At 38.1% G+C, this 144,179-nt stretch overlaps 1 long non-coding RNA gene and 1 pseudogene across 1 annotated transcript; both read left to right on the top strand.

Moving 5' to 3' along the window:
• The first annotated feature begins 24,271 nt into the window (after positions 1–24,271).
• Positions 24,272–24,992, top strand: LOC118019350 (annotated as a pseudogene).
• A 14,226-nt stretch (positions 24,993–39,218) lies between these two features.
• LOC118019351 lies at positions 39,219–100,999 on the top strand. Its single transcript, XR_004681664.1, has 5 exons — positions 39,219–39,248; positions 51,662–51,846; positions 77,753–77,857; positions 96,224–96,391; positions 100,929–100,999. It is a non-coding gene; the product is annotated as an uncharacterized LOC118019351 (long non-coding RNA).
• Positions 101,000–144,179: the final 43,180 nt, after the last annotated feature.

Raw genomic sequence — 144,179 nt, 5'->3', positions numbered from 1 at the left:
ATTAGCCCCACTGGCTGTTATCTGCCTAGCATCAATTGCCACCTGAAGCATGAATATTATGGACTTTTTGTCTGATGTCATCAGGGATGAGAAGTAGTTGACTCCTTTCACTTGTAGCTAATATATTTTTTCTCTTCATATCGTTGATGTTTTTATTGGCCAGGGAGTCCTTCTCTATTCCCATGGAGTTCTCTAAGAACTTCCCTAACTGCGTATTCTTCCAAGAATCAATGCTTCCAACATATTTTCAGCTGGTTGGTGTTGACAAAGTCATATATTAAAAATGTCGAATCTTGAAACAGATTAAATTTGGGCAAGAATACTTCTGCTAGAATGGAGAATTGGTGAGCTCCATTGTACTGCAAGTTGTTATCCCCATTCCCATTTGGCCTGAACATTAGTAACATATGGGGATACTGTGGAACAAGTAGGAAGTTTCTCAAATATCCTATAGAATGACATTTCTACATTTCAAGGGAAAGAAACAATGCCCTTCTTAGTACGTTTTTATTATTTTGAGCCCACACAAGTTACATATTCATTTCCAATTCTGTCTCATGACCTAAAGAATCATCCGTGGATCCATGCTCTGGACTGCAGGCCATGATGAGAAACAAAGTTCAGGCTAATTTTTCTATGGCTACTAATAGGGAAATTTGGCCCATGGTAGGTATATAATGAATCCCATCTGAGTGACTTGTCAAATAAGCCTACAAAAATATAATCTGAGGTTTGTGTTTTTATGCATTTAGAATGAAAACAAATATGCTCTGTAAATCTATGAACATTGACATAATCAACCATTGTGGATCCTTTGACAGTGCCTAAGTTACCTTAGATGACCACAGAAATTCAGCTATGCCCATCTTCAACATTCTGAAGTCTCATTTTTTAGCTACATACTTATACAATTTTCAATATATATATTCACTGCACTGAGGAAGATCTACGAGACAAATTGGAGAGGACTACTCAGATATTGTTTAATAAATGTAATTTGTACTGATGTAGAATCAAGACTTAAAATAGGGTGAACCAAGAGCAATGAGAAATGACAGATGGAAAAGTGTATCAGATCTTTTTGGGTTGATTGACTTATTGTATCATTCAAAAAATATTAATCAAATGCTTACCAAGTTTGATGTACTATATCATACTTTGGTGACTAAAACATATGGTCTATGCTCTTACGGAATATACAGTCCAGTGGCCTTTAGATTGAGATTAGGCGATATTTGTAGCAACAGTATGAAAGTACATATCCATGAGGGAGCAATATGCTTTTTTGACCGTGCTTTTAGGTAAGAATAAAATAATCTTGGTATGGGCCCAAAAGTCTCTCAAGAATGGGTACTCCTTACATTGTTCCCTCGCCTCTGCTTTACCTCAAGTGCTTGGTTTGTTTTAAAGGTAAAAAGGTACACACCAACTATTTAAATATTTTAATTTTTGTATGTTAATTTTCAAGTCAATTCTGTTTCACTGTAGTAGAAGAAGATATTTTTAAGGTAGAATTATAAAATACATTGGTTTTTTTTCTTGATTTTTTTTAAGAATCATGTCAGAAGAAAATTCCCACCAATTTTCTATGGATTTCTGGTTCTATTGTTTTTTTTTTTTCTTCTTTACTCTTCTCCATAATATTAATTACCTACAGTAACTTATTTGAGAGTCAATTTGACATGTCTGTCTATTTTATTTCATGAACTTGTATTGTTTCATATGGCTTCCAAACATTTGGTTGCTTTCAAGTTTAGATATTTTTGCAAACAGGATGCAATGGTTTGTATTTGCTATAAAGTTGGTCTAGTGCAATGGGGCAAACCAAGAGCAATGACAAATGAGAGATAGAAGGGAGCTAGTCAGATAATTCCACCTCATTTATCTTTTTGGGGATTTCTCTGAGGTGAAAAATTTCTTTGTAAACCTTCCAAAGAAATCCTGCAGGTCAAGCAAACATATCTGACAACAAACTGCTATAAGTCTTCCTGACTTACTGAGAAAAAGTAACCAATGTGATAAAATACATTGCATTGCTTCTCATATTTCCTTGCCTCATTTATTTTTTCTCACCTTTGTATCTTTAGGCTTACTTCTTCTAAATAAAGTGTTATCACTTCAGTCCTTGCCTCAGGCTCTGCTTTATAGGGACTTGGATAAAACCAGAAGTGATTCTAGAAAACAAGATTTAAAAATTATATTTCCCACTTGTCTAGATACAGTAAGACCCATTGCTGGTAGTAGGATGCTATACATTGTAATCACTTAAGTTTTACCTGTGGATATTGGTGTAGCGCAGTTGAAGGGCAAGGCATTGGGAGACCAAGAGGTTGTAGCTCTTACTTGGTATGGTAGCAAGGTTTTTTTAAATAAAGTTTATACATTTAGGTGGCTACTTAGATAGCATTAGAGACATAGTTGAAAAAATAAAAGACAAAGGAGAGTCAATTTCAACTTAAGGAAGAATATGAAGACCAGAAGATTTCTATCAGAGCTTTATAGGTCAGTCCTCTCTGGCAGTCTCAGGGCACAGCTATGATGAAAATTAGGTCCAGGAACTTACTATAAGGGTGACTGGGCTACAGAGGAGATACATACATAGTCTAAGTAGGTCTCTTTGCCCAAGTCAGGGCCTTTATAGGAAAAGAGTAGAACTACAAGACCAAGGAAAGTAACATTTGAGTAAATAAATCTGAGAATCTAGAACCCCCCCCGCCCCATTCTCTTGGATCTTTCTGGCCAATAAAAGCAACATCTTGATCTTTTCTAGAAGACAAGAGTCTCCCCTTCCCTGGAGACCATGTAATTATCTTGCCTGGTGCAGGTGTCTCAAAAAGTGAATCTCTTTATCTCAAAACTCACCTCTACCACCCCGGATTGCCTCTTGGTTGACAATCAGGGTTAGGTCTCAATATAGGCATGATAGAAAAGTACAAGCTTAGGTCTGAAAAGAAAAATTCCCAAGTCAAAGCAATACAAGGATTTGTCTAATGTGTATCAGGAAGAACAGGAGGGAATGGTGGTTGGAAAGTGCAGATCTCTGTGTCTCACATTTAATGTTACCAGGAAGCATCTAATGCAGGAGGGCAGAATGACCTATGCTTAGGATGTCAGCCATATATCTTTCCTTAGTATCCCTGTGCTTGTGCAACTAATAGATACCCCTTGGAGGCAGATAGGTAGGTTATGTACAAGCTCAATGACGTAAGCTCCTCCTCCCCTAGGCTGATATAACCACTGTCACTGTTGAATGCAAACCTGCCAGCAGCAAAAACCAAGGAGCAATTCCTCAGGAAGACCAAGCAACCACCTAGTAGCAGACCACATCATAATCCTACCTTGGAGGAGGAAGTCATTTATCTTTACTAGAATTGATACATACTCCAGATATCAGTTGAATGTCCCTTCCTATAGAACCTTTCCTATCAGCACCCTCTCAAAGCTTACAAAAAGTCTTATCCATTGGTACGGATCCAAAACAACATTGCCTCTGATAAAGAGACCCATTTTATAACAAAGGGAGTATGGCAATGAGCTCATGGTTATGGGTTAATGACCTCACTATGTGCCTTATTACCTAGAAACAGCCAGTCAGATAAGAGTGGAAAGGCCAGTGAAGACTCATCTGAGGGCCTTAGGACGGGGCAGTGGGACAATGCTTACAGGATAGGATACTGTCCTTCAAGATGTGGCATATATTTTGAACTGGTAGTATTTTGTCCTGTTTAATTCAAATACATTGCTCCAGAGAATAAGTGAAAGTGAAAATGGCCACCAACCTCATGCTCAGTGATCCGCTTATGGAATCTGTTTTTCCATTCCCTTAATCTTAGAATCTCCCATGTTACAGAACCTAGTTTTGTGGTGAGGGAACATTCTTTTCCAGGGGATAAAGTGGATTTTTACTAAACTGGGTATTGTAACTACTACCAAATCACTCTGGACTCCTCATATGTCAGTAGACCAATAGGCTAAGAAGAACATGACTATACTGGCCATAGTAATTTATCCTATCACTATAAGGAGAAAGGGTGACTACTACACTAAGGGGGCAGGTCTGTAATCCAGAGGAATCTCTGAGATGTCCCTTCATACTTCCATGTCTGGTAATGACTATGGTCAACTCTAGCAAGCATATCTTAACAAAGGCAGAATAATGAACAACTAAGAACTCAGATCTCTTAGGGATTAGAGTTTGGGTCATACCACTAGGCAAACAACGAAGACCAGTTAACATACTAGACAAGGGTGAAGGGAATCTAGGATGCATAGTTAATGAAGGAGTTGATAAAGGATTTGATGAATACCAATTTTTCCCTCTAGACAAACTAATCAGTAAGACTGTAGCTTGTTTTACAAACTCTTGTTTTAATCTTCCAGGATATCACAACTGGTCACCATATTAAATATGAATTGTTAGATTTGTACCTGTCTTCTCAGGGAAGGTATTCTCCTTCCTTTAAAAAAAAAAAAAAAAAAAAAAAGACATCTATAATAGATAATAGTCTTGGAGCTTCCTATGACAGAAGAGAGCAAATGGATCTGGGTGGTATGAGAGGTTGTCTGTATGCAAACTAAACCTTCCTTTGCAGCTCAGTGTTTCTCTGGAGGGATTTACCAATCCCTGTTTGAACTTTGTCAGTCAATTTCTGTGGTTTTGTTGCTTTCACTAGATCCTTGTGAATCCATCCTAGATGCTCCCAGTAAGCTCACACTGTGACTAGTTGCAAGCAGAAACAGAACCTGTCTCTCTGGTTAGCTCACACTAAAAATCAGTACCCTAATTCAACCCACTAACTTATAAATATATAACCTCGGACTTAAGACTTAGAAGCAAAACAGCACAACAGGAAAAATAACACAGAACACTGATTAGACTGGTCATGCATCACTAGACATTTTATTAATCAATTATTATGTGCCAGACATTGAATTATATAGAAATATATAAGGCATAATTTCCACCCTCAAGAGGGTAATAGTCTCAAGAAGTGATGAGAAAAATAATGGCAATACAAGCTGAAAAATGCACAGTCTCTTACAGAGTTGAGAAAAAAAGGAACTCTGCAATTTCTCAGGGTCTCAGGAAAGGCCACAGAGGAGAGCTATTTAGAAAACTAGCAGCTATAAATTTTCATTTAATTGTTAGAGGTTTGAAAGATGACATAGAAATCTGAGGGTAGACAGAAAGTTCTTACTTGTTACAGTGTTCCATTAGGACATGTTGTTATACTTTAGAGTGTTACAGTATCCTTCTGTTCTTTCAAGTAAGAACGCCTACTTTCTGCATTCTCCCCCAGAGGCATTTTTTGAAATCTGAGGCAGATGTGTCATCTCATCAAGTTGTGTGCTGTGGTGGGTAGGGGAAAGCGGAGCCCAGTGACTCTCTAGATAGCAGTGCCCTTTGTCTGAGTTGAAGAGAACTTAACATCCTCAGCTTTGAATCCTAATTAGCACCAATTGCTGGTAGCCATTTCAGACCATTTCAGGTTTCATTGTGTGGGGAACAAGCATGGAACTTGCATTCTTGCAACTTGGAGCTGATGTGAAATTAGATAAGACAAAAATTATTGGGGAAGTAGGTACCAAGTATATTTTTTATAAAGATAAGAAAAATAATTTTGGCTACTGTTTCTTGATATAGTCCTCTAGTTTCTAGTTAGACTTATGAATACATTTAAATATTTACTTTTATTGGTTCACCACATCCTTTGTCATCATATCCATTAGACAATTAATTGTTCTGGTTCAGTTCCTGCTTAGGCCATCCAGCTCTTGGAGAGAATGAAGGAATATCATAGAATTGGAGGAGATTGAAATAAGAAAAGGTGGAATCTGCTTCTGGCACTTCTAGAAAGCCTATGGGTTGCAGGAAAGCTACCAGGATATTGTTGCCTGCTTTGAGGCCATGTGGCAGCCAGTGAAGCACTAGGCTGAGTTTTGGGTTTGCAACGTCAGTGGTAGGCACGATTCTAAGAATGACCCCAGTGATCTTCATCCTTGTATAATACCCTCCCCTTTGAATATAGGTAGAACCTATAGATATTCAGATATCCTTTCGTGATTGTTGTTTTATGGCAAAAGGAGATTATCTAAATGGATATAATATAATCACATGGAACCTTTAAAAGCAGAGTGTTTTCTCTGACTGGTATCAGAAGAAGTCTGAGAGATTACAAGCATGAGAAAGATCTGATATGCTGTCTGACTTGAGGGGTCATGTAATGAGAAATGCAGGTGGTTTTTAGAAGCTGAACATAACCACAGCTGATAGCCAGCAAGGAAATGGGGACTTCAGTTCTAAAAACGCAAGGAATTGAATTCCACTTGTAGCAGGAATGAACTTGAAAGAAGCCTCTGAGCTCCAGATGAGAACACAGCCTGCTGGTACCTTAATTTTAGCCTACACAGAGAGCCCATCCATACACTAACACATTTCTGCCCTATAGAGCTGTGAGATAATGAATGGGTGTTGTGTTAAGCTGCTAAATATGATCTGTTTTATGTTTGTTCATTTGTAATAGAAAACTATGCAATATCCAAGGGTGGAAATAGTTTGAAAATGGGCTCATCCTGAACATCATTTGTTACACCCTGGGTGATTTGGGGCTTAATTACAGATGTTTATTTCCTCATCTGTAAAAGGGATAGAATATTACTCACTTGATTCCTAGGACTATTGCCACAATTAAATGAGATATAGCTTATAAAATGCCTAGCACACAATAAACATTATTTCCCATCCTCCAGTAAGACTGACCATTCTATTCAGAAGAGATAGAAATAGCCCATGACAGATACTGTGACTTGCAAGAATTAGAACCACAGTTATCTCTGGAAGGGGACTAGGATGGAGCTCAGGAGAGAAATATTTGGGTAAAAGTTAGGGAAGCACATTGTATTTCTGATAGTCTGGAATCAGAGTAGGACCCGAGAGTTCCAGGATCACTGCTAAGACCAATCAATATCTCTTTTAAAGCCAAGAATCATAGAGGCCCACACATCCTGGTCTAGATGTGCCTGAGAAATCTATAGACTGACAGGGCTGCCAACCTGCACCCCTAGGAAAAATCCCATGAATTTATTTATTCATCCATTCTCCAAATATTAATTGAGCACTTGTGTGCATAGTAATTGTTCAAGATACTGGATTACAGCAGTGAACAAAACAGGGTGAAAATTTCTGTCCTCCTGGGGTTATGTTTTCATGGGAAGAGGCAACCAATAGACAAGATAGTTTGTCAGATAGTGATAAGTGCTAAGGAGAAAAATAAGCTCAAAAAGAGGGATAAGAAATGTAAGAAAATAGCCCCTCCTCCAGCCACAGTTTTTTTTTTAATTTAATTTTATTATTTTATGTTAGTCACCATACAATACATCATTAGTTTTTGATGTAGTGATCCATGATTCATTGTTTTCGTATAACACGCAGTGCTCCATGCAGTACGTGCCCTCTATAATACCCATCACCAGGCTAACCCATCTCCCTACCCCCTTCCCCTCTAAAACCCTCAGTTTGTTTCTCAGAGTCCATAGTCTCTCATGGTTCATCTCTCCCTCCAATTTCCCCCCCTTTATTTTTCCCTTCCTTCTCCTAATGTCCTCCATTCTATTCCTTATGTTCCACAAATAAGTGAAACCATATGATAATTGACTTTCTCTGCCTGACTTTTTTCACTTAGCATAATCTCCTGCAGTCCCATCCATATTGATGTAAACGTTGGGTGTTCATCCTTTCTGATGGCTGAGTAATATTCCATTGTATATATGGACCACATCTTCTTTATCCATTCATCTGTTGAAGGGCATCTCGGCTCTTTCCACAGTTTGGCTTTTGTGGACATTGCTGCTATGAACATTGGGGTGCATATGGCCCTTCTTTTCACTACATTTGTGTCTTTGGGGTAAATACCCAGTAGTGCAATTGCTAGGTCATAGGGTAGCTCTATTTTAAATTTTTTTGAGGCACCTCCACCCTGTTTTCCAAAGTGGCTGTACCAATTGCATTCCCACCAACAGTGTAAGAGGGTTCTGCTTTCTCCACAGCCTCTCCAACATTTGTTGTTTCTTGCCCTGTCAATGTTTGCCATTCTAACTGGTGTAAGGTGGTTTCTCAATGTGGTTTTGATTTGAATTTCCCTGATGGCTAATGATGATGAATATTTTTTCATGTGTATGTTAGCCGTTTGTATGTCTTCTTCAGAGAAGTGTCTGTTCATGTTTTCTGCCCACTTTTTGACTTGATTATTTGTTTTTTGGGTGTTGAGTTTGAGAAGTTCTTTATAGATCTTGGTACCAGCCTTTTTTTTTTTAAGATTTTATTGAGAGAGAGAACAAGCATATGGGAGAGGCAGAGCGAGATGGAGAAGCAGGATCCCCACTGAGCAGGGAGCCCGATGCGGGGCTCGATCCCAGCACCCTGGGATCATGACCTGAGCCGAAGGCAGACGCTTAATGACTGAGCCACCCAGGTGCCCCTTGGTACCAGCCATTTATCTGTAGTGTCATTTGCAAATATCTTCTCCCATTCTGTGGGTTGCCTCTTTGTTTTGTTGACTGTTTCCTTTGCTGTGCAGAAGCTTCTTATCTTGATGAAGTTCCAAAAGTTCATTTTTGCTTTTGTTTCACTAGCCTTTGGAGCTGTATCTTGAAAGAAGTTGCTGTGACCGATGTCAAAGAGGTTACTGCCTATGTTCTCCTCTAGGATTTTGATGGATTCCTGTGTCACATTGAGGTCTTTCATCCATTTTGAGTTTATCTTTGTGTATGGTGTTAAGAGAATGGTCAAGTTTTATTCTTTTGTATATAGCTGTCCAATTTTCCCAACACCATTTATTGAAGAGACTGTCTTTTTTCCATTGCATATTTTTTTCCTGCTTTGTTGAAGATTATTTGACCATAGAGTTGAGGGTTCATATCTGGGCTCTCTTTCTGTTCCATTGGTCCACATGTTTGTTTTTGTGCCAGTACCATGCTGTCTTGGTGATCACTGCTTTGTAATATAGCTTGAAATCAGGCAACGTGATGCCCCCAGCTTTGTTTTTCTTTTTCAACATTTCCTTGGTGATTTGGTGTCCTTTCTGATTCCATTCTGATTTAGGAGTGTTTGTTCTAGCACTTTGAAAAATGTCATTGGTGTTTTGATTGGGATGGCGTTGAAGGTATAGATTGCTCTGGGTAGCATAGACATTTTAACAGTGTGTATTCTTCTGATCTATGAGCATGGAATGTTTTTCTGTCTCTTTGTGTCTTCTTCAATTTCTTTCATGAGTGTTCTGTAGTTCCTAGAGTATAGATCTTTTACCTCTTGGTTAGACTTATTCCGAAGTATCTTATGCTGAAAAATGTTTGGGTCAACCAGGAAATCAAAGAAGAACTTAAACAATTCATGAAAACCAATGAGAATGAAAACACATCAGTCCAAAACCTATGGGATACTGCAAAGGCAGTCCTAAGGGGGAAATACATAGCCATCCAAACCTCACTCAAAAAAATAGAAAAATCCCAAATTCACCAACTAACTTTACACCTTAAAGAACTAGAGAAAATCAACAAACAATGCCTAAGCCACATGTTAGAAGAGAAATAATTAAGATTAGAGCAGAAATCAATGAATTAGAAACCAGAAACACAGTAGATCAGATCAACGAAACTAGAAGCTGGTTCTTTGAAAGAATTAATAAGATCGATAAACCACTGGCCAGACTTATCCAAAAGAAAAGAAAAAGGACCCAAATTAATAAGATTATGAATGAAAGGGGAGAGATCATGACTAACACCAAGGAAATAGAAACAATTATTAGAAATTATTATCAACAACTATATGCCAATAAATTGAGCAACATGGAAGAAATGGATGCCTTCCTGGAAACCTATAAACTCCCAAGACTGAAACAGGAAGAAATTGACAACCTGAATAGGCCAATAACCAGTAATGAGATTGAAGCTGTGATCAAAAACCTCCCAAAAAACAAGAGTCCAGGGCCTGATGGATTCCCTGGGGAATTCAACAAACATTCAGAGAAGAAATAATACCTATTCTCCTGAAGGTGTTTCAAAAAATAGAAACAGAAGGAAAGCTTCCAGACTCATTCTATGAGGCTAGCGTTACCTTAATCCCCAAACCAGGCAAAGACCCCATCAAAAAGGAGAATTTCAGACCAATATCCCTGATGAATATGGATTCCAAAATTCTCAACAAAATCCTAGCTAATAGTATCCAACAATACATTAAAAGGATCATCCACCATGACCAAATGGGATTTATTCCCATGATGCAAGGGTGGTTCAACATTTGAAAATCAATCAACGTGATAGAACACATTAATAAGAGGAGAGAGAAGAACCATATGGTCCTCTCAACTGATGCAGAAAAAGCATTTGACAAAATACAGCATCCTTTCCTGATTTAAAACTCTTCAGAGTATTGGGATAGAGGGAACATTCCTCAAGTTCATAAAATCCATCTATGAAAAACCCACAGTGAATATCATCCTCAATGGGGAAAAGCTGAGAGCCTTTCCCTTGAGATCAGGAACACGTCAAGGATGCCCACTCTCACCACTATTGTTCAACATAGTACTAGAAGTCCTAGCAACAGCAATCAGACAACAAAAAGAAATAAAAGGTATTCAAATTGGCAAAGAAGAAGTCAAACTCTCTCTTTTTGCAGATGACATGATACTTTATGTGGAAAACCCAAAAGACTCCACCCCCAAATTACTAGAACTCATCCAGCAATTCAATAATGTGGCAGGATACAAAATCAATGCACAGAAATCAGTTGTTTTCTTATACACTAACAATGCAACTGTAGAAAGAGAAATTAGAGAAACAATTCCATTTACATTAGCACCAAAAATCCTAAGATACCTTGGAATAAACCTAACCATCACAGTTTTAAATAGGGTGGTTAATATATGTCTCAGGGAAGGGCCTTGGAGAAAAGACCCAGGGAGTGACCCAGATGACTACCTGGGGTGTGATCACTCTAAGAAGAGGGCATCTGGCTTAAAAGGCTCTGCATGATCTGGTTCCCATTAAGGAAAACAGGGCATCAGAACTGCTTGCTCTCCTCCTGGATGACTTTAGCAATCCAATGACGTAGGGATTTAAGCTACACTTTATTTGGCCCTCAAAGTTTAAATAGAGCCCAGTGAGGGGTCAAGTCTGATAATGTCTTAAAGCCCATGTAGCTCCATATCTCCATTACCAGGTATTTAAACACCTGTATGTGGCAGGCAGTGACTTTAGTGCTGGGAACACCTCCTCAGTAAACCAACAGATGGGCTCTCTGATTCTTAAGGAGTTGACGTCCCTTAGGGATGAGAGGAGATAGATATTTTAAGAAAATTAACAACCTCATTACAAATTGCGATGATGGAAGAAAACACAGAAGAGCCCTAGGTAGAGAGTGGCAGGGCAGGAACTGCTTTATGCTGGTGAAAGAGGAAGGCTCTGAGAAGAGGACATGGAAGCTGGTGCAGCTGTGTGTGGGTGGCACTGGCCCTCTGTGCACACGTGTGGCTCCTTGGGGCACTTGGGAAAAGTGTAGGGTTCTTACAGCTTTCCTCAAGACCTAACAAATCCATTTGCACAGATCCAAAACCATCTCTGAGCAGCACTGCTCCAGACAGCCAAAAGGTGGAAACAACCCAAATATCCATCATTGTTTTGTTGGAAATTGAATGTGGAATAAACAAGGAATGGAATATTATCTGGAATCTTGTCATGCTGCAATGTGGATGAACATTGAAAACGTGATGCTCAGTAAAGACGATGCCACCATGAAAGACCACATGTGGCATGATTCCATTTATGTGAGATGTTCAGAATAGGCAAATTTATACATAGAGACAAAAAGGAGGTTAATGGCTGCGAAAGGCTAGAGGCGACAGGAAGTGAGTACTAATAGATACAGGGTTTCCATTTAGGATAAGAAAAAGTTCTGAAAGTAGATGGTGGTGATGCGTGCGCAACATTGTGAATGTACTTAAGGTCACCGGACTGTATACTTCTGAATGGTTAAAAATGTACATTTTATGTTATGTATACTTTGCCACAATAAAAGTATATGAAAGAAAGGGTCTCAAAAGCAGATGTGTCTGCAACAACTGTTTAACTCCCCAGTTTACCTGACTTCTTATACTTCAAGTCACACACGTGGAAGGCAGAGGATAGCAGCAGAAGTGGGCAGGCCACTTTTTCTGTCCCTCCCAAACCACTTCCTCTGTCTTGTGTATTTGAAATTACAAAAAATAGCATGGTCCACCCCCCACCCAACTCTCATGAAAAACATGTGTACAGGGTAAAACTGTACCACGCTGGAGTTGCACCATAAATAGTGAAAGCCAGAGGAGAGAGAACATTCACAGCTGCTTATGCTTCATGTCTTTCGTGGGCACTCAGAAGTCTCCCCTGGGTCTCACTGGTTTTGTTCTTATTGGACTGATTTATTTTTTCAGAATGTGTGCTTCTAATTGTTAATTTTAAGGTCAACATCTTTTCTGACTGGTACCAGAAATGTTTAACAAGGATGACTAAACCGTTCCTTGTTTCCGACTTTCATTTTCCAGCGTGTGTCAGAAAATACGCCGGCAGGAGATCAAACACCCAGGTTGAGCGCTTTGAAGTTGATGTCATGATAGATGTTGTAGAGGCAAAGACCCAACACGTTCTTCCAAGAAGCTAGAACAGGAGCAGGCAAGAATATTAACCCTTTAGAGACTGGACAGTGATGTCTCATTGATACGCAATGTTCCCAGGCACCAGTTCTATCTTTTTTATGCGCCAGTGTGGAACTGTGGGGAAAGCGGAGGCTTTGGAGTCGGGTAAGGGTTTCAAATCCCAGTTTATCAACTCGGCTAGCTGTTGGACAATGGGCAACAACTAAATTTCATTGAACTACAAATCCCTTATCTGTAAAATGGGGAGGGTTGTTAAAAGAAGTGAAAAGTATATATCAAAAGCAACCAGCACCGCATAATAACTCATAGAAAATACTCAATAAAAAGAAATTAAGTGACCATAGTAATAATCAGAAGCTGCTCTTCAGTGAAGAAAGTGAACAGATGTTTGAGGTGGCAATTCACCAGTATAGACCAGCTCTAGCCAAATCAATTTTCTTAATAGATATAGGCCTATTCAGATTATGTATGTCTTCTTGTGTGAGTTTTGGCAAATTGTGTCATTCAAGTTACTGGTCCATTTCATGTAGGTTATCAAATTTGTGGGCATAGAATTGTTCTTAATATCACTTCAATATCTTTTCAGTGTACATGAGATTGTAGTAATTAATGTCCTTCTCCTAAGATGGACTGTTCATTTATAGATTGGGGAAGATAGAGAAGGAATATTTTGGGGGGATATCAAACCCCAAGTTTTGGACTGGTTAAATCTGAGATACCAATAAAACAGTTAAATGGAGAAGTTGAGAAGGAGTTGGATAAACAAGATGTACTTTAGTGTGTCCTATAAGCTAATTGTATGAAGGAAGAGGGAGGGAGGAACTATATTAAATGCTGCTAGTAGAGCAAATTAATGTGGATAAGATTTCATTTTTCAATTTATCATTTAATCTTTCAAAATAGTGATCTGGAATTGTTGATATTTTGACAAAAACAGTTTTAATGGAGCTATGGCTCAAAAATTTGATTAGGAAGGATTCAAGACAAAGTGAGAAGAGAGAAATTGGAGAATTAAGAAAAGTGAACTCTTTAGAGGAGTGAATTAGACTGAGTCTTCTGAGAAGCAAACTCCAAGACGGGATTAAATGTACAAATATTCTATTAGGGAACATACCTATGTTAGAGAAAATGGTGGGGAGTTAAAACAAAACAAAACAAAACAAAACAAAAACCAGGCATAGTCCTGTGACACAAGTCTGACCCTGCATGAAGGAAAAAGGGGTGGAAGGTTGGGGGGACACATCAGACTGCCATGCAGCTTAAAGACATTTCCATGGGTTATCAGAGGCCTTGAGCCAAAGTCCGCCATCTGAGATGTCCCATTTATTGGACTAAATGTACCTCCTTTGGTGTCACACTGCACTCAGTCACTGACTAAGAGTAACTGTGGGAACATGATCTTCATGCAAATGTAGAGGTAGATTTCAAAGCATAGCAATTGAGCTCTTAGTTACACTCCCTGTAGTTGGAGGCCACCAGATGCATTTTAATGGCTGCCAGAAGTATTATTTTCTGAAAAAGGGTAGATGAAATATTGTGGTGCATGGAGAAAAACCTTCTCTTTATAAAATGGGAAAATTTGCATGTCTATATGATCATGAAAATTGAGGATATAGGAAATAAAGTGGAGAATTGCTGGAGCTACATTCTTGAGGAGGTGTCAGGGATCTTGTAAGAGTGGAAGGGTTGAGGTGTCCATGGGGGTGTAAAGAGTTCGGGCATTAAAACAGAAGGTAAAGAAGAAACAGGTGAATATATTTTGGGTTGTGAGCTTGTAAGTCATCTTCTGATTACTTCTTTCTTTTGATGGAAATAGTAAGCAAGGTCTTGAGAAAGGATGGGAGTAGGTGTAGTGGTTTGAGGAGAAAAATAAAAATAGATGGAATAGTCATGTAACAGAGTAGGAGAGTGGGTGAAATTAGCATAATTACCAAGCAACCTTAAAGTTCTGCTTGAGTTTAATAATTATGAATTTAAAATGAGAGCAATCATTAGGGTTTTGCTTTTTTCTTTAACCAATTCTGCTGTGAGGACTTCAGAGAGTAAGTAGAGCATTGTATTTAACTGAGATTGGTATTAATTGGTAACAGATGATGACTACACTTATCATGGTGTGTATTGGGTACTCTATAGAATTGTTGAACCAAAATGTTGTACACCTGAAACTAATAAAACATTATATGTTAATTATACTTCAATAGTTAAAAAAAGTAAATTTAAAAATTTCCAATTGTATAGTGTTTTAAATTATCTTTCTGTGAGTAACTTTCCACTGTATTAGTTATATTGTGGTCAGAGAATATGGTCTATATGGTGACAAATAACTTGAAATTGGTTGAGACTTGTTTCATGACATAGGACATGATTTTTCAAAAAGGGTCTAAGTATGCTTAAACAGGTTGTGTGTTCTCCAACATTGATGCAACACTGTTCACTTATGTGTTCATTAGACCAAACTTGTTAGTTGTGTTGTTCAAAGTTTCTATATCTTTACTGATTTTTGTGCTTAATTTTATTTTTTTAAGGATTTATTTATTTATTTGAGAGAGAGAGAGCATGAGCAGGAGGGGCAGAGGGAGAGGGAGAGAGAATCCCAAGCAGACTTTGTGCTGAGTGAGGATCCTCACAACCCTGAGATCAGGACCTGAGCTGAAACCAAGAGTTGGATACTAAACTGGCTGCACTACCCAGGTGCCCCTTAGTGCTTATTTTAGACAGATAATTATTTTAGGTATTCTAATTGGTCTTTGGTTTATCCATTTTTACCTGAGGTTTCACTTCTTTTTGCCTTATATATTTTTGAGGTCCTCTTTTGAAGTGTATACAGATTTAAAATCATTAAAATTACAAGAGATTTGTGATATTTTACTATTATATGATAATCTTTTGTAGTTTAAAAAAGTGCTTTTGGGGCACCTGGGTGGCAGAGTTGGTTAAGTGTCCAACTCTTGATCTCATCTCAGGTCTTGATCTCAGGGTTGTGAGTTCAAGCCCCATGTTGCACTCTACACTAGGTGTAGAGCCTACTTAAAAAAAAAAAAAAAAAAGCTTTTGGCTTTCACATCAATTTTATCTAATTTTGGCATAACTGTTGTAAATTTCTTTTGGATAGCATTTGCCTGAGAAATCTCATTCCTTCCATTGCATTTTAATATTTTGTTGTTCTGGGGGTGCCTGGGTGGCTCAGTTGGTTAAGCGACTGCCTTCGGCTCAGGTCATGATCCTGGAGTCCCGGGATCGAGTCCCACGTTGGGCTCCCTGCTCAGCAGGGAGTCTGCCTCTCTCTCTGACCCTCCCCCCTCTCATGCTCTCTGTCTCTCATTCTCTCTGTCTCAAATAAATAAATAAAATCTTTAAAAAAAATATTTTGTTGTTCTGATGGCTTTACTTACATTACTTACAAGTGACAAATATTAGTATTTTTAAAAAATTGAAACTAAAGAATTTTACTTAGGGGTTTTAATCTAGCCATATTTGTAATTACTGATATATTTGGATTTATTTTTAACATCTTTCTGGTGCTTTTTGTTAATTTTATTTTTTCTATGTCTTCACCTTTCTTTCTTCTTTTGGATGAAATTTTTAGAACTCTCATATCATTTTCCTCCTTTTAGTGATTTTAAAGTGATATACTCTTTATTTTTTTCTGGTCAACCCTGAAACTTAAGTATTTATGCTTAAAGTCTAAATTATCTTTCCTCTCCCCTAGAATAATATAAACATCTTTAAATAGTCTAATTCTAATGGCTTACCAGCTAGCTTACATGGTGTCTTTTATAATATTTTAGCTTCAACTAGTTTTATTTTATTTATTTTTTTTAAGATTTTGTTTTTTTGTTTGAGAGAGAGAGAGAAAGCATGCACAAGTAGGGGGAGTGGCAGAGAGGGAGGGAGAAGCAGACTTCCCACCAAGCAGGGGGCCCAATGAGGGGCTTGATCCCAGGACCCTGGGACCATGACCCAAGTTGAAGGCAGACGCTTAACCGACTGAACCAGCCAGATGCCCCCAACTAGTTTTATTTTAAACGTATGAGTTGAAAATTATTTTTTATGTTTTTGTAGAGTAAATGTTTCTATTTCCACATGTTAACCGTATTATTTGTTCAATATTCCTTCTGTGTCTCCAACGTTTCTTGTTGGGCTGTTATTTTTTGCCTGGAACACATCTTTTATAGTTCTCTTTACTGAGGGTCTGTTGATGGTAAACTTACTCAGTTTTGTTTACCTAAGAATCTATTTTCCCCTGTAATCTTGAAAAAGAGTTTCACTCTATATACACTAACATTCTAGCTATTTTCTAAAAGCACTCTATGTATATTTTCTCTCTCTTTTTAAGTTTCTGTTATGGTCATTAAGAAGTTAAGTGTCAGTCTAATTATTGTTCCCTTGTAGATGAGTTTTCTTTCCTCTTTATTTGCTCTTAAGATTGGTCTTTGATATTCTTTTGTATTACTATGATATATCCAGGTGTAGATTTGTTTTATTTATCCAGCTTGGGATTCACTGGACTGCTGTCATCAAGGTTGAAAAATTCTTAGTGATTGTCTCTTCAAATATGCTCTCTTCTCCATTTTTTAAGTCATCTTTTGACAGAACTATAATTAGAAACATATTAGACCTCCCCATTTTATTCTTTAGGGCTCAAAAACTCTTTTATATTGTCCCCATCTTAGTGTGCATTTCATTGTGGGTAGTTTCATTAGATGCTTCTCCAATTCATTCAGTCTTCAGCTATCTTATCTGATACCTAATGCCCGGGAGAGGGGCAGAGGAAGAGAGAATCTCCAGCAGTCTCCCCACTGAGTGCAGAGCCTGATGCCAGGCTTGATCTCATGACCCTAAGATCATAACCTGAGCTGAAATCAAGAATCAGATGGCTAACTGACTGAGCCATCCAAGTGCCCCTCCTCTTTCATTTCATCAAACTTTGAATATACTTTATGTATATAGTCTTTGGGAGTCTATTTATGTTGTGGATGTTTTCTCATAACTCACCCATGGAGGTTTTGCTTTGTTATTTGTATGCTTTGTGCTATGTGTAGTTCATGCATTTTTACTGTGAAATTATATTTGAAATTACTTTACTATGAAATTTGTTACTGGGGCTTCTGTAGGACGTAGATTAAGGGTGTATTTTTCAAGAGTGAATTGTGTTTGTGTATTTTAAGTGCTGGTAAGTGCTCTTGACCCAGAAAATCTTTATTTTTTAAAAAAATTTTTAAAAAGATTTATTTATTTGAGAGAGAAGGGGAGGGAGAGAGGGAGGAAGGGTGAGGGGCAAAGGGAGAGGGAGAGAAATCCTCAAGCAGACTCCCCTCTGAGCTTGGAGCCTGATGTGGGGCTTGATCCCGGGACCCTAAGATCATGACCTGAGCTGAAACCAAGAGTTGGACGCTTAACTGATTGAGCCACCCAGGTGCCTCCAGAAGACATTTAAATTAAATTTTTAGGTTGTTGTTTTAGGAATGATGACACTGTTTTTTACAGGCAAAAATTCACAGGGGAGATACTCTTTCTCCTTTCATTCCTATCCAATGCTGAAAGAGTTAACTTTCCATGTGGGGCATTTTTCCTTCCCGCCCCTTTTTTAGTTCACATTTTTGTTAATGATATAGTGATTTGGGAATCTCAACTCTTTGAGGGGTCTCTATTTCTACTTTCTACTTGTATTGGCCCTATGTTTCATAATCTCATTCTGGACAACTAGAAGGTTATAATAAATATTTGAATCTGTACATATACAAAGGGCAGTTACCTTTTAAAGTGTTTGCTTACCTGTCTGAATTCATGCTCTTATATCTCATAATTAAGAATTTTACCTATGTTCTTGTAAACTTAGTTCTGCATTTACAAATACCCTTTTCTTATTTGATCATTATTTCTAGGTATTTTACAGAAAGAAGGTAGGCAGCATTTTCAATGAACCTTATTTACAGAAAAAAATCAGAAATTTTGTTTCTTGAATCTAATTGTAAAGCCATGTATTGCCCTAGAAAATAGTCACTTTCATCCAGAACTTAAAAACTTATTACACAAATAATCATTTGCAGTAATTTCCCCTGTACTTTTAAGACATTTGTCTCCATTTCATTCCTAATTTTTTATGTTTTGTTTTCTCCCATTTATTTTTCTTAGATATACTAATGGCCAATTTATTTCATCAAAGGAACTCTCTGCTTGGATTTATTCAGCAATTAGACTGCTTAATCTATTTTGTAAGTCTTAGTTAAGTATATAATTAATATATTTTAATTTACTTAGAATTTGTGAATTTTTCTCTTAGTCCGTTTTGGCAAAGTTATATACATTTCGGTATCAGTGTTTTCATTTTGTAATTTTCCAGATATTTCTAGGTATTTTCTAGATATCCTCCTTTGTGACATGCAAATTAAAGAGACCATGTATGCATTTCTCAATGAATTTTTTTTGTGTCTGCTTTATTTGCTTTTAGTATTGTTGCACTTTTGCCAGAAAATATAGTATGTGATAGTCTTATTTTCTGAGTTTTATGGAGGTTTTTAAATTTTTCTAATATATGATCATTGTTGAAACTATTCCATGGATCCTTAAAAAGAACGTGTATTTTATTTACAGATGATAAAGTTTGATTTAGCTCTATTTTTATTTATTTATATATCTATTTCTCTAGCTTTGCTTACATCTACCTATTATTCCAAATTACTTTTGTATTATTTGAGTGCTCCGTGCCCACAAATTTTTAGCTATTTCACCTGCATTTTCATGGGTTTTGCTCCATATACTTTAGTTCTGTTTATTTCAGTTCTTTAAAAGTCACTAGTTATAGTCTTATATGACATATTTTTAGTAAACCTCCTTGTTTAGGACATTTAATCAATTTTACCTTGATTCCGAGTCTGTCTAATAATAATTATAATGTATTCTTTCTTTTTTTGATTAGTCAAGCTTTTCCCCTGCCCTTCCTTCTTGTGTTAGGCATATCAGTTTTTATTTGATTTAATATCAACATTTAAAATATAATTTGCTTATTTATTCTATTGTAATTACTAATTATTGTTTTAACAAAATTATTGTGGTTTTACATCTGTCTGTTGCATTTTCTCTTCTTTTTTAGGATATGTCCTTTTGCCTTCCCTTAAAAGCATCTTTAGTACAGTTTGAGAATTTTTTAAAAAAAGATTTATTATTTTAGAGGAGGCAGGGGTGGAGTAGAGGGAGAGGGAGAGAAAGTCCCACGGAGACTGTGCTGAGCACAGGGCCTGACGTGGGGTTTGATCACACAACCCTGAGATCAACACCTGAGCTGAAACCAAGAGTTGGTTGTTTAACTGCCTGGGCCACCTAGGTGCTCCTTCAGTCTGAGAATTTTGTCATTGTTTTACCCATCTAGAAATTTGAAAGGTGTACAGTTTGTTTTTAGCTCCATTCATAGTTATGTTTGTAATTTTAAGTAACTTACTCACATTTATATTCCATAACATATGCTATATTGTGAAAATCTATTCCAACAGAATTCTATCAACTCTCTTGTGAAAGATGAAGACAAATTACATAGTTTCACCTTTATCAATTTCTTCTCTTTTACTCTATTTTTTGTTTTTGTTTGTATTACTATATATTTTATACCATTCTATTATAGTTAACCTATTGTTATTTTCATATTTATATATTTTTAATTTGCAAGTCATGGTTTTGTAACTATAACTATCATTATTTAGACTTACTTCTGGGCTGCATGTGTCTTTTCATACTCAACTTCCCCACTTTTGACCACTGAATTTTGATATCTTTCTCCTTTGCATGCAGTATATCTTTAAATAGGCTTTTAAGAAAAGGCATATGAATAATATATCTCCAAAAACCTTACCAAGGAGAATATTAAATTTCTGATGAGTGTGATAGAAACACCACAAAATAATAGTGGCTTGAATAAGGTAGAAGTTTCTTTCTTTTTTCTGTAAATCATAACAGGCCTATAAAACGGCATGTTACGATAAAGTAAGAATTGCCTGCCGCTGTGCTTTGCACATATTATTTCATTTAATCTTCACAAAAACCCCTGAGGTGGCATTGAGGCTTCTCTATTCTAAAGACTGAAAATTACAGTTCAGAGGGCAAAAATCTGTGGCCCATTACTAGTAGGTGACAGACCTGGAGGGTGCGGTTGGCACCACCTACTCCTCCTCCTGTCTTCACGTCAGCATACTGCCTCTGAGCAATTATGTGGCATAATGGAGGTAAGGATAAAGAGTATAGGGACAGAGCTGAAATATCAATGAATTCTTCCTGGGAACAGTCTTCTAGGGAAGCAGCAGACAACAGTGGTGTTTGAGAACATCTTTGAATAATTAATGCACGTTTTCAGGTGAGCAGGAAATGAGAAAACCTTCTAGGCTAAGAAGACAACAGGAGCAAAAGCTATGGTAGCTTTTGTTCCTTAAAGAAATGACTTAAACCTTTCTGTTCATTTCTATTACTTTTTAAAGATTTATTTATTTATTTGAGAGAGAGAGAGAGAGTGCACACATGTACATGAGTGGGGGGAGGGGTAGAGGGAGATAATCTCAAGCAAAGCCCAGGCTGAGTGGGGAGCCCTATGTGGGGCTTGCCTTGAGGCTCACCATGGGGCTCACCGTGGGGCTCAATTCCATGACTCATGAGATCATGACCTGAGTTGAAACCAAAAGTTGGAAGCTCAACCAACTGAGCCAGCCAGGCACCGCTAAACTTTCTGTTCATTTCTAAACACAAACTAGGTGCTTAATAAACTCTTATTGGCTTAATTTATATAGTCATTCTCTTTGTCTTATGCAGCAGACATGCTCTTGGCCTCTCTAATATGGTCTTCCCCTTTCTCCTTAATAAGAAAACCTGAGTTTTATTAGAGGCAGCATGCCCCCAGCCAGAAGACTGTGGTTCCTAGCCTCCCTTGCAGCTTGAGGACATAAACACAAATTGTAGGGAGGACTTCTGGAAAGTTCCAAAAGAGATGGATAGACAGCTTTTCCCTTTTTGCCCTTTATTCATATGTTCTGATTCCTTCTTAGAATCATGTAGTCACAGTCATGGGTCTGGTGGCTGAGACCATAGGTCAGCCTTGAGGATGGAAACCACATGATAGAGATGATAAAACTGGAGAGCAGAAAGATCCTGAGTCCCTGACTACAGTGTGAGGTTACCATGCCAATTCTGAATGTCTATTTAGAGATATTTTATGCAAAAAATAAAATTCCATCTTGTTTTGGCTATTGTTATTTCTATCCTCTGCTATTGCAGCCAAATACAATTCCTGAGTGATGTATCCCAAATTCAGTATCAATTCCAGGAGGGTAGATGACTGGGGCACTTATGAATACTTATGGTTAGAAATTACTACTTGGAAAATGTACAGAAATATTGAGAAAATTTCCCAGCTGGACCCCATTCCCAAGGTGGATCTCAAAGACAGTTTTATATCAACTATATAACCTGGAAGAATTCCAGAAGCCTTTCAGGAAGAGAAAGTGGGGATGCTGTTGCCGCTGAGATTGCTATAGTTGAGTGGAAACTGAAAGGCCGGAATGATGACCTTTCAAGAAGAACAAATGTTATTAAATAATGGATTTTGTCCCACCTCCTACAACAGTCAAGAGCAAAAGGATGAAAAGGGAATCCTATTCTTCTATTAATAACTCTGAGAGTCAGCCTCATGCTGACAAAGCAGAAAGCAACTGTAAAATTAGCAATTTTGCTTGCAAATTAGCCCCTTGCAAAGCCATAAAAAGAGAAAAGGAATTAAGAAAAAAATTCTATTAATGGAGTCAAGGATGGAAAAACCAAGAGCGACAGGGCATAAATACCCAGAAAACTGATACTTATTTTAAGGAAGATATTACCCAGGTTTTAAATAGCTGCTTATAGCGGTGTATGAAGAAAGTGTTAATTTATAGCCCTTGGATCAGTGGCCTTTCTTAATGGCTCCTTGGAGCAAATCTATCAGAACATGAAGAGCAAAGCTTAGGTTGATGTTAATGAAAACTACCCTAGCCACCCCTATCTGAGATATTACTATTCCACTTTAGAATGAAAGGTAATGCAGGAGGTGGAAAGATGTTAAATTCCAGAGGCAGACAAAGTTAGGTTTGAACCTTGAGAAAGTCTTTTCACCGTCCTGGGTTGCTGTTTTGTCTTCTATCAAAGCAGAGTGTGACTATGCACTATTGTGTTAGTAGAATTAAATTAAGTAACATGCAAAGAATTTGGTCCCTAGGAGGTTGTTAGCAAATGTTAATCCCTTTCTACCTTCTCTTCCTCATCAGAGGGTCAGAAACATCAAACCTGGCAAACCCATGCCAAGCACTTAAATTGAGCTCTGTGAAGTTCTCCCCATAAGAAGATCAGTCCTTACAGGGAAGCTGAACACATTTTCATAATTTATGACTGGTCTCAGGCAACAGGCACCCATTTGCAATTTTATGAAAATGAAAAATCAATATTCAATAGTAGGAAATAATTGGAAGAAAGGAACAGAGACTTCTTTAACAATAAAAAGGCAGGGGGCTCCATTTCCAACAAGAAACATACCCAGGAGGAGAAATTTGAAATTGGTGCAATTTGCTTCATTATAGCATTGGCAGTTTTCACAGCAATAGTCTAATCATAGTCTAATCATCTAATGTCATCCAAGAGGAGGTGAGAGGAGTTTAGGGCTCTGCTGGAGGGCGTGGGTGAGTCTCCTCCTGCTTTTTTGGTTCAAGAGGGTATTTTATATCTGAAACACACATTTTCCCTCTTAGGGCTAAAAAATGGCAAAATGTAGACAAAGCAATTAAATCCATAAATGCACATGGAAGGCAAACACTGTTTGAAGGTGGATAAATTATTGAAAAAACATTTAAAAAACATCTTCTCCTAGTTAAAGGCTGTAGCTTATAAGACAGGACAAATGTGTAAAACTCCATCAGAACTAGTACCATGAGTCAGAGTCACCTCCAAATATTGTAATGTAAGCCCAGAATCCTTCACCTCCAAGTTCTTCATATCTTACTGAAGGTCACAGGATCTGGTTTAGGTGGGAGTCTTAGAAATAATTGAAATTGCTCAACAACATTACCACTGAGTGGTCTTTCTCCTTCTGTTTGAGCACCTCCAGCAGTAGAGAAGTACATTCTTCCAGAGACGGGTTTAGTCTAGTTTAACACAAATGAGTTGAGATGCTCTAATTGCTAGGCAATTGTTTATGTACAGGATCTCCATTAATTTCCTTTGGCTGCCATAACAGAGTACCACAAATTAGGTGGCTTAAAACAATAAAACATTCATTGTGTTATTGTTTTGAAGGCACAAAGTTTGAAATGAAAGTGTTTGTAGGGCCATGTTCCTTCTGAAACCTGTAAGGGAGAATGCTTCCTTGTTCCTAGCTTCTTTCTTTTGCATTGCTATAACCCTCTGCAAGAATTTTTTGTATATGTAATATCCTGCACATATGTTTGTGTTGACTTAATCCCTTGCATAATTTTTAACTCTAAGTGCAACAAGTCTCCTTAAAAAAGAAAAAAAAAAGAAAAAAAAAAAAAGAGGACTGGATTGCAGCTGAGGACCCTCATGGCAAGGTCAAGATTGGGACCATGAGCTGTATTCCTTTCAAGATTGGGCAGCCCAAGAAACAGATTGTCCCCACAACAGTGGAGAGAAACTTTGAAAGGGTATATGGAAAACTCCAGCATCTGGAAGAGCTGAGCAAGAGGCTGCAGAAGGGCATGAAGTGTGAGATATCCTTGGATTTATTCTCCATTCCCCTCTGCGAGCAAGACCAGGATTTCCTGAATTTGGTGACAGCCCTGGACTTGGCCATGAAGTAGATGGATGCCCTTCACCAAGGAAAGGAGAACCAGATCCAAAAGACTGTGATTAAACCCTTACAAAAGTTTGGCAGTGTCTTCCCTAGCCTTACATGGTGGTGAAACGGCAGAACAGTCCTTGTAGGACTGTAGGAGATTGCAGGCCAAGGTGGAAAAATACAAGAAAAAGAAGAGGTCAGGGCCAGTGCTGGCCAAACTCCCCCACGCCCAAGCAGAGCCTTGGACTGCATGGGATGACTCTGAAGCCAAGAACAAGCAGCTCCTGCATAAGATACTGTGGTTCTACAATAGTCAGTACATTAATTCCAGCTCAGCTCTAAGTCCCTGATTTAAGTACAGGTGGTATGATAGTCTGAAATGCATAAGCTCTTTGGAGACTTGACCCAACAGCTTGGCCAGCCTGGACACCTGGACAAGCAGCATGAGTGGGAGAATGAGGCCAAACTGAGTGAGCTCAGAGCCCCCCTCTATTGTGGCTGATGACTGAATCCCTGTCCCCCTTGGGAGACTCCTGGGACACAAGTCAGTCTCTCAAGTCTTTTCAAGCTTAGGCTCAGGTGTCAGCTCAGCAAAAAACCCCCCGCCATAGGAGAAGTATGGCAGCCCATAGACTAGGGATAGAGGCAGCTCCCACTCTACCTCAGCAGCCCTTTGCAATGAGCCTGGCACCAGAAGCCCCAAGCAGGTAGCTCTCTCCCCACCGAAGAGCAAGGGCCTATAGACCCAGGTAAGCAGTATAGTAAACCCCCAGGGGCTTTCTTATTTCCAAAGGACTGCCCAAAGTGCATCCTGGCCTAGGGCCAATAGCAAGCTTCCAGCCTTCAGAGGGCATGGGCTTTGTCAGCTCATTTGAAGTCTAGCCTTGCTTGCATAGTTAAGATTACATCTACCTCCAAAAGACCCATCCTGGGGAGCCCACTGACCCTCATTTCCTTTCCACTTCAAAGACTTTTTTTTTCCTGGAAGAAGCCCTGCTCTCCCAGAATGTGTGAATCTGGGACGTTGGCCTGCCTTGGGGAGTGTTAGAACGATGGTCCTCCAGCCTGGACAGGTCCCTCACTTCAGCCTCCCAGCATGACAAAGGCTGGTTCAGCCGACTTCTATCCATTAGGTCAAGGGCATGGAAGAACCCCACAGTTATACTTTCCCCAGGTAACTAGAACTCAACTCAGGTCAATGTCCTACCACACAAAACGTTACAGATCCCTTCATAGGGCTCAAAGCCAGAACAGTGGGTTTTGCGCTAGCAGTTGGGCTGGGGCAGAAAGAGAACAGTAGCCCGAGGCTGCTTTTCATGGGGAAGGCTCCAGGAGCAGGTAGAGATGGTCTCCTGGGACAAATTCCAGACACCTTGCAGCTGCCGGGAGAAAGAACTGTCCCGAGGGTGTGCAATGCAGTGGTACGTTTGGGTTGCTGAATGGTAGCTAGCACCCTTTAACCATGGTCTCTTGAAATCCGAGTGGTGTAGGATGCAGTCCGTGGTCACATATGGGGACTTGGTACAAGATGTTGACTCCCTGAAGTCTGCGTTCTAAGAAACCGGACACCTACGCGTTAGCTGCGAGTGATTCCTCCAGCTTTGCACTCTTCCCCCATTGACTGTCAGAGTCTTCCCCAGGCCCTGTATCACTACCCAAGGACTCATAAACACTAGTGCTAAGTAACAAGCTCTCTGTACGGTTTGTCTTTTCAGAGAAATCCTAGAAGATCAGCAGCTTGGAAAACCATGATAGCCACGGAGTTGATGTCTGTTTCTATGTTCGTTTCCTTTGTTTTATTGTCCATGCAGATCATATATTCTCTTGGAAACTAGCAGGAACCCTAAAAGCCTTTCAGAATAATATATTTCCTCCTATTCTTTTGGGCTAACCTACTTCAAAACCCTTGTGTGTTTTATCCTGGATTTGCTGAGGTTTAATATGTTACACTTGATTTGTTTATCCACATATGGTTGTGAATTGAAGTATATTCAATATTGAAAAGGATGACTTCTTACTGGCAGTAGCTGTCAATGAGGATGTGTTTTCAGAATCTAAGCAGCAGAAACCTTCTAGAGCAAGTTCTCAACCAGTGGCAATCTTGCCACTCCCAATCCAGGGGAAAGTGGCAATGTCTGGAGGTATTTGGGGGGTTCAGACTGCTTTGTGTATAGGGTGCTATTGGCTTTTATTGGGTAGAGGCAGAATGTGCTGCTAAACACAATCATAGGACACTCTCACACAAAGAATTACCTGGCCCAAATATCAACAGTATGAAGATTGAGAAACCCTGATGTAGAGGAATATTTTTCTCCTACAACCTTTAGACATCACTTCGGAAACTGTATGACCCATATTCCAGGCTCAGATCAACCTCTTATTAATTATTTTAACATGGTCAAGCAGCCTAATGATTTTGGACTTCAGCTTGCTTGTATATAAAATGAGGAAAGTGGCTTTTGGGAAAGAAATTGGAACATGTAGAGTTGCGAATTGTATTTTATGGTCAAAGGGAAAAAAAGTGTTTAATATTCAAAGATGCTTATTGAAGAATTATTTATAATACTGAATATTATAAAACAGTTTTGTTTAAATAGATGGCAGTTCATCTATTTCATAGAACATTATGAGGATCTTACAAAAACAGTTTTTATAACGAGGAAAATGCCTTTATTATAATGTTAAGAAAAAAGAGTAATGGAACTCATATTTGTATGTAAAATAGACCAGATGGAAATTTTTCACTTTGTTTCCTGAGTTGCCCTTCCATATTTCTTACTGTTGCACTTATCACAGTGACTAAGACTCACTCATTTATGTGTTTGTCTTCATGACCAGACTGTGTACTCCCTGGGGATGGTAGGGAGGGATCTTAGTCACCTCTCTATCCCCAATGTCCTGCGTATAACTAACTGTATGTATGGTCTCTCATGAGACAGTTAAGTGCTCCAGGCTTTGGTTTCCTCGTCTGAAAAATGCAGGCAAAACTGTGCATGCCTCAGAGGTGCTGAGAGCAATAAATAGGCAATGTTTGTAAAGATCATAGCACACTGTATCTGACACATAATAACCATTCAGTAAAACTAGTTATTCCTTGCATCCCTGCTCCACTAGTAACAAGACATGTAACCTTGGGAAAGTAAATTCAGGTCTGGTCAGGTCTTCTCTTTTTTTCTTCTCTGTTTTTCCCTCTGTAAATGCAAATGTGTACTAGACGATCTCAATTCTCCTTCCCATGTTCCAGATTCTTATATCTTTTGATTCTAAGGATTAAAGGCTTTAGGATTCAGGAGGCTTGTTGGAAGCCTAATCCTGTGCAGACTCCGTAGAGCTAAAATAGTGCCACCGACAATCATCAGGAGGGAGAGTGGTGGTGGGTGGGCTGGAGACCATGTGGTGTAGGGGAAAGAGCCCTGGTTGAGGTGTCAGGGAACTGGGACCTAACTCGGACACTGTGAGGCTCGGGCACATAGCATTTCTCCATGGCTTCTGACTTCCTCACCAGTAGCAGCAGAAAGAGATAGCTAGAAAATTCAGGGACTCTTCCAAATCTCACCTTGTGAGATGGTGTCCTATTCATGTGCTGCCAGGCATGCTCTTCTGAATTTGTTCTATGTGGTGGTTGCTGCCCAACCACGATGTGGCTGCCTTCCTCCCTCAATCTTTCTATGAGCCTAGGTTTTGATGTGTTCCCTTTTAGATGCTAGCTTATTAACCACTCTTTTTTTAGCTGGCCAGAAGTCCCAAAATAATGCAAGATATTTGTCTGAATATCTTAGGGTCTTTTCTATATCAGAACGACCATAATGAGACTCATGGGACTAACGGTACATTAAGAAAAAACTATCTGGTACTGAGAAACCAAAGGCAGTGGGGAAATCCTTCACAGGAACCCAGAGAATTTGGAGAAATAACAGATGGGAAGCAATCTGAAAACAGATTAATAATGACAAATAAATCATTAAATCTTCCACTTATGCAGTGTTGCTCCAGAAAGAACAACAGATAAATAATGAAGACAAATTTAGACTCAGCATTTGAATCAAATTTATAACCAACAATAAAACTACCTTTCAAGGTAGGGAGCCTCCAGCTGGAGAGTGGAAAGGTTTAATGCTGGAGAAGTTTCTTGCCTCTGATGAGAGAAGAGATGTAATGATCTCTAAATTCTTCTCAGCCCTGAAAAGGTGGCTCTGTCTGTGAATGAAGCTGTGGCTCGGAGAGGACCACTACCATGGAACAGCTTTCATAGCAGGTGCCAGGCACTGTGGGAGAAGCCTTGATGTTTTCACAGGGACCCTAAGGAGAGAACCTTAACAATTCCATTTTGCAGGTGAGAAAATTGTGACTCTGAGAGGGAGATTGTTTTTCCCAAGCTTGTAAGAGGCTTCAACTTTATATCTGAAGCGTCCTGAAGAAGCCAGAAATCAGCCGGTTCTCACTGTTTTGACTGCACTGGTTTGGGCTCCTCAACTCTTCCATAGAAGACCCAATTAAAGGGCAGGTTGCTAAATGCTCTGCACATAGAAGGGGAGAGGAGGAGGAAGGAGGTTGTCTGTGAGGAGAGCTTGTCTGGGAGCTCCCACCACCTGGAACCAGTCAACGCATCCTCTTGGAAGCTGGACTGCAGGCCCCGTGCCAACTTGTCAGTGGAGAAACTGGCCAGAAGAGAACTCACTCAGAGGCTGTCAGACACAAGGGCTGCCCACAGGTTACACTATGAAAGGGGCATCTTAGGAGCAGGGGCAATGACCAATCTCAGTGACTGGCAGGAAGGGAAGGAAGAGGGAGGGGACTGAAATGCACCATGTGTCTACTTGGTGCTCAACACTGTGTTGTGCTCAGCACTTTTTAAATATTTCCTCTTTTAATTCCTCTCTACAATCCTATTAAGTAGGTATTATTTCCTTCATTTTTACCAAATGAAGACACTGAGACCAAAAGAGTTTAAGCAAATTGCTTTACATTATTCAGCAGGTCTTGGATATTAAGCCAATCTTGTCTGACTCCAAATTCCACATTTTCTACCAAACAATGGTTTTCCAAATTCTGTTTGCTGGTGTTCCCTTTCATGTTTCACCATATCTGCATGCACTTGTACTTCTTCTCAACATTTTTCTGCAAACCACTCCTCTCCTTCCTAAATTTTACTTAATATGAATGCATTTTAAAAGGAAGATGCACGAGGCCATCGTATATGGAAAGCAATTTCACTTGCCATAAGTAGATGGTAATAACAAAAATAAATAAATGAAAACAAAATAGTGTTATTAAATTCTTGCTGTAGAGTCTTATGTCTGGAAGGCTCTGTGCCCAAGGCATACTTTCTTTCTGAAAAGTGAGGATTAGCTAACTGTTAGAGAGGTGCTGAAGTTATAGAGAACCAAAATAATGTTTTTCTCTTTGGTGTAATCAAACAGATTGAAAGATAATTGAGACTCTTGTGATGTGGTTCAAAGCTGTTTATGCCCTTTCTCTAGCCCACCCCACACCATCTCCAGGACCACAGCATTCCATGCTCACACTTTGGGAAGCTCAATCAGGATGGTGGTGATATTATTAGCTTCTGTTCTGAAGTCAAGCAAGTGCTCACGTTGAATACCGTCTCAAGTGAAACAACACAGATTACTAGACAGAAAGCAGAGAGAAGGATTCTGAAGATAAATAGATCCCCTTAAATGGTTTTCCCACTCCACGTCTTCAATCCAATGTATCATAATTAAAGGTTGTGACAATCTTCTACTAAGAAACATGAAATGGTTTCTTGTGGCAGATATAAACAATTCTCAGATCCTTAGCCTGGCCTTTAAGGCCTTGCAAACTTCTGTTATGCCTCATCACCAGCATTATACTTAGGCCAAAGAGAGCCAAAATGAACCACTCATCATTTCTTTTATATGTCCTCAAAATGTCTTGCCCCCATAGTATTGCTAATCTGTTGCTATGTTTAGGGAAACTCTCCCTCTTCCCACTGCACATTGGCATGTATAGTATCCATGGGCAGAGAAAACCTGGAAAGATGAGAGAAAGAGCAGGTAGTATGTGAAGGTCTGCAAGATGTCTTGCATTTGGCAGTATGAAAGGTCTGAGAAGCTTCTGCCAGAATTGTTTCAGTTGTGTGTTAGGGAGGCTGGTGGATTGAAGATCAAATGGGAGTTGAATAATGGGAGGTAGCAAGAACACGTTGAGCTACAAGATGAAAAATGAAGTGTTGGATAGGAAGACACACAGGAGAGCTCCGAGCATGTTTTTAGGTGAGGTTTGGCTCCTTTTTGGCAGGAAGCAAAAAGTTAGGAAGAAGCTTAAGATGTAAATCTAGAGAATATGGGTGGGAACAGAATCAAGAAGAAACATGAAGGGCTTGGCCTTGCATGCAAGGATGGACACTTGGAGAAGCTCACAGTGAAGTGGTGACCTTTCTATAAATGGAATGGAATGAGCAGAGTGAATCCATAACACACGCTACCACTAAGTAGCTAGAGAGTCAGGATCTCTCTGGATTTCTGCCATTCAGTATATAATAGGAGAGTCAGCCTGCTAATAATTATGTGAAGTCACAGAACATTTAAGGTCGAAGTCCAGTCTTCTACCTTATGCTTGGATCCCCATCAGACAGAGATGAGGTCTACTCTCTTAACTTTAGTGGCAGGAGATTGATGCCTATTCAGAAGAGAAAATTTCTCTTCAGAAAGCCTTAGGTATCAGGAAGTCCTCTTCTAGACAGAAGGAGTCTCTACCTCCCTGCCAGATGGTGCCAGTTTTGCCCTTAAAAATCCCTCAGGACTTAACTCCCTCTTCAAATATGTATGTAATGATGGATTTTTTTTCCCTTTGAAATATTAGGTTGTTCAACCCTTTTTAAAAATCTGTGTTTGTCTTTTTTTTTTTTTTTGTATGTACCAACATATATTTAAGTTGTGATATCCACAAATAAAAATAACTTTCCAGAATCCCAGATGTGGTTTGATCAGGGAAAGGTAGTAAAGAGTTCATTCTAGGCACTAGGTTTCATTAAGCCCGGCCAAGTTGCTGATTGAGATTTATAGAGTACTTATAATATGCAGGCAATTTCTTAAGAGTTTTAAAGAATCATCTTTTTCAATCTTTTCAACATGAGGTAGAAACTTTTAATATTCCATTTTACAAATTGGCAGTTGGAAGCCAAATAAGTTTCCCAGAGTAAGTAAGCTAGCAAGTAGCTGAGTTGGGATTTGAACTCAGGTTCACTTGACTTCACTACGTTATGATCTCTTCACATGTTGATGTGTTATTAGTCATCTTCCTTCCATCCTGAGCTTCTTTCCATCCTGTACAGATAGGTTTCTTAAGGTGTTGAGCAAAGAATATGGCACACAGAGGTTCTTGTTAAACATGGTTGGGATCCTTATGGTATAGATATTACTAGCTCTCACTCTGCAGATAAAAAAAATGAGGCTCAGATAAACAAGTATTCACTAAGTGCCTACTAAGTACCAGACTCAGTGCTGTTGCCAATGGTGTGACAAAAGTAAGCAAGCAAGTAAGTACAAGTATCTGAAAGTAAAGAGTCATATCTCTGGGCTCAAAGGTCAGCATTATTTCCATAATACCATAGCTTATTCATCCAGCAAAATTGCTCAGAGTCAATATAGAAAATGGAGTTTGCCCTCTCCAGCAAAAAGGAAAAGTGAAGGCATCCTTAGAAAGAGGGGCTACAGTGAGGAAAAACAACATTGTACACGTCAAGGGGTAGAGATTCTCTTTACCTTTCCCCCGCCACAGATCTAAATTTTATTAATGCCCACCCCACCCTCCAGCAAATGTGGCATTCTTTTAAATATGCCCTAAAAGTGTAAATCAGAGCAAAGACCATATTTCACGCCAAGAGGCTTGTATATCCATTAGGTATTTATGGTGCTGCTGTTAGCCAACTCTTCCATCTGGGATGCCTTTAGTCATCTTTCATCTGGTACACCTATTAGAGGAACTCCAGAGCCATCCATAACAAAGGGGCTCATCTTTTAGAACTCCTTTGGCAGGGGTGAGAAATCCAAAGGTTTCCCATAAAGCCTGTGTTTCGAATTGCGTTTAAAGCAGTTGTTTGATATGATAATGTCTTTGCGGGGAAAACTTGGCCCTGCCTCTCAAGGATAATAGAGGACAATTATTTTATTCGGTTGTGCTGTCTAACGAGGAACCATTTATTAAAAGCACAAGAGTTTCTGTAATCTACAAATTATGGAGGGAAAAGATTACAGATCCTCTCTGTGCCCCCCTCCCCCCACAAAATAACCCTAAAAGCTTCAGTGAAAAAAAAAGAGCGCCTTTTATCTTTCTAAATAGTGAATACCTGCTATAACCCAAAACCAGTTTTAAAAAAGCACCCAGAGAGGAAAGATTTAATGGACTCTCCCATTAAATATAATCAAATATTCCTGGAACCAAGTTGTTTCCTATATACTTTCCAGTTTGACTCTGTTCAAGTAAAGGTAAAATCTAAACATGAGCTTTCTTTTTTTAATAATCATTTTGAAAGAGATGAATGCGTCTCTGGGGGAAAAACAACAACAACAACAAAACAATAGCTTTAATTGTCACTTTGAACACCGCGATACTATCTATTAATTCCTCAGCAGAATGCCTCATTATTAAAATAATATTGGGGAGTTTGTAGTCCAAAAAAACCAGGAGACAAATTCACTGCTAAAATGTTCCAGAATGTCTCAGAAAGGAATAAAACGACCAGAACTTTCATCCTATTCCAATCATAGACACATGTCCATGAAGAACTGTAATTCATTTTGACAGTGCTCCTCAGAGGGTTCCAAACACACAGACCCATGCTGGAGACCACTCGGACTGCTCCCATCCTTGGCCTGGATGCGGAGACACTGGGCTGCAAGTGTCTCCCATCAGTCATTCAGAACAGAGAAGGGCCGGCTCAATGCATGGGAGTGAGGAAGCTGCAGAGTCTTATGCCTTATTAATTGGACCTTGCTATTTAAACTCTTGAAAACTCCAAATGGCTTTGGCATGAAGTCAGAACCATAAAATAAATGGACTCAAGAAGTGAATAGGAATACTCTGAGCTAGGCCATTTTCTGTTTCTCCCTAGAATCCTCAACTGTCTCTGGTACCAGAATTTCAAGTTCAGATCTTAGCTGAATGCTCAGCCACCCATTTACAGGCTAATGCGACTGTAATCCAGACTTTTCTTTTTCCCCTTTTAGTTCTGGCTTCTTCAAGAGGTGTTGGCATAAATAAATAACCACCTTTAGTTTTCATTGGACAGCAGGTATGCGTCTGTCAAATTTGCCCAGCAAAATAAAAGTTCACTTGAGTTTGTGGTTTGTTTTTTTTGTGGCTAGAATTTTGTCAAGCCAGGGTGCCTCCTCTGCTTTTCCTATAGACTTTCTGAGTAAATCATCCTGAAGAATAGTGACCCCTGGCACCGAGCCTGGGAGAGGTTCTGCTTCTGGGAGAGAAGGTAGCAGGAGAGATCAGCCTGGGTTTCTTTTTGGCTTTGCTTCCTTGACAATCAAGACAGTCTTCTGGGGCGCCTGGGTGGCTCAGTCGGTTAAGTGCCTTCAGCTCAGGTCATGATCCCAGGGTCCTGGGATCGAGTCCCACATCAGGTTCCCTGATACTTGGGGAGACTGCTTCTCTCTCTCTCTCTCTCACGAATATATAAAAATAAAACTTTAAAAAAAGCCTCCTTTGTCTCAGGAAAATGAGCAGTGTCAGGCAACAAAGCAGACACCTTTGTCCTCAGCACCCCCACCCCTCCTGACTCTAGTGAGGATTATTGGCAGATTACCCTTTGGTACCTGGTCTGTGAGTGGGAGGCCAAGGGAGATTGCATCGAGGGTAAAAGTGGCAAAGCTGGATTGCAGGTTGATGGCATGCTAATTAGCATGCAAAGAGATAAATTGACTAGAACTATCAGAGACAGCTAGGGATAAGAACAGGATGCGGCTAAGTCCAGCTCAGAGGTTCCCGAGTAGAGGCTCTGCTAAGGGAGATTGAGGGGAGAAAGGGGCACCCTTTCATTAGCCACCAGCTGGTCTCTTTAGTGCTTCACAGACATTATCATATTTAAACCTCACAACAGCACTTCCAGGGAGCTATGACTCCCATTTTATAGGTGAGGAAACAGACTTAGAGATTTTAAGGTGCATGTTCTAGGGGTGTGGTGTGGACATTAAGGTTGAAAACTATGGCTGTAAATCCCCCAAATCATGGTAGGTACTGCCTAAAACTCCTTTGTGTCACCTCATGGGGACAACTGTGCACGTCCATCCCTGTGCCCCTCCCTTCCTCAGTGCTCCCCTCCAGCTGTTCCCATGCCAACGCTTCCCAGTGGGGTCTGCTTGGTGTCTCAGTACTTCACCTGGGCCTCTGCTCATTGTCTTGGCCTTGGTAACCAGTATTCTTTTTCCTCCAAATAAAATCTAATCTTGGTTCCACTTCCCTATACTTATGTTGACACAACACGAGGAAGCATGAAAAGTGCAGCAAGAGGCAGAAAAGTGTGCTGTAGAGTTTCTGACCTCCCCCTTTATCCTTTTACTAATTTAAGGTATAATTTACTGTTAAGAGCATGGGCTCTAGGGGCGCCTGGGTGGCTTGCCGGTGAAGCATGTGACTTATTTTGGCTCAGGTCATGATCTGAGGGTCATGGGATGGAGCCCTGTGTCAGGCTCCTCCCTTAGTGGGAGTCTGCTGGAGATTCTCTCTTTCCCTCTCCCTCTGCCCCTACCTCCCTCAAATAAATAAATCTTTTTTTTTTTTTTTTTAAGAGCATGCGTTTACTCAGAACCCAGGGTTCAAACCCTGAGATCACGTCTCATTAGGTGGGTCACCTTGAGCAAGTTTCTATGTCCATTAGCCTCGGTATTCTCATCTACAAAAATGGGGATAGGAATGGGTTCCTCACAGATATATTGTTAGGATTACATGACATGATGTATAAGAGCACTAAGTATAGCATGGAGTGCTTAGTGAGTACTTCATAAATGGAAACTTATTTAGGGTAGATGTTTAAAATTAAATGGTCTCCATATTTATTTTAGAGTTGATAAACAAAACTAACATCTATGGAAGGGATAAGACGGTACTATCAGAGAATACTGACCCATCTTCCCCTAGGATGCTGAGGTCCCTTCCTACCCCTCCAGGAAATATCCCTTACACTGCAATTTTTCATGTCTTATAAGGTCCAATCAATACAATTGATTTAATGATTAATTTATTGTGTTCCTCAGTAAAAGCCCTGCATCGACGTCTTAAAATGGAATCTTATTGCATTTGAGACAAACACAACTAATTGGCAACAATCACTTAAAGGGGAAGCACAAAGTGTTCTAAACACACATATACAATCAAAACCAATAATGAAAACAAAAACAAAAACAAAATCCTTGCACTATTTTAAGAATGCAAAAGTGGAAGGATGAGTTGAGTGTTAGCATTTTCTGAGTTGCTGAGCCACAGAGAAAGATCATCTGGGCCAGTTATGCTATCTGTATCCTGATATTATTCATGACCTAAAGATCTGTGAGGACTTTAGGAGGGTTTTTCTTCCCCAACTGTTAGTATGAGGAACAGTTGTGTTCCTTTTTGTCTTGTGGTTTGTTTTCATCTCATAGTCTGTAAGCAATGAGGCCTCCATCCTTCCACTGGCCTATAGAAGACCCAGAGACAAATCTGTGTCCCATCCATACCCTTGGGTGCGTTTTTTAGTTATGCATATTGTATATATTTTGTTTCTGGATCTGTGTTTTTGTTTCTACCATTGTTTACCTTTGCTTCATCTTGCCCACCAAATTATAAAATGAATTACCTGAGTGTCAATGTATCTTTTTAAGTTGCCTATAAGTATATTTGGAACAAAGTAAGGGATACATAAAGTGATAAATGAACAAATACAGAAATTAGAAAAAAAGAAGTCTAATTGCCTGTTCTCCCATGCCACAAACTAGGTTTGTATCTGGTTACTTGCCACAAGATTTGTCTTCTGATGAAAACAAAAGGAACTCCACCAGCAGCTATCCCAACCCAGTGGTTGGTTCTTTTCAAGGATTCTGTCCTCCTTAGCGCCCCCTCCTGAGAGTCTGAGTGTGAGAGGGGATCCAGGGAGGGGCTGGGGAGACCTGACTTGGCCACAAGGTGTCACTGTTGCTGCACTGGAGGGAGGTCTCTGGACCTTGTCTTTGGCAGCCGGAAATGCTTCCTCTTTCCTCAACTAACTCTTAGGTGAACCAGGATGAAATAACATTCATTAGATTTTTTTTTTTTTTTTTCTGCTCTAGGGAGAAAGGATAAGAACTCTTTTTGATATATACTTTTCCAGGGGCCGTGAGTGTTAAGTTTAAGGCAATGGAGGGATCAGTGATTTTTAAAATTAATTTTCTTCATCAGGAAACTGTCTTGATGGGATTGTCTACCTAGCACCACACGGAGAGCGCCTGCTGAGACAGCCAAGGGCCTTGGCCAAATCCTGGGCTTTGGAGCCCGACAGACCTGGGTTTGCATCTGGGTGCTCTTTCCTCTACTCCTCCACCCTTACTAGCTGTGTGACCGTAAACAATTTTGAAACTTTCTGTGCCTCCGTTTTCCTCATCTTCAAAATGTCATTTATAATACCTATTTCAGAGGACTGTCATGAGAATTAAACTGGGTTGGACATGAGGAGCAGAAGCTCATAATAGGTGTTCAGTAAAAGAGAGCTATTATCCCTAAAATGTGAGCTGGAGATAGCTGTCCGGTAACTCAAAATAAATCTTGTGTATTTTTTCCAATGTCTGCAGAAACTAGGCGGAAGGGTGTGTGTGTGTGTGAGAAAGACAAAGAGAGGCAGAGAGGAGTTGAGGAGGGAGGGAGGGAGACGGTAGCATGAGCTACAGTGTCTATGCAAAGGGAGGAGAGAGCTCCTGATACGTCACGCGAGACAGTTGCCGAACCTGTACCCTAACATCTCTTTCCCTGCCTGACAGTTCTACAACTTTCTTCTAGTGATAACCAACACTTCCGAGATGCTCACTTGTGACAGAAAGCACAACACAGAACAAGGAGCAGCCTATCCCCAGGACAGGGGCTCACCAGCCTTGTGCTCTGCCATCATTTGCGCCTGCTCAGACAGACAGCCTCGTCAAGGGAACGTGGGCTTTGGAGTCAAGTGTAGGTAGAGATTCCAGCTCCCAGACTTACTAATTGTGTCACCTTGATGAATTTTTTACTCCTTCAAAGTTTCACTTTTCACCCTTTGTAAAAATAGGGATAATGATGTGATTATTTGTGTTTTTTTGTGAGGGATTAAATAAGAGAGTACAAGTGCAAGTGCAGAAGACAAGGGACACAAGTTCCCGGTGGTTCTATCCTGTTCAGGGAGGAAAATGCTATCAGGACTCCGGTCTGGTGCAGGAAGATCCCTCCCTCGACCTGCAGGTCTCTCAGAACTGCCTTGTTTCAGAGATGTGTAGAGGAGAAAAAACACAAGTTCTATTTTAAACACATTAAGTTGGAGGTGTCTTGTTGGATAGGTTGGTGGAGATGTTTACCAGCAAGTTGGATGTGTAAGTCTGCAGGAACTTTGGAGGAAGTCTAGTTGGAGATATGGAAGTCTCCTGAATTGGTCAAATTATACTTAAGAAAATAACTTTCTTTCTGGTCTTTTCTGACCCACTGCCCTCCTTTAATTCAGTTGAACACATGCTAACTGTTAGATCTCACTTTCTTTCAGGGAGCCTTAGGCTAGATGGAGGTACTATTCTTTCCATTTGGCTCATGCATTCTTCCTGGGAACCCTTACATTCCTGCCCAATTATCACTAAATATGAAATCTTCATGGAACTACGAAATTCTCTTCCATAAACTGTGGCTTCCTGCCTCACCCAATTCAGAGGTTTGAGACTGCGTATTCTCCAGGTTGACCTAGAATATGATATTGTTGTGGACTCTTAGAAGAGTGCTGACAGATGATGCATATCAATATCCTATTTTTCAGAATTGCCAACTGAGGCCTGGAGAATCAAGTGATTGTTCTCATCACTCTGGAGCTCAGAGCCACTGCATGAGCTACTTCCTTACTTCTAAGGCAATAGATTATAATCCAGATGGTGGTTCAAATACTTCCGAGGCCAGGGATTAAAGCCCAGCCCTTCTTATAAGGCAGCTATCCTAGGGTTGAAGGGAAATTCTTTAATGACTTTATATACATAGAATCCTCAATTACTGTGGGTCCTTGTGACACAGAATTTTATTTGTCACGGGATAAAAAAAATCTTGGCTTTCCTATATAGCAATGAGTTAATGAAGCACAGTTTCCCTAACAGTAAGAACCAGAGGGCTTGAATCTGTGCTGGGCATCCATTATGATATTCTGTCAGTCTTGGCCAATATTTCCCAGTGTGATTATGGAACATGAGTCCTAATTTAGGATGCCTAGTTAGAAAAAAAAAGGTTTGGAAAAGCTGCATTTACACTCTCTCATACCCTTAAATACCCACAATGAATATTAGCACATGAAGAACTGTAGTTCTAAAGAAATATGCTCAAAGTCTGTACCTAGTTCAAACCCATATTCCAAAACATGACTGACCGTGGAGCTCAAAACATCTGCTAACATCCCATAGAATACATGTTTTATGAATTATCATACTTTGAGTTTCTGATATAAACACTGTTCTGGGTTCTTTATTGGTTTTCATCTTTCATCTTTCCAACCAGCTCGTGACATAGACATTGTGTATGAGCATTTGATACTGAGGATGCTGGGGCTCAGAAAGGTAAAGGAATTTGCTCAGGCTCACAGTCTGGGTGCCATGCTTTTCACTTTATCTTATTTATAATTTTTCATTCATCCTCCATATGCCCTTCCTCTGTGTCTTCACTGGCAATATTCTCAAGGCCTGGAATTGGATCTCACCATTCCTGGCTATAAGAGCTTCCTTATCTCTGAAGATCTAGGTCAGGAATCACCTCTGTGGTGCTATTTCTCCTCTGTGCTCTCATGGCTCTCTCCTTACCTCTACCTTAATATTGTCCACTTTATTGTGGAAGTGTCTATTTGTGTGCAAGATCCTTAAGAGCAAGCGTTATATATTCATTCTTGTTTGTATACCTACTAACAGATATAGTAGTACTTGCTTGACAATAAGTAGGCGTTTATTAACATGCTTGGCATAGAGGCTCAATGTCTCTCTGTTGCACCGAATTGAACTGAACTGAACCGAAGCCAGTTCTTACTATCTTCAAAGCCCCAGACATTTCCCATTATACCTCACTGCCTCCCATTCCAGCTGTAAAAGTTCTATTATGTTTTGGCCCAAATAAGCAATGGACATGTTTTTGTTCCCATGGTAGTTGGTAATGCTGTGGAGAATTATAGGGAGAAAATTTGGGAGAAGAATAGGCACCTAAACTCAAAGTTATATTACATCAAGGATTGCATTAGCAATTTATATATAAATCCCCTTAGTACAGGGCGCCTGGGTGGCTCAGTTGGTTAAGCGACTGCCTTCGGCTCAGGTCATGATCCTGGAGTCCCGGGATCGAGTCCCACATCGGGCTCCCTGCTCGGCAGGGAGTCTGCTTCTCCCTCTGACCCTCATCCCTCTCATGCTCTCTGTCTCTCATTCTCTCTCTCAAAATAAATAAATAAATAAATAAAATCTTAAAAAAAAAAATCCCCTTAGTACAGGGCTGAGAACAAAGAAAGCTTTAGTAAACGTCAGCTCTTAAACCATTATAATTTCAGAGAATGGGTTCAGTCATTGTCAAAAATGTTTTTGTTTCAGGCCTGGAGTTACAGGTTAGATTCCGGCATTTTTGTCGATGAATACTTCGGCTGGGTAGATCCAACCTGAAAGTTAAGATTCTCGTGTTTAGAACAGAAATAGTTAATTCAGAAGCTGCTTGATGGGGGGCATTCTGGCATAGACAGGATATTCTCTCAGAGGGGGTTACCCACCCACACTGGATGCCATAGTCTGCAATGGGGGTCATTAAGACCCAGAGAGAAGAGTTCTGCCTGGAAATCTAGTTAAATCCCTCTTCCTACCTTTCCACCCATGTCTAGCACCATCTACCTATCAGGAAGGCAGGAGTCTGAAGCTTAAGCTTGACCACAATTTTGGCGAGTTTGCTATCATAATTCTTTAAGAACAGATTTATAAGGTTTTACTGTTAGTGTTTCTATGTGTTTCTCTTCCTTCTACTGAAGGCTTCAAGGCTTCTCTCCCTCTGTCCCCATCTCTGACATTAAACTCTGAAGGTTATCATGCATAAATAACCCCAGGTTTAGTCTCTGGCTTATTCACAACCTCACGTTCTTTGAAAAATTGGAATAGGCTCTTGACTTGTCTTCCTGTCCCTGATGATGTTAAAATAAATCATGCCAGTTCCATGCTTTAAGATCTTCCATGAAAAATTAGAGCTATTCACCTTGACAAGCAAAATTCTTCATAATCTGTCCCAATCACCAACTTCTCCAGCTATGTCCTTTATCACTTGCCTACTTGTACCTGTCCAAGTACCCAGGTGTGCATTGGATTTCTTACCATTTCCCATTCTGTGCCTCTGTACATTCTTGCTGTCAGGGATTTTCTTCTTCCTCATGTGTTTGGCATTTCTTACTCATTCCCCAAACATCCCTTCTTCTGTGAAGCCTCTCTTTCTCCTCAAAGGCAGTGTGCAAAGCTGTTTCTTTGGGCTTCACTGTATGTCACCAGCCCTCTGTTTCATTGACATAGAGTCCTGTCTCTTCTCTTTCACAAGAAAGAGAGTTCTGGTGATGTATGAAGGACCTTTTGTTGGAGGAACAAAGGGGTCATAATGACTACCTGCCACATAACACTCTCTTTCTTCTCCTGTGGCTGGAATGTAAAATTCAGGCTGGGTAGACCTTTGCTAGGGAGTTCCTGAGACTGAGATGGCCCCATGGGACCAGGTAGATACCAGGAGAGAATGCAAAAGGGGGGGGAAACCTACTTATTTGGGATTGATCAGAGCTCTGTCTTAGAGTTCTCCCCTGAAATTTACTTTTGATTCACTTACCCCATATGGGATCTATTCCAGCTCTCTAGAGTAGGCAGGGATTCAGACAAAAACCATGGCAAGGAAGAACCAGGGCACATATGGTTGGCATCCTTTATGTTATCTTTTCTCAGGAGCTTTAAGTGACTGAGCAGGGATTTGGGATCCTGGCTCTATCACAAGCACACGTTATAACACCCAGCACATTGAATTGTATTTGTTTCTGTGTCTTTCTTCCCTGTTAGACTGTGAGCTTTTTGTGTCCAGGGTCTGGAGCACATTTCCCCTTGTTACTGTGCCAGGTCTTGTAGCTATCTCAACAAAACAGCAGAGGTAGCCTGGTGGCAAATACCGTGGACTTTGAAGGTAGTCAGCTTAGGTTCAAATCCCACTTCTACCACTTTAGGGGCAAGTGACCTCAGGCAGGTGAAATAAGCTTTCTGTGCTTCAGTTTCTTCATGCATTTAGTGAGGATAATAATAGTGTCTTTTCTATGTTGTAGTTAAGATGATCCAGTGAGCTAATGTGTACAGACTATTTGTACCTGTACTTAGCAGACATTGAATAGTTGCTAGTTATACATAATTTTATTTCTCTAGGGCATAACATTTTATCAGCATATAGTAGGCACTTCCTAAATGTAAACAAATAAAAAAGCATTGAAGAGAAAATTTTTCAAGGCACTGTGCAAAGTGACTTGGGGCAGGGTGTTGTTCTCTAAAGAGGATGGGTTGTGGAGTAAGAATGAGGAGTTTGAATTATAGATCTGCCGCCTCCTACTTTCATTAACATGGGCAAGCCATTCAATCTGTCTCAGCCTCAATATTATTTAATCCCAGAGGTGGGTGTTATTTTCACCTTCTGTTTTATTTGTGTCCCTGCACAGTGTCTGGCGCCCCATTCTCCAGACAGAGAGCTGCTTCCTTATGAACCAAAGCTTTGTGACAGACAATGCTAACTAAAGCAGGGAGCAGAGGGGAGGGCCGGGAGAATCTCCAATGACCAGGAGCATGAGGAATTGTAAATTCTACGGTCTAAGTGGACATGCTTTGTGTGATCAGGACCCATGTTTTTTATTTGAGTATTGGTTTTATTGAAATAGTAAACAGATATGTTTTATGAATATGCCTTGTCTCTACTATTTCAGGTACTTTGGATACCATTTAGGGAAATTGTTAATTTCAATATATTTTAGAAAAAGGCCTTTTGGTTTAGTGAATACATCTGAATTCTGAGAATTAATTAATTAATTAATTTGCATTTCAACCATACCCAGAAGTTCTAACAATCTTAGGTTATTCTGGGTTCTATTTTGATGAAGAGATGAATCAGTTAAGACTCATTGGGGTTTGGGGGTGGGGTGGGCAGTGGTTGGGTGTTAAAGTTTATCGAGTGCTATTTTATGCTAAGCTTTCTCATTGTCATGTCATGTCAACCACGCTGTTTGCCATGATTAAGCCCATTTTCTAGATTAGTAAGTAGGCCCCAAATAATAGACATGAAGAGTAACAGTTTCAGAATTTGAAACCCAATTTGTGCTCTTTGGACTATGCCACACTGTGTTAGGAAGCAGCAAGTAATGACTCTCAGACAAGGGCTAGCACATAGGAGGGGCTAAATAAGTATTTCTTCCATCATGGATGGATGGACTGCTGGATGGAGGCACACACGCATAGATGGTTGCATACTCCCCAAATTCCCAGCAAGGTAAAATGTGTTCAGAGTCACAAGAACTGTGCAGAGATTTAGGAGTTTAAGGAGGCAGAAAGCATTTCAGTGTCTAGGTGAAGTGCCAAGTGACTAGGATGGTACCAAGTTAACAGGTACCAGCCGAACCCACAGACATCTGTAAGAAAAGGAATAAGCCTTTCAGACGCCTCCCCTGCAGCCCCATTTGCTGAGTTGACAAGTTAATTACTCAGCTATCAGGAGGTAACTTGGTAGCAGTAACACGTGTAACTGTGTAATTATCAGGGGTTCCAGTAGTCGCTGTGTAATTATCAAGTAGTTTTCATGAAACAACATGTGTTTGCTTGTAAATATACAATTAAGCGGTGTCGCCACCGTTAACTATAAAACAAAACCAGCATCTGGCACTTAAGGTACCAGCTGTGGTCCCTACAATTAAACTTTTCTTTAAATAGGACTTTCCAAAGGGCGCCAAGTCACAAAAACTCACAGGAGCACATCTGATATCACCAATCATTCTGTTCTTTTTGACTGAAATGACATTTTCCTATCATACCTGTAAAAATCCAATCCATTCTTTGTCAAGCTCAAATGCCTTTTTTTTTTTTTTTTGTATTTTGCAGATTCCTTTAAACAAGATGTAAATTCTGCTTCTCTAAATTCCCTAAACCGATTTGCACCTCTTATAACTTTTAATATATTCTGACTACCTGGGAATTTGGGGCATATCCATCTGTCAATCATGGCACAAATATTTATTGGGCCTTTATTATGTGGCAGGCCTTGGACTAGGCAATTAGAGTATAGTGATCATCAGAGGAGATACGGCCTCTGTTACCACAAACCTTAATAGTCTAGAATAGGAGGAAAGACATATATACAAATAATTGCCAGTGTCATAAATCTTGTAAAAGAAGAAGTCAAGGCTAGTGCTATGGTATTAATTCTCTTAGTCTAAGTGACTTGCGGGTGGTGGTCCCAGGTCCTGTTTCCTCATTTATGCAATAATTATTTATTTAGCACATACTTTGTGCTGTTTGCTGTGTTGTGTACTATGAATTTTACAATAAGCAAGATGGACATTGTCCCTGCTTATACTCTAAAGTCCCAAGTGTACTCAGTGTATATTTTTTCTTGCCAGTGACGTTAGCTAACAGTCATAATATAAAATTATAGTATCCTTATCTTTATGTTGTCCAAAAGAATATAGTGGTATATATTGTATTATCATAGAGTATAAATATTTTAACTGGTCATAGAAGATATTGACCCAGAAGTGAAAACTTAGATTTATAATTTGCTGTTATATTTTCTTAAAATTCCCCTATTTATTATAAAAAGCTTTAAAGAAAACTTGGAAAATATACAAAATAATCACACAAAATTCTCCTACTCAGACAGACCTGTTAAGATTAATTCCCCCCTTATATTTTTCACCAATATTTTTTAAGGTAAAAATTTTGTGTCCTGCTTTTTCTTCTACTTAGCATTAGAGCATGAACATTTTTCTATATTATTAGAAAGTCATCTCAATTTAATTTTCAAAAAATTTTTAAAGATTTTATTTAATTTTTTTAGAGAGAGAGCACAGGAGAAAGGGGAAGGTCGGGGGAGAGAGAATCTCAGGCAGACTCCGCATTGAGTGTGGAGCCCAATGTGGGGCTCAGTCTCATGACCCTGAGATCATGACCTGAACCGAAATCAAGAGTTGAACCTTTAACTGACTGAACCACCAAGGCGCCCCAAGTCATCTCAATTTTAATAACTTTTATATCCCATAGATGTGACTAGAGTTCTTAAGCATTTCCTTAATGCCTGACTATATCATTCATTCATTCAATTGGTATTTATTTAGTGCCTATTTCTTTTTATCAGCACTATTCTAGGCACTGGAAATATGGTAAAAATTAAAACTGAGAAGGACTCCAAGAGTTTACAATCTGGAAGAGATATAATAAATAAATAAGTAACTATATAACTATGGCCAATGATATGAGATAAAAGAAGGTTAAGAGGATAGAGGGTCCTGGGGAGGTACTCTTGTCATAGAGAAGTCAGGGATAGTATCACTGAATAAGACCTGGAGGGGATGGGGTTCACATGCAAGAGTTTGGGGCAAGAGGAAGAAAAGCAAGTGGAAGAATCCCGAGGTGGAAGTGTGTTTGGCTTGTTCACATTATAGCAAAGATGTAAGTGTAGCTGAAAGAGAGTCAGCAAAGGGGAAGAGTAGTGAGATCAAAGCAGTAAATGAGGATGGTGGTGTATGGATCATGTAGGGTCTTGTAGGCCACTGAAGGTCTTTAAGTCAAACAAGGAGCTAAAATGCTTACATTTGAACAGATCACCCTGGTTGTCATTTTGAGAATAGATCATAGGAAAGGAGAAAGGGACAGGAGGTCCTGATAGAAGACTATAGCAGTGATGCAGAACTATTTTTTTGGTCTTTTAATTAGAAATAAGTTTTTAAAATATTTATTATAAAATTTTTAGTGAAATTTTGTAGAGAAATTTAAAAAATAGCATAATGAACTCCCATACTCAACTTTAACATGAACAACACACCTGGCTAATTTTGGTTCATTAATATACCTACTCATTACTGACCCCCACACCCTGATGTATTTTTTTAAACAAAATTTAGACATACACTTTGATCTCTAAATAAGGAAAAGCTTCCTAAACTAAAAATGCAGTGAAGAAATCCCCAAAGAAAATCTTACAGAATTTCCATAGACTAGAATTAAAGGTTCTGGACATAAAAATTATATTTGGGAAAGTATTTACATTAAATATACACAAAGTTTGTCAACAATAAAGAATTAATAGAAATTGATGAGAAAAATTACTAATACCCCAGGATATATTTGGGAAAAGTCAATAAGGACCCTTTTAAAAATGGATAAAAAAATGATACTAAAAACTGTAATTACACAAGAAATGAGATAAAAACAAGCTAAAACAATAAGATAAATAAAACCATCCCTCCCTCACCACCCCATAACAAACATTATTAAGAATGCCAAAAAATTGGAATCAACTTTGATGCTCAATCACAAGCTAGAATATTGATTATCTCACTCAATTAAAAACTTTTTTTAAGTTACTTTAGACTTGTAGTTAAATCACACGATGAACATTAATTGTATCTTGTTTGTTGTTGTTTGATGGTTCTTTCATCTATACTAAGTCAGTCTTCCCAATAGGTACCATCTCATTCATAGGATGGTACCTTCTCTGGAAAAAGTTGACTGTTTAATGCTTGTCTAGATCTGTCCAGTCATTATTTGAAAATTGGTTACTGGTTCCTCTCCTAGTTCCCCAAATATTACCCAGTCAACAGGTTATCTCTTATCAGAATTAAGGAAGGCAGTCAGTGGGTGATGGCCCCCACCTACATTTGCATGTGCATGTCTCTGTTGCTTTTGAGCCCTGAGACTTAACATTCCTGTGTTCACAGTGGCATGTGAATGTAACCACCACCTATCTAGTTAGAAATTGTGAGACCTCTCAGGCTTTCTCTCTCCCATTCAATCTATCAACAATTCCTAGTGATGTCACCTCTTAAAATTTCTTCAATCTGCCTGCTCTTTACCAAACCCAACTCTGATACATCATCATTTCTTTTCTAGATTACTTTCTACCTTGGTTTACCTACTTGCACACATGCATCTCTTCAATCTATTCTCCATATTTCAGCTGGAAAAAGCCTTTTAATGCAAATTAAATTGTGTTGCTCTCCTAATCAAAACCATTCAGTGTCCTCCCACTGGACGAAAGTCATGGCCTTAATTCCACCTATGACCTGCTTAACCTTCCTCTCCAGTCCATCCCACATCAATCTATCTATAGTCTTAACTGGCTCCAACTAGTTCGCATTTCTTTCAGTCCCTCAGCTTGTCAAGATTCTAGTCCACCATAGGGTCTATGCGTATATTGGAACACTTTTCCTTTATCTAGTGTAGAGGACAATGCTAGTGCTTTCCCCTATCTCCTAGAAGCTATTTTCCTTTATCTAGTGTAGAGGACAAAGCTAGTGCTTTCCCCTATCTCCTAGAAGCTATTTCTATCAATTCTTTGCACCCCTCTTTATGTGCTCTACATAGTACCTTTAGCAACTTTGTGGAGAATTGTCCTCTGGTTAATGTAGCCACTTTGCTGGCAGAAAGTGTCTGTGAATTTTAGCCCCCCTCCCACAGGGATCTTTAACCAATAGCTCTAAGTGAGAGTTTGAGCAAGCTTGTCATAAATCAGGACAACTCTGAGGCAAGGCTTACAATCTAAAATCCCCCATGAAGATTCTGGCTAAAGCTACTCTCTGCATAGCTGTGCCTGAGATCACACTATTGCTTGGCTTTCTCCCCTTCTCTTTACTACTTTCCCAGCCCTTACCCATCTCTGTGATAAATCTCTAGTAGAGGAATCTGTGTCTTGAGGCCTTCCCTCAGGGAACCTCATCTAAGACACCTAGATAACTGGTACTCATTTTTTAGATCTCAGGTCGAATGTCACTTCTTAAAAATTCCTGACTATTTGAAGTTCTCCTCTCACTCCAGATGATGAGAATCTCTCGTTCATAGTACATTCCAAAAAATTTTCTATGTTGTTGGTGAGTCTTTGACCATAAGCTACATAAGGCAGAGGCCATATGTGTTTGACTTATCATTGTGTTCCCAGTGCTTAGCATAGTAGCTCAAGAACAATCAGTAAAGATTTAGTAAATGAATAGTAAGTGAAGAATAAAAGTTGACACACTGTAAGTGTGATGGACATGAGTATAATGACATGTTAAAAATTGCATTATTCAAACCATTTTTATTGAGCTGCTATATAACAGACACTGAAGTAGTAAATGTAAGTTTTCATATTGTCTTATCCATAGTAGGCACTCAGTAAACATTTGTGAAATGAATAAATGAATATATGATGTATGCCTGAGTTGTACAATGGAAAATTACAATTTAGTTGGAAAAAATAAAAACATAGGTATAGGAAATTTCTTTTAAAAACTCCGGATTTGTTGACATGTCCTAGAGGTTGTCTAGTTGGTCTCCAAGTTACCTTAACAAAGAGAAGAGTTCATTCTTTTTGAATCTCAGCCAGATGGACTATTGCCAATGCTATTTAAATATATTTGGCTGAAACTAAGGTAGCTGTGAGAAGCTAAGGCTCATTATAGCCCAAATATTTTTTGTGCATTCATCCTTACTTTTGAAGTTTTCCTTGGCACAATCTTGTTTTACAACTGCTTAGAATTGAAAACAGTTAAAGTTACATGATTTTATAGCTAGTTTATTTTTCAAGGGTGTATGGAGGTCCTCAGTTTGACAGACCTTAAGTTGTAAGATCCTATTACCTATATTTTAGAGTGTTCTTATTGCTTAGAGTTCATAAACTAAAATCAGCGTTGTAAGATGGAAGATGACGTTGTTCTCAAGTAAATACTAGTTTTGAATTTAGAGATTCTTATTCCAATTTCTGGCTCTCCCTAAAGCTATAAAAATGAGCTCTTGCCTTTTAACAATAATGATATTACAGAGTGAATTCAAAGCAATTTTGGTTGCTTTTTAGATGAAGGGATTAACATGTTTACTGTACTGAGATCAAACTGGACTGAATTGAAGTTGTTGAGGATAAATTCTAAGCCAACTCTTGTTGAAGCTCTTATTCTGGAATATCAGATGTTATGCTAAGAAAAGAGGGCCGAGCAGAATAATTAGCAATTACTTTGATTTATGCTTTATTTGAATTTCTTGATTATGACTTAGATTATCTTTCACAATGTATACTTTGATAATAACATAGGCAAAAATTATTGAGCATATACCAAATGCAGCACATCATTGTGTTAACCTAGACATAACAAATAATTTCATAAAGAGAAACAAATAATTTCATAAAGAGCACATGCATCAATCCCATTATACTTCAGTTTTTAGCTCTCACTAACTCAGTTGACTCCAACCAAAGGACCCTCGATGGCATTTGGTGTTTCCTTTACAACTGTGTTTAGGTTTCGAGAAGTATTGTAGTATAATGTAGTATAAGTATAATGGCTAAGTGCATGGACTCTGGGTTTAAGCCCTACTTCTCTACCGTTTACTGTCTGAGTTCAGAGACAAATTGCTTGATCTCTAATTATTTTTGTGTCCTTGAAAATGTCACCCACTTTTTTGGTCCCACGTTTCTTCATCTGAAAGCTGATGATAATAACAGTAACCATGTCAGAGCATTTTTTTTTTTTGGTTAAAAATTAAGTGAATTTGATACATGTAAAGTGCTTAGAATATTGCCTGCAATAATAAGCACTACATAAAATACGTTGGAATTTAAAAAGTGATATATTAGCTCACTTTTTCACTGACATTTGTGTGAAATTGTAAAATTGTAAAGTTGTAAGAAATTCCTTAATGTCTTTAAGTTCTACTTTTCTTATCTGTAAAATGGGCCTAACTGGCAAAGTCTCCCTGCAGTGTTTTGTGAAGACTGAATGAGATCATCTAAGGAGAATATTGCCTTGCCAACCACAAAGCATGTGGTCTTGTACATATCAATCATTTAAAAATATTCATTGTATAAATGAGTTGAGTGAAAGAACAATTAATGTCTGTGTCACCCCTGTGTCATATTCATTGATTCATTTCACAAGTTATTAAATATTTTCTAGGTGCCAGGTACTATATTAGATCCTAGAGGATGCTAGGATGAACAAGATAGTCTCTCATGGAGATTTAGAATCTGATGTAAGAGATAGATATTAATTAAATAAGTAAGCAATTCATTATAATTGTAACATATGCTACAAACCATATAAAATAAGATGTGTGACTATTAGATTCATTAGGTACATTTCTTTCACTTTACAAATCAAGAAAGGGCCAAACAGCTGGGACTGGACCAAGGTCAGAGTGTTAATTTTTAAAAATTTTATCAAGACTTTATTACTGCAGAGTGGTTTAAGGTTCACAACAAAGTTAAGAGGAAGGTGCAGAGATTTTCCACATACCCCTGTCCTCACATACATAGCCTTGCCCATTATCCTCCACCAGAGTAGTACATTATATCTGATACAATTGATGAACCTACACTGACACATCATAACCACCCCAAGTCTATAGTTTACACTAGCGTTTGCTCTTGGTATTGTACATAATATGGATTTGGACAAATGTATAATGCCACATAACAGCTATTATGATATCATGCAGAATATTTTTTACTACCCTTAAAGATTTGTGCTCTCTCTGCCTATTCAACCCCCCTGCTCCCTTTTCTCCCCTCAACTCCTGGCAACCACTGATCTTCATACTGTCTCTATAGTTTTGCTTTTCCTGAATGTCATATAGTTAAAATCATACAGTATGCATCCTTTTCAGATTGGCTTCTCTTACTCAACAATATGCATTTAAGTTCCCTCTATGTCTTTTCATGGCTTGATAACTCATTTCTTTTTAGCATTGAATAATATTTCATTGTCTGGATGTAGCACAGTTTCTCCGTTCACCTACTGAAGGACGTATTGGTGAATGCTAATTTTTTACAACGAACTCCATGCTGGATGAAATTGACTGGTAGCTGCTTATTATGCCTTACAAGATAGAGTTAAATTCTGTTTTTCAGGTCAAAGTGTGGGGCTTAGTAACAGATAAAAGGGTTGGAAAAAACACCTTAAATAAAAGGATTCATGGTTTCCAAGTGCTCACTATTTTCTACATACTAAACATTTTATAGTCATCATATGATTCAATCCTCACAACCTGTGTGAATAACTATTATTGCAAAATAAGGCTCAAAGGGACTCTGAGCAAGATTGCTTTAAGATCACATGGCCAGAGAGTGCAGAGAGTGCTGTCTGCTTGATAGTAAAATTCATGTTCTTCCTAACACAGCAACCTATTTCTACTTGAGAATAATTTAGGCTCAAGTCTTAGCCTCATAGTGTGCAGTCTTACAGATTTTTAGGTTTCAGAATCAGCTCCTGAGTTTCTGGGCTGAGCAATGCCTGTTGTGGCCCATTATTTACTTATGTTCCCCCATGTCAAACACATGAGAATTAGGATATCAGAAAGCATAATAGAGAAATTGGGAAATGAATACAGGATCTTTTTGATGCTCTGAAATTCCTTAATTTTTCAGCCAGCTCCAAATTAGAAAACAATGGAGATGATATTTGAGAAACATCCCTAATCATTACTAATCAACAATATCCTCTTGAGGAGGCCATTCTCTCCTAATTTTCAGAGGGATACCTTAAACTATGTGTCAAGGAGAGTGTTGTGTTGTCACTCTTTTGGAGGCCTCTGAGGAAGAGCACAAGAGAAACTTTATTCTGAAGAGAACCACAGCTCAACTATGTACAAGGGGTAGAGATAAATAAGATTTCTATTTATTGAGTCGTAGGTCAAGCACTATGCTAAGACTTTACATGCATCTTCGCTCACCTTATTTTCTTAATAACTCATTTTATCTCCACTTACAGGTGAGGAAACCGAAGCACAGAGAAGGTAATTGTCCAAACATGCTAGCACTCAGCTCATAAATGTGGAGCTGAGAAGCTAACCTTGATTTGAGTGACTCAGAATCCAGCCTTTTTTCCATTGGAGCACATTCCGTAAACCCTTGGTTCATTAGGACGGAAGAAAGGAAGACAAATCTGGCCCATTGGTAAGTTGTGGTTTATTTGTCCTTAGGTCTGTGGTTTCATTTTTGCCCTATATTTCATATTGCTCAGCTGCTCCACTAGCAAACAAAATTTAAAATGCTCCTAAAATGTTTGACTTATTCAGTGACTTCATCATTAAAAGGACACTGGGGAGGGAGGCAAGAGTGGAGTTTTCCAAAATCCATTACTCTGTGCAAACTGTCTTCTCCCACATCTCTCTTGAAATATCACCACCCATTCGGCTTCATGCTATCCCAGTAGCAATAAAGCAGCTCTCTGCAAGCTACATGGAAAATCCATCAGTCTCTACTAGGGTAGAGGACTTTATGATACAAGGCCAAAAGGAAGAGGTATCATTGTGGTAACGTTAAGAGAAAAAAATGCATATGTCGTGATGATATTTACACATATGTCACACATAAACATTTAAAATGATCAGACTCGTTTGAGCATGGAAAAGAAAAAAAAGCACAAACAAAAACAAACCCAGAAGCAATACTCACTGTAATTGTTTTAAATAGTGAGAGGTATTCCAATTCTGTGAGGACTGCATACACACGAGAAAGATTTAAAGGTTGAAATTAAATAATTAAAAGCCTCTATAATGATGTGCATGATTATTATTGTGTATTGTAGTAATGAGGCATACATGATAAGTCATTTATAAGAAAATAATTACTGTTGTGTGTGCTTTCTCAGTGCCTTGGAGAAAGAGATTCCTGTTTCAGTGGGTGGGTGGTATAGTAAAGATCAGTGCTCTTCTGCTTGCATGACCATGGAAAAATTACCCCTCCAAAGTACCATCTCTTCAGCTATGAAATGAACCCAGCTCACAGTGGATTCAAATAACATAATGCATGCAAATTTCTCATCACTCTCCCTGCAGTTTGGTAAGCATTTTGGAGATGTTAGTTAATTTTTAATAACATTTTGTTGACTTCCTTGGCAAAACATTGCCTATAAAGTACTTTCAGCAGCTAGCAGCTGACCAAACACCAGGGATGAGTAACAGGTATGACTCACATTAGGTCACAGAGTGTAATCAGATTTCATTGTGCTTTGGTGTTGTGCAGGCTGTGTAAGGATTCTGAGAGACATGCTAAAAATGTATATTCTGGGTCCCACTCCCAGAAATTCTAATTCATTAGGTCTGAGACAGGCCTTGGGATCTGTATTTCTAAAAAAGCTCCCCAAATTGCTTGGATGTGGTTTCATGTGTCAAAATCATTAGTGTCAGCCATCAGATTGCTTTCCTAACTTTCAGCTTCGAAGACATTGTTCTCAACCTTAGGTGAACATTAGAATCATCTGGGGAACTTTCAAAAATCTCAGTGGTTAGGCTGTCCCCTAGTTCAATTACATTAGAATCTCTATGGGTTGGATCCTGGCAGCAGGTTGTTTTGTTCTATTTTGTTTTGCTTTGTTTTGTTTTGCAAGATCCCCAGTTAGTTACTTCAGGCAGCCAAATTTGAGAATCATTGTTCTAAGGGAAGGAGAGTTTTACTGGATGAAGATGAATTGGCAAAAAGTAATTTTGAAATAGATGGCACTGTTGTGTCAGGAAAACCCTGATCTTGGTGATAAGCTGATTATCAGAGGAGATTATTGACATTAGGAGGTGGAAGGATATAGAAAGAAAAAGAAAAAGAAAGAATGGTCCCTAAATAATGTTTGCCTGTTTGAATTCTTTTTGGGACAGCCTTTGCCTCCTCTATATGTCAAATGAGTATGCTTTGTGTTTGTTAATCACACTTCCCTCATTACAAAATGTGAACATTTTTTTTTTCTGTTTTGCCTGTGATGGGCTAAACACTGTGCTAAGTGTTTTCATATATGTAATCTCATTAGAGTCTCAAATCATCAGTGTGAAAAAATATTATCTTCTCCAGATAAAACATGAACTCAGTCACACAAGTAGTAAGTAGATGGTTATCATAGGCCCCACACACATGTGCAATTCAGCTTCTTTAAAATGGCCTCAATTTTTATTTCTCAAATTCCTCTCAAATGTTTGTTAAATGTACTCCAGTTCTCAAATTCCTCTCAAATGTTTGTTAAATGTACTCCAGTGGGATGGGATTGAAACTGAATGTCAACAGAAGACAGGAGAGGACTTATTCTCAACCATAGTCAGGAAATGGTATCTCTTCTTTTTCACTGGGAAGAGATTGATTAAGAAACATCAGCACCAATGTCCTTTAGTAGCTCTGCTCACTGTGTCTGAGAAAGAAGTAGTTCTAAAAAGAATGCAGCTTTTATTAAATTGATTTGCTTACTTCCTTAGATATTTGATTGGTCTCAGAGTTTTCCATCATCTTCTCACCATTTACAATATTGGACATAAAAGTAAAAAATTTTATTGAGCAATAAAAATGCTCTAATAAAGTAAAGGTGGTAAATCCTTCCAAGTGGCAGCACAGAAGGCAATTCCATGAGAGCCAAGAAAATGGTCCTGCTTTGGGAAATGCAATCCTAGTTATGAGATGATATTAAGCATCATTTTTAAAAAATGAAACAAATAGAAAACCCTTGAATATTTAGACCTACAGAAGAGATGCAAAGTGATGTCTGTGAGGGATTAATGAAGGCCCTGGAACGTACATACCAAGCCTCAATATTTCCACTTAAGTTGTGTCCTGTGTTGATGTTTGACATTCAGAACTATTTCAAGTCACTTTGGTGGAGGAATTTATGAGAAATTGGATGGCAGGCTGATTTAAATTAACCTCTGCAAATATACTTGGTATAAACTTACCTGTCATAGACAATGGCACAGTTTTAAGGTTTTCAGATTCATCACAGTCTCTACGGTATTTTCCTTTAATAATGCATATTGAAAAATAAGATGTTTAGCTAAGGCTGCTAATTCTTTGAAACTCTAATCATTTAAGCTGTCTAGCCTTGTTCAGGGTAATTATTTCTATCCATTATCCATCATGCTAAGAAATGACAGCTCAGGGACAAGGAGACTTTTCAAGCAAATGCTTTAAGACAGTGTTTTATTTTGTAGGCACTGGCCAATGTTAATTAAATTATATAAACAATGACTCATAGGATAAATAGCACAGAGAAGCTTGAAATAAAAGACAGTTCAATAACTTTAAAACTATTCTTTAAAAAAAATTTAAAAAAGGGGGGCCTTTATTCTCTTTGCTTTATGTTCATCTTCCTAAAATTCAGGTGCTGTCAAAATACATTGTCTCTAAAAGTCTCACTTCTAAGATTAGTAGGGGAATCTTTCTGAATTCTATTTCTGGAATCTATTTTGCATTAGAGAAAAAAAAAAAGAAAACAAATGGAGAAAAGTAAGCTCTTTTAGGAGTCACATCACAGAACCATGAGTCAAACCCCTAGGCATTCTCAGAGTGTGAAACAAATTCTGGTCGATAGGAGATATAACCGCTAATATTAGTAGAACTGCCACCGTCTCTCTAAAACACATCATTGTTGAGTATAGCTTCTAATACGTCTCTAATGCACATCACTCTTTTCTGGCAAGTTTTAGAAGGTTATCATTTTTTGAAATTTTATTCTTTAAGATGGGTAATACTACCAGAACCAGTGGCAAATATAAAAATGTGAAATTATCACTTACCACTCATTGCTCACCTTCTTTACCTGTAGGAGGAAAATATCTGATAGTCTATCCATGTACTTTTATTTACTGTAAAATCAACAGTTTATCAACCTCTTAGAAATTCAGAATTTTAGAGTACTGGATTGACATCTATAAAAAGAAAAGGAGCTGCTGGGTCACCCTCACTTTCTATTTGTTTCACTTTGTCCTTTTGCTCTGCCTAGTAAAGCCACAGGAAAAATTATGCTTCACAAATGTGTCAGTGGCCTTTACTATATCAACATATCCTGCTTATTCAGGGGATTTAGGTGAAGTAACTTGCAAGCTCCTTGAGGTCAGAGATTACGTGTCATTCATCTTTAAATGGCCTGTGGAGCCTGATGGGTGGGTGCTCATAGGCCCTCAGTGCAGTTTGAGCTGAAATGGGATACGTTCAAATAGGATAAAGCAAGTTGTATTGATTTTTTTTTTTTGCTACATTCTTAACATTTATCTAACTATTCCTCATTTATCTAACTTATTCCTCAAATAAAATAAATTATATCCAGTTGCCTTTCCAGTTCTTAGGAGATGAATATTTTCTGAGACAATAATGTGAATGGCTAAAGTTTTTGAATTTTCTGCACATGGAAATAAGCTGTTGTATAGTAAATGACGATCAAGAAGAGGGATGATTCTTAGTTGGGAGTTATTAGACTCCGGAATGTGAAATTAATGCAAACTATCCCCTAGATTTTTAGACTTTTTTCACAGGCATTTGTCTCAGGCAAATTTCCAAATGTTTAAGGATTTCCCAGATATTGTACTGATAATAACTTCTAATTTAATCGTGTTGTGGTAGAGAAAATACTCTGTGTGACTTTAGTCTGTTGATGTGTATTTAGACTTTTTCAGGGCTCAGCATATAGTCTATTATCACGAATGTTTCATGTGCATTTGAGAAGAATGTCTATTCTATGTTATTTGGTGTCAATTAGGTGAAGTTGGTTGATAGTATTGTTCAAGACTTCTATATCCTTACAGATTTTCTGTCTACTTGTGCTATCAGTTATTGAGAGAAGATATGTTAAAATCTCTGACTATAACTGTAGAGAAGATAAATGTTCATTTATCTTTTTACATCTGTTTTCGCTTTGTGTATTTTGAAACTCTGTTATTAGGTACATACACATTAAGACTCTTACATCTTCTTGATGAGTTGGTGGCCCATTTATAACTATGAGTGACCTATTTTATCTCCAGTAATATTCCTTGTCCTAAAGTCTACCTTGTGTGACAGTAATATAACTGCTATAGTTTTCTTACTATGGTATATCTTTTACTCTTTTTTGCTTTTAATTGGTGAATCTATGAAATGTGAGTTTCTGGTAGACAATGTAGAGTATTACATTTTTATCTAGCCTGAAAATCTTTACATTTTAATTGAAGTTTTAGATCATTGTCAGTTAATATAAGTATTTGTACAATTGTACCATCTTGCTACTTGTTTCCTATTTGTCCCATTTATCCTTATTACTTTTCCCTCTTTTCTGAAGAAAAGTTACAAGACATTTGTCTTCTCATGTGTCTTTCTCCAACCCCTTTCCTGGCTGCTTTTAATATTTTTTCTCTTTTCAGCATTTTGATTATGATATACCTTGGTATAATTTTCTTATTGTTCATCCTTTTGGGTATGTCTGTTTGTTTTTTAGCTTCTTGGATATGTGGGGGTTTTTTTTGTTGTTTTTTGTTTTTTGTTGTTTTTTGTTTTTTTTTTTTAAAGATTTTATTTATTTATTTGAGACAGAGAGAATGAGATACAGAGAGCATGAGAGGGAGGAGGGTCAGAGGGAGAAGCAGACTCCCTGCCGAGCAGGGAGCCCGATGCGGGACTCGATCCCGGGACTCCAGGATCATGACCTGAGCCGAAGGCAGTCGCTTAACCAACTGAGCCACCCAGGCGCCCGATATGTGGTTTTATAAAACTGATTTAAAAAATTTAACCATTATGCTCTCAAAGGATTTTTCTGACCATCCCCTTTCCTTTTCTGGGACTTCAATTAAATATACACTAGGATGCTTAATATTGTCCCTTATGTCACTGCAGCTTTTATCATTCTTTTTTCAACCTTTGTGTGTGTGCTTCAGTTTGGATGTGTTCTATTGCTGTGTCTCCAAGTTCACTGCTCTTTTCTTTTACAGTGTCTACTCTGTTGTTAATCCCATTCAGTTATTTAAAAATTATTTCAGGGGCACCTAGTGGCTCAGTCGGTTAAGCATCTGCCTTCGGCTCAGGTCATGATCTCAGGGTCCTGGGTTCGAGCCCCATGCTAGGCTCCCTGCTCAGCAAGGAGTTTGCTTCTCCTTCTCCATCCACCCTTCCCCCTGTTTGTGCTCTCTCTCTTGTCATGCTCTTGCCTTCAAATAAATAAATAAAATCTAAAAAAAAAAAGAAAAGTTTTTTAGATATTATATTTTTTAACTCTAGAAATTCTTTTCTATATATTCCATTTATCACTTTACTATGTTTAAACATTCTTTTAAATCTTTAGTCATATTTATAATAGCTGTTTTAAAGTCCCTATTTACTAAACTTATCAGTTCTTACATTTCTGGGTCTGTTTCTATTGGCTATTTTTTCTCCTTGGTATGGGTCAAATTTTCCTGTGCTGCTTCACATGTAATATAATGTTTTTTATTAGATCCTAAATTTGTGGATATAACATTGTTGAGTATATGGATTTTGTTGTCATCCTTTAAAGATTGTTGAATTTGGTTTTGAGATCAGCTTGCTGATCAGCTTGATTCTTTTTAGTCTTATTTTTAAGATTTTAAAAAGGTGACCAAAGGTAGCTTTTGCTCTTGGCTTAGTTTAGATTTTCTATCAAGAATGACTTTTCTAAGGTCCCTATTAAGTATTCCAGGTGTTCAACAAGGTTTCTGTACTCTAGATAGCTAGAACTCGACAGTCTTCCAGCCATTTGTGAGCTCTGGAAAATGTTCAGTTTATAGCCTTGTGGTAATTGTTCTTTCCATGATAGGTATTCTTTGTTTAGCCTCATATATTCTCACAATATGCACGTGCTCCTACATGTTCAGTAAGATTGAAGGGGAATCTATGCAGATCTATTGAGTTTTTCTCAGAATAACTCTTTCTCTTTTGTTACTTTATCTTGGAAATTACATGTGCTTCAACCTCCCAAATTCTGATTTCTGTCTCCTTTCAGAGAAACCAGTGTTGTGTTTGGGCTCCTCCTTCCCCTAGTTATATAGAAAATGCCACCAGGCAGAAAATTTGGACACTTGCATGACTTACCTTGTTTGTTCCCCTTTATTAAGAATCACAACCCTTTTGAGCCTGCTGCTCAATGTTTAGAAAGCAGTTGTTCACATAGTTTGTTCAGTTTTCTAGTTGTGTACTGTAAGAAGGCAAATCCACTACTAGTTACTCCACTATGATTGGATACTGTAGGTTTTAACCTCTTATATTGATGGAAAGCTTTTAATTTTTATGTTCTCCCAGAACAAACAGATTTGGGAAAAAATTTATGTAGTTTATTCCATGTACTTTTGACAATTCAATTACATATGCCATACTTACAAGTTATAAGTGTATACCAGTAAGTTCTTAAACATATCTATTAGGTTCTTTACTTATAACTTGGGAATAATAGTACTAATCTCATGAGGCTGTAAGGACTAGAAGTAATCAGATATATAAAGCTTGGTCCTTCGAAGAAGATTGACAAATGCTTCTATCATATAATTAACAGTCATAGAAATTGTAGCTTAAGAAAAGGCAGAACTTTATAGTCACTAATATTTGTCTCCAGTGAATTGTTAAATAATATTATCTTTCTTATAAATCAAACAACCAACTAGGTACAAGTTAAAAACAGTGATCTCATATTACTCTATTTTAATTATTCCCCCATATCGCCAAAGAATTAACTGGTGTTTCTTCTGTGCCAAAATTTAATTGACTACTCAGGTCAATAATAATTTTATTTAGCACCTCTTAGAAACCACAAGGAATTAAAAACTACACATATAGGATCACAAATTTGTTTCTATCCCTGGCTCTTGGCCACCACTATATGCCTTGATCCCACACAGGATTCTAAAATGATATTTCTATTTCAAAGCCAAGATACACATGCCGTTCTTTCTCTTCATTAATAAGATAGAATACAGACCTCAGTAAACCAGCCAACAAATATTCTGAATGCCAAAACAAAGCTTTTTGACTTCCAGAATAACTTGATTTCCTTAATCTGTTAGTTGGGCTTACAAAAATAAAACTCAATGAGGATAGAGATGTAACCAAGGTCCTGGGAAAGGCATACAAAAGGGGTACAGCAGTGAGGGGAAGTTCAGTTCAATTCAATGTACAAATAATTCAGGAGTATTTGGGATGGTTGGAATGTATAGATCACCTGGTTCTATGGTTTTCAAAATGTGTTCCAAGAATGGAGGAGGTGGGATGGGACAATGGAAAAGAGGATTTAAATGGCAGAGCTCAAGACAGTCTCTTTTTAAATGCAGAATAACTCCAGTGTTTTATTCAAGCTTCATAGTATGATTTCATGGAAAAAGAGAGTGTAGCTGCTAACCAAAAATGTCGACCAATCATGATCTAGTCAAAAAACCCTTTTTACAGCTGGAGACTGACACCCAGTGTGACTTCATGCAAGTTTACACAGCTAGTTAGTGGCATTGCCGTGACTAAAATTCAAGTTCATGGTCTCCCAGGCTGCTGTTTCTTATGAAGAAAAGGATGTGTTTAAAAGGCTGCACTTTCCACAAGAAGTGCTAAAAAAATAAAAATAAAAGGCTCGTTTTTCCATTGTCCCTTGTTTGTTTTTTCCCCACTATGTCCCAGGTCATGGTAGGTTCTAGGGAAACAAAAATAAGGTTAATGTCTGATGGGTAAAAGTATACCAGTATAGCAATAATTGCAATACAATATTGTAAGTGCATTTTGAAGGTAAGCACAGGGTGCTACCAGAATGCACAGGAGGGACATATAAATCTGACTAGCAGTAAGGGAGTAGGTGCCATCAGAGCATAGTCTTAAAGGGTATTTGGATATTTGACAGAAAAGGGAGAGTTTCCTTACCAACAGAAGGAACAAGATGTACAAACACACTGAGATAAGAGGAAAAATTGTGTTCCAGAGTGGTGATGTCAATGAGAGGGAAAAATAGGAAGTTCTCAACCCTCCTTCTCCCATGGGCACCGTGATTGAACAACAGTACACTAAACAAATTCCACTGTGGCAAATCCAGAAACCAACTGAGAGGCTCCTGCACTCTCGGCAAGCATGAAACCAAATACATCGAAGCTGGTAGGAAAAGCCAAGACACTCTCTCACCATAATCTCCTCCCTCCTCACCCCCCTAAACCCCCAGCACAGCATCATACAATGGAAAGGAAACACCCAGCCCCCAGATTTTCCCTGGCAAGGGAAGGCAAGGACTGGACCAATGTTCTGATTTTTCTGGGGGCTGCCCAAGGGACTAGTTTCTATCTTGCCTGATTCTGAGTGCTGACAGGAAAGGATCCCATGTTGGGAACCTCTCAGAACAAAGATGGTGGTTTGAATATCATGTAAACACCTGCCAAAAGCCCCTCCTTCAAGCTCAGCACAAAGCAATCCTAGATCCCATCTTTTCTCCAGGGAGAGAAATAATTAGACCATGTGTCCAATGTCCCAAATTTTCCAGGGACTGTCCATGGGATTGTCTCTGTTGTGCCTGTCTCAGAGTGCTGACAGGACCTAGTATACTCTAGATGATTAGAGGCTGCTGAGAACAAATACAGCAATGGACTAGCAGCATGGATTCACTATAGCCATTTCCATGGTCTCAGTATAGAGCAAGACAGTTAAAAATCCTGGAGCCCACCTTCTACTTGGGAAAAGAAAAAGTTGGGCTGTGTATCCAGTGTTCCAAAATTTTCAGGAAGCAACTAGAAAGACTAGCTTCTGTCTTACCTGTTTCAGAGAACTGAGTAGACCTGGCATACCCCAGATGACTGAGGACCACTGAGAGCAAGGTGAAGGTTTGGACTAGTACACAATCATCTGCCAGATTTCTCTCCCCAGCTCAGTGCAAAATGTTTGGCAAGACTCTCAGTGCCTGGCTTATCTATGAGGAGGGAAAAAGACGATTGAAACATATGCCCAATGTTCAGACTTTTCAGGTGGCTGCCCAAGGGACTTCCTTCAGTCTCAGAGCATGGACAAACCCAGCATACTCTAGATACCTGGAGGCAACTAAGAACAAATAAATTGCTTGGTAATGCTACTGCTCCAGGAGATGCATGGTACAGTAGACAGTCATTAGAAAGAGGAAGAAATTATGAATTCCTGAAAAAAAAAAAGAAACAAGGAAAACTGGCAAATCCACCTAATTGATAATTTATACACATAAGTCCAGAGAAGATGCATACATGGAAAAGGTTTGAGTGGCCTCAGAATGTCTGGCCCAGCTACTTGGTAAGGGTCTTCTCCTGGATAAGGTCAGTCCATGAAGACTAGAAAAGTGGCTGTTTTCTCTAGTGCACAGATACCAACAGAAAGCATAGAATTAATTAATACATTTAACATGAATAGAATGAAATTGGACCCTTATCTTATGTCATTTACAAAAATCAACTCAAAGTTGTTTGAAGACTTAAATGTAAGACCTGAAACTGTAAAACTACTAGAAGAAAACACCATAGGGGGAAACTTCATGACATTAATCTTGGCAATGATTTCTTGGATATGAGGCCAAAATCCTAGGCAATAAAAACAAAATAGACCAGAGGGCCTATATCAAGCTAAAAAGCTTCTGCAAAGCAAAGGAAACAATCAACATAGTAAAATGGTAACCTATGAAATGGAAACAAAAATATTTGCAAACCATACATCTGATCAGGAGTTAATATCCACAATCTATGTTGAATTTCTACAACATAATAGCCAAAGAAAACCAAATAACTCCATTAAAAAATGGGCAAAGGACATGAATAAACATTTTTCCAAAAAGACATACAGATAGACAACAGACACATGAAAAGATACTCAATGTCACTAATCATCAGAGAAATGCAAATTAAAACTGCCATTAAATATCACCTCATACCCGTTAGGATGTCTGACATTAAAAAAAAAAAAAGTTTTGGCAAGGATGTGGAGAAATTGGAACCCTTGTACACTGTTGATGGGAATGAAAAATGGTATAGCCATATGGAAAACAGTTTGGAGATTTCCATACAATTAAAATAGAACTACCATATTACCTAGCAATTCCACTTCTGAATATTTATGCAAAATAATTGAAATCAGGATCTTAAAGAAATATTTGCACTTCTACATTAATTGCAACAGTAGTCACAATAGCCAAAATGTGGAAACAGCCTAAATGTCCACTGAGGGACAGATGACTAGGTAAAAAAATGTGGTATATCCATACAATGGAATATTACTCAGCCTTAAAAAAGGATAAAATCCTGCCATATGCAACAACATGGATGGACTTTGAGGATATTATGTAATATGGAATAAGCCAGTAACAGAAGGACATACACTGCATGGTTCCACTTATATGAGGTAACTAATTTAGTCAAACTCGAAGAATCAGAGAATGGTAGTTGCCCAGGGAAAATAGGAGTTGCTGTTCAAAGGGTATGATTTCAGTTATGCAAGATGTGTACATTCTATAGACTTACTGTACAACATTGTGCCTATCATTAATAATACTGTATTGTACACTTAAAAATGTAAGAGAGTAGATCTCATGTTAACTGTTCTTACAAGAAAGAGAAAGAAAGGAAGGAAGAAGGAAGGAAGGAAGGAAGGAAGGTAGGAAGGAAGGAAGGAAGGAAGGAAGGAAGGAAGGAAGGAAGGAAGGAAAGAAAGAAAGAAAGAAAGAAAGAAAGAAAGAAAGAAAGAAAGAAGAGAGGGAGGAAAGAAGGAAAGGAAGGAAAGAAGGAAGGGAGGGAGGAAGAACAGAAAAGAAAGGAAAAAAGAAAAGAAAAAAGAAAAAAAAATGTGTTCCAGGAAGGCAAACAGATTAGGGTAGCAGGTAAGTTGGATACAAGGGAGGGAGTAGTATGAAAGATGAGGGATAAACAAAGGTCAGGTCAAAGAGGCCTTCAAAATCTCTCAGCCCAAAGAAGCTGGGGAAGCAGCCAGTCACCACCACTGTGCCACTTAATCCCTCTGGACTCCAGAGTGATTGCTCATCTCTTGCTTCCCTTACACTTTCTGATCATTCACCTTGTAAGGAACACAGCATACTTCCAAGCCACTGTCTAATTACCCACTACACTGCCTCTGCTTTGTCCTTCTTGAGGGACATTTCTCCAGCTGTCATCTTATGACAATTGATTAGTGAAATAGGGAAAGAGGTTTAAGAAATGTGTAACTTGGGGCGCCTGGGTGGCTCAGTTGTTAAGCGTCTGCCTTTGGCTCAGGTCATGATCCATAAAATCTTTTTTTTTTTTTTAAATTTTATTTATTTATTTGGCAGAGAGGCACAGCGAGAGAGGGAACACAAGCAGGGGGAGTGGGAGAGGGAGAAGCAGGCCTCCCCCCTAGCAGGGAGCCCGATGCGGGGCTCGATCCTAGGACCCTGGGATCATGATCTGAGCCGAAGGCAGATGCTTAACAACTGAGCCACCCAGGCACCCCTCTGTCAAATAAAATCTTAAAAAAAATGTGGAACTTAATTATTGATTTCCATTGGCTCTTTTTGTGCCCAATCTATAAAAAGATGTCAAAACAGAGAAAAAGTAGTTTAAAAATAGTTAAGACTTTTGAGGTGGTTTATATCAGCTGAGCATGGGTTCAAATCTTTAGCTACACCAGCACAAAGGGAATATTCTTAATTAAGTCCGATTTTACACTGCTCTTGCAGTCAAAACAACAACAGCAACAAAAATACAGGTTCTAAGGGTAAAAGTATTAATATAATCAGAAATAGTATCCCCTTATAATAAAATGTATATCACAGTGGCGATGTTATTGCTCCCAGTGGAAAAACATGCACACACAGATTGTATGTCTATAGTGCCAAAGGCAAATTTTGATGAGTTGAAAGTGTTTTTTCTCTTTTATTCCTGCCTTGCCATAATTCTAGAACTCCATTGTCTTTAGGAGTTATGTGTTTTGGGTGAGGCATTTGGGTTCAAATTTTAGCTTTGCTTCTTGCTAGCAATGTGTTCAGAGACAGGTTATGTAACCCTTTGAACTTCACTGTTCACATCTATTAAATGGAAATAATAATCATTTTTTTCCCTAAGAAGTAAATTAAATCAAATTCATTTAATTAGAATATATCCCTGTTTAATTTTGAGTTTTATTTTAATTAGGCTACATATCAAAAGGTATGGGGTTAAGATCTGACTATGTTTGTTCTGGGACTTGTGACTGAGAGTTGGTCAAATCTAATCTTTCTTCTTTTTTTTTTTTTTGAATGTAAAATCTTTTAGATATTTTATTTTATTTTTTATTTCTTATTTTTTAATTTAATTTTATTATGTTATGTTAGTCACCATACAATACATCATTAGTTTTTGATGTAGTGATCCACGATTCATTGTTTTCATATAACACCCAGTGCTCCATGCAGTACGTACCCTCCTTCGACAGATGAATGGATAAAGAAGATGTGGTCCATATATACAATGTAATATTACTCAGCCATCAGAAAGGATGAATACCCAACTTTTACATCAACATGGATGGGACTGGAGGAGATTATCCTAAGTGAAATAAGTCAAGCAGAGAAAACCAATCTTTCTACAAGACTAACTCCTGAACCAGTACCCAAACCTATCTCTCTGGTGGTTGTGATCCTGATTTAACTGACACACTAAGCCTGGCAGGTTAGAGGAGGCAGCTGAAGGAAAGGTACAACCATTAGTACCATTAAAGGTGAAGCTGTAATTTAAGTGAGAACCCCATGACTTGGCCTGGCACCAGAGGTAAGTGATGGATGTATTACAGAATCTGAATCATTTGCCTTAAAAAAAACAAAACAAAACAAAACAGTAACTAGCTGTTCACTTACATATATATCCTAGGTAATTACAGATCTCAGAATTCTGAAAAATTAAAATAAACATCATTAAAAAATGGAGAAAAATAATGAGACCTATTTGTAGGGCTGCTGAAGTGCTTTTCAGCAGACCAGTCTAGCAGAACTGTCAAGATCATATCTCGAATAATGTTAATGTGAACATTTATCACTCAAACCTCATCTCTACATTAGCTAATTGAAGCCATTTACATTAAGCAACAGGACACTTTAGGCTAGACACGGTGCTTAAGACTTGTCAGGGAAGTTCAAAATAACTCTTCTAGCTCCTTTCTCCCATAAGATCATAGAATCTTTGAGTTGGAAGAGTTATTAGGATGTCAGCTAGCTCAATCTCCCACCCATATAGGAAACCCCACTATAATATCCATCTCTGTGTTTTGCCAGAATTTTCTTGAGTACTTTTGCATACACAAAACTCACTAAGTCAAAGAAATTTTTGTCAGTTGTAATTGTTAGAAAGATCTTGCTGTATTTTATATGAAATCTCTTTCACTTCCATTCATTTGTTTTAGTTGTGGCTCTGGACCACAAAACACTCCCCATTCTATGCAAATGCCTTTTGGTTATCTGAAGACATTGCTCATGCCTTCCATGGATCTTCTCTTCTTTAAGCTAAGCATCCCAGTTTCCTTTGATGAACTTCATGAAATATAGCTCACACATTATCTTCCTAGTTGTCCTCTGCTCATTGTAATTCAGTGTCTCAGTGTTTTTTCTTAAAAATGACTTTGCACAATGGAACATATCCTTTTGACAATGGCCTCATCTATACATTTTTTGTTTCATTTTTTCTTAATTATGTTAATCACCATACATTACATCATTAGTTTTTGATGTAGTGTTCCATGATTCATTGTTAGCATATAACACCCAGTGCTCCATGCAGAACATGCCCTCTTTAATACCCATCACCAGGCTAACCCATTCCCCCACCCCCCTCCCCTCTAGAACCCTCAGTTTGTTTCTCAGAGTCCGTAGTCTCTCATGGTTCGTCTCCCCCTCTGATTTCCACCCCCTTTATTTTTCCCTTCCTGCTATCTTATTCTTTTTTTTTTTTTAACATATAATGGATTATTTGCTTCAGAGGTACAGATCTGTGATTCAACATTCTTGCACAATTCACAGCACACACCATAGCACATACCCTCCCCAATATCTATCACCCAGCGACCCTATGCCTCCCACCCCCCACCACTCCAGCAACCCTCAGTTTGTTTCTTGAGATTAAAAATTCCTCATATCAGTGAGGTCATATGATACATGTCTTTTTCTCTGATTGACTTATTTCGTTCAGCATATTACCCTCCAGTTCCATCCATGTCGTTGCAAATGGCAAGATTTCATTCCTTTTGATGGTTGCATACTATTCCATTGTATATATATACCACTTCTTCTTTCTCCATTCATCTGTCGATGGACATCTTCGCTCTTTCCAGAGTTTGGCTATTATGGACATTGCTGCTATAAACATCGGGGTGCACGTACCCCTTTGGATCCCTACATTTGTACCTTTGGGGTAAATACCCAGTAGTGCAATTGCTGGGTTGTATGGTAGCTCTATTTTCAACTTTTTGAGGAACCTCCATACTGTTTTCCACAGTGGTTGCACCAGCTTACATTCCCACCAACAGTGTAGGAGTGTTCCCCTTCTTCTGCATCCCCACCAACATCTGTTGTTTCCTGACATGTTAAATTTAGCCATTCTGACTGGTGTGAGGTGGTATCTCATTGAGGTTTTGATTTGGATTTCCCTGATGCCGAGCGATGTTGAGCATTTTTTCATGTGTGTGTTGGCCATTTGGGTGTCTTTGGAAAAATGTCTGTTCATGTCTTCTGCCCATTTCTTGATTGGATCATTGTTCTTTGGGTGTTGAGTTTGATAAGTTCTTTATAGATTTTGGATACTAGCCCTTTATCTGATATGTCATTTGCAAATATCTTCTCCCATTCTGTCGGTTGTCTTTTGGTTTTGTGGACTGTTTCTTTTGCTATGCAAAAGCTTTTTATCTTGATGAAGTCCCAATAGTTCATTTTTGCTCTTGCTTCCCTTGCCTTTGGCACTGTTTCTAGGAAGAAGTTGCTGCGGCTGAGGTCAAAGAGGTTGCTGCCTGTGTTCTCCTTTAGGATTTTGATGGACTCCTGTCTCACATTTAGGTCTTTCAACCATTTTGAGTCTATTTTTGTGTGTGGTGTAAGGAAATGGCCCAGTTTCATTCTTCTGCATGTGGCTGTCCGATTTTCCCAACACCATTTGTTGAAAAAACTATCTTTTTTCCATTGGACATTCTTTCCTGCTTTGTCGAAGATTAGTTGTCCATAGAGTTGAGGGTCCATTTCTGGGCTCTCTAGTCTGTTCCATTGATCTATGTGTCTGTTTTGTGCCAGTACCATATGTCTTGATGATGACAGCTTTGTAATAGAGCTGCAAGTCCGGAATTGTGATGCCACCAGCTTTGCTTTTCTTTTTCAACATTCCTCTGGCTATTCGAGGTCTTTCTGGTTCCATACAAATTTTAGGATTATTTGCTCCATTTATTTGAAAAAGTGGATGGTATTTTGATGGGGATTGCATTGAATGTGTAGATTGCTCTAGGTAGCATAGACATCTTCACAATATTTGTTCTTCCAATCCATGAGCATGGAACGTTTTTCCATTTCTTTGTGTCTTCCTCAATTCTTTCATGAGTGTTTTATAGTTTTCTGAGTACAGATTCTTTGCCTCTTTGGTTAGATTTATTCCTAGGTATCTTATGGTTTTGGGTGCAGTTGTAAATGGGATCAACTCCTTAATTTCTCTTTCTTCTGTCTTGTTGTTGGTGTACAGGATTGCCACTGATTTCTGTGCATTGATTTTATATCCTGCCACTTTACTGAATTCCTGCATGAGTTCTAGCAGTTTTGGGGTGGAGTCTCTTGGGTTTTCCACAGAAAGTATCATATCATCTGCAAAGAGTGAGAGTTTGACTTCTTCTTTGCTGATTTGGATGCCTTTCATTTATTTTTGTTTTCTGATTGCTGTGGCTAGGACTTCCAATACTATGTTGAATAGCAGTGGTGATAGTGGAAATCCCTGCCGTGTTCCTGACCTTAGGGGGAAAGCTCTCAGTTTTTCCCCATTGAGAATGATATTCACTGTGGGTTTTTCATGGATGGCTTTTATGATATTGACGTATGTACCCTTTATCCCTATACTCTGAAGAGTTTTAATCAAGAAAGGATGCTGTACTTTGTCAAAAGCTTTTTCTGCATCTATTGAGAGGATCTTATGGTTCTTGTTCTTTCTTTTATTAATGTATTGTATCACATTGATTTGTGGATGTTGAAGTAAGCTTGCAGCCCAGGGATAAATCCCACTTGGTCGTGGTCAATAATCCTTTTAATGTACTGTTGGATCCTATTGGCTAGTATTTTGGTGAGAATTTTTGCATCCATGTTCATCAAGGATATTGGTCTGTAATTCTCCTTTTTGATGGGGTCTTTGGTTTTGGGATCAAGGTAATGCTGGCCTCATAAAACGAGTTTGGAAGTTTTCCTTCCATTTCTATTTTTTGGAACAGTTTCAGAAGAATAAGTATTAATTCTTCTTTAAATGTTTGGTAGAATTCCCCTGGGAAGCCATCTGGCCCTGGGCTTTTGTTTGCTGGGAGATTTTTGATGACTGCTTCAATTTCCTTAGTGGTTATGGGTCTGTTCAGGTTTTCTATTTCTTCCTTGTTCAGTTTTGGTAGTTGATACATCTCTAGGAATGCATCCATTTCTTCCAGATTATCTAATTTGCTGGTATATAGTTGCTCATAATATGTTCTTATAATTGTTTGTATTTCTTTGGTGTTGGTTGTGATCACTCCTCTTTCATTCACGATTTTGTTGATTTTGGTCATTTTTCTTTTTGATAAGTCTGGCCAGGGGTTTATCAATCTTGTTAATTCTTTCAAAGAACCAGCTCCTAGTTTCGTTGGTCTGTTCTACTGTTCTTTTGGTTTCTATTTCATTGATTTCTGCTCTGATCTTTATTATTTCTCTTATCCTGCTGGGTTTCGGCTTTATTTGCTGTTCTTTCTCCAGCTCCTTTAGGTGTAGGGTTAGGTTGTGTACTTGAGACCTTTCTTGTTTCTTGAGAAAGGCTTGTATTGCTATCCACTTTCCTCTTAGGACTGCCTTTGCTGCATCCCAAAGATTTTGAACAGTTGTGTTTTCATTTTCATTGGTTTCCATGTATTTTTTTAAATTCTTCTTTAATTTCCTCATTGACCCATTCATTCTTTAGTAGGATGCTCTTTAGCCTCCATGTATTTGAGTTCTTTCCGACTTTCCTCTTGTGATTGAGTTCTAATTTCAAAGCATTGTGGTCTGAAAATAGGCAGAGAATGATCCCAATCTTTTGGTACTGGTTGAGACCTGATTTGTGACCTAGAATGTGATCTATTCTGGAGAATGTTCCACGGGCACTTGGGAAGAATGTGTATTCTGTTGCTTTGGGATGGAATGTTCTGAATATATCTGTGAAGTCCATTTGGTCCAGTGTGTCATTTAAAGTCTTTATTTCCTTGTTGATCTTTTGCTTAAATGATCTGTCCATTTCAGTGAGGGGGGTGTTAAAGTCCCTCACTATTATTTTATTGTTGTCGATGTGTTTCTTTGCTTTTGTTATTAATTGCCTTATATAATTGGCTGCTCCCATGTTAGGGGCATAGATATTTACAATTGTTAGATCTTCTTGTTGGATAGACCATTTAAGTTGGATATAGTGTCCTTCCTCATCTCTTATTACAGTCTTTGTTTTAAAATCTAATTTGTCTGATATAAGGATTGCCACCCCAGCTTTCTTTTGGTCTCCATTAGCATGGTAAATGGTTTTCCACCCCCTCACTTTCAATCTGGGGGTGCCTTTGGGTCTAAAATGAGTCTCTTGTAGACAGCATATCGATGGGTCTTATTTTTTAATCCAATCTGATATCCTGTGTCTTTTGATTGGGGCATTTAGCCCATTTACATTCAGGGTAACTATTGAAAGACGAATTTAGTGCTACTGTATTGCCTGTAAGGTGACTGTTACTGTATATTGTCTGTGTTCCTTTCTGGTCTATGTTGCTTTTAGGCTCTCTCTTTGCTTAGAGGACCCCTTTCAATATTTCTTGTAGGGCTGTTTTGTGTTTGCAAATTCCTTTAGTTTTTGTTTGTCCTGGAAGCTTTTTATCTCTCCTTCTATTTCAATGACAGCCTAGCTAGATATAGTATTCTTGGCTGCATCTTTTTCTCATTTAGTGCTCTGAATATATCCTGCCAGTCCTTTCTGGCCTGCCAGGTCTCTTTGGATAGGTCTGTTGCCAATCTAATGTTTCTACCATTGTAGGTTATAGATCTCTTCTCCTGAGCTGCTTTCAGGATTTTCTCTTTGTATCTGAGATTTGTAAGTTTTACTATTAGGTGTCCGGGTATTGACCTATTTTTATTGGTTTTGAGGGGGGTTCTCTGTGCCTCCTGGGTTTTGATGCCTGTTTCCTTCCCCAAATTAGGGAAGTTCTCTGCTATAATTTGCTCCAATATACCTTCTGCCCCTCTCTCTCTTTCTTCTTCTTCTGGGATCCCAGTTATTCTAATATTGTTTTGTCTTATGGTATCACTTATCTCTCTTATTCTGCCCTCATGATCCAGTAGTTGTTTATCTCTCTTTTTCTCAGCTTCTTTATTTTCCATCATTTGGTCTTCTATATCACTATTTCTCTCTTCTGCCTCATTTATCATAGCAGTTAGAGCCTCCATTTTGATTGCATCCCATAATAGCCTTTTTGATTTTGACTTGGTTAAATTTTAGTTCTTTTATTTCTCCAGAATGGGTTTCTCTAGTATCTTCCATGCTTTTTTCAAGCCCAGCTAGTATCTTTATAAACGCCATCTGAACTCTAGTTCCGACATCTTACTAATGTCTGTATTGATTAGGTCCCTGGCAGTTGGTACTGCCTCTTGTTCTTTTTTTAGGTGAGTTTTTCCATCTTGTCATTTTGTCCAGAGGAGAACAGATGAATGAGAGAATAAAATGCTAACAGGGTAACAATGACCCCACAAGAATATCCACCAAGCAAATCAGAAGAGACCTGACACTGGGGAAAAAGAAAGGGAAAGAAAGAAAAAAAAGAAAGAAAAAGATAAAAACAAACAAACAAACAAACAACAACAATGACAGAAACAGAATATGATCAAATATGATCAGGCTGATGCATAGATCAGTGCCACACACTAGATTTTGGGCATATTTTGGTCTGTTAGAAGAAACTGCCTCCCATACTTTTAAAGAAAGAAAGATTTATATATATACAAAAATAAGGGTAAATACAATGAAAGGATGGATAGGAATGTAAAGATGAAAATTATAAAAGATTTTATAAAAGGAATTTATAAGATAAGAAGTTGGTTGAAAAAAGAAAGAAGAGGATTAAAAAAAAAAAAGGAAGAGAATGTGATCAGACAGGAGACTAGAACAAAGCCATAAACTAGAGATTTAGGGTATATTTTGGTCTGTTAGAAGAAACTGTATCCCAAATTTAAAGAGAGAACAACATATATATATATATATATATATATATACCAAAAATAAGGTTAACTACTATGAAGGGATAGAATCTGACTCTAAAAATGAAAAATAAAAAAGATTTTTTTAAAAAGGGATTGATAAGATGTTGGTTGAAAAATGGAAAAAGAAAATTAAAAAAAAAAAGAAAAAGGAAGTTAAAAAAAATTTAAATTTGAAAGACTAAAGAATTATGGGAATAAAGCCATGAATTCTATGTGCAGTATTCCCCTAGCGCTGGAGTTCTGCCATTCTTATTGATCGGTAAACTTGGTCTTGGCTGGCTGTTCTTGCTGATCTTCTGGGGGAGGGGCCTGTTGCTATGGTTCCCAAATGTCTTTGCTGCAGGCGGGATTGCCCCGCCCTTGCCGGTCTGGCTAAGTAATCTGCTCGGAGTTTGCTCTGGGGAGTTTTGTTGCCTGCAAACTTCCCCTTCAGCTTTGAAGGACAAGAGTGAAAATGGTGGCCTCTGAATCTCCGCCCCAGAGGAGCCGAGAACTCGGGCCCCACTCCTCAGTGTGCCCCCAGAGAAAAGCAGGCAATCACTCCTGTCTCCCCGGTCTCCGGCCACACTCTGTGCTCACCTGGCCTGTGACCGAGCATTTCTATCTCTGGCACCCGACCCCGTTTGGAGTCTCCAAACCCAGCAGATCCCTGTGGTGCGCTCCCGTGCCACTCCTCCCAGGGGAGAAAGGGGGGTCTCCCTGGATCAGCCGCTTGTTGGGTCCCTGCTGGAGGAGCAGTGGCCCGATTGTGTCATGGATCATGGTTTATGGCAACCCCGAGCTGCGAGTCTGCTCCTCAGCTCCATCTTTGCAGCCAACTTCCCCACTGCAATACGTGGGAGCTCTGCTGCACTCAGGCACCCCAAGTCTTTCTGTGACCTCGAGGGTCCTGAGACCACACTGTCCCAGCGAGGTTTCCATCCCCTGCTTAGCCACTGGAGCAACATCCCTCAGCAGAGCTGACTTCTAAAATTTCTGATTATGTGCCCTGCTGCTCTATCACTTCCCAGTAGTGGCTGATGGAGGCCCCCTCCCCCACCGTCTATCTTCCCAAATATCACCTCGATTCACTTCTCCGCATGTCCTACCTCCCTGAACGTGGTCGCTTTTCTGTTCAGAGGGTTGCTGCTATTCTTTTCTTTGATCTCCTGTTGAGTTCATAGGTGTTCAGATGGTTTGATCCCTATCTAGCTGAATTCCTGGGACCAGATGAAATTTAGGTCTCCTACTCCTCCGCCATCTTCCTTCTCCCCCCATTTTTTGTTTTAGTTTTTGTTGTGTTTGTCTTTAGTTCTTAGGTTGGCCTATTGGAGTGTCCAAATTTCTGGACAAATAAAAGTCAGCTCTTAGGTAAGTGAGCAGTTATGTCGTAAATCCTAGATACATGTCCTTTTCAAACCAATATAAAATTCTGAGTTAACAGTCAAGTTACTAGAAGAAAAATAAATAAATATTTGAAGAAATTAGTTTAATATGATTGATTTTTTTCAATGTTGAACCACTTTTCATCCATGGAATAAACCCCATTTTGTCATGGTGTATCATTCTTTTTATAGGTTACTGATTTTTATTTGTTAGCATTTTGTTAAGGACTTTTGTGTCTATGTTTATGTGGGATATTGTTGTGTAGTTTTCTTTATTTCTGCTGTCTTTGCCTGGTTTGGGTGTCAGGGAAATATGAGCATCATAAAATGAATTGGAGAGTGTCTTTTCCTCTTTTAGTTTATGGAAGAGATTGTGTAGAATTGGAGTTAATTTTTCTTTAAAGGTTTGATAGGATTCTCTAGTGAAATGATCTGATCCTTACCTCACACTATATTCATAAATTAACTCAAAATGAATCATAGACCTGATTATAAAAGTTAAAACTATATGCCTTCTAAAAGAAGGTATAGGAGAAAATCTTTGTGGCAAGCAAAAAGTCTTTAAGTAGGACACAAAAAGCACAACTTAAACTTCCTTGTGTGTGTCTGAGAGTGACCACTAATGGTACATTGAGCCAATTCATATTGGAATATTTGATTCATAAACTGACAAATTACCTGATACACTTATATTGAAATGAATGTAATACTTTTGATGGAGGTTAGGTCTGATTTAAGAACTGATCATTGGAAAAATCTGGGAAAGAAAAATCTAAATCAACGATTACTCCAAGAAAAAATTTAATTTATATGATATTGGAAGTGTAATTTTAATACTCTACGTGGCTCAGATATGTGTCTTAGATATGAACAGTGATTGAATGGTCATAAACATGTTGACTATTCACTTAAAATTGTTGGTAGCTATGCATCTTAGGAGTGTGCAAATAGAGGAAACATAGTTTGGTGGGGCAGGTTGTAAAACAGAGTTAAATCTTATCTTCCATATAGGAAGTCAATAAATAGTGTCTAAAGTAGGAAAAAAAAAAAAAGCAATGTAATCATGTTATTAGAAGTAAGACATTAAGTGCCAAAGTGGGGAATGAATCTGCTAAATGAATGAAAAGTTTGGTGGGGGTTACTCTAGCAAGTGGACTGAGGATGCATTGGGTATGGGAGGGGAATGGAAGAGCAAAGAGGAATGAAACCTGTGATGTCTACTAAAAAAAAACCTCTCAGTAATATTTACCTTTAGATACAATGAACAGTTCTTACTTTGATAAAAATAAACATTACATTTAAAAAATGAGAAGAAAGTGGTGAAGGCAGGGAGGAGGAAGAGAAGGTAAAGAAGAGGAAGGACACAACAGTAAGTTGCTTCATTGTGTAGATAATGAATATAAGCTTGTAGGATAAATGAATGAAAACCAGCTGAATGGCATGCAAATGGATATTTGTTACTTGGAATAAAATTTCCAGTGACAGCATCTTACAGTTGTAAAATAATCTCACATAATTTAGGCAAAAATAAAGATGCTTGTCACATTTCTTCTGTGTCTCTGTTGATAACCTGGATATTAGGGTGTAAGATGCATTTCCAGAAACCAATAGTGATAGCTAATGCTTATTTGGCATTTACTATGTGCCAAGGCAGTTGTCCTAAATATTTATTTTTTAGGGGTGAAAGTTCCACTCAACCCTAGAGGCAACAACTATTATTATCACCATTTTACAGGTGACAAAACTGGCCTGAGGTCACAACTATTAAGTAATGGAGCCAGAATTCAATACCAGGCAGTCTGACTTGGTATTCCATGAATACAAAGTAGAACAAAGCAATATTTCTAATGTAGTTTATTATTTTGCATAATGCATTATAACATGTGATTAAGTAAATTAATACATAGAATATTGAGTAAGCATTTGATTATTTCATCTCTATCATTAGAAGCTTATATATTCAAGTAAGTTAAATGCATTTTGGTCAGTGGCCAGTAGGAAATATTATTATTGGGAAAATCAGATCATTTTTATTCAACATTGCTAGATCTTATGGCATATTTGTTAATATAGGAAGCTTTCCCTGACCAACAGCCTAGGTTATATATTCCCTATTATATGCTTTCATAGCATCCCATACTTTTCCTTTGTGTCAACTTACTATAATTCAAATTTTAAAATTACATTGTAAATGTCTGTCTAAGTTTTTGAACTATAGGTTTCACAATGGCAGGTACCTTATCTTTTTCTACTATGTTGCCTAGTATCCATCACATAGATATGTCACATGGCATATATTGAAAATTTGCTAAGTAAATGAATGAAGACATATCCATTATGTTTATGCAGTGACATTTTAGCCAATTCTCTATGGGATTTAATTAATTTCTCTTTTTTTTCTTTTTGCTATTATAAACAATGCTTAAATTAATATCCTTATACATACATATTTTACATTTATTTGTTTATTTCCTTACAATCAATATCTATATGTGAAATTCTTGGGTTAAATGGTATGCACATTGCCAGAATGCCCTTTATTATAAATTTAAAATCCCACCTATAACATATGCATGTTTTAAGGCAATGTTAGCTGTTTAAACTGATAAACCCAAATTTCAGTGGCTTAACGAAAGGGAAATAATTTCTTACTCATAGCTTCATTTAGCCATGGATTTCACAGTGGGAGTCCATGCAGTCATTGAGATCCAGTTTGATGGAGTCTGCCAACTTCAATATATGGCTACTGAAGTCCTTCTGAACTTATAAATCCAGCCAACAGTTAGGGAAGGAAGAAAGTGGGTGCATGGGTTATGTGTGTTGGAAGTGGGAGTGAGGAGAACAGGGGATGCTATAGGCCTGGCTTAGAAGTCACATATGTTACTTCTGCCATATGTTGTTATCAAGAACTTAGTCAAATTACAACTGTGTACAAATGGAAATACATTACCCAGCTATTTACATTGGAGGAAAGAATCACCTGCAGTAAATAGCTAGTTGCTATTTACCAGTACATGACAGTGCCCACTCCATGCCTTGTCAAAACAGAATAGAAGCAATTACATTTATTTGAGTATAGTTGACATACAATGTTACATTAGTTTCAGGTGTACAACATAGTGATTCAGCTTCTCTGTAACATTATGCTATGCTCACCATAAGTATAGCTACCATTATTTTTAACTTCTCCCAACCTAAAAGGGTAAAAGATAACCAGTCTTATTTTAACTTGTAGTTTTAAAAATCTCTAAAGAGGCTGAATATATTTTTATATGTATTTTAGCCCTTTGTATGACTTCTTTTGTAATTACCTGTTAATGTCTTTTTCTATATTTCTAATTGGACACCTTTTTTTCTTAACTGCTTAACATATGCTTCATATCTCTCTTTGGATCAAATTAGTGTGATCATAAAGCCAGTTCCTTTTAGCGCCATCATGACCTGATAGAAACTAATTTTTTCCCCAAGTCCTATAACCTTGAGAATGTTGGCTAAGGGCTTAAATTCTAGAAACAAATATAAAATAGTAGCTATTGACTAACAGTGGGTGATCCATAGACCTAACTGCAAACCTGAAACTTGAGTGCCAAGAGTGAGTCCAAAAGAACTTAGATTAATCAACAAGTTCAAAGGTAAGTAAACAAGGTCTGGAAACAAGTGAAAAGGTCAAGTCCAAGGATGGTAATGGAAAAAGAATGAATTTAGAAGAGAAATGAATGGGGTCCTAGACTATAATAACAAATGGAGCTGACTTGGCTTTGGTGTGTTTTTATTGGCAGGATAACATATTTAATTTACAAATTTAATTACACACATATTTTTAAATTATATATTGTATAAAATATTAGCATAATTTAAATATATTGCCTTTTCCATGCTTACATTTCATAAAACAATTTTATTTTAGAACTCTTTACATGCATAGTTGACCTAAATGTCATTATAATTATTAGGGCCATTTTTATTTCTTTTTCTAATTTTTCTTCAAGCACATTATCTAATACTTCAAGAACCCTCCACCCCTACATTTTTATGTCAATTCTGGTTGAGAAGTTTTACATACTATTTCTACTACTTTAGTGGTTCCTGGTAAACAGGTATATTTAAAATTCTAAAGTTGATCTGTGTCTTTCCCACATCTGTTTATCAGTTAAGTTTATGTTTTGGGTATGTTTAAGAGAAAACCCAAAATGGTGGCAGCTTGAACATAGGAGTTTATTTATACATAAAATAATTTCAGAAATGGAAATTATAGGGCTAGCATGGCAGATTTATGGTCACTGGGTACCTAGAACATTTCTATTTTCCTCTTCTGTCTTCCTAGGGTGTGATTTCCATCTTCAAGATCATTTTATTATCTAATATGGCTGCTGGAATTTGAACTATTATGCTCCATTCCATGAATAAGAAGGAGAAGATGAAGGCAAAGGTGATTTTACACAAGGCTGAATAATATCCCCTTAAGAAATCTTCCTGAACATCTCATACACAGTATTTACTTTTAATTGACAAGATATTCATACATATACCTAGTCTCAGGAGGCAGCTGGGAATTATGAAACTTTAGTCACATTGCCAAATATCTATATAGTAACATAATATGGATATGATATAGTTTCTACAGCTACATCCTCAAATAAGAAAGTCAAGACTATCTTCTATTCAAATTCTCCCGTTCCATTTTATGTGTGATAACCAGCATCTTATTTTGCCTTGTTTTCAATTGTTTCATTTATAAGTCTCTTTTTTCTATTTTAGAGTCAGTTTGTATTGAGATTTACCAACATATTTTAGGGATTTATTTTTTTTCACCTTTGTTTCTTGCATCTCTCTTTTATCTTCTAATTAAACTTTCTTCTCACCGAACTGTATCTCTTAGTAGTTCTTTAAATGAGGGTATGTAGATGGAAAACATTTTTAGACTTTATGTTTTTGAAAATATTTATTTTACTCCTATTCTTGAATAGCTGTTGAGATGGTATTATCAAATTTAATACCCTGAAACCCTAAGCTCCATTGTTACTCTTTGGAGATAGGGCATTTAAAGAGGTAATTAAGGTTAAATAAGGTCATGAGGGTGGGGCCCCAATGTAACATGACTAGTATCCTTATAAGAAGAGGAAGATATAACAAGAATATGCACACACAGAGGCAAGGCTATGAAAGGATAGAGCAGGAAGGTAGCCATGAGGGAGGAGAGAAGGTCCAGGACAGAGGGTCCAGGAGAAACCAAACCTGATGACATCTTGGACTTCCACCCTCCAGAACTGTAAGAAAATAAAGCCACTTTTTCTGTGGTATTTTGTCATGGCAGTCCTAGCAGATTAATATAGTTGGGTATAGAATTCTAGGTTTTTGTTGTCTCTCTTCAGCACTAAATCTGTTATCATCTAATATCTGCTATTGCTAATTGAATATCTTACTGATCCTCTGGGGACAATCTGCATTTTCTCTTTGGTAGATTTTATCTCCTTGATACTTTGTCACCTTGCTCCTATGCAATATCTAATGAAGATTCATATATTTCTTTTTTTAAAAGATTTTATTTATTTGTGCATTTTAGAGAGAGAAGGAGAACGTGTGTCAACGTGTGAGCAGGGGGAGGGGCAGAAGGAGAGGGAGAGAATCTCAAGCAGACTCTGTGCTGAGCACAGAGCCCCACATTGGGCTCTATCCCATGACCCAAGATCATGACCTGAGCCAAAACCAACAGTTGGATGGGTAACCAACTAAGCTACTTAGGCATCTCAAGATTCATATATTTCTTAAATTATTAAAAACTTGCAGCCATTAACTATGCATCTATGTCTTTTCTTCATTCCCGTCATTCTCTTTTCCTTAAATTCCTAATTAGTGTATTTTGCAGCTTATCTATTTCTTCTTTCCATTTTTAAAATTATCTCCTTGATATATTCTGCACTTTTGTTTTTGATGTCTTTAGGATAATTTTATGAGCTCTGTCTTCAGGTTGACTAATACTCTCAACTGTCTAATATATAGTTTAATAAATTTTAAATTTTTTCTTTCAATTACTTTACTTTTTATTTCTAGAATTTAAGTTTTTGTTTTTGTTTTACTAATTGTGCTTTGGTTTCATTGTTTTATTCTTGTCTTAGGAATTGTGCTCATTTTTATTTAAAAATAAAATTTTAAATTTTAGAATAGTTTAGATTTGCAGAAAAATGGCAAATATAGTACAAAGAGTTCCTCTATACTCCTCAGCCAGTTTTCCCTATTGTTAACATTATTTCTTATTAATATATTTGAACATAATTAAAGTATTTACTTTATGATCCCTTTCAATTTATAGTTACTTCCAGATGCTTGAGTTAGAATTCTTCCCTCTTATTGGATCTGCTGATTCTTATGGTAGCATAATTCCTCATGTCGTTTTAATTTTATAAACCATAAACTATTTTTTCAGTAAGAATTTTGCTTGATTTTTCAAATTGTGCTCTGGACTGTGGAAATACAACTATAGGGTAGATTTCTACTCGCTTTTACCTGTGGTCTCATAGGTTTTCCAGGTTTTACACTTTTCCCCATTATTTCTCAAATGGAATTTGCTTAGTATGAACTGTGCAAATTCAGACTTTTTCACTTACACACTGCATGAGCTTGAAAGGTAGTTGAAGGTGGTTAGGCCACCTCTGTCTGCTCAGTTAATCACATTAACTGGATTTTGAATCTACTTGTAAGTTTAGAGAGAACTCTCTCATTTACATAGAAGTATAACTTGGAAAACATGATGAGAGAGAAAACCAGAGTACTTTTTAACCAGTGTATTGGACCTATAAATGAAGACAAATGAAGTGTGGTTCAAGATAGCAAATTCAGGACATGGAAATAGTAGAGTGAGTGATTAGCATGTGATTAAAAAGATCCTGAAAGTTTAGTGACTAATTTAGCCACTATGAATAGGATGGATATTGATAGATGGTTAATTCACAAGAACAATAACTGAGTTTGGATTTTTCACTGCTTTATCCTCAGAACCTAGTACATTGCTCAGTGGGTGCTCAATTAACATATTTGACATTTCTAAGCAATTGCCTTAATTCATTCTTCATCCTCATCTCATTCATCACTTGGCTATCCCATCTACTAAATTTGTCCTTCATTTTATCATTTCCATACTTACTTCATTCTATAGACCAGTTCTAAGCTGTTGTCTTCCTGGCTGTAGCTTTATCTCCTCTCTAAAAATAATTCTTGACTTTTCCACAAGCAGTGATGCTACATACAGCTATATCTAATAGTTGCAGGTCTGGTGATGGGTATTAAGGAGGGCACATATCGCATGGAGCACTGGGTGTTACACGCAAACAATGAATCATGGAACACTGCCTCAAAAACTAATGATGTACTGGTGACTAACATAACATAATAAAAAAAAGGAAAAAAAATAATAGTTGCAGGTCTTCAGTATGGCTTCAGGAATCCTTTTTTCTGGGATTGCCCCTTTAAACAATCATCTTACCATTCGCATTGTATCTATGATTGAGACTCAAACCTACAGAAATCAGGAGGTCCTTCTTTCATATTCACATTGAATGAGACCCAGAACATAAAAACAATGTTCTAATTTCACTGATGTGGGAACATTGAAGCTTTTTGGAGGTTTTGACTAGTTATACATATGAAAAGGGTATTAGATTTGTTAACACCTAGGGTTTAGTTGAAGAAAACAAAGACCACTCTATTTCAAATAGAAAGAGATTCAATACGCAAAAGTAGGGGTTTATAACATCATTGAGGAGGTAGACCTTTAGAAATGACTTCCCCAAACCACTATAAAATTGGCCTTTCATGAGAACTGCTACCTCTGCTATTGTCAAGAAGCTGGACCAACTTCAGTTTCCAGGATCTCATTACCTTCATTATAGCATCTGCCATGACTCTAAAATCTATCACCTTAGCTGCAACCTGGAGATGAGGAAGCTGCTGCCAGAACTGTTGGCTCCTAGGTTAAAGTAGGAGCTCCTAGGCTTTTAGGTCAAACTGTGCCTATTGGTCCCACACTTTGGAGTCACACAGACCTGGGTTTGAATGCTGGTTCTCATATATTAGCTATGCAAACATGGGAGTATTTCATATCTCTGGGTCTCAGTTTTTTCATCTGTAAACTGAAGATGAAAATAATTGATAAATTTGTTGTGAAAATGGATGAGCTCTTGAGAACAGTGTCTGGTATAAAGTTGGTGCACCAAAAATATTAGTTACCTTCCTACATTTGGCTATGCCCTAAGCTTGCTTTCTGAGTAAGTCAGTCTACATGTGCTTATATTAATGTCCTCATCCAGAAAATACAATTGATAATACTTTCCTTGTTCATCCCACAGGTTTGTTGTGAAAATCTAGTGACCTAATGTATATAAAAAATACAAAGAGCTGTGAACTGTTAGGTAATATTATTTCTTTTATAGGTTGATTGGGCTGCTGTAATTTTATAGGACTAACCAGGTCATATACATTCCCTGTATATTTGCTTTTCTTTCACTGAAAGTATATCAAGTCACTAAATTGTTAATGAATATATATAGGTTTGCATCTAGAAAGACAGATGATAAAATAGTAAGAAAATGATACCTATGAGGAAGGAGTAAAGGAACAGAGATTATTTGCCCTGTAAGGATGATTTATAATGCACCTTCGAACATAGAGACAGGCCTTGATTTAAGAAAACCCAGTATCTGAATACTAATATTTACAAAACCCAAGACAAGGGATAATCAATCATTCCACAAGAGGATTCCTCATCTTCCAAACAGATTCTCTCTCACACAAGGGATATCCCAAATAGAAATCAATTCATTTTATAAAATTTAATTCACCCAGAATGTTTCAGAAAAAGGAGGTCCATCTGTCTAAATGCCTCTTACACTAAGGATGGTTGCCATCTGTTTTCTAATCCCCACAGGGTAGCAAATAAGAGCTTGAATTCTAAAATGTTAGATTTAAGTTGATCTGAGGAAGAATTTCATATCTATGTAGGCTTGTTATTTGTAAGCACAAGTAAAGGCAAATTATGGACTTTTGCACGTATCTTCAAATCAGGATGACCTTCTCTGCTTAAGGAAACTGGCGTAAGAGTGGGTCTCTGTAAAAATTGAGGAGGACAAGATGGCCTTTAAAGCCCCCGCAGGCCATTAGAGGCCATGGCTTCTTGGAGTGCAGACAGTATTCAGTGCTCTTTGTGAAAAGCAGTAAGAAAATCTTGCCATATGGAAAAGATTCACAATTTGAGATTGTGTGTAGAAGACAGTGTAAATACAGAGGCAGCTGAGAGGCTGGAAGATATCTCTTTAGCAATATGCTTTCTGAAACCCAGGACACCTGTTTTGCTGAATTGGGTAGGAAACCTGGAGAGACTATACTTTCCTGTAAAGATTTTCTTGGAGATTTCCATGACTTTCTGTCTTCATGGTTAGCCCATCTCAAGAAGCACACAGAGGTACAGAGACAACAGAGCAGAAGAGAAAAGCTTACAGGGCATTTTACGAATGTTTAATGTCAGAAACTCAGTTCAAATTTGGCTTCATTCCTTTGATGATTGTTTGAGTTTGATGAGATGATAAGTTTAAAATAATTGATCTTTACCTCCTGAAAAACACGCTCTTAGTACTGTATCTATATCTCTACTGGTCTGCTGAGAAATGTGTAACAACTGGCTCACTGAGGAAAAACAATAACAAAAAAATTTAAAAGCCCTGATTTGTAGGATTTGCCCATTTCTTTGGTGTAAATTGTTCCATCATGGACAATTTCAGACTACAAACGGGGTGGCAGTAAATGCAGATCTGTGATGGGTGGTGCATAATTGGTTCTCGCAAGTCAGCTCTGGCATACAGCTGTATCTTCTTCACGACATTTGCCATCCTTCTAATTGCACTGTAGCCTCATACCTGCCTTATCTTCTATGTTTCATTGTAAACATCAATCTCTGGCTCTTCTGCTTAAGTGCTTTTTTCTTTTTCTGATTCCTCTCTGTCTTCTACAATGCCTGGCATTTGTTTAGTGCTTGAATAATATTCACTGAGAGAATTACAGACCAAATGGATGAGCTCTTAAGTTTTAAATTACACTGAGGTCCAGTCGTGAAGAGTAAAATCTTATTTTATTAGCATTTTTTTTCAAATTTCAGAAGTTTCAAAGTATGGCAGATACTACTTAGTCAATTCACCTCTTATTTCTTGGTATCCAAACCCCAATTTTGTCTAGTTATTAGGCAGTAGTTAAGGAATGTGGACATTCCTCTGGCGAATATGCTCTAGACTTTAGAAATTATTGTTTATAAAGGACTGTGATCCAATTCTTTCAACAATATCCATGTGCAAATCTCCTGGGAGACTTTTGACAAAGATTCCCCTCCACAGTAAACAGAGTTGCACTAAAGGAAAGGCTCTCATCTTGTGTTCTTGTAGACATGGGCATGTAGCACTTAGATCTGAGCAGAATTCTGGTGTTCTTTGGTGAAATCCAAGAGAATCACAAACTGATCTAGAACCTTGATGCTATTGACCAGCTGAATTAATAGTGTCCACTGACTCCTTGTTATATGTAACAACAAATCCATATTGTTTGAGCCACATTCAGTGGGTATTCCATTATGTAAAACCTGAAAATCTGCTAACTAATCCAGAATATTATACATTCTGTAGATCATTCTCTAATTTTCTCATTCTATGCAAGTTCTCCTTTGACTGATTTCTACTTACCTTTGCTATTCTCTACTTCATCATATTGAAAGCCACTTAAGATCCTCTAAATATGCTACATGGCTTCTCATCTTTGCTCAAATGTTTTCCTTTTTTAGGAACATACACCCTAAATTATCTCTTACCTTCAGCCCTCCAGTCCCCTATATTATACCTTGTCCACTTGGAAAATCCCTGTTAACCCTTTAAGACACATCTCAATCTATTCCATCAAAAAGATTTCCTTTAGTCTATCTCTAATAATTACTCCATTATCTATGCTTCATACTATACCATACATGTACTGCAATTGTATTTAAGTTACTCATTTTTTTGCTTGTCTTTTATTAGTCTCTCTTTCTCTGTCCCTCCATCCTTTCTCTCTTTCTGTGTGTGCGTTTGTGTGCACGTGCGTGTGCGCACGTAATGCGGGTAATTTAAAATGAATGAACATTTATTTATTTTTGATTTTACTTAGATTCAAGTAGTTAACATAGAGTGTATTATTAGTTTCATGGGTAGAATTTAGTGACTCATCAGTTGCATATACACCCAGTGCTCATTACATCAAGTTCCCTCCTTAATGCCCATCACCCAGTTACCCCATCCCCCCAGCCATCTCCCTTCCAGCAACCCTCAGTTTGTTTCCTATAGTTAAGGGTCTCTTACAGTTTGCCTCCCTCTCTGTTTTTAATCTTATTTTATTTTTCCTTCCCTTCTCCTATGTTCATCAGTTTTGTTTCTTAAATTCCACATATGAGTGAAATCATATGGTATTTTTCTTTCTCTAACTGACATTTCACTTAGCCTTATACACTCCAGTTCCATCCATGTCATTGCAAATGATAAGATTTCATTTTTTTTGATGGCTGAATAATAATTTAAAAATTAAATAAAATGAATGGACATTTATATATATACATAATACTGTATTTCATTAAACTTAAGATGCTGTTTTTATAAGACACATCATTAATTTATGGATTACTAAAAAGAAGAAAAAATGAGTCCAAATGAACAATGAATTGCCATCAATTGCAAGATACATCCAGTTTCAGAGACAATGAAAAAAAAGTAAAAGTTTGTCTTAAAAATCAAGGAAAATCCCACACTGAAAATGTTCATAGAGAATAATATTTTTATTTTTCAAGTATGATGAAAATGACAATAGGTTTAAGACCTGAGACTTATTTTTTAACTTTTTTCAATAAAGTTAAACTTGATTTGTATATTGGTCTGCTAGGGCTGCTGTATGTAACAGAGTATCACAAACTGGGTAACTGAAACAACAGAAAATTACCTCTCAGAGTTCTGTAGGCTAGAAGCCCAAAATCAAGGTCTTTGCAGAGTGTTACCTTCTAAGGATCTTTCTAGGCCTCTCTCCTTGGCTTGTAGATGGCTGTCATCAACCCATGCCTCTTCACACCATCATCCCTGTGTGTGTATCTATCTCCAAATTTCTTTTTCATAAGAACACCAGTCATATTGGATCAGGACCTCATTTTAACTTGATTACTCTGTTAATACACTATCTCCAAATAAGCTCACATGCTGAGATACTGGGGGTTAGAACTTCAACATATGAATTTTAGGGAGACACAACTCAATCCATAACTGTTAAAGTTTTACTTAAAAGTATTTTTTTCCCTACTGTGCCAAACATGCTTTTAGATTTAGAAAAAGTCTAAATATATTGGATGGTGCTTACTGTTGTGAAGAGATTCCCCTGGCACACTGGGGGAAAAGACAGTGAGGACTAGCCTCCTGGCTATGGATTCACTTGTTACTTATGAGGGAGAAGAATTCCTACCACTATAGCCTGACTGGAAGCTCATGTCCCATCCATTCTTACAATTTAAAAAAATAAAACATAAGGAAGAGAGATAACAACATAATGCTACTTAAAACAATACCAAATATATCATAATTTAAAATAATAAGGTGTATTTTTATTGGGATGGCATTGAAGGTATAGATTGCTCTGGGTAACATAGACATTTTAACAATGTTTATTCTTCCGATCCATGAGCATGGAATGTTTTTCCATCTTTTTGTGTCTTCTTCAATTTCTTTCATGAGCGTTCTGTATTTCCTAGAGTATAGATCCTCTACCTCTTTGGTTAGGTTTATTCCAAGGTATCTTATGGTTTTTGGTGTTATTGTAAATGGAATAATTTCTCTTTCTACAGGTGCATTGTTAGTGTATAAGAAAGCAACTGATTTCTGTGCATTGATTTTGTATCCTGCCACATTACTGAGTTGCTGTATGAGTTCTAGTAATTTGGGGGTGGAGTCTTTTGGGTTTTCCACATAAAGTATCATGTCATCCGCAAAAAGAGAGAGTTTGACTTCTTCTTTGCCAATTTGAATACCTTTTATTTCTTTTTGTTGTCTGATTGCTGTTGCTAGGACTTCTAGTACTATGTTGAACAATAGTGGCGAGAGTGGGCATCCTTGACGTGTTCCTGATCTTAAGGGAAAGGCTCTCAGCTTTTCCCCATTGAGGATGATATTCACTGTGGGTTTTTCATAGATGGATTTTATGAACTTGAGGAATGTTCCCTCTATCCCTATACTCTGAAGAGTTTTAATCAGGAAAGGATGCTGTATTTTGTCAAATGCTTTTTCTGCATCAATTGAGAGGACCATATGGTTCTTCTCTCTTCTTTTATTAATGTGTTCTATCATATTGATTGATTTGTGAATGTTGAACCACCCTTGCATCATGGGGATAAATCCCACTTGGTCGTGGTGGATGATCCTTTTAATGTATTGTTGGATCCTATTAGCTAGGATTTTGTTGAGGATTTTGGAAACCATATTCATCAGGGATATTGGTCTGAAATTCTCCTTTTTGATGGGGTCTTTGCCTGGTTTGGGGATTAAGGTAATGCTGGCCTCATAGAATGAGTCTGGAAGCTTTCCTTCTGTTTCTATTTTTTGAAACACCTTCAGGAGAATAGGTATTATTTCTTCTTTGAATGTTTGGTAGAATTCCCCAGGGAATCCATCAGGCCCTGGACTCGTTTTTTGGGAGGTTTTTGATCACTGCTTCAATCTCATTACTGGTTATTGGCCTATTCAGGTTGTCAATTTCTTCCTGTTTCAGTCTTGGGAGTTTATAGGTTTCCAGAAAGGTATCCATTTCTTCCATGTTGCTCAATTTATTGACATATAGTTGTTGATAATAATTTCTAATAATTGTTTCTATTTCCTTGGTGTTAGTCATGATCTCTCCCCTTTCATTCATAATTTTATTAATTTGGGTCCTTTCCCTTTTCTTTTGGATAAGTTTGGTCAGTGGTTTATTGATCCTGATCAAAGTTCCAATGACATTTTTCAAAGTGCTGGAACAAACAATCCTAAAATCTGTATGGAATCAGAAAAGACACCGAATTGCCAAGGAAATATTGAAAAAGAAAAACAAAGCTGGGGGCATCATGTTGCCCAATTTCAAGCTATATTACAGAGCTATGATCACCAAGACAGCATGGTACTGGCACAAAAACAGACATATAGACCAATGGAACAGAATAGAGAGCCCAGATATGGACCCTCAACTCTATGGTCAAATAATCTTTGACAAAGCAGGAAAAAATATGCAATGGAAAAAAGACAGTCTCTTCAATAAATGGTGCTGGGAAAATTGGACAGCCACATGCAGAAGAATGAAACTGGACCATTCTCTAACACCCTACACAAAGATAAACTCAAAATGGATGAAAGACCTCCATGTGAGACAGGAATCCATCAATATCCTAGAGGAGAACATAGGCAGTAACCTCTTTGACATCAGCCACAGCAACTTCTTTCAAGATACAGCTCCAAAGGCTAGTGAAACAAAAGCAAAAATGTACTTTTGGGACTTCATCAAGATAAAAAGCTTCTGCACAGCAAAGGAAACAGTCAACAAAACAAAGAAGCAACCCACAGAATGGGAGAAGATATTTGCATATGACACTATAGATAAAGGGCTGGTCTATAAAGAACTTCTCAACTTGTTCATCTCTCCCTCCAATTTCTCTATAAAGATCTATAGACCAGGTCTATAAAGAACTTCTCAAGCTCAACACCCAAAAAACAAATAATCAAGTCAAAAAATGGGCAGAAGACATGAACAGATACTTCTCCAAAGAAGACATACAAATGGCTAACAGACACATGAAAAAATGTTCATCATCATTAGCCATCTATAGATCTATAAAGATCTATAAAGAACTTCTCAAACTCAACACCCAAAAAATAAATAATCAAGTCAAAAAATGGGCAGAAGACATGAACAGATACTTCTCCAAAGAAGACATACAAATGGCTAACAGACACATGAAAAAATGTTCATCGTCATTAGCCATCAGGGAAATTCAAATCAAAACCACACTGAGATACCACCTTACACCAGTTAGAATGGCAAACATTGACAAGGCAAGAAACAACAAATGTCGGAGAGGTTGTGGAGAAAGGGGAACCCTCTTACACTGTTGGTGGGAATGCAAATTAGTATAGCCACTTTTGAAAACAGTGTGGAGGTGCCTCAAAAAATTAAAAATAGAGCTACCCTATGACCCAGCAATTGCACTACTTGGTATTTACCCCAAAGACACAGATGTAGTGAAAAGAAGGGCCGTATGCACCCCAATGTTCATAGCAGCAATGTCCGCAATAGCCAAACTGTGGAAAGAGCCGAGATGCCCTTCAACAGATGAATGGATAAAGAAGATGTGGTCCATATATACAATGGAATATTACTCAGCCATCAGAAAGGATGAATGTCCAACTTTTATCAACATGGATGGGACTGGAGGAGATTATGCTAAGTGAAATAAGTCAAGCAGAGAAAGTCAATTATCATATGGTTTCATTTATTTGTGGAACATAAGGAATAGCATGGAGGACATTAGGAGAAGGAAGGGAAAAATGAAGGGGGAGAAATTGGAGGGAGAGATGAACCATGAGAGACTACGGACTCTGAGAAACAAACTGAGGATTTTAGAGGGGAGGGGTTAGCCCGGTGATGGGTATTAAGGAGGGCACGTACTGCATGGAGCACTGGGTATTATACGAAAACAATGAATCATGGATCCCTACATCAAAAACTAATGATGTATTGTATGGTGACTAACATAACATAATAAAATAAGATTAAAAAAATAATAAAATAATTAGGTGTATATACTCATATACTGCTGAAGTGAGGTGAGTATAAATTAGTGCAATCTTTCTGCAGGCAAAAATTTAGAAAGATATTTAAAAATTGCCCATACTCTTTACCTAGAAATGCCAGTTCTGGGACTACATTCAAAGGAAATTAGAGATGTGCACATAGGCACATATACCAGGATGCGCTTTTTTTTTTTTTTTTAAGATTTTATTTATTTATTTGACAGAGAGAGACACAGCGAGAGAGGGAACACAAGTAGGGGGAGTGGGAGAGGGAGAAGCAGGCTTCCCGTGGAGCAGGGAGCCCGATGCGGGGCTCGATCCCAGGACCCTGGGATCATGACCTGAGCCGAAGGCAGATGCTTAACCGACTGAGCCACCCAGGCGCCCCTACCAGGATGCTTTTTACTAAAAGTATTTACAAAAGTACTGATAAATAAAAAGAAAGCAACTAAAATGTCTACCAACAAGGAACTCTTTAAATGCATTATTGTACATCTATATGGCTGACCACTATGCAATCTTTAAAAATTATATTGTAAAAATATTTAGTATCATATATTGGTATATTATAAGTGAAAAACAGCTGAAAATACTATATACAATATGAAACTATTTTGGTTAAAATAAGAGTATTTCTGAAAGGGTGTTGAATTAAGTCATTGTTGTACAGTGCTTATCTCTGACTGTTGGATCAGGAATGATTATTTTTCTTGGATTTTTGGTTTTGCTTGATGCAGCTGTTCCTCTTTAAATGTAAATAAAAAGAATTGTTTTATATAAAAAGTGACGATTTAGGGCGCCTGGGTGGCTCAGTCATTAAGCGTCTGCCTTTGGCTCAGGTCATGATCCCGGGGTCCTGGGATCGAGTCCCACATCGGGCTCCCTGCTCAGTGGGAGGCCTGCTTCTCCCTCTCCCACTCCCCCTGCTTGTATTCCTGCTCTCGCTGTCTCTCTCTGTCAAATAAATAAATAAAATCTTTAAAAAAAAAAGTGACGATTTGTAACGAAGAATCCCTTCTTTCTAATAATCATCCCATATGGCAAAAAAAAATCAAGTTAGTTTTTGGGAAGGGCTTGTGTTTCAATGGCTCTTTCTATCTATTTCCTAAAATATAAATTTGAGGGCACCTGGGTGGCTCAGTTGGTTAAGCGACTGCCTTCGGCTCAGGTCATGATCCTGGAGTCCCGGGATCGAGTCCCGCATCGGGCTCCCTGCTCAGTGAGGAGCCTGCTTCTCCCTCTGACCCTCCCCCCTCTCATGTACTCTCTCTCATTCTCTCTGTCTCAAATAAATAAATAAATCTTTAAAATATATATATACATTTGAGTCCATTTTGCCTAAAACTTCCATGAAACGTGACATTATGGCAACAACGCAAAGTCTGCAGAGGATAGAAACATGGAATCAAATGAGCAGTTCAGAGGAATCTGTGAATACACCGCATCACTGAGAAGGAGTCTCAGACCATTCTCCTCATTTGTGAAAACACATTTTTCCCCTAGTTTCCATTTTCCAAATTCAGAAGAGAACAATTTAGAACCATGATTTTTTCCCCAAATTTTATAGCCTGTTATTGCAAAAGTTATTATGATACTCTTCAGAATTCTAAAAATTCTAAATGCAATGTATTTTAGTGTCATCATTTTTCTAAGCCCAAAAGAGGTATAAAATTATACAGTGAAATAAATACATTATGCAATATGATAATGAAAATAATTCCTTCCTATATGCATGCATTTTACAAATGTTTACAAACATTTTCATATTTATTTCATTTTTTTATAAAAAAAATTCCCTATGACAAGGAGGGAAAATCCAATTTCTTTTCATTTCACACTCAAAGAAAACAGTGCTCAGAAAGGTTGGATGATTTGCCCAAAGCACACAGATGACAAGCAAAGCCAGCTGCATAATTAGTCGGCTTAGCATAAAATGAAAAATTGGGTCCCTTGTCCAAAAAAGCAGAAAGTAAGTGCCATTAAAGGTAGGTACTAAATAGTAAAGCCTTTTGCTTTTTTCTGCAGTCTCTCCAGTCGACCCTAATGTTTGCTAGTTGATGCTGGAGATACTCAGGGTAAGTGCACACCATCGCAGGTGCCTGGAGACCCATCCTATGTGCAGCCTACTTATAGCTTTGTTCTCTCTCCTGCCAGTCTGCTGAATGTCCACTGCCTCAACCCAGCATAGACATGCAACCTCCAAGGAGCTGCAACTTCATGCTGGTATGTGTTCAGTACCTGGATCCAGAAAGGATGAGAGCCCTGTAGAATCACCTGACAAATGTGCCTTTGCACTGTCAGTCCAGGGAGGGGACGGCCACTACTATGCCCTATCCCCTGATGCCACAGGGAGCATAACCAAACTTCTCATCATCCCTATTAAGGTCCCACTGGGGGCAGAGAGTGATATTCGGGGAGGGCATGGAGAGAGACCAGGCTGGGTCCAGGGGGGGCAAGAGGGTTGGTAATGTGTGGCCAAGAACACATCTTAGGGAGGTAATTGGAGGTGGGGTCGCATGAGATCTGGTGCTCTAAGCTCAGGAGACATGCTCTCTTGTCCCATCAGAATTTACTTAACAAAACATAAATTCAAAGATAAATTGTTAAGGATTTCAATGAGGGGGCCACAGAGTATTAAATCTCAAGCACAGGGCCCTTTGAATGTGGAACCCTGTGTGTAGTCCCAAAGCAGGGACTACAACTTGAGTCTTTCAATTCATCACCAATGCTAGCTAGATTGTGGAGTCCTAGCACATGCCAACCATCTTGGATGTATTAACCCATTTTATTCTTATACCAGCTTATTCTGTAGGTACTATTTATCGTGCCATTTTGCAAATAAGGAAACAGGCCAAATATTATACAGTTTTTAAGTGGCTGAACTTGTATCTGGGGAAGAGTCCCTATTCTTAGCTACTAGGATGCATTGCCCAAGAAATGTGAAATTATTTAGCTACTGAAGAATTTTAAAACCCGGCATCCTTATTCTTGACGTTAGGAAAATCCATAATGGTTTTGTATTATATTCTATTCAGTGATATTTAAAAGTTCATCTTTACAATACATAAAAAGAGATTTTCCCCAAATCCTTGCAACCATCCACATGGCATTGGATAATTATTGAATTTTACATTTTTTTTTCTTTTTCCCTTCTGTAAAAGAATCAGAAAGACTGACCAGTATGTTACCACTATCCCTCTCAGCCTTGGCCAGCAGGGTTCTGCTTCCTTGAGAGCTGACACTTTACTAGTCCTCAGGGCAGAATTAGGATTATTTATTGTTACTATTATTTTAAACTAAGACCTGGGGTCCTGAGTTAAAGAACTTAGTAGACACAGCATGAGGAGGAGATTTGGAGTTCCAAAACCTAAAGCTATTGGATGAGGGTGTTTAGTTTAGTGTTCTGCCAGGAACAAGGGTCCAGCATCTACATTCCTCTCTCGTGACACCCTGAAGATATGCAGCTCTCCAGAGGGAAACAGGCAGTAAACACCTTGGTACTCATCTTCAGCCAAGACTCCCTCTGAACCAATTTTGGGATGACAGTAACAGAGCTCTGTGACAGTAAAGGAACTTGGCACTCAGCTTTTAAGATGACTAGTGTGGACAAGACCAGGATGCCTTTCTTGAATACTCCAGATGGTGTTAGGCTCTCAGGGGACCACCTTGGGTGAGGGAAAGAGCCCCATGGAGGAGACTGAGGCAGGATTCGGGCTCAAAGCAGATTAAATGATAATGCAGAAATTTAAAAGTATGTATATTTTTGTACCCCAAGTTCCTTAGTACACAAGTGATACAGGGGAGAAAAATGAGGTCATTTGCAGTATATGCAAGCTCATATTGCGTTTGGCTTCAAGTTGGCCTCAACTTCTTGGTGTATCCTCTCAGAGATAAACCTACCAGGCGTGATTCCCACCTGGAAGAGGCAAAAGATGGGTTCCTTTGTTTTTCAGAGTTTTTCATCCCTCTCTGCATTTCTTTATCCACAAGAAAAAGCAAATGCAATCACAGAATTGTATAAAAGCTTCAGTAAAACGAGAGGGGAAGGACAGGGGAAATTTGTATGAAAATTGTTGCAGCAACTACATACCAGATGCCTGAAATGCATTGTCTTATTTAATTCTCAAAAGATTTCTGAAATGTAGCTATTTGTTATCATATGCAGAGATTAAAAACCTGAGGTTCAGAAAGATATAAAAGCTTGTCAGAGGTCATTTATGGAGGAGATGGTAGTGACAAATTCCTATCTGAGGCTGATGGACTTTGAAGACTGTGTTCTTTCATCTGTTATGAAAAGAAAAACAACAATGAAACCAAAAAGGAGAAGAAACTCATGTGGTAAAGGTCTGAAATTCAGGGCAAGGCTGATGCGAAGAAGGGCTTACCGGGCTGTTGTTAGGGAAGTTTGCGGTTTGATGGACTTGACATGCATTCTAGTATCTTACCAAGATGCCATCTCTGATTCACCATACACAGTCTAATAGTCCTCCAAATCTATCGTGCATAGATTGTTCAGAAAGGCTATTACTAATTTCTTCCCCTTCAAAATGTGAATGCATGCACTTCTTACATGTAATAGTTACAACAGAATAAAGTAAAATCCAATTCGCCTCGGACATTTAGTCCTGATCCGAGTCAGCCTAGTACCAATACACCTTAAAGATGCTCTTAAGGACACAAGGCAACAACCTGCCTGAAAACAATTTGAGAAATTAAGGAAACCAACATGTAAGACAGTAATAACCTTCTTTTTCAAGTCATTGCAATAATTCTAAAAGAGCAGACAGCTCTCAACTCAAAAGGCCATATATAAAATGGTGAGTCCTTCCCAAGTGACTAAGAAATGTGCATGTAAAAGAATTTTATGCAATTATGTTCAGGGAATATTAAGCCTTAATTAATGTATTGGTGATTTCAATAATAAAATGCCCAGTGTTGTCTAAGAACAAATGGAAAGCATTAAACCAATGGTTAGATTTATGGCTGAATAAATCAAGCATGTTGTCAAATTCATCAGGGAAATTCTCTCCACCTATATGTGTCCTTGGTTCTATAGAGCTCCCTCCCCAAATGCCAGACATTCTGTCAGTGACGCTCTGCACTCATGAATTGTGACTATTGCAATACATTTAAATTATAGATTGGGGGTTTTCTGGTGAGCCGTGTGCCTGCAAAGTGACCCGAGGTGCAGAATCCCTGGGTGTGCCTAATCTAGTCACTTGTGTATATCTGTGCATGTGCTTCAGGGGTATCAGACTGGAGATGGGGTGGGAATATGAAGGCTGGGGTGCTGGGTTAATGGAGGAGAGAAGCAGCTGCATTGAAACATATAAAAAACTAAGAGCCAAAAAAAAAAGATTTTTTTTTCTTATGAATATATTTAACGTGTTAAACAGATTCTGGCAATTTCCTGATGGCTCCATAAGAAGCCTGATCTGAGATTTTCACAGAGAGTGTTCCAGACTCTGAATCCTATACTCGTGTATTGAGGCACATCTGCTACGGAGAGGAAGCAATGAATAATTAACTCGGCCTCCACATCACCGCCATAGATTACAGTCGTCTTGACTGCTGGACTGCCTTGCAAAACATAAACCATTTAGAAGACTCGGTTACTCTCTTTCCTTTTAAATTTGTCTTGCTATCACTTACCATTTAAAAGGGTAAATCTTTCTGTAGTTTTAATTAAAGCATGTAAAATAATTTACATTGAAATCATATGTGCTCGGGTCTGTCAGAATTGATGCTTTAATAACATGCCATCCCTTTCTCCATTGCCCTGAAATCTGTTAAAATTACCACTAAACTAATTGGGAACAAAGTTGTCAAGTGCATGCAGTTCTGACAGTTTGTCTTTCTGCAAACTGCCGACAGATTGCAAGTTACGCATGTGTTGAGCAGATGGGTAAGTTAAAAGGAACACCAAAAAAAAAAAAAAAAAGCAATTTATTAAATCACCTGGAACCAGCAGCTCCAGTCCAAAAATAGTGAGAATGAAATAGAGCAGGAGCTGGGAGTCCTGGCACTAGAATGTACCAGAAGGTACCGGTTACAAAACAAGATAAACATTTGGAGATGCCTCAGCTGTGTTACAGAATAATGAGGAGTTATTTAACCCGATATAGATTACCAGCCAAAATTAATTTAGGGTGCAGCTTTTTTGGAAAATGGTTTCCAAAGTGATTACTTTAACCCTTTAATGTCTTCTCATTATCATGGGAGGGCATTCTCATAGGCACCAACACCTATGCACACACAACACCCTGGCATACCTGTACGCATACATCCACACTCATCTACATATGCACATATGCACGTGTGTGTATCCGCATACCAACTTGTATGTACACACGCATACATGCGATCTTAGATGTATATATGCACACACCTGTGGGAAATATATGTACATGTACATCAAACTCTTTATCATCTACCTATCTATATCTATCTATCTATCATCTATCTATCATCTATCTAATCTATCATCTACCATCTACCTATCTACTTATCTATGCTTATGTCCATGAGAGATTGCTTATTTTCCATCACCTGAAGCAAGGTTCTGAGTAAGCCATGCATGCATGAGTTACCCAGCCTATAGCTGCTGTTAGCATAATTGCTTTCATGTGTTCCACAGGGAAACTATGCAGGTGGGAGATTGGGAAGAGCTGAGGCAAGCATGGGGAGGTGGAGAGTAGGGGAAAGGGGAAGTGGAACCTGATGGCTTCTTTTCAGTGGGGCTCTATACAGCTACTCTGTATGATCAGAACTTTTGAGATGTGTTCTTGGAAGACTTATGTGGCTTAGGAACCAACAAATAAAGAGGACATGCCTTAACTAATATTGGCCTCATTTAGGCAAACTGGCCTTTACGAAAGCATCAATTCTGTTTTTAAAAGACAGTAAATCTAAAATAAAGATGCATTCTGTCTCTACAGAAGCTACTGACAGACCCAGAGGCCCAGAAAATTAACTTTCTGTTCCTGGAACAGACCAATACAATTCACTGAAGGAGAATCTCTTGCTGGAAATGCAGGTGATCAGTGAAGAAGAGCCAAGAAGGGAGAGCGTGCCCAGGTTTCTGAGAGCAGTGCAGTGGAATTCAGGTATTCCATATTGGTGTTCTCCTTGGCTCATCCCCATATTGCTTTGCTTCCTGTGGATGTCGGCCACTCTTGTACTTTGGGCCACCATACAGTCTGATGACTTGCAAATCTGTATCTCTATCCCCGGTTATTTCTACTTGGAGTCAGTATCCTATATTGAAATGCCTGTGGCAAATCACTGTGTGAACATTACTCAGTCCTCTCAAACTCCACGGGTTCAAAATGGAATTTCTCAATCCCCCCCTCCCCAAACTTACTTCTTGTGTTCACTATGTTATTCACATCACTTTGTCCTTTATTATTCCAGGCTAGAAACCTGGAAATGATCCCTAAGTCACCTCTCTTCTTCACCAGCCATAACCAATCATCTCATTTCCCCAATTTTGACACACCAGTGTTCCTATAAATCTGTCCTTTCCACTCTGTAACAGAACATCTCCAGTTTAGGTTTTCCTCATGTTGTATGGATAGGAGTGTAGGTCTTCCTTTCTAAAGTTTCATGTCTCCTCTGATCCATTTTCCATTTAGTTGCTAGGGTGACTTATCTAAAACTCAAATCAGACCATGTGACTCCACCTTGCTGTGCCAGACATTGTATATGTGGCCCCGGGTCTGATCTCTGCCCTTCTCCATGGTTGCTGGATGCTGAGAGAGAGGCAGACCTTGTCCATCTACAGACTGGAATGGTTGAATTCCTCTACTGAAGGACACAGCTCCTGTTGAATTGCCTTCTCCTTCATTTCTGGCTTCAGTTGGAGTGCTCTCCAGGAACTGGGGAGATCTGCCACACTTTGTCCTTTAGAGCCCAAGGTGCTATAGGCGCCCCTCTGTTGCCTTACCCTGCATCGTTAGCGTCTCTTTGACCCTGCCCACACCTCTGTAGATAGTCCCTTCATTACACTTTCTTCAGTTACATCTTTGTAGGTGCCATCTATTTCTTCCCAGGGTCCCTACTGATATATTCCCTCATTGTCAAAACAAAATTACAATTTCAAATTCATCATATGGCAAACAAGGCCTTTGAAATCTGGGCCTTAACAGCTTCTCCACTACCTTAGCCCTTGCCCTCACTAGCTTACCTATTTGAGATCCCCACATACACTGTACTGTCTCACACTTCTGTGCCTCTGCCCTTGTCCTCCCCTTGCATGAAAGGACCTCTCAGGCCCCAGACCCTTCCCCACTCCCACCTCCATATTCTCTCTGGCTCTGGCTTCTTCTTCCTTAAAGAGGCAACTCAGGTATCATCTCCTCCAGAAAGTCCTTGGTATACCTACTACCAGCTATGGTCAAAAGGTTTCCTAGCCTCACAATGAATATTAACATATTAAACGCTCTGGGAAGCTGCTTGTTAAGGAAACTTGTTTATCTATTTTAACCCAGTTTTCCCCAAAGTTATTTGACACCCTGAATTAATTTTCAGATCCTTTTTTCTTCCTTCCTTCCTCCTTCTTCTGTGCCTCCTCTTCTCCCCCCTTCCTCCTCCTCCTTCTCCCTCCCCCCTCCACTTCTCCTCTCCTCCTTCTCCTTCTTCTCCTTCCCCCTCCTCTTTCTGTTTCTTTCTCTCTTTCTTCCTTTGGTAAACAATTTACTGGATTATCGCATTTAACTTAATAATTTTATAAGGTATATCCTATTATTATGACCATTTTTAAGCTGAGCTAAGTGAGAACCAAGGAAGTTGAAAGTCTATTCAATGGTAAATCAGCTGGCAAGTGAAGGAGCCAAGATGTCAGGGCAGAGTTTCACTCTAGGATCTCTACCCTTAATGCTAGCATTAAAGGCAGGCTTTGTTTGTCTGGGTGTTAACTTATACTTACAGCTTATGTGTGAATAAGTATATATAATCCTCACATATAAATAGTAACAATTATATAAGAGTTTCTCAAAAGTAAAGAGCCAGCCATTATGTTTTAATTTAATAGATTAGATTAAATTTAGTATTCTGCTTGCAAGCCAGGGTTAAATTCAGGAGCCCTCAGTGTGGTATTTAAGATCAAACAAGTTAGTAATATTTGCTCAATAGTTCAGTCTTCCTTATAACCCTTTCTTACGTGCAACTTGGGAATAAAAGTAATATTAAGGTCTCCAAAATAAGTATAGAAAAAGTCAGAAATAAAACCTACATATTTTCCAACACAACTCAAAATATTTTGAACAGTGTGGGCCTCACCAGGAAGCTTCAATTGTCCTTGGGGACAAAGGCAAATACATAGGCAGGAAAATGCAGCTATTCTGAGATCCTTGGAGGATCTTCTATTACTGTGAAGTTCATCATCATCAACTAAGCAGACAATTTTTGAGAGAATGCACAATGAGCAGTGAGATAGGAAGGGGAAAGTTTTCAGCAAGTCAGATTAGTGGTTCCAATCCTCCAATACATCGATAGGTATTATAGCCACCCATCAAAATCTACTAATGTTTTAACTGCCATAAGATAAGCAATACAAAAGTGCTTGGGTAAACTGAAATGCAACATGCAATTGTAAGATTTTATTATGCTTATCCATTAGGGAAATATGCAGTTAAAAGTCTCCATCAAAGCTATTTTGTTACTCATATGCCCACTCACACATGAATTCTTCAATGTTTCCTAAGTAAGGGTAGACATCAGAATCACCAGAAAAGCTTTTTAAAAACACAGAAATCTGAAGTTTGCACTAGAAGATTCTGATTCAGTAGTTCCTGAATGAGCCCTAGCTTATATTTACTGGAAAATCACCCTGGATGCATCTGATGTCCACCCATCTATTATACAGGATGGGCTATATTATGCAGCAGTGACAAAAACCCTGCTGAAATCTCAATGGCTCCATACTATAGAAGTTTATTTCTCACTCATGCCACACAGAAAGTGTAGATTAGCAGGAAAGTTAATCATCCTTGTCACTGAGGGATACACATTGCATGAAACTTCATCTAGAGATATCCTACTAGGACCATAAGGATGGGGCAAATCATGGACTGGTTCTTAAAGCCTCTGCATGGAAGTAGCCCTTCTCACATTCCATGGCTGAAGCAAGTCACGTGTCCACATTTAACTTAAAAATAGTGGAAAATCCTACTTCTACCCATGTGCTTGGAATGGGAGACACTTGGAAATATTTGTGAATAACATTAGTGGCTACCAGAATCTCTGATTAAGAATGATTGAGTTCAGTCTCTTTAGATTATAGGAAAAGAATAAAGCACAGAGAAATTAAGTGAATTTCCAAAATTGCACAGCTAACTGATAGACCTTGAATTAATATAATGGTCTCCTTACTGCAACTATTTCCTTAAAATATTCCAACTAACTTAACCTACCTCTCTTACCACATATTCGTCTCTTCGTTCCTCCCTTTTATCAGAAATTTTCAAAATCAGAAAAATTTCTTCCTTTAGCACATAACTTAGGGTTTGTGATTTATTTGATGGCAGTTTTAAATAAGATGTTTTTAACCCCACTTAGAAACAGTCCACTTTCATGATTTATTACAACTTTCTTTCCCTGGTTAATTAAACTCATTTCTTAGGAAATGACTCATGGCTAATCACGCTAAGAATAAAATTAGTTATATTGCCCTCTTTGTTATAAAAAGTGTGTAAATAACTTTTAAGGCAATATTTCTAAAATCAAAAAAGCATGTAATAGTCCCCAATTCAGCAACATTATGTAAAATAGCAGACTCGAGGAGTAGTAAATCCAGATGCTGTCCTATTATTGCATGAAACAAGGCAGAAATTTACATTGTTTTATTATTAAACCAAGCTCTATCAATTGAATTTCTTTGTGGAAATACTGTATTTTGGAGGGTTAAAGTACCATTAAAAAATTCCTAGACTAAAACCTGTTGTACAGTTTCTTTGCCCACTGGAGAGATATAAAACCATTACATTTAAGTATCATAATAGCTAGCATATGCTATTTCTTAGAAATGACACCACCATCTGGATTAAGGTCCACTGATGATTTCATACAATACTCCAGCTTTCTTCGGGTAGAGAGAGGCCAAACTGTTCCAACTTTAACTACCCTGTTGTGCTAATGAAAAATAATAAAAGGTTACGCTTATGTTTGACCTACTTACTGGAGATCACATACTGCTTTATAAATAAATTATATAATTATCATAGTAGCTGGGAATACAGAAGGCAAGCCAGATGCCTGTGTTAAGAAAGTGAGTTAGGGCCCATACTCATCTCCCAATATTATCTTTCTAGCCAAGCAGATCATGGATTTTCCTGGTTGCTAGAACCACTGTTCTGCCATGGAAAGCCTACCTGCCTTGTGTTCAAATCCTGAGTCTCCTGTTTGCTCATTATGAGACCGTGGGCTTATCCCTGAATCTTTCTGTGCCTCAGTTTCTTCAACTATAAAATGGGAATAATTCTATTTGTGGTAAATTTGTTAAGACACTTAAGGATTATAACTATAGACTCTCTAGCAAAATACCTCTTTTACACAGCCACAGGCTAGAAAATCATGGCTATGATTATTATGATTATGATTATTTACTTTTCCTATCTCTAGTCATCTTTATTTCCTTCAACCTAGGCACAGAGAAGCAAAATGAGAGATTAAGACCAAGGATGGGATCAGGATGTGGAAGGAGAAGTCAAATTGCAAGTATGATAAGCAAAAACCATATTACACATTAGGTGCCTGTTCCTAGAATGGCTTTCTAATGTGGCAGAATCATCAGACAATAAAAATACACGGCTGTGTATAAAGCAATAGCAATGATGGTTTGTTTCCTTGTAAGCCACCCTCATGGCTGGCTATCTGTGAAGGTCATATGGTGAACTCTCACTGATAAAACCAGTTTAATCTTTTAGACTCACTGAGGTCATTAAATACATGAGTGAGTAAGGGTGGGGAGCTGTGGTGGGGAAGGCAGAAGAGGGAAAGAAGGAGACCCTCTCACCTGACTGCTTCTAGCCCCTTGCCTATTGTCATGCACACAGCAAACCTTCTGGGCCAATCCATCTGACTGGCTGTGCAGGGGATGGGGCAGCCTGGATAATTGATGGACTCAATCTGACCAGGCACAGGTGGCACGGAGACAGCATACAGCAGCTTCTCGGGTTTGCCAGTGCCATCTGTTGCCATAAGAACATCTGTCGTCAAGGTCACCCTGTCACCCTCTGTTAAAGTTACAGGTTTGGTGAGTAGGATAATGTCACCTAAGAAGAAGGGAATGTGTGTTGGGGGCTGGGAGGGAAGAGAAAGGATACACAAAGACAACAGGAAAAACAGGAAATCTTGTTTGGTTTTTTTTTTTTTTTTAATTGTGAAGAATGAATAATAACAATGGGAAGAATTACTGAGTAAGAAAAATGAGAAAAAGTACACATAGTTTTAAAGAAGAACTTCCTTGGAAAAGGTTTGCCAAAAGATTATTGTCATTGTTCTCTCTAGCTAAAACATTAGCTCATTTTATGGAGTAAGAACATTTTTACCAGAGGCGTGACACGCATTTGTAAAAGAGATGATATATAATTACAGGATCTCCTTGTAAAGACAAATACTCCTTCCAGTTTGCTAACTCTAAAAACCAATATTTGATATGCTCCTTTTGTATAAATACATTTGATTAAACATCTCTGTGTGTGTGTATTCACAGCATGTTCAGGGAGGGAGCAGAGTGGAAGGGGGTGTTGCATTTATCAAAGTATTTAACTGGCATTTGAGCTTTGCTCTGCTGCCAGAGAGAATGACCCATTTGTTAATAAAGAACAATTAAGTTAATAGACTCAAATGAGCTGATGGACAAAGTACTGTAATGAAGCAAATGCAATATTGGATTTTTAAGCAGCGAGTATTACATGTGGCCGGACTTCCAGCAGCAACGGTTCAGCTTTCCCTCCCTATGTTTGTTGCTGAAGCTTTTTAAAGCAATTTCACCCAGTGGCAAAGAAACATCATTCCCATCTGTTTAGGAAGTGCGGCTTTACTTCTTGGACCAATATTGCTGGCACCATGGGCTTTCAGGGACTTCATGATTGCCATTGCATGGTGAGATGGGAGGGGGGAGATAATCTGCTCGATTTTATGAAATATACTCACATCTGCCCCGTCAAACCCAAAGGGCAGTAAAGGGAAACAAAATGGTTTTTCAGCAAAAGGGGGGGCAGGGGAAGGAAGTAGACAAAAGAGCAGATGAACTCTAGTTTTATCTGTACATTTTAGCCTGGTCACCAAACACCATACAGAACATTAAAATGGGGCTCTTGGAAAGAAACATGTTTATAGCCAACTGCAATTTTAATTGTTGATTGTGTAGAGGGTATACAGAATTCAGCTTGTTCCCTGACTCAGTTGTTTCATGTTTTGATGGTAGAAACAGAATGATTGTCTGGCAGTGATGAAGGGTAGTTTTGCCTCTACTCTTTCCTCCAGTTTGGGCCATCAGGAGGAAGTCTCTTTCATCATCTCTTCTTGATCCTCTGTTCTAGTCTAATAAGACAGGTAATGAGAGCGCAGACCAAAAATTCAAAGAAGGGAGTCATAAACATTGATTTCTATGCTCTGGATTTCACAATTATTTAGGGACATATACTTGAATTTATACTCCAAATCGAACTAAGGCTCAATTATTTGGCTTTATAAGGTTCACAAAAATTATTTTTCCTTATTAGTAAAGTCCTTTTAGTGCCAGAGCTCTTTAATGTGATCACATTAATTTCAAGGAGACTCTTCCCTAAGTTACAATGTAGTTGATGGATTTGGACTGCTAACGGGCCACGTGATCCTAGGAAAGCCACTTAACATCTCTTGGAAATTCTGCACCAAACTGCCCATCCAAATCTAGATTCTGTAAGAGCAGCTGAGTTGCATATATCTTGCTCCTTCCAGCCCATAAAAGCAAACCATATTCCAAGATTTCTCCTTTGATCCCACTGTTTTAGCTCATTCTTCCAGCTCTGTGCCTTAGTTCTGTACCCTAAGTTTGACAGTTGTCTCTGGTCTCTCTAGATCTGTCAATCCAAGCAGGATACTTCCCAGGACTTTGTACCCTGTTAATGTAGCATACTGGGGAAACAAATGAGTATTGCGTTCTGGTGTATAGGCTTTAAAGTCACTGTGAACCGTTGGTCACTTACCAGCTGAATGACCTTAGGGAAGTTTCTTAACCTTCCCAGCCTTGAGTTGCTCACCTATAAAATGAGATTTTAAGTGGTAATTATCAAGTAGAATTCCTGAATAGTAAATGCCTGACATAATGCCTGACATATAGCAAGTGGCAAATAAATGGTAGGTATTAATGTTATCAGTCTTTAGCTTAAACTATTATTCAGAGCTCAATATCATGATTTCTGGGATATAAGTATTTTGAACTCCTGACCTAACCCCAGGAACTTCCTCTCATGTGGTTCTTTCCCCAGAGCAAGAGTTAGGCTAAGCTTGGTTTCCTAATACATTGTGGTTGACTCAAAGAAGTTTATCTTTACATCTCTAAGTCTGGACTATGTGGGAAGTGTTGCCCTCAGTGGTTCTCAGCCTATATTCTAATGTGCCCAAAGACCTCCGCAGAAGGGATATGCTTCATTGTGGAAGGAAAAGACTGCAAAACAGAGCTGTTTGGTTTTTGGACAATAGATTATCTGAAATATTGTCCTCTGGCTAAAAGATTTCAAATCTACTGGATTTGATGGTCCCCAAGACTAATATCCAGCATTAATATCCTAACTTGCAGACTGTGACTAAATATATTTCACACTAACCAGAGGCAGCAAACATATTATAATAAATAATCATACTTTATTACTTCTTTGATAATTCAAGTTCATTAGGAACACAGAAGGTTTAAAGTGCTGTGAGGAAAGGACTTCAGGCTACCCTGGGCTTTTTTCTTCTTTTTTTACTAAAGTAAACAACCTCAGATTGTGTATGTCTTTGAATGTTCAAGTCAGTCAGGTGTTTGCTTCCTTTTTTCCATCTTCCTTGACTCTTTTAATTTGCTGCTTCTAGTGTGTTGTCAAATGAAACTCAATGATTAAGTGTGTTACTTGTATGACATTGAGAGTAATGACACTGTGAATGAAGACTCCAAGACCTATTCTTTATTAGATACCTGCATGGATTTTGTCAATTGGCCGCACAGTGGCTAGGTAAGGGACTCATTTTTCTGGATTTAGGCTTTGTTCTTCACAGGGAGGATGGGCTGATAAATATTTAATACCAGTTGGGAGTGGAAGAGCCCCAATTTGTAGAATTTGCTGATTTCTGTGGTGTAAATGATTCTACCATGTCTACCGTTGTGGTGCTACTAAATGTAGACTTTGTTATACATGAAATTGGGAAGAAATAAGCACGAACCAGCATACTCCAGGACACTACTGTACTGAAGACACAGGAGACTTTTGTAAAGTAACTTGCTATTCCGCTAACATTAGCATTCATCAGCATACTTAACACTCTTTGAAATGTGGGATCTCAAAAAGACCAAGCCTACTGTAGTAGTCCTAATTGGTGGTTATTTCTTCTGCAGAGATTTTTTCTTTTTAAATTTAACATTTATTGATCGCTTATAGGTGTTAGACACTGTGCTAAACACTTTATGTGAATCCACTCATTCAATCATGTAATAATCCTCTGAGGCAAGGACTAGGATTAGCCACATTTCAAAAAAGAAGAAATTGAGGCTTAGAATGGTTGAGTAACTTACTGAAGTTCCCACAGGTAGTTAGAGATAGCACAGGTATTCAGATCCAGGTACTCTGGCTCAAAACCCCACATATCAATTGGGAACCAACTTTATATATAACAGCACATTTGACTTATGATTGTTTCCAACAGATATGTGTACACTTCATTGATGGTTATCTATCCATTATTAGACATGGTTTCAACATGTAACTTTTAGTGATCTCTTAGTATGGTCCATGAAAAATGCCATAGGTAAATTTATTTTTGGCAAAGAAAAAAAAGGAGAGAGATGTAAATATTAAAAACTTCAAGCTATACTACAAAGCTGTGATCATCAAGACGGTATGGTACTGGCACAAAAACAGACACATAGATCAATAGAACAGAATAGAGAGCCCAGAAATGGACCCTCAACTCTATGGTCAACTAATCTTCAACAAAGCAAGAAAGAATATCCAATGGAAAAAAGACAAGTCTCTCTAATAAATGGTGCTGGGAAAATTGGACAGCCACATGAAGAAGAATGAAACTGGACCATTTTCTTACACCATACACAAAGATAAACTCAAAATGGATGAAAGACCTCAGTGTGAGACCGGAATCCATCAAAATCCTAGAGGAGAACACAGGCAGTAGTAACTTCTTCAACCTTGGCTGCAGCAACTTCTTGCAAGACACGTCTCTAAACGCAAGGGAAACAAAAGCAAAAATGAACTATTGGGACTTCATCAAGATAAAAACTTCTGCACGGCAAAGGAAAGAGTCAACAAAACTAAAAGGTAATCTATGGAATGGGAAAAGATATTTGCAAATGACATATCAGATAAAGGGCTCGTATCCAAGATCTATAAAGAACTTATCAAACTCAACACTCCCCCAAAAAACAAATAATCCAGTCAAGAAATGGGCAGAAGACATGAACAGACACTTCTCCAAAGAAGACATACAAATGGCCAACAGACACATGAAAAAATGCTCCACATCACTAGCCATCAGGGAAATACTAATCAAAACCACAATGAGATACCACCTCACACCAGTCAGAATGGCTAAAATAAACAAAACAGGGAACAATAAATGTTGGCAAGGATGTGGAGAAAGGGGAACCCTCTTACACTGTTGGTGGGAATACAAGTTGGTGCAGCCACTTTGGAAAACAGTGTGGAGGTTCCTCAAGAAGTTAAAAATAGAGCTACCCTACGACCCAGCAATTGCAGTACTAGGTATTTACCGCAAAGATACAGATGTAGTGTAAAGAAAGGGCACATGCACCCCAATGTTCATAGCAGCAATGTCCACAATAGCCAAACTGTGGAAAGAGCCGAGATGCCCTTCAACAGATGAATGGATAAAGAAGATGTGGTCCATATATACAATGGAATATTACTCAGCCATCAGAAAGGATGAATACCTCCCATTTATATCAATGTGGATGGAACTGGAGGGTATTGTGCTAAGTGAAATAAGTCAAGCAGAGAAAGACAGTTATCATATGGTTTCACTCATATGTGAACTATAAGAAATAGTGCAGAGTATTCTAGGGGAAGGGAGGGAAAAGTGAATGGGAAGAAATCAGAGAGAGAGACAAACCGTGAGAGACTCTTGACTCTGAGAAACAAACTGAGGGTTGCAGAAAGGGAGGTGGGTGGAGGGATGGGGTAACTGGGTGATGGGGATTAAGGAGTACACATGATGTGATGTAAGGAGCACTGGGGTTATATGCAACTAATGAATCATTGAATACTACATCAAAAACTAATGATGTACTATGTGTTGGCTGCTTGAATTAAAAAAATAAAAATGCTTCTATCTTCATGAAGGAAAAAAAAAACTTTACATATTGTATGTTGATCCTTTCAACTGTCTCCTCCTATATTCCCTCCACTTTTTTATTGAAATTGCAATCTCAATTATTATACAAGTTACACAGCATGTTCAACCTATGTCAGTGGATATTATTGTGAAAAATAAAAAAAAAAAAACAAAAGAGAAAACAAAAGTCTGATCATTTTTATCAATATTTTTTAAATTCAAAAGCGCCGTAACAGAATATTGGTCTACCAATAATATTCCAGTGACCATCACAGCCGTATAATGTAAGCAACCATAAATGCAATGTCACATTATAGAGGGCTTCTAATTTAATTGAGTTTAAAGTAGGCCAAAGTCAGTCATTTATATCTCTCTGCATAGATTATACTTACAATTACTTCCCAGAAAATGAAAACAAAGCATAATACTCAGAAGGATGACCAACACTTTTTAAAGATGAAAATATTGCCCCCAATGACTTATTTCAATGGGAATCCACTGGAATGAAAAAAACAAAACAAAACAATGAAACTGATCATTATTTATATAATCCGTGGAAATGGATGAGTCTAAGTTGATATTCAACAAATCAATTTCTTTCAATGGTGGCTGAGTGAAAGGTTTGTTTTTTGCTTAACACAGTTCTTCTCCCTTGCAATGATTCTCAGTAATCTGCTCATCCCACATATTAAGGAAACAAATAAAAACTGGGTTAGGGTAGATTTTTTCTGTGTGTACCACAGCCATTTTTAAACAAAAATGAGGGGTGTGTGTGTCTATAGGTATGCATGTACTGGCATCACTTTTGTAGATGAAAATAGAAGAACTCTAACCTCAGAAGCACATGCCAGTTAGCAGGGTTGGAGAAAGTTCAGGTGCTGAGGGAATACACCTTTTCCCTCTTATCCCACCTCCAATTAAAAACAGGTAACCCTATAATCTGCTTCTGGTAGTCTCACGCTAATTACACTTTGACAAAATTTAGGCAATGCTCAATTACAGAAAATTAACATACACATTTCTCTACATGTACTTGGGGAAAGGAAGAGATAAAGCCACATGCAAAATCTTTCCAAAAGCTCAGCCAGACTTCATTCATATCCACATACTTCATGTCACATTAACTCACCCAGCCTGACACCCAGAGCTACACCCTCCAGCTGACTGGCAAGGTTAGGCTTTAGCTTTTTAATAACCTTCTTATACATATAGGCCTATATATCCAGGATCTATGAAGTACACAGATGATTATTTAGGATTAATGGATCATCCAAAGTGCCAGTTGGCACGTTTTGAGAAAAAAGTGTAACAAATGCAGCTGTTTACTAATAAATAAAGCCTCAGCTGTAAGAGAAATAAATTAGATGCATTTAATTGGTAGGCTGCAAACCTCCCCTCTTTATTACAATGCCGCTTCTTGTTATTTTATGATGTCAGAGTAGATGGCAGACTGACAAAGTGTTTATGAGTCACAGTTTGCAGATGGCACTCTTGGTTCTCAGCAGCTATGAGCACAAGTAGCATGAGGCCTCAATAGCGGATTTTGCCAAAGACGACCCCCTGAGAATTAACTGTCTCCATTTCTCTTGTGCCAGTCTCTCCCTGGCAGAACTGTCCTTCACAAACCCACCTTCCGTCAATTGTGGCTGCCTTGGCCGGGAATTAAAGCAAGCTCACACCCAAGAATGATGATCTCTGTCATTGCATCTCCAGGTGATCTCCAGGTGATCTCTGTCATTGCGGAGAGTGTCTGTGCAGTGAGTCTCAGAGAAGCTTTCCTACAATTTCTTACAGGGGAAGATGACCAAGGATCCTGCAAAACACAAACCCCTCCCTCCTACTCACTTGGCTCTCCATGCCTGCCCGCCCTCCCTCCAGCTGACAGGAGTGATTTCCTGTCTCTCGAGCACAGCATAAGGTCCTTGCACTTGGGATTCAGAGCTCCCCTAACTAATGACAGCTTTGTCATCATACAGCTGGGGATGGAGGGGGAGGGGTCACCCCTGCCCATGGAGCTGAAGCTTCACAGCTTCTGTACTCCCTGCATTCCCCCTGGTCACTAGACACTTCTATGGCTGGGAAACAGCACACAGGAGACATGCAGTCATAATTGTCAACAGATTTGTACATTTTTGTCACCAGTTATACTCATAATGGAGTTTTATTCTAATGGGCTTTTTCATTAGAAAAAAAAAAAAAAACCCTTTGGAGAGAAGAGAGTATATTCTGAACACATCTTAATAGTAATGATAAGGTTAATGATAATAGCAGTCATAATATTAATATCAGGAGCTACCATGTATTGAGTATTTACTGTGGGATAGGCTAAAATCACTTCCCTCAGGATTATACAGATTATCTTATGGTACTTTAAAACACATCCACACCAGTCCCTCTTTGTCTCGTTTCCTTTTCCTACCTTCCAGCATTCAGTCATGTGGGCCCTGGCCATGTGTCCAGGAGGACCCTGAGAGAAATCCCTAGATCACTGCCACCTCGTTTCCTCTTTCCCACTGTGTCTGATGGGGACCCAGTGGGGGAGGGGGGGGTCTGATCTCTCCAGCTGTCTCATGAAGTTTGAACATTTAAAAATGGTCTCTTGAGGTCAAGCTGGACGAGGTAGAGAAAGCACACAAACAAAAATAAATGTTGTTGGTTGGCTCGTTGGTCTCAAAAACAGTTTTGGAAACCTTAGGTGGGAAAGGAATCAAACTCAGATTTTTCACTTTAGATAAAGCCTCCTATCTCCTCCCAAGGGATTTATTTAAAATAAGGGGAAAGTCCTCTCTATTACATAACACATGTGTGCATTCCTCTAAAGATCAAGCACAAGGCAAACATTTCTGCTCTCACCACATCATCCTGAAGTTTCTAATCAGCACAACAAGGTAATGCATGAATATATACATACATATATAATAGACAAATAAATAAAATTGGAGGCAACCAGTTTGAAAGAGAAATTGTAAAACTATCTTTATTTGCAAAGACATGATCCTTTATGTAGAAAATCCTAAGGAATCTATAAAAAAAAAACTAGTAAATGAATTCGGTATGATCACAGCATACAAAATCAATATACAAAAAACAATTATGTATCTATATGCTAACAATGAACAGTCTGAAAATGAAATTAAGAAAACAATTACAATTACAAAACAATTACAATGGCATCACAAAGAACAAAATACTTAGGAACATATTTAGCAAAAGATATGTCAGGCTTGTACACTGCAAACTACAAAACTGTTGAAAAAAATTGAAGATCTAAATAAAGTGAGATATGTTCATGGATTGGCATTTTCAATATTGCTAATTAGCAATTCTCCTCAATTTCATCTACAGGTTCAATTTAATTCCCAGCAAAACCCTTAAAGTGTTTTGCTTTGTTTTTTTCCCAGAACTTGACAAGCTGATTATAAAATTTATATGGAAATGCAAAGGACCCAGAATAACCAAAACAATTTTAAACAAGAAGAACAAAGTTGGAGGACTTACACTTTCCAATTACAAAATTTACTATAAAGCTACAGTAATCAAGACCATGTGGTATTGGAGTAAGATTAGATATATAGATCAATGAAACAGAATTTAGAGTTTAGGATGACTACCTTATATTTATGGTTAATTAATTTTTGACAGAGATGGCAAGGCAATTCTATAATCTTTTCAGCAATTGGTACAGAGTCAGTTGGATATACACATGCAAAAAGATTAATTTAGATGCTTACCTTGAACCATAAGAAAATGAACTCAAAATAGATCATAGACCTAAATGAGAGAACTGAAACTATAAGACTTCTAAAAGCAAACAGGAATATTAGAGTGGCTTGTGAAGGAGAGTTTTCCTGAGGAGAAAACACTGAACAGAAAGTAGATCGAAATGAAGGAATAAGCTACAGAGGTTCTGGGGGAAGTATATTCCATACTCCAGGCAGGTGGAATAGCAGCTGCAGATGCCCAGAGGTGAGAGTAAATTATGTATTTTTAGGAAGTAAGGAGACAAGTATGAAGATCTCTTAGACAGAACATGAAAAGTACTACATTAAGAGACAACAAATTGGACTTAATCAAAATGAAATGCTTCTGATCTTGGAAAGATACCATTAGGAAAATGAAGTGTTAAGGGGCGCCTGGATGTCTCAGTCAGTTAAGTGTGTTCCTTTGGCTCAGGTCACGATCCCGATCCCGGGGTCCTGGGATTGTGCAGTGTAGGGCTCCTTGCTTAGTGGGGAACCTGCTTCTTCCTCTCCCTTTGCCCCTCCCCCTGCTTATGCCCTCTGTCTCTCTCTCTCTCTCAAATAAATAGATAAACAAATAAAATCTTTAAAAAAATGAAGTGTTAAGCTGCAGACTGGAAGATAATATTTGCAAATCTTATATTTGACAAACACCTTGCACCAGAAAATAGAAAGAACCCCCACTGCATAATAATCTAAATACAAATCAAAAATGAGCAAAAGATTTAAACAGACATATAACAAAAGAAGATATATGGTGGCCAATAGTTATATACAAGATGCAAATGTCACTAGTTGTCAGGGAAATGCAAATTCAGGTATGAAGAGAGACCAGTTATACACCCACTAAAATGGCCATAATTAAAATGAATGACAAAACTAAATTTTATAGAAGATTTAGTACAACTGGAAATTTCATGGATTGGTGTTGAGAGTGTAAAGTGTTGTAAGTACATTGGAAAAAAGTTCAGCATTTTTTTTTAAATAAAACCTATTTTTATTGCACTACTATTTGTCCAAGTAATTCTAAAATTAACTAGTTTCTAAAGAGAAATACAAATATTTTGCTCACAAAAACACTTGAACACAAATGTTCATAGCAGTTTTATTCATAATAACTTCAAACTAAAAATATTCCAAATATATTCATCAGGCAAATGGGTAAAAATTGTCTATTCATACACTAGAATATTACTCAGCAATTAAAAGGAACAAGCTGCTGATTCATGCAACAACATAAATGATTCTCCAAAACATTATGCTGAGCAAAAGAATTCAGAGCACATACAGTATGCCTCCATTTATATGAAATTCTAGAGTAAGCAAACTGATTTATAGTGACAGAAAGCAGATCAGTGGTTGCCTAGGGTTTGAGGGAGAGGATTGAGTACAAAGTGTCTTAAAAGCATTTATCAGGATGATATAAATGTTCTGTATCTTGGTGTTCAAGTGGTTACATGGGATTTTTCATTTGTCAAATCTCATCAATCTGTACACTTAAATTGGTAGTATTTATTGTTTTTAAATTATACCTCTATAAAGTTGATTTAAAAATAAAGTTAAAAATTACCAGTATTGACACAAGAAGGTATAAATCTGAAATAATGAGAAATCTTAAACTCCTAAGACACTAAACATAATTTTTAAAATTATAATTCCTAATAAACATTCAGTGATTAAATATTTCCCAGATGATATAAAATTTCAAGATCAAATAAAAAGATAAAAAAATTACCAACTTGTTTTATGAGCCTAGTAAGATCCGGATACCAAAAACGAATAAAAACAGATAAAAGGAAAAAAAAAATAGGTCAAACTTCTTGTGAACATAGGTAAAATAATCCTGAACAAAATATTAGGATATCAAATCAAGCAGTTTACTAATACTAACAACAACATCAACAATTAGGGTTTATCATAAAAATGCAAGAATTGTTCACATCTTAATTTTTTAAAAATGTAACTCACTTTGGGATACAAACACACTGATTCAAATGGGCACAAGCACCCCGACATTTATAACAGTATTATCAACAATAGCCAAATTATGGAAAGAGCCCAAGTGTCCATTAACTTATGAATGGATAAAGAAGGTGTAGTATATATACTCATTGGCATATTACTCAGCCTTACAAAATAAATGAAATCTTGCCGTTTGCAATGACGTGGGTGGAGTTAGAGAATATAATTCTAAGTGAAATAAGTCAGAGAAAGACAAATACCATATGACTTCACACATATGTGGAATATAAGAAACAAAACAAATGAATATGGGGGGTGGGAAGAGAGAGAAGCACACCATAAAACAGACTCTTAACTATAGAGAACAAACTGGTGGTTACCAGAGAGGAGGGGATGGGGATGGATTAAATAGTTTATGGGGATTAAGGAGTGCATTTGCTGTGTTGAGCACTGACTGTTGTATGTAGTGATGAATCACTATATTCGACACATGAAACTAATGACACTGTATGTTAACTAACTGGAATTTAAATAAAACCTTGAAACTATACAAATAAAAATTTTAAAAAATGTAACTCACTTTGTTAAACAATTAAAAAGAAACAACCAAATAATCATCTTAAAATATAACTGAAAAACATTTGATAAAGTTTAGTACAGTTCTATGAAATTATTTTAGCAAGTTTCCCCCTTCACTCCTGAGATAATGTAATTAGACAAGAAAAAATAAAAATATGTTTGACTGTAAGATGAATAAGACTTTTATTGCAGATAATATGATTATTTAAGTATACAAATTTAAAAGAACCAACTGAAAATATGTTAGGACTAATAAAGAAGTTCAGTAAGTTAGCTTGATATGTGATTAATAAACAAAAAACTACAGCTTTCCTATTATCAGCAAAGCAAAAACAATTTAGGGATAAAAGAAATGACATTGAAAATCTAAAAGCCAAATAAAATCTAGAATACTTAGAAATTATGGGGTGCCTGAGTGGCTCAGTTGGAAGGCAGGCTCAGACCTGCCTTCAGCTCAGGTCATGATCTCAGGGTCCTGGGATTGAGCCCCATATCGGGCTGTTTAGCGTGAGTCTGCTTCTCCCTCTTACTCTCCCTCTGTGATCTTTCTTGCTCTCACTCGCTCTCAAATAAATAAATAAAATCTTAAAAAAAAAACGAATTAACCTAGCACAAAGCATGTGAGAACCATATGAAGAAAATTATAACATTTTGATAAGAACTATTCAAGCAAAACTAAATAAATGTAGAAGGGTTTATTTAATTTTTGAAAGCTATTAATTATCACTAAATTCACTAATCGCTGATTTTAAGGTTTCTCCTGAAGAAATGTTGCACAAAATTTTAGAAAAGAATGCATAAAATTAAAATTCCCTACCAAATTATGTGTGTGTGCGTGTGTGTGTATATATACATACACACACACATATATGTTAGTTGCCTGCTCAACACCAAAGTGTCTCTTACTTTTATTAAGGTCACCCTTTACCTTCCTCAAGGTAATGTGCTCAGATAATAAAACACATTTCCCAACCTCTCTTGCAGATAGAGTGGCCATTTACTGCTATTCATACTAATATTCCTAGCAGGGCTTCTTAGAAAAGTTCCTTAAAAGAAAGGATGCTTTGATCCCATACATGCCTTCTGCTCTTTGCCTTCTTTATTATTCTTGCCTGGAACAAAAATATGGTGCTGGAGGTGAAGCAATCATCTTGCAACCATGAAGTAATAACATGAGGATGAAAACCGTATCCGGGATAGTTGAGCAAATTGTGAAGCCTCTGTTCCTGATGTCCACAGGGGCTGCACCAGCACTGGATTCTAACTTTCAGTTTTCTATTATGTGAGGATGATAAACTTCTCATTTCACTAAGCTTCTATAGGCAGTTTTCTGTTATTCTGTGATACAAAGAAGAATGCAATCCCTAACTGTAAAATGCTTCAAAGCTATAGTAATTAAAACACTGTGCATTGTGTTATTGATGCTAGAATAGATAAATATATGAGTGGACAGTCCAGAATTTACATTTGTAAAAATCTATCTATAATAAATAATATATATAATCATATATATCTGTGTGTGTGTATATATATATATATATACACACATATTTGATAGATTAAGCATTTAAAGTCAGTACCCTGTATGGGGTAGCTCATTTAAAGCAGCCAACAGATGAATAAAGGTTTCACCAGCTCTGATTTGACCATCTTTAAAAATATTCCCATATTCTGATAACTGGTCCCTTTTTGTCTGCACAGCTGCACAGTGGTGTCCTTTTTTGGAACATGGCTGCTCTCTGTACACTCTGCTTCTCATGTCACAGAGTGTCCCTAGCTCATTGCCCTCCATTATGGAATGTTCTCATCCTTGGTTTTCATCACTATCTGCCCATGGGAGTCTTTGTCCTGTCCTGCCTCAAGTTGGTGTCACACGATCCCTAACATTGGACCTTTCACAATTGGTAAAATTCTTGCTGATTGACTCCTTAATTCAAAAGTCCATTTTCCTGATAATGTTCAGGATTTCATCCTCTGTACTCCTTCCTGCCAACCATTTATGTTGATTGATTAGGTCAGAAAGCCCAAGATTTTCATTTAGTTCTTCTAGCACCCTTGTCATTTAAGTCCATTAGTATTTGAAGAGTGGATTTTAAAATATTATATTAAATTTTATTGCTTTTTGACAAAGGCAGTTCAAAAATAATTTCTGAATATCTTATAGAAACGATAAAATGTCAGAGTTACAAGGGCCCTTAGAGATCATCCGCTATTACCTCTTTTACAGATGGAGAAAGTGCAGCCCAGAGAGGGGAGTGATTTGCCCATTGTTGCCTATCTCATTAGTTAAGGTGCTAAAATAAAATGGTAGAACTTTCTTGATTATCATCTTAATTTCCAGTTGTTTGAGTTTTCTTCATTGCTATTGGAAGGGTCACACTTACTTATTTATCCCCTGTTATCATTAGGGGATTGCTATTCTCCACTGTCAAGAGAAGATGGGCAAATAAATAATAATTCCAGTTTCTTTCTCCATCCTTTCACTTGCGCTCCCCAGGACATGAGGAATGATTTATGTAACTGGAGAGGTGGCAAAAAAACCTGACAATTCTGCCAACTAAGAGCAAAATCATTGAAATGGCATTTCAGCCGTGTTGGCCCATCTCTCTCATTTTTGTGAACTACCCGGTCATACACATAGTGGTGTTCCATGCTTCTATTCTCTACACTATAAAGGGATCAAGCAGAGACTGGTCTTTGCTTCATCACTGCCAGCTACAACTAAGTCAGAGAGTCAGCTTCACCTGAGTTCTGATTTGTGTGCTCAGTATGGAGGTAGGAGACCTTATCATACTCTCAATCCAACTTGACTAAGGATAACACTGGAACTATAACTTAATCACTATTTTATTTCTTGCATTCCTTCATAAAAGGCTAAAAACCTGGAGAAAAGAAGAAGTGATGAATTAGGCTTGCCCTCATAGCTGACATTCACTCCTATGTTTTGGGTACCTAGATATGGACTTCAGGGCAGGGTACCAGAGATGGGGAGTGCTTAGGAGCATACAATAGGCTGGATCACCTGATTAATTACAACAGTATCCTAAAATGCAAATTTTGATATATATTATTGTTCTTGGAATGCTTCTATGGCTTCTCATGCCCTAGTGTTTTCTAAAGAGATGTGACTACTCTAGGGGCATGTAATTTGGTGCTGAGGCATAGGAAAAACATATTAAAATATCTGTTTCTGTTTATTTTTTATAGTAAGTTTTCTAATTTTGTTTTTGCACGTTTTATAATGTACAAATCCATTAGAGCAATACACGTAGGTTTATGTATTAATGAATGCACATATATTAGAAGCGAGTGTCCCAAAATATTGACTAACTAGGGTAAGTGATGAAACCAACGTTTGGAGACCACTGTTCTTAGATTTCAAATTCCTAGTGTGAAATACACTTATCTGTTATCATGCCTGTTTAACCCTTTAGCTTCATCTCTTTCTAATCCTCTTCTTTGAAATCACTCTTTCAATCTATTATTTATTGAAGCTTATTTTGTGCCAGGCATAGTAAGAGGCGATGGAGTACATTACTGAAGAAGAGTGACATAGTCCTGTCTCTCATAATGGAGTTTACTTTCTACCTGGGACTGGTGGGGGGAAATCTGATCTTACCTGAGGGCTCAGGGAATGCCTTTCTTGAAAAGTGGTGTTTGAGTTCTGAAGGATGAATTCTTTCTAGCCATAACAAGTTACTAGAAGTTCCTAGAATTTGCCAGTGTCCTACCTAAGTTTCCTTTTATAGATTAGTTATGCTGTCCTGAAGCTTTCCTTCCAGCCCCCACACCCATTCTTTCATCTAACTTCTCATTCTTAGATTCTGCTGTAAGCCTGCTCCTTCTTTGTACTACTTATATTATGGCACTTGTTCCATATATTAATGTTTCTTGTGTGCTTATAGGCCTTCTGCACTAAACTGTGCCTTGTTCTTGTTTTCCATTGGCAGCACATTGCTTGGAGTATAATATGTTGAGTTGAATAGAAGCTCCCTAATGCCTAGATATATAAAACTATTTTCTATGTTATTTGTTTGCACAAAATGTTCTCTGTGTGTGAAAAATTCTCCATATATTGACCTGTTTAAATCTAAGTTACCCCACACAATTTCACCCTCTTGGAGAAGCCTCTCTTAGGCCACATGCTCTTTGCTTCACTTCCAGACTTTCTAGGTTGCCAGAGTATGTGAGCATTCCATAGAACAAGTAATAAATGGTACTGTAATTGTGTGTTTAGTGGTCTGTTTCTCCCACAAAATCATGAACAGATGGATGGGAAGAGCATTTTTTTATTACCTTTTTATTCTTTTCTAACATCCAACGCTGAATCTAGTGCTTAGTATGTCCTCAAAAACTATGGTTTGAATAAAAAAGAATGCTTGGTACTGTCACAATCTATGAAGCAACTCTAACACTGAATTCATGTGCGAGGGAGCAATAGGAGCATGCTGGGAGATAGGTTCTCTGCATGTGCCTGCGTATGTGTGTATGTGAACAAGTTACACCTTCCTCTTAGTGTATGACTAAGAGTTAATGAAAGGGAGAGTGGCAACTTATGTATGTAATCTGCTTTTAGTGTGTGCTTGTTTACTGTTTGTCTTTCTTTCTATAATTTAAAGCACACTGTGAAAGAGTCCTTATTTGCTGCTGTGTCTTTAACTCCCAATCATGCCTGGCACATAGTAGTAGGTAATAGGTAAAAATTTGTTAAAGTAATAAGTAAATAAGCTTGTTTAAGACTTGATATGTACAAATAGTTTGTCAAGCATCCTGCATATACTTCCTCATTAAATCCTTACAATAACTCCGTGTTGGACATGAGTAAAGAGATTGGAAAAATGAAGCAATAAGCCCAAAGTCCCCTAGATCTTAAGTGCTAAAGCAGCCACTCAAGCCCAGAACTCTCTGGCTCCAAAGTCTACATCAAGGGTAAAGGCAAATAATTCTTACATTTTAAAAGATTGCCCTTGGTCACATGTCTTAATTAACCCCACCCCTGTTTTTAGAGGAAAGAAAGATGTGAATCAAGAATAAATTATATTGCCTTGTAAACTATGAACTGCAAACTTGTGAAATGAGGGTAAATTATTTGTGACCAGAACATGGTTCCAACCTAACCATGGATGGATCTCACAACAACTTGGAGACAACAGAAGAGAAAAAATCTGTCCACACTTGAGCCCAATCTTTCTATACTTCATTTCTGGGAGACTGACTGCAAAGCAGGCTTTCTTATGCAGCTGGCTAGGCTGGAATCTTGTGCAAATGCTTGAAGGTGACTTTGATTTTGGGTTATTTGGCCTCAAAGCGGGGAGGGGGGGAGTAGGGGGGAGAGGAAGACACAGGCAAGAGAAGGCTCCTTTGACATTGCCCTGTGGCACATGGTCCAGCCTCTGTCTAACTTTGGCACTTGGTCCAAGAAACTTTTCCCTTCCAAAGAACACATCCTCCTTCTGACCTCATGTCCAGAATCAGTTTTGTTTCAGAGTGATAACAAGGTTCTCCAGGCTCCTATGGCTGCCAAAAGTAACCAAAGACAAATGTGAAAGAAATGAATTCAGTCTGACATATACTGTTACTTTCTTGGCCATAGATATTGGATGGTGTGAGGTTATATGTGGTTTCCTTGGCAGCTTCTGGGACTGATCTATGGCAATGAAACTGGCAGATGAGTAATTGTGAATGTTCATACAAGAGTGTGCAGAGAAAGAAAATCTCTTGAAGCAAAGAAAGAAACTCCAACTTTATCCAATCTTGGTCATTATATACATGATATGATTTACTTGTATTTAATATATTAATTTATTATGACCCTATTGTACTGCGTGTCTGCTTGGGATTCTCTCTCCCTCTCCCTATGCCCCACCTCCCTTGCTCTCTCTCTCTCTCAAATAAATAAGAGTAAAGGCACTATTGCTGCCTTCTAGGGGAGAGCAGCACTGGCTTAGACTGGAGGGTGGAGATGGGGGTGGATGGTGAGAAGCATAGGTTTCACAGTGCATTTTGAAGGTGGAACCTGAAGGATTTGCAATATACTGCATACGGAATGGGAGGGGAAAGGAGAAGTTGTTGACAGCAAGGTTTTGGCTTGAACTGAGTACACTGAGGTGGGGAATAGGGTGGAAGGGGGTGAATCTGGTTTAAAGTGGGAAATCAAGAGCTCCCTTTCAACACATTAGGCAGGAGACACCTATTAACTATCCCAGGGAGATAAGTAGACAGTAGATATAAGTCCAAAATTCATTTGGGGCTATAAATAAAAATTTAGTAGTTAACATCATATACTTAAAGTGATGAAATTGGATGATAGCACCTAGGAAGTAAAGCAGATGAAGAAGAGAAATTCCTAGAAAGGACTAATCCCTAGGGTACTCCAATAATTTATTAACAAAGGCCTTATTCAACACAAAATCATTCAACCTATCCTTAGGTGGGCCATGTTCTTCTATGGCATAAGAAGGATTTCAAAATTTATAAGGCAAAGACTTTGCCCTCAAGGAAGACAGGTTGCTGTATTGCAAAGATCACCACCAAGGAGCACTCATCCTACCCTACCTCTTACCAGATGTGTGATGTTGAATAGACTAATTAATCTTTTTGACTTGCAATATTTCTATATTTCAAGTGAGTTACTAAATTACTATGTCATAGTAGCTGTATGAGAATTAAATTACATATCAAGTGCACAACATTCTATAAATTCTAGTTTTTTTCTCTTCAAAGAATGCTCAGTTGAGGGCACTGTTCCCCCATACATTTTTCCACCTAATTTAGACCATAAGCTGCATAAGGGCAGGAAACACTTTTATCTTATTTGTATTATGTAGACAGATCCTAACATCATAGGTTCCCAACACCTATTTGTAGAATAAATCTGTAGAGTGAATTAAGTAAGTGCATTTGGATAGGATTTAGGTGCCTGGATGCTTAGCTCAGTCAAAGTGAATGCAGTCCCCTCACCTCACAGTTTATATATAGCCCAGGATTTTCAACATAGTGATACTTGGGAAGAAAAGACCACCAGGTAAAATACTTAACCCCAAATGAATGACAGATTTTTTTCCAACACTGTATTTGTATATAATTCAAGTATGCCAGATTACTTTTAGGCTGTTTAGAGCAAAGCAATGCATCCAAATGAAACAAATATCAGATTCAAAAAAAGCACAGTAGAAATTTATTGAAGTTTTCTTAAAAATTCAGTGATGAGGGGTGTACAGCAACAGCACACAGTGGAATTTCTGACAGATCTTTATTGTCTACCGACCGTACCCAGTCTCAGAGCCCAAGGCTTTTTAATCCTCCTTTTATCGTCCTCCTTGCTCTCAAGCCTGAAACTCTTCTCTCTGGACAAATGACTCTGGTATCTCCTTCTTGTGTATTTTTGTTTACTTAAATGCAAATAGATTTAGCTTCTCCCAGTATCTCTGAGTGCCCCACCCTCAGATCACACCCACCACCCTTATCTGCCCTCATGATAGAGACTTTTTTACAAGTCAGAGCAGGGGAGACTTCCAATGGCTTGAGATATTTTTGTAATTCTTATATGTTAAAATGATTGATTACAGAAAAAAAGTATGTGTCTCAAAGGAATAATGTCTAAATGGAACCGAGGGCAGTCATGATTTCTTGGGGAAAGTTAAAAGGGCAGAGGATGTGTGAATGGCCTTTTCTCACTGACTGGGCTTCTGCATTCTACCTTCTCACCTGTGTTCATGTCCTCACTTGTATTAGTCTGCTAAGGCTTCTGGGATAGACTAGGTGACTTCAACAACAGAAATTTATTCTCATAGTTCTGGAGGCCAGAAGTCCAAGATAAGTTGTCAGGAGGGTTGGTTTCTTCTGGAGGTTCCTCTTCTTGACTTGTGGATAGCCAGCTACTCTTCGCATGGTCTTTCCTCAAGGTGCATCTGTGTTCTAATCTCTTCTTCTTATAAGGATGCCAGTCATATTGGAGCAGAGCCCATCTCAGTGACACCATTTCAACTTAATTACCTCTTCAAAGAGGTATGGTGGTTAGGACTTCAACATATGAATTCTGGAGAGACACCATTCAGCCTACACCACTTGTATAGGATGCTTTTCCCCTGCTGTTTCTCTCTCCTTTCCCATCTTGGTTAGAAATGAGTAGCCCCAAGAGCACAGTGAGTTAAAAACCCAGACTTTGAGTTAGTCCTGGTATAACTACCATTTAGGCACTACAGTGAGTGGAGGTTTTTGTTTTGTTTTGTTTTGTTTTTGTTTTTATTATGTTATGTTAGTCACTATACAATACATCATTAGTTTTTGATGTAGTGATCCACGATTCATTGTTTTCGTATAACACTCAGTGCTCCATGCAGTACGTGCCCTCCTTAATACCCATCACTGGGCTAACCCATCCTTCCACCCCCTCCCCTCTAACACCCTCAGTTTGTTTCTCAGAGTCCATAGTCTCTCATGGTTTGTCTCCCCCTCCAATTCCCCCCCTTCATTTTTCCCTTCCTTCTCCTAATGTCCTCCATGCTCTTCCTTATGTTCCACAAATAAGTGAAACCATATGATAATTGACTTTCTCTGCTTGACTTATTTCACTTAGCATAATCTCCTCCAGTCCCATCCATGTTGATGTAAAAGTTGGGTATTCGTCCTTTCTGATGGATGAGTAATATTCCATTGTTTATATGGACCACATCTTCTTTATCCATTCATCTGTTGAAGGGCATCTCGGCTTTGAAAAGAGCATTAATGCTACATCTTACCAAACTCTAAGCTCTGGAATTTATGCTTCTTATTCATAAATTATGAATTGATGAATGAAGAAAAAAGAGCCTCTAACCCTATTGGCATTTATTTCTATTTTTTACTTCTAGATGTCAGGAATCTCTATTTCTTTCAAGAGGCTCACAAAAACTTCTCTGTTGAGTTGGGAAAATCTCAAAATCAAGCTGCCATATCCTTCCTTCTGCCCTGAGAAGTTCTGAGGAAGAAAATAGGTCAGCATAAGCTAAGGCAATATTTCCAACTTGACAAATTGGTCTCTTTGTGTTCTTTGGCTGTACTCAATGACAGAAATTTAAGAACAGTGTTTAAATGAAGGAGGTAATAATCAGCCTGTGTCAAGTTTAGGGCTTGGCTTGATTCTGTGTCATATTTTAAAAGTGACATTGGCATAGCAAGACATCCTCAGAGGTTGATTGACTGGAATAGGAAAGGGCTGGAAACCAGGAGGCATTTCGAATGGTGGAAGAAATTTAAAATGTTTCACCTGATAAAAAAAAAGGTGGTGGGCAAAAAAATCAAACTATCTCTTTTTACATATGTAAAAGAGTGTCACATGGAGGAAAGAGGGTACTGAGTCTATGTGTCTTCAGAAGGCAATTCTAGGACCAGTGCATGGAACTATCAGGGAGCAGACTTGGGTTCATGATAAGGAAAAATTTCCTAAGTGAGCTGCTCAATGATGCTTCTAAAGGTAGGAGGAGGGTTATGATTGATATTCATTGTACTCTTCATATTTTTCTGTATTTTCCAATTTTTTCTCTCTAAAGAATTATAATTCATGTTATAGTCAGAGAAGAAATCAAATACATGCTATAATGGTAAAGAGAAAAGAGAACTAACATTTATTGAGGAGATACTATTTGCCCAGTATTTGACATATGTTACTGGATAAGCCAGTAATAGTCTAAAGTTGGTTGGGTATACACATGAAATACTTGTTTTTTACCAATTAGTGCCCACCCCCCTTGATGTCCCACTTTTATCCTCTTTTATTAACTTTTGTGATGAGTGCTACAATTTTCTGGTCATTTTAAATTATTAAAAATGAAGTCCAGTACATAATTAAATTCTAAACTCACTAACCACCCCCTTCTCACCTTCTAGCTCATGCTTGACCCATGGCTCCTGGGAACTATAGCTATGTAGTGTGTGTGTGTGTGTGTGTGTGTGTGTGTGTGTATGCAGGTGGTGTGATCCTGATTCCACACTTTCAATTCTTTTCCCTTATCCATCCTCTTCTTGTTCTACCTCCTTGTGAGGAAGGAATTAGGGGAAGTGGGGAAAAACATATTTAACTGTGTCTGCAGTTATATATTTTGTAAGATGTTGCTATTCCTCCTCAGGACACAGATTAATCTGTGCAGCAGGTGTCCAAATGCAGGCTCTCTTATAGGTAGGGCTCATGTATATGTTCTTGCAGTTTCATAATTGGGATATACCATTCATATTTTAATTATTTCCTCCACAAAATACACTTAAAGCAATTCCATTGAGAGTATGTCTTATTCTTTTGCAACCAGAGTCCCCTGTGGCTGTGTAGAGTTGCTCTCTTGGGTGACATTGGCAAGATGACTCCAAATCACCTTCTCTAGCACCTCTTGATATAGGAAAGTTACCTGTCCTTACTACATCAAGTGATGTTGTGAACCTATTTGAAATCTCCACTTATTACTCTACCATCTTCCTCCAACCCTCTTTTTCCTTGCTCTAAGAGGTACTGGGTAGGTCAAAGATTTATTGCATACACAGTTGTCTAACCAGGGAATGAGACACAAGTTTCTCCTTCTTGAATGTAACTCTTGTTCTTTGGCACTGATTCTCTTGGGGCCTCCCTCATTGGCTCTGGGAGGAGGAGGCAAAAGCAGCAATACTCCTCTGATACTAGGTCAGTTGCTTATAACTCTCATAATGCTTGCTTTTCCCTCTGTCATTTTCCCTCTTAAGTTCTGGACAACAGGAGATCTGGTTGATCATAAGTTGTAGTAGAGGTATTTGCCTACTTAGTGTGCCCCAAGACAGGCCCAGTTATTGGTAGTTCTTTGGTTGTTCTTGCTGTATAATATTGGATATCTAACACTTTTTACCCCTCTGTTTGGAGTCCTACTCTTCAGTTCTTGGGCAATTGGAAAAATTCTGTTTACTGTCCATGATATATTCCACTTAAGCCTCATGAAAAATTATGAAGAAACACTACTGCCATTTTATTGACAAGGAAATTGAGACTCCATGATGTCTAAGAAAGTACCTAATATCACTCCCAGGAAGGGGAAGAACCAGGGGGTGAACCTATGCCTGGCTGACTTTAAAGATTTTCTTTATTCACAACACCAGTGGTGGTCAACTATGTAGCAGAGTTTAAAAACATGCTTTTTTTTTTTTTTTTTTAGCTTTCTGCATCTTAAGCTGAAGCCAGAAATCTCTCTTTTTTTTATTTGAATATAGTTGACATGCAGTGTTACATTAGTTTCAGGTGTACAACATAGTAGTTTGACAATTGTATACATTATACTATGCTCACCACAAGTGTAGCTACCATCTGTCTCCATACATCACTATTACAATATCATTGACTGTTTTCCTTATGCTGCACCTTATATTCCTGTGCCTGTGATTTATTCATTCCTTAATTGTAAGCCTGAACCTCCCATTCCTCTTCACTCATTTTGCCCATCTCACCATCAAAATCTATCTGACACTGAGTCCCCACTTAGCCAGGTCAGCCAAAAATTCAATCTGCATCTTCTCTGTGTTCCTAGCTGGTCCCTGCCATATGGTGCTGGCTGCACAGGTAGGCGAGGTCCCAGGATCTGGCTTCTGAGGCTTTAGGTGCACCCCAGTGTTTATAGCAGCAATGTCCACAATAACCAAACTATGGAAAGAGCCAAGATGTCCTTCGACAGATGAATGGATAAAGAAGATGTGGTCTAAATATACACAATGGAATATTATACAGCCATCAAAAGGAATGAAATCTTGCCATAAAAACATGCTCTTGTCTAGAAGGCCAGTTTTTACCATGACCACTCATCTTTTCTGAGACTTAGGTTCCTCCTCTTCAAAAGAGGGTTAACTTTAGGGTCTATCTTCAGAGGACTATTTGGAAGATTAGATGTGATAATAAATCTCAAGTGCTTAGCCTGAAGCCTAAGACCTTATAAGTGTTGAATAAATGGTAGTGATTGTGTTATGCAAAGGGGTCCTAAATATACACCTGCTTGTATAAATCTAAAATAAAGTTTACAAATGGAGAGGAAGCACACACAAGGCTCTCGGTTCTCATTCCACAGACAGTTGGGTTAGGCAGACAGCACTACTAAATGCACCACAAAAAGTGTCCTAATAGGTGGGGACCCTGACCCCATGACACTCTTCCTCTGAAAAGGGAAGAGAAGTAAGGACCATCTAACTGACTTCTTGCTTATAAAGGGAGGACCTTCCAAGTCCAGCCTCTGGTATCAGCCCATTCCTGGAGAGGTCAGGAATATTGAGATGACTTCCTGAAAAACTGCTAACAAGAGTAAGGAAATGAGCTTTCACAACCATTCCAGATTTGTCTCTCCTTGGGCGCTACAACAATTGCTGTCGTTTTGTTAAAAATGGTTGTGATCTACATGGTAATGACAATAATAATATACACAGAGCTACTCACAAATAATGAGTTTCCTGTTCCTGGAAAAGGTTCAACTGACGGCTGGGTGGCCATCATTCAACCATATAAAGAAGGAATTCCAGCACTGGGTTAAAGGTAGAAGAGATGATCTATCGGTTTACATTCAACTCTGGATTTCTCTCAGCCTATGAGTAACTTGAACTGGTTGCATGAATCCAAGCTTTCCTCCTTGGCTTAAACCACTCCATGCTGTTTCCATTTTGAGCCAGCAAATGTACCCCATCCCCAAGGGTGTCCATCTGCACCACTGAATGGTAATGCTGACAAAGAAGAAAAACAGAGCCCATTCCTTGAGCCAAACATACCACATTTGTTTTTCCCTTCCCCAAATATGAAGATAGTTTATTTAGAGAGCCCAATAGCTCAGTTCTTGTTATATATTATTCCTAATAGACGTGTTTGCTCACATCTATAAGACTGCACTGTGGGAGAGCTATGAGATTATTCCTTCCATTTTTCTGGACCATTTTTTAATGAAGATGCAAGCCAGATTTTTGGTATAGTAGTATAGTATAATAGTATAGCATAATCTCATCAGAATGATCAATTCTTTCTGCCCCAGAACCAATAGGCATTCAACCTTGCCTAAGAGAAGTACTCACTGGGTAAGTTTGGATTCCCATATCATTATTTGTTACCAAAAGAAATACTGTTCTAGGCCCGGCACACACAGCCTCATTTCTTTGGATTTACAAAGACTTTTCAGGTTGGTTTAGTGTGGACTGCTGGTGAACAAATGCATCTGTGAAAGTTAATGTCCTGTACCTTAGCCCAGATGAATAAATCCATCCCTTTATTGGCACCATGAAGACTTTCCATTTTTTGAACATTTAAAGTTCTTTTTTATGCATTGGGAATTTTTCAGCCAAGACCACCTGATTTCTGAAACAGAGTTTTTGTGTGTTCCCAGTTAAATAAAAAAGGCAAAGATGAAAAATTAAAATAATAAAAAGAAAGGAAAAAAGAGAAAGAGAAAGAACGCCAACTAACCACACTGAAAGACATTTAAATCCATTTCTTTATGGACTAAATTTCCTCAAACACAGAAATAGCCAAGAAGTTGGAAGCTTGTTTTTTTTTCTTTTTAAAATATTACTTTCTTTCAATTTATTTTTATATTGGTAGATGATGTGAGACTCATTACGTTTTATAGGCCTGAACAAAATCTTACAATTTCTTACTAATATTATGCAATGACATAATGCCATTTGTAGAGGTGTCGCATAAAGCAATTGACTTTTACTGGCTTCTGATGGCAGGACTTGCCATTTTATATTCTGTTTTATGTAAGCGTTTTCCAAATTTATCGACCTCACAGGATTTCTCAAGTTGCTTAATTATGGTAGGAAGAAGATATCTCTGTGCCCTGACACAAGAGCCTATTAAAGTCCCCTTTAAAAAGAGAATGTAAGAACAGAGGAGGTAAATGCAGCTAACATTTAATGCATGCCTACTTTGGGTTGGATGCTAGAATGTAGGGATAAAAGAAGGGGCACCTACCATGAAGTAGGGTAGGTGCTGTGCTGAGAATATCGTTTCTTAGTTTCACAGATGAGCAAACTGAGGCTCAGTTGTTATGCCCAATGTCACAGCAGCTATTAAGTAAGTGAAGGTGCTAGGATATCCACTTAAGTCTGACTTCAAATCCATCCTATAGAGTCACAAAAGACAGCACAAAAGACAGTTCACATCATAGTGGAACAACCTCTAGGGGGAACCCCTTGAGTTATCACTTTGAGAATTCCTACCCAGGGAATGAAGGCTCAGGAGGGCCTACCCAGTAGTACTGATACATGCTACAACACAGATAAAATATAAAACTTTATACTAAGTGAAAAAAGCCAGTCACAAAAGACCTCCTATTATACTATTCTTTTTATATGACATGTCCAGAATAGGTACATCTATAAAGACAGAAAGTAGATTAGTGACTGGGGAGGAAAGATCAAGGAACAGTGAGCTAAAGGGTTTCTTTTAGGGGTAAAGAAATGTTCTAGAATTGAATATGGCAATGATTGCACAACTTTGTGAATATACTAAAAAACTGAATTGTACAGTGTAAATGAGTATGATTGGATGGTATATGACTTGTATCTCAATAAAAGTGTTATAAAAAATTGAATAGTTTTGTTTATCCTCATGATCCCTATTTATTTATTTCCAAAGTTTAATTAAAGGAGTTCTATATAACACCAAGGAAGTGAGACTAAATTTTGTAGAATGTTATTTTTTAAAAATATATGCAAGATGTGAAAGCTTTCATTGGATCCCCTCAAATCCTGATATTCTATCCACATCTTACTGAATTCCTCCTCTGAGGAGTCTGTCTTGTTCTTTTCACCTCGTCCTACAGCCTCCACGTTTGGATCAAGCAGCACTTCTTAAGTGAGGAGAAAGATGTAGCAGGGATATTGGTGGGAAAAGGAATACAAGTCACAACGAATAATAGAATATTAATGCTCTCTCAGTACTAAAATATTCCTAATCAAGCTTTTGATTTTTATACTGGAGGGATCTGAAGCCCTAAAAGAAGAAATAAAAACCTATTTGAAGCTTTTGTTTATAATATTCTACTGAGCCATCCCCATCATTTGGAAATAGTGCTTGGCCATGGGATAAAGATTTATGTAATTACAAACTAATGGCCAGGTTGCAAACTGCCATTTCTTGGGAAAGGCTATGGTCCCTAGCACTCTGAGCTTGCTACTCTCATCTCAATTACCAAAGGATGTTATGAGTCTATCTTCCTAGCATTCACCTCGTTGTTTTCTGTGTGTTTCCACCATCCTCTGCTCTCTCTCACTGGTCTTTAGGACCATTTCTTTTTTCTTTCTCTCAGTCCCAAATGAAACAAAAATAAAGATTTGAAGAAATGTTTTACCTCTGTGGTCAAGCAGTGCCTCAAATTCTTGGACACATGTATGGAGAGTCCCTGAGATTAGATAATTCTGAGATATGGGGAAAGGAGAGAGAAAAGGTGGAGTAGTGATTTAGATGGGAGAAGGACATGTGGGAGGAACTAGACAAGGATTCCTTTAATTTAGAGGCAGAAGGAGCAATGTTCCTTAGGGGCCCAGAGATCAAATGCTAGGAATACAGAACAAGCTATCCTTGAACATGGATATTTCACCTGATGACAACCTGCCTTTCAACATTACTGAGCATGGTTAGTCCCATCAATGAGAATTGACCAAACAGAGAGAGGGCTGTTGAACAAATTGGTGAGGACAAGGTCATGGAAGAAGAACCTAGCTCCCTGGCCAAGGTGAAAACAAACAGAACTAGTTGTAATTTCCCTGTGAATAGTGCCTAATGACACATTAATACCATCACATGGGATATGGTACTTACTCTCCTTTTTTTTCTATTGTGAAAAACTAGTGGGAGAGCTGTGTCATTCCCTGTGTATCCCCAGCCAACTGTTACAGTTTGTCGTGTGCAGCAGGCACTTGGAAAAAGTTCGTTGAATGAGCAAGCCAATATATGAAGTAATTTATCCAAATTAACACAGTGAGTTTAATGATCTGACTAGGATCCAAACTCAGGGGGGCTCCTGGGTGGCTCCTGGGTGGCTCCGTCGTTAAGCGTCTGCCTTCAGCTCAGGTCATGATCCCAGGTCCTGGGATCGAGCCCCACGTCGGGCTCCCTACTCCACGGGGAGCCTGCTTCTCCCTCTGCTCTCCCCGTGCTTGTGTTCCCTCTCTCGCTGTGACTCTCTCTGTCAAATAAATAAATAAAATCTTTAAAAAAAAAACAAAAACAAAAACTCAGGGCTCTAGAGTACAACTCCAGTGTTTCTACCAAACATTTTCTATCCTTTCATAGGCTAAGAAGGATGGATAAATAAGATGAAGAACAAAACTGCTTTGATTGAAGGAGGGGTTACATAATAAAATACACTTCTCTATTTTAGGTGCTGATTCTGCCCAAGTAGCAAAGCTATCCCCTCCCAGTCAGTAACTCTGGCTTCCAGGAAGCATAAATTCTTCAACACAGAGTATCTTTGAGTAACATTGACCAAACAGAGACTGCATTACAATATTGAAGATAGAGGGTACTTATGGCTTCGAGATTTATGATTTGAGTTTTTCTTTCTCTAGATTAAGATTGCTTCCTTAAAAGCATATGGCTGCAGAGTTGTGGTCAAATCTAAGTAACTCCCATATCAGTTGGGAGAAATGAGCATTCCCTGGGGATTATAGTAATGCCAGCTGGTCTACTAGTTCAATCCTTAAAGATAGAAGGAATATTGAACATCATTTAATCCAGTGGTTCTCAATCGGGAGTAATTTTGCCCCCACGACCTATTTGGCAGTATCTGCAGACATTTTGATTAACAACTAGTGGGTGCTCCCAGCATCTAGAAGGTCGAGGCTAGGAATGTTAAATATCCCACTGTGCATAGGATAACCCCCCACAAAAAAGAATTGTCTGGTCCAAAATGTCAGTAGTGTTGCTATCAAAAAACTCTGATCTAGTACCTAAGTTTGTCTAGAGTAGAACTCATTTCCAGTGGAATTTACTAGCCTCTGATGGAATATGTCAAGATCTAGTGCTCACTGTTTCACTGGCAGTTTGTTCCATTACTGGACAAATTCTAGCTTAGTTGCTTGTTCTTGGTGCCCCCTGAATGCTGAATGGATATCACCACATGTTTCATAATTACTTGAGTCTGTGTCTGTCTCATCCATTGGGCTGTGAGCTCTCTCAGTGGCTAGGTCTAATTCATACCTACCTTTGTATTCCTAGATTCTGCGTGATGCCCTGTACAAAAAAAAAAAAAAAAAAAAAATTCATTGGTAAAAATTCAGTGAGTAAATAAATGAGCAAAAGATTAGTGATGTCTTACATTCCAAGGTATACCCTACTTCAGAACTGAAATTCTCATTATTCTTAGGTTCTAGGTAATGAAGCTCTAGGCAATGAAACTTTTCTCTTGCCCTGGAGGTGGAAGAGACAGACCACATGTTGCATTGGCTCTATTTTGCTTTTTCCTCTAGGCAATTCTTGTGAGCTTGGAAAACTATACATATTCTTACTTTGCACTTCTCTCTCAGTGGATGCAAAATTTCCTATAAAAGTGCCGACACTGGGCAAATGGAAAATATTTTATAATCAACAAATTTAATTTGCTGAGTGCTTTGCATTAAAATCACCGAAGTCAGTTGGGCTGGCCAATTCCCAAACTCCATTGCCAAACTGAAAAGCATTTTCTCAATCTTGCTTTAAATGGCCATGAGCCATTGGACCACTGTGCTTGGACCAATATTAGAAGGGAGGAAAGAGCATAGAAACCAATTCTCCTGTGGGGTTGAGAAGGCCAGAGTAATTGACCACAGTTTTCCAATTTTAGTTTAAAAGTCTGTAAATAATAAGGGTAATTCACATTTGTAAAGAGCTTACATAGGACTTTTACATCTGTCTTACCTTCTCAAACTATAATAAAATGTTCACCTAAAAGGTAGAAGTTCTAGAAATATGTACCCCAGGATAAGTATAACAGACTTGTTAGGGAATCAATTATTTTTATAAAGAAAAATGTGGGACAAATAATTTGATATATTAAAATATGAATATATTGTGGAATAGAATACACCATTAACATGATCTTTTTAGAAAAAACTATTTTTTAAAAAAACTGCACTCATGGTGGGGATGCTTAGAACTATATTGCTAGACCATTTTCTCATTTTTGTTTGTAAGAAAACAGTGGAAAAGTTGACACAGTTTGTGTGACACACATTATCTCTTTTAGATTCACAAGTCATCTTTTTTCTTTTTCTGGAATTTTCTTTTGCCTTCTTTTGTTCATCCTTCAAAAACATTCTAACACATTCTCTAAGGCTCAACTTAAAAGTTACATTCTTTTTGAAGATTTCTTTGACTCCCAGGTAGTGGCTCCCTTCTCCATGTTTCACCTGCCTATGTTCAGCCACTTCTTAAACTATACTGTAATTAGCTGTTTATATGTCCATCTTCCCTGATAGACAAGTATCTCCTGGAGGGAGGGGATCATATCTTAACCTCAACTCTTTTCACGTTGTCATTTCTACAAAAACAACTTGTAACAAACTCACAATCAGGCCATAGTAAAAAACAAACAACAACAACAAAAACTTCTTTCTAAATACTTCCAAGAGACTCTGATCATATTTTGCTTTCCTTGATTTATGACTTTTTATTTAATCACTATATATTTATTGAGGTTCTAGTGTGAACATGGCCCCACATTTGGTTATATAGAGAATATTCACAAAGCATAATAAAAGGACTAAAATATATGGAGCATCTACTCTGTGCCAAGTGCCATGCTAGCATTTTATAAATATCATCTCATTTAATCTCTGCCACACCCTGGGAGGTACTATTGATTCTATTTTGCAGGTTAGGAAAGTGAGGTCCACATAATTAAATCACTTGTTCAAGGTCACACAAGATGTAATCCTTATATTTGGGGGGAAGTTTTAATTTAATTAAGGTAATATAACACACACACACACATACACACACAGATAATTTATTTGCAAAGAGTTATTTCTTATGTGCAAAGGTGAAAAGAATAGAAATTCTGAGTCCTGGTTCATGGCTCTGTAGCCCAGTAGCTGTGTTGCTTTAATTTGGATAAACTCTGTTTTCCTTCCTACATTAATTCTCCTCCAGCACAAGGCACATGCCCATCCCCGTGTGTGCCCTGCCTGAGTCACCGTGACACTGGCCTCCATGGACTGCTCCCTTGGGCTCTCTTACGGTTGCCTCTGGTTGGGTTTAGCCAACAGCAAGCATCAGAGGAAGGAGAAAGAATTCAAGGCATTTCTTCACTACCCCCTACCTTATTTCATCACTGCTAGGCAAGGGCCTGACAGCTCCCTGCTCTTGGAAACTGAGCAAAGTGTGGTGGTAACCCTAGAGAGGTTCCCAGGGTGTTGTGGCAGCTTTCTCTCTTGTCTACTCAAGCACAAGGATGATTATGCTTCTCAGGATCTCCCAGAGCTTTATTTTCTCTCCCATTTCTTGTTAACCTTGTTAACCTTCTCCCGTTAACCTTGTCCATACTCTATACATAGTACTTTCATGCAGCTCTTCTAATAACCTATGGAGTGTGCCATTTTTGTTGAGATAGGGACTAGCACACTTTGGGCTGGTCCCTTTATCTGTCCCAGCCTCAATTTCCTCATCTGTAAAATGGGGATAACAATGATTCATAGGAGTTCTGTGAGGCTAAAATATGTTAAAAAGTACTTTGTAAATTTAAAAGTACTACTGAAATGTTTATAATTGTAAATTTATTGTTCTTTTCTATCACAGTGTGCACTTTCATCTACCAAATAGGTAAATCCTCCAGATGAGAATCTATGTACAGTAAGACCCTACGCTAACTGCTGGGAGAACTCCTGTTAAGCAGAGATTTAATTAGAGAGGGAAAGAGGTGCATTTAGGTTAAGGAGGGAGGAACCAGTTTTTTATGATATTGAGGTATCTTGTGGTTCTCTTAATAGAGGCAAAGAGATGACCTGGCCTTAAAGAATAGTAGGATTTTTGTTAGGTAAATTTGTTGGGGGGCAGTACAAAAGATTCTAAGGGAAAGTAAATGTGTGAGGGGAGGTGCAGACGTGGGAGAGAGTAAGGCATATTCAGGGTGAATGAGCAAACTGGTTTCATAGGAGAAGAGGCTGGGAATGCAGTGTTGGGCCAGACTTTCAAGGACTTTGTAAAGAGTAATTATATTTTTTAGGAGCCCTGGATGAATAAGAGGAAAATAAATTCCAATGTATTTTAGTATCTTTTTCCTACTATGGCATCTGTCCTATGAAAAGCTCTGCATTGAAAAATAAGTGATCCAGTGGGATTTGGATGTCTTCACAATATGATTCGATTGATCGTCCTAATGGATTTTGCAGTAGATTGGATAATAAAGTGGCCAAGAAATGATTTGACTGAAAATAGACAGTTTAGTCCAACCAGTACCTTTGTCAACAAATATTTCTTTAACTTCTACTATTGGATATTATCTTGGGACCCAAGGAGGTTAAAAAAAAACCCAAAAAACCCACACAGTTCTTTTAGTAGAGTCCCTATCCAGCTTTTATTCGTGCTTCTCCCCTGTATTTGATAGATACACAATACACATGTATCATTTTTATTCCTTTTGGTTAAATAATAAAATGAATGACTCATTTAATATATTATCTAGAGCAGAGCTACCCAGTAGAACTTTCTGTGATGATAAAAATGTTCTATATTTGTGCTGTTCAACATGGGGACAACTAGATGCCTGTGGCTATTGAGAACTTGAAACATACCTACTGCAACTGAGGGACTGAATTTTAAAATCTGTATAATATTATTTAATACAAATTTAAATTTAAATATCAACATTGTGTTAGTCGCTACTGTATTGGACAGTGCAGGTCTAGAAAGAAGTGTCCATAATTAAGAAATTCACATAAAATCCATTCATCATGTCTCCATAACACAGTATAGCAGATGAAGTCCTTTTCCATACAATCGAATTGCCACAATGTTTGAGCCATGGTTTCATGGTTTATGGTGTGAGGGTCCAGGCACTTCTCATGAACACCTACCTTGTTTCCCTTTAAGAATACTGTTTAATTCATGTTTACTCAACTTCTCTCCTAAAAGGTTAAAAGGGGGTGGCAGGAGATGATTTTCCAGCTGTAATCATTGTGATTCATTGAATGTGTTTACACCTGCCGGGCTTAAAATAGCACAATCTTAATTTAGTAGCACCTGTAGTCAATCTAACTAATTATAAAAAGGCTTGGTGAGCCTGTGATTATACTGAGAGACAGAATCGCTGTGTGAGTGGTCGCATGAACAGCCTGCTAAGAACTTCTCAACCGGTAAGATTGGTAAGCACAATGTGCTTACTTTTTATTATAATTGTTTGAAAAATTATGTGCATATAAGCAAGACATAAAATATAGACAGTGCAAACCATATAATTCCTACACAAAATATAGGGTCAGAGAGGCCTTTCCTAATTAAACATTCTAATATTATGCAACCTTATATTACCGATCTTTGGTACATCTCAAGATCAGAATCTGTATTGTCTTGAAGTAAGACTGGGGAAAGCTAGGGAAAAGGAAAATATGTTAACCAGTTTTTTATGATATTGAGGTATCTTGTGGTTCTCTGAATACTCTGTGCTCCTGCACATTCCTACTCTATGCGAGTCCTATTTCTCTAGCCAGAGAGGCCCTTCATCTTCTTTGTTGACTGATAGATATCCTTTTGGATTGTCCAAGAACCAGCACAAATGATAGTTCCTTTATTGAGATTTCTCTGGCTTCCCAATAGATGCAGTTCTCACTTCCTTGACAATTTTCACATGACTCAATTAGAGCAAAAGAATCACTATGGATATTTGTTTTTATATGTATGCACCATGGGAATGTGAGCCCATTAAGAGCAGGGGCTGTACTCTATTAATGTTTGTGTTCCCAAGAATTATCACAGAACTCAATAATGCTTAATTCATAGTTGTTAAAACAAAAACATGGGTCACCATTCATAGCTAGAATGTAATTTCAAGTTAGTTTTTGTTTCTATATGTTCACACAGGGATGTGTGATTGGAATAATCCAAAACAGATACACTCCTCAAATGTTTGGGATTATATGCTAGAATATATTATATGAAGTAAGGACTTTAACCTTTTCAAGTATGTTTTGTTTAATATTAAAATTTATCCCTTCATTATCAAAGCTTTGAGCCTCCACTAATTTGATTAACCTGAAATATGGTCCTCCCTTATTCCTTACCACTAGTCCCACTACCTGCCAAGGATCCTTATTTTAAATTATTCTGAGTATTCCAGAGGAGATGTGATTTCCTATATAAAACAACCACTACAAAATGTAAATTCTATAAAGTGTTCCTTTGTTTGTTTTCAGTTTTGGTTGCGACAAAAACCCATAGCCTTAAACAGTACTTTGTACCTAGTAAAAACTCAAGTATTTTATGTTAAAAGTAATCAAGTATCAAATTTGCCTATTTCTTTACAGTCCCTTATTCTACCATCCAATATGTTCACCATCCTACTTAATTGACCACTAACCATTTATCCACTCACAAGTTGTTGCCTATGCCACCACGTGGCCCTTTCTTGACATCCTCTAAACAATGGCACTCTATGCGCCCAGACAGCTGCCCATCCTACTGCTGACCTCTGTGAGCCCACCTCTAGGATTCTGCCACCAACACATGTACTTTTACCACTTTACCTGACCAGCTCTTTCAGTGGGGCTTTCTATAACAGAGCTGACTGATGCACCTAGTGATACCATTCTTCTTTTCAAATGACTCTTCTTTGTAGAACAAATAGGTTACTTTGGACACGGGGTAATTGTGGTGGTGGTGTTATATCTGGGTGAGAGAATGCTCAAATGTAATCTGCTAGTGAAAATGAAAACACAGCTCTCTCTAATAGTCAGGCCCATTTAGTTTGGTCCATTCTGCCAGACTTCACTTAGTGTGATTTTTCTCTTAGAAACTATATATAATATATATATTTCCCTCTTAGTCCAGGCCCCTTCACAAACTTCCCAATTTTTGTGTGGTTATGGTCTAGATTTATGCTTCCTTATAGGAAGTTCCTGGAGCCACACGAAAATCAAAATATGTGTTTGAATATCTGTTCTTTTGTAAGACTGGTCATCCCAGAGAAGTCAGGCTGTTCCTGACATGGCTCATGGTGAGAATGAAATTGGAAAGCCTTTGTAGTTAAAGAGGTTGGGGAGGTGGTCTCTACTGTTAAAGAGGTCACTATTGGAGGGGCAGGGTGAGAATTGGAATAGGGTGTGACCCCTTATGTTGCCTTTTGTAATTTGTCTTGAACTAAAGATAAGTTAGGAGATTAGGTTGCTGGACTATAGAACATTCTATAATGGTGATTCACAAACTTGGTGGGTTATTACAGTTACCTGGGAGTCTTAGAACACAATTCTGGGATGCACCGCAGGGTTCCAGAGACTTTTGTTTTTTTATAGTGATGGAGTTCTTTTAGCATCCCCTGGGATTTGGGATGCTAGTCACAGAGGGCCTCTAGGGTAGTGCCTCTCCATTTTTACATATATGGAACACATAGAAAATAATAATGCTTAATGTTTGAACTGCATATCGGAGAAAAGGAACACAGTAGCTTGTGACCTGAAGCAATCATCTCAGTGGGGCTCCAGCCACTCTAGAGCCAATATGGTGCCCAGATTGCAGAGAGGGTTAATCTTGGCACATTTATGTTCATGTGCCACTGCACATGCCCAGTTGGGAAGCTCTGATTTAGAGAAAGTGTGACCTAACTCAACTCTTCAGTCTATTTAGTATCCTATCTGAATGAGGCCAAATTATCTTGGTAGTTCTGTATCCTCTGAAAAATACTTGCTTAAAGAGGATGGAACACAGTTGAGAAATTGTAGAAGGAAAGTGGCTCCAAAATAAAATGTTTTCCATGAATAAATCCACAAAAATAATTTTCATGAAGATAATAATCCTTGGAACTCAGAATGCTTTATTTTCATGTTTTGTTCAAAAATCTTCAAGCTCAAATTCCTTACCTTGGTATTCAAAGGTCTCTTTGTCAGAACCTATATTTCTTTTCTTTTTTTTTTTTTATTTATTCATTTGAGAGAGAATAAGATAGAGCATGAGAGGGGGGAGGGTCAGAGGGAGAAGCAGGCTCCCTGCCGAGCAGGGAGCCTGATGCGGGACTCGATTCAGGGACTCCAGGATCATGACCTGAGCCGAAGGCAGTCGCTTAACCAACTGAGCCACCCAGGCGCCCCAGCACCTATATTTCTATATGTATATCCTTTTCCTCTTTAAAGATCCTAAATTCCAGCCAAAAGAGATTCCAAGTGTTTATTGATGGTAGTTTGGTATTTCTCAACAGGAGCTTTATGCCCAAACTTGTTTCTCTTCCTAGGGAACTCATCCTGCATGGTCCAACTCAAATTTCACTACTCTCAAAGAATTTTTCTCACCAGAAACAGAAACCATATCTTTCTTTTTTGAACTTCTGTAAACTCTTATCTGGGCTTCTATTTTACTTTTCACATACTATGTTATGTTATAGCTATACATGATCTGATCAGTGAAGACTAGACAAGCTTAGGTTCAAATCTAGAATCTGCACTTAAAAGATGAATGACCTTGTAAAAAATATTTAAATTTGCTGAACTTCAATTTCTTAATCTAACAGATTGGGTGTAAGTGTATCTTAGGTTGTAGACTGTTGGCAAACAATGGTCTCCAGTCTTGATCTCATATATTTGCCCTTTGGAATGTGATTTTGTAGCTCATGTATCAGTAGGTGGAGTCTGTTTCCCCAAGCCTTGAACTTGGGCTAGTCTTGAGACTTGCTTTAATAGAATGTGATGAGTGTTAGTGTGCCAGTTCTGAACTCAGGCCTCAAGAGACCTTGCATATTCCCACTTGCTCTTTTGAATTCTGTTCAGCTATCATTTGAACAAACTAACACTAACTACCTGGATTATGTAAGCCCACTTGGAGCAGAGACAAGCTGTCCTTCTAAGGACATTGTAGATAAGCCAGCAACTAGCTGACTTATAGGAAGATGAATAAGTGAACAGTGAGCACAGGTGATATGAAAAGAATCCCACACTGAGCCCAACACAAATTACCAACACATAGAAATGAATTGTGAGCTTAAAAAAATACATGGCTGTTTTAAGCTAGTCATTCCCAAACTTCAGCTAACATCACAAGCACTTTGAGGGCTTCTTAAAATAAAGGTTATTGGGCCCCACTTCTGGAGTTTCTGATTCATAGGTTTTGGTTGGGGTCTCCAAATTACATTTCTAACAAGTTTCCATGTGATATTGATGCAGATGGTCCAGGTTCCACATTTTGAAAATGACCATTTTACGCTGCCAGGTTTTGAAGTGATTTGTTAGTGTATTAAAAGCTACCTGGAAGGAATATTGTAAAGCCTGGTTATCATGAATTTAAAGTGTCTGGCAGATAGTAGGCACTTAAGAAGTTTAGTTACTGTTATCTGCTATATCCCCTATACTAGCCTATAATTTCCTTAAGTAAAAGGATTTTTAGTAAGTGTATCCTACTCTTATCTCTCAATTTTCACGTGGTAAACACTTCAATTTCAGTCCAATATCTTACATAAATAGCAAGCAGATGTCATACACAATTTCTTTTTTCTTTATTATGATTATATTCTTTCATAATGTGGAAACATTTTCTAAAGATAATTTGATACTCTTTAATCAATTCTAAAATCCTTGATTTTTTTTTCTTGCATTCATAAGCCTATGGAATTCTGTTAAAAATCAGAGGATCAGTGTTTTGTCATGGGATGGTTGAAGATGTATGGTGCTATAGTAGCTTGAGGGATTGAGGATTCTGAGAAGAAGGTAGCTTAAATAATTACCCATGAAAAGAAAATTCAAAATTGATGAAAGACCTAAATGTGAGACAGGAAACCATCAAAATCCTAGAGGACAATATAGGCAGCAACCTTCTTGATCTCACCCGTAGCAACTTATTGCTAGCAAAACTAAAAGGTAGCCTACAGAATGGGAGAAGATATTTGCAAATGACATATCTGAGAAAGGGTTAGTATCCAAAATCTATAGAGAACTTATCAAACTCAACAGCCAAAAAAAAAAAAAAAATTCAGTTAAGAAATGGGTGGAAGACAAGAACAGACACTTTTCCAAAGAAGACATCCAGATGGCTAACAGAAACATGAAAAGATGTTCAACATCACTCATCATCAGAGAAATAAAAATCAAAACCATGATGAGATACCACCTCATGCCTGTCAGAATGACTAAAAATAACAACACAAGAAATAACAGGTGTTGATGAGGATGCAGAGAAATGGGAAACCTCATGCACATTAGTGGGAATGCAAACTGGTGTGACCACTCTGGAGAACGGTATGGATGTTCCTCAAAAAGCTAAAAAGAGAACTACTCTATGATCCAGCAATTGCACTACTAGGTGTTTACCCAAAGGATACAAAAATACTGATTCAAAGGGATATATGCACCCTGATGTTTATAGCAGCATTATCCACAATAGCCAAACTATGGAGCGAGCCCAAGTGTCCATCAACTGATGAATGGATATAGAAGATGTGGTATATGTATACAATGGAATATTACTTAGCCATCAAAAGGAATGAAATCTTGCCATTCACGATGACACGGATGGAGCTAGAATGTATTATGCTAAGTGAAATAAGCCAGTCAGAGAAAGACCTATCATACGGTTTTACTCACATGTGGAATTTAAGAAACAAAACAGACAAACATATGGGAGGGGGGAAAAAGTGGGAAACCATAAGATTTTTTTTTTAAGATTTTATTCATTTATTTGAAAGAGAGACCAAGACAAAGCATAAGCAAGAGCAAGAGGGAGAGGGAGAAGCAGAACCCCCTCCTACCCTACTGAGCAGGGAGCCTGATATGGGGGTCCATCCCAGGACCTTGAGATCATGACCCAAGCGGAAGGCAGATGCTTAACTGAGTCACCCAGGCGCCCCCCCATAAGTGTCATGGGGGATGGGCTAGATGGATGATGGGTATTAAGGAGGGCACTTGATATGATGAGCCCTGGGTATTTTATGTAAGTGATGAATTGCTGAATTCTACTTCTGAAACCAATACCACAGTGTATGTTATCTAAATAGAAATTAAATAAAAACTAGAAAGAAAAAAAAAGTTTAAAAGAGTCTCATGGTTTGCTTCCCTCTTCCCGCCCCCTTCATCTTCCTTCCCCTTCCTTTCCTCTCCATCTTCTGGGACTCCTGTGGTACAAATGTTATTCTATTTTAATAAATTGCTCAGTTCTTTAAGTCTACCTTCATGATCTATTTCCTTTGTTTCCCTCTTCTTTTCAGCTTCATTATTTTCTATTTTTTTAATTTAAAGATTTTATTTACTTTTTAGAGTGAGAGCATGAATAGGGGGAGGAGTTAGAGGGGAAGGAAAAGGAAGGGGAAAAGAATCTCAAGCAGACTCTGCACTGAACACAGAGTCTGACATGGGGCTCAATCTTATGTCCCTGAGATCATGACCTGAGCTGAAACCAAGAGCCGGACACTCAACTGACTGAGCCACCCAGGCACCCTCATTATCTCCCATTATTTTATCTTCTGTATCACTGACTCATTTCTCTGTTCATCCATCCTCATTGTTACAGTATCCATTTCTGATTTGCCTCTCAGTTATAGCATTTTAAATTTTGGCTTGGCTAGTTTTTAGTCTTTTATCTCTGCAGTAAGGAATTCTCTAGTGTCTTCTATGCTTTTTTCAAGCCCGGTTACTATCCTTATAATTGTTCTAAATTCTAATTCAGACATCTTAATTATGTAAGAGACTCTTAACTATATAGAACGAACAGGGTTAATGGAGGGAGGTGGATAGAGGATGGTTTAAATGGGTGATGGGTATTAAGGAGGGCACTTGCTGTGATGAGCACTGGGTGTTGTATGTAAGTGATGTACCACTAAATTCTACCCCTGAAACCAATTTTACCATATGTGTTAACTAGAATTTAAATTAAAAATTGAAATAAAAAAAGAAAAGCACGCCAAGGACAGAACAGATAGGTTGGGACGAAAGGGGAAGATTACGGACTGGGGATCTCTGTAAGTTCTAAAGGCAGCTCTAGTAGGTATACAGTGTAAGAGAACAGAAAAGAAAGAGTTATGGTCCAAATATAAGCTATTAGAACTTAAGATTTGCAGAATGAATTTATTAAACAATGCTGGGGAATATGTATTCTAAAACAGATCTCAAAGTGATTCTAATATGCAGTAAGTTTGGTAATGTATATTGTATAATAAGCTCTTTACTATCCTCAAAATCCATAAGAGACAACTCTATATCACTTCTGTGAGGCCTGAAAAACTGATGCTGTGAACATTAACCATTACATCATTCAGTGTTTCTTACAAAATTCCATGAAAATTTCTAATTTGGTGCTGAAAAGAAAAAGACGGTCTTTCCTGAAGAATTGATATATTTTTTCCTTCAAGATGTTGAAAGTTATGAAACTCACCATAGTTACCTCCTCATCTTGGCTGCTAAAAAACTAAAAGCCAACCCTGAAGCTTAGCAGTTTCCCGGTTGTGTTAAGTCCCCTCTTTGTCCAGCCCTCCTATGAATACCTCCATGCTACCACTTATACATCATATTTAAGTTATTCACTAAATGTATTCATCATTTTACCTGAAGACCCTAAAAGTAGGTACTGTATCTTCTATATTAGTTCATCTATAATAATTAACACAGTACCTGGTATGGGGATTATAGGGATTTTTTTTTTTTTTGCTAAATTATAAACTATATGCTGGTAACAGATGAATTATATTAACACTAATGGTTAACAGGCTTGCTTTTCCATGGATTTTAATTTTATATTTTATCCATATGCATTTCATTGCTGAGTATTAGGAGGAAATCCTTTCCCTCTATTTTATTTTCTTTTAGGTGAAGAGAATCCAGGTAGTTTTACACTTCTGGCCTCTTTCTGTCCCTTCACTCAGTCTATCCCTAGGGAGCTGGAGTGACTCATCTGATTGGTAAATCCAAGAAGAATAAACCCCTAGACCTGCTCAGCCTAAGTCCTCCATTTTTTCCAGTTTCATCCTTTAACTCAATAAGATGTGTGTTTGATACACTTTGTTTTTATTCCTCTATATAGATCAAGCTTGTCCTCTGAAAGCTCAACTCTGTTTATAAATGCATTCCTTACTCTTTGATTTCTTGATAGGTTATCCTTTGTCATTGCCAGAATTAAAAGTGTTTCCTGAGCCCCCATTTTTCTTACCTATAGAGCACCCTTTAATTACTTTGCTGCTTTTGGCCCTTGCATGTTTCTGAGCCACCTTATTTCCAGGACTAAGGCATCACAGGAATACTTTAATGAATTTTTGGTTTGGGATCTGTGGTTATTTTTCCTACTTTCTCTGTACAAGCAGAACTTGAATCTCTAACTTGATAGTAGCTCACATTTCTTTTTATTTGCCCATTAATAAAAATCTATTTTATCTCAAATATTAAAGCTATAATCTGGATCTCCAATATTCATAAATATAATTATCAAGTACGATAACAGAGCCTCAGGAATAACATAAAAGCAGAAAAGCCATGCAACTCCAGACTAGCCTTGGTTTGGTTCCAAACAAAGGTCAATGTTTATAATCTGTGGGCCAAAAATATCTTGGAATGGTATACAGACCTAGTTGACAAATATGTTAGATGGCATGAAATTCTGTCTTTTAATGTCTTAATGTAGTGTGTACAACAACTGTTTAGTAAAGGACTATAAGGAAAACTAATGAAAATAGTCTGAACCAAAGATTTCATGATCCCAGATTCAACACAGGGGTCTTTGGGAGAGTCCTCAAAACAGCACTCCCCTTGTAGTTCAAGTTCTTAAATAGTGTGCAAAAATATATTGGCTCCTTGGGGCACCTGGGTGACTCAGTTAAGCATCTGCCTTCCGCTGGGGTCAAGCCCTGTGATGGGCTCCCTGCTCAATTGGAGGGGGTGGGAGGTAGGGGGACGTTACTTCTCCCTCTTCTTCCTGCCTGTGCTCTCTCTCGCTATCTCTGTCTCTCTTTCTCAAATAAATAAAATCTTAAAAAACCCAAAATATATTGTCTCCGATCTTTGATAAGACTAAATTGGAGGATGAATTTTATACATGGGGCAGTAAACTCCTAATATTAATCCAGATTATACAGATTTATTCCCCTAACTACAGACAAGACCAAACATCCACAGGGCCCCATAAAATATTTGGCATTTAGGGTCAGGGAAGAATGTGTGCTCTCTGGGAAATACTGCTCCAAGAGGGGAGCGGGGGGAGGAAAGGGTTTCACTGAGCATGCCCAGTTTAACTTCCCAAATGTACCCACCATGTTCATGTATGTTACTTCACTTCCCCTTGACTGGGGTATATAAAAAGAGGGAGAACATTCAGTAATATTATAGAAATTGAGGCAAAGAAACTGAGATCAATCATAAACTCTTAATGAAATAAGTTTGTATAAATGAATGAAAAAAGAATGAGGAAGATTCCCCTGGAAAATACATACATTGAAGTAGAAAAGCCTGCTCTGATATTCGTAGGTATTGCCACTAGAATACTGTTTTAAGTACCGAAATGAAAAGCTTACTAGTGTCGTTGTGGTTCAATACACTTTTCGACACTAGATCCAGGCCATTGCCTAAGAGTAGCTGAACAGTAACCGTATCATCAGTGTGCAATCCTACCAAGCAATATCTGTACACCTATACAGTAAGAATTGCCCAATGAAGCACTACAGAATGACAATAATAATGACAGAGGGGATAACATTTACAAGCTCTTCTTATGTGCCAGGCATGTGCCAAGGGCTGAATATATTCCCACATTTGGTCCTCAAAATGATCTTAGGAGTTAAATATCCATATTCTCGTTTTATAATTAGGAAAAACAAGGTAAAGTAACATACCAAATAAAACTCATAAAGCTGAAAGTAGCAAAGTCAGGATTTGACCCCAGACTGGCTGACTATAAACCCTCTGTTCTTTTACAAATGCCAAAGTAAACACATCTGTAAATATTACAGGGCTG

This window comes from Mirounga leonina, unplaced genomic scaffold (genome assembly GCF_011800145.1).
Source record: "Mirounga leonina isolate KUSES-001 unplaced genomic scaffold, KU_Mleo_1.0 Mir_173, whole genome shotgun sequence".
Taxonomy (NCBI): domain Eukaryota; kingdom Metazoa; phylum Chordata; class Mammalia; order Carnivora; family Phocidae; genus Mirounga; species Mirounga leonina.
Note: the sequence above shows the minus strand (reverse complement) of the source record. Positions and strands in the feature narration are given on the sequence as shown.